At 45.0% G+C, this 144,179-nt stretch overlaps 1 protein-coding gene across 1 annotated transcript; it reads right to left on the bottom strand.

The window, feature by feature from the left end:
- Window positions 1–42,182: 42,182 nt before the first annotated feature.
- LOC120989086 (NXPE family member 3-like) lies at window positions 42,183–142,018 on the bottom strand. The gene is made up of 5 exons (XM_040416970.1): window positions 141,482–142,018; window positions 105,872–106,092; window positions 75,915–75,988; window positions 65,596–65,799; window positions 42,183–42,755 (listed from the first exon to the last, which is right to left on the bottom strand). The coding sequence occupies exons 1-5, from the start codon at window positions 142,016–142,018 to the stop codon at window positions 42,226–42,228; spliced, it is 1,566 nt and encodes a 521-aa protein (XP_040272904.1). The 3' UTR covers window positions 42,183–42,225.
- Between the last annotated feature and the right edge of the window lie 2,161 nt (window positions 142,019–144,179).

Raw genomic sequence — 144,179 nt, 5'->3', positions numbered from 1 at the left:
CACCTGCCACCCCGCAAACAGAAGATCTTCCAGCAACACCACCACCTGGGTCACCAAGCATCTCCACAATGTCCCACATAAGCGTTCAGCTCTCCATCTCCCAAAAGCTGAAGAGGAAGAGGAAGTACCCCCCTACCCACTCGTGATCACTAGCCCTGAATGCCAGCATTTGAAAATTACTGGCCTTTGAAATGCTGTCATTCCGTCTGATGGAGACGGATAGTTTAAAAGGCCTTATGGCGGTGGCTGTCCCACAGTACGTCATGCCCAGCCGCCATAACTTTTCCAGACGAGCCATCCCTTCCCTGCACAACCAAGTGGGGGACAAAATCAGGTGTGCACTGCGCAACGCCATCTGTGGCAAAGTGCACCTCACTACGAATACGTGGACCAGTAAGCACGGTCAGGGACGTTATATCTCAATAACAGCACACTGGGTAAATGCTGTGGCGGCTGGGCCTGAGGCGGATAGCAGTTTGGCGCATGTCCTTCCACAACTGAGGATTGCAGGGCATTTCAGTTTGCCTCCTGTTGCTTTCTCCTCCTACTCCGCTTCCTCATCCTCTACCGGCTCCTCATCCGGTTAGTGTAACACCTTCACCACCAACTTCAGCACAGCCAGGGGTAAATGACAACAGGCTGTTTTAAAACTTATCTGTTTAGGGGACAAACCCCACACCGCGCAGGAGCTGTGGACAGGCCTTGAACAACTGACCGATGAGTGGTTTGTGCCAGTGAGCCTCAAGCCCGGCCTGTTGGTGTGCGATAATGGGCGAAATCTCATAGCAGCTCTGGGACTAGCCGGTTTGACGCACATCCCTTGCCTGGCGCATGTGCTGAATTTGGTGGTGCAGAGATTCCTTAAAAATTACCCTGATAGGTCACAGCTGCTGCATAAAGTGCGGGTCGTCTGTGCGCGCTTTCAGCGTTCTCACCCTGCTGCTGCTCGTCTGTTAGCGCTGCAGTGTAACTTCGGCCTTCCCCCTCACCACCTCATATGCGACGTGCCCACAAGGTCGAACTCCACCTTAGACATGCTGGCCAGACTGTGCGAGCAGCAGCAGACCATAGTGGAGTTTCAGCTGCAGCACGCACGGGTGAGTTGCTCGGCGGAACAGCACCACTTCACCACCAATGACTGGGCTTCCATGTGAGACCTGTGTTCCTTGATGCACTGTTTCGAGTACTCCATCAACATGGCCAGTGACGATAACGCCGTTCTCAGCGTTACTATCCCACTTCTATGCCTCCTTGAAAAAACGCTGCTGGTCGATGGTGGAAGAGGATGTGGCACAGGAGGAGGAGAAGGAAGAGGGATCATTTTGTAGGGTTTCCAGCCAGTCATTCATAAGTGGCTCTGAGGGTGGGTTCCTGTATCCACAAACGCCAGGTACACAATTGTCCAGCCAGGGCATAGTTCTGGAGGATGACGAGGTGGGGGATGAGGAGGAGGAGATGGAGGAGGAGGAACCATGTTCACAGCAGGGTGGCACCCAGACCAGCTCATGGCCATCACTGGTGCGTGGCTGCGGGGATACAGAGGACACAGACGATGCACCTCCCACAGAGGACAGGTTTGTGTTGCCTCTGGGCAGCCTGGCACACATGAGCGATTACATGCTGCAGTGTCTCCGCAACGACCGCCGAGTTGCCCACATTCTAACTTGTGCTGATTACTGGGTGGCCACGCTGCTAGATCCCCGTTACAATGACAACGTACCGTCCTTAATTCCATCACTGGAGCGTGATTGTATAATGCGCGAGTACAAGCGCACGCTGGTAGACGCGCTGCTGGTGACATTCCCACCTGACAGCGGGGGCACAGTGGAAGCACAAGGCGAAGGCAGAGGAAGAGGTCGCCAATGCAGCTGGGGCACCGCTAGCACCTCAGAAGGCAGGGTTAGCATGGCCGAAATGTGGAAAAGTTTTGTCAGCACACCACAACAACCAGCACCACCAGCTGATATGGAACGTTTTAGCAGGAGGCAGCATTTCACCAACATGGTGGAGCAGTATGTGTGCACACGCCTACACGTACTGAATGGCGGGTCTGCCCCCTTCAATTTCTGGGTCTCCAAATTGGGCACATGGCCTGAGCTTGCCATTTACACCTTGGTGGTGCTTGCCTGCCCTGCAGCCAGTGTATTATCTGAACGTGTGTTTAGCACGGCAGGGGGCGTCATCACAGACAAGTGCAGCCGCCTGTCCACAGCCAATGTGGACAAGCTCACGTTCATTAAAATGAACCAGGCATGGATCCCTCAGGACTTGTCCGTACCTTGTGCACAATAGACATGTATACCGGCACTAAGCAGCCAGTGTTATACTGCAGCGCAATTGCTCATTCTTGTATTTTGGATATTTCGCACTCTTTTAGAGTGTAACCTAATTTTAAAAAATAAAATTAAAACCAAAACCTGTGTTGGCTACCTCGTCCTCCTCCACCGCCGCCTCCACCTACACCGCTACGTCCACCACCTCCTCAAACTCCTACTCCATATGGAACTCCACCTCATAAATCAATTTTATTTTATTTTATTTGTACGTATTTTATTTTAGGTTATTTCACTACTTTGACATTTACATTTTCGGGTGAAATTCATCAATTTTTGTGTGTATAGTACTACTGCTATACCTAGTAGACTTGTTAAAAAAAATATATAAATTGTCATTTACATTTTCGTGTGAAATTCACCAATTTTTGGGTGTATAGTATCACTGCTATACCTAGTAGACAGGTTTAACAACAAAAAAAAATTGTCATTTACATTTTTGGGTGAATTTGACCAATTTTTGGGTGTATACTACCACTGCTATACCTAGTAGACCGGTAAAAAAAAAAAAAAATTGTCAGTTACATTTTCTGGTAAAATTCACCAATTTTTGGGTGTGATGTACCACTGCTATACCTAGTAGACAGGTAAAAAAATAACTACATTGTCATTTACTTTTTCCGGGGAAATTCACCAATTTTTTTTGTGATGTGCCACTGCTATACCTAGTAGACAGGTTAAAAAAAAAATTGTCTGTTACATTTTCTGGTGAAATTCACCAATTTTTGGGTGTGATGTACCACTGCTATAACGAGTAGACAGTTAAAAAATAAATAAATTTGTCTGTTACATTTTTTGGTGAAATTCACCAATTTTTGGGTATAATATACCTCTCCTCTACCTAGTTGACAGCTCAATAAAATTCAATAATTTTTCATTAGCATTTTCGGGTGACAATAAACAATTTTTTTTCTGTCATAGACCCCTACTCTACCAAGTAGACACGTTAATAAATTTCACTAATTTTTCTGTTACATTCTTGTGTTGACATTATACAATTTTAAACATGAATAAACCCCTGCTCTGCATAGGTGACAGGGAATAAAATTTAATAAAATCTTCAGTAATTAATGCGCGCTAAATCCTTTCATTCAATGCTTAAACTTTAAAAAGTTGTCACACTTTTATGCTTTATTAATTTCTCCCATAATTCAACTGTATAATTTTAAATTTGAAAAAAATTTATCCTCCCTTGGATGTGGTCTTTCTTTCTCATGCTCCCTCTCTAGCGTGGAACCCTGATTCCCCACCACCCGTGATCACCATGGTAGGCGCAGAAAAGAACATCAAAAGTTGATAGAGCAGATATTAAATTGGATCGTGAACATCACGGGGACGTGCAACATGGTGGGGCAGTAAGTGTGCACACGCCTACACGAACTGACTGACTTCTGGGTCTATAAATTGGGCACATGGCCTGAGCTTGCCCTTTACGCACAGTATCCGAACCGGAAGTGAACTTGCGCTACACCCTGGAACGCATGCAGGAAGCGCATATCAGGGCCCGGAACTGTAGGCATGCGTTCCACTCTGGAACGCAACGATAACAAGTAAGGGCACCAGCACTCATCCCCCACCAAGAAAAATATGCCCTAGGCTCCACCTACCCATCGCCCCAATGGCCAAACCATGATTAGGGATTAATCCATATACATTTGGTAGCTATTTGAGACACATGGTCGGATGTGTGGCCCCGCCCACTTCCGGTCCCCGTCAAAAAAACACATCTAATGAGATTATACCAAGGGGTATATATATGTGTGTATTTTCGGTATGTAACTATATTCTACTTTGCTCTTGATAAAGGGGACTCTACCCCGAAACGCGTTGAGCTTTATAGATTAAATAAAGAAAGGACTTCTCCACCTTTGAAACCCTGGCTACTATTCTTTTGGGGACGTGGAAACAAAGTCTGACCACCTGACAAGCGACCTCGGCGGGGGAGGAGAAGGTATAGGTGTTATGTGCTCATCCTATACCTCCCTCCCTAGTGAAGTAAGTTTCTAATTGAGACTCCTTCTCCAATTTTTAATTGGTTTTTAATTGGATTTTAATTTGTCACTATTATACACTTTGTCTCCTGCATTTAACCTTAATTTGAACTATATGACAGCAATGACAATAAGCCCTACCAATTAGTGTGGAATCCACGACCACATTAATTAAGCTTGATCGTGCCTTGGCACCCCTCTGCTAACTGTCACCCTTGCTTTCAACAACAAGCTCTTTGGGGTCACTAGCAATCCTGTTTTCTACACACCTGCAACTATAGGGTGAGAGCAGGGACCAATAGGAGAGTATACAGCCCGGGTGATAGGAGCTATTCTATTACAGTACACCTTGCTGCACTAATTGGGGTTACTAAAAGTGATCTATTACTACAGATTTTAGGCTGTTTTAAACAGTAATTGCAGTAATCCTAGCATCTGTTATTTGTTTGAAAGTTCAGTCTGATACAACCAGTTTTGGGGTGTATTCAGTTGATATACAGTGAGGAACAGAAGTATTTGAACACCCTGCGGTTTTGCAAGTTCTCCCACTTAGAAATCATGGAGGGGTCTGAAATTCACATTGTAGGTGCATTCCCACTTTGAGAGACAGAATAAAAAAATTAAAAAAATCAGGAAATCACATTGTATGATTATTAAAGAATTTATTTGACTTGCACTGCTAAACATAAGTATTTGAACACCTGAGAAAATCAGTGTTAATATTTGGTACTGAAGCCTTTGTTTGCAATTACAGAGGTCAAACGTTTCCTGTAATTCTTGACTAGGTTTGCACACACTGCAGCAGGGATTTTGGCCCACTCCTCTACACAGATCTCCTCTAGATCTATCAGGTTTCGGGCTGTCGCTGAGCAACATGGAGTTTCAGTTTCCTCCAAAGATGTTCTATTGGATTTAGATCTGGAGACTGGCTAGGCCACTCCTTGATATGCTTCTTACAAAGCCACTCCTTGGTTATCCTGGCTGTGTGCTTCGGGTTGTTGTCATGTTGGAACACCCAGCCACGACCCATCATCAATGCTCTGTCTAAGGGAAGGAGGTTGTTGCTCAAAATCTCACAATAAATGGCCCCATTCATCCTCTCCTTAATACAGTGCAGTCGTCCTGTCCCCTTCGCAGAAAAGCACCCCCAAAGCATGATGTTACCACCCCCATGCTTCACAGTAGGGATGGTGTTCCTGGGATGCAACTCATCCTTTTTTTTCCTCCAAACACGACGAGTGAAGTTTAGACCAAAGAGTTTGACTTTGGTCTCAGCTGACCACATGACTTTCTCCCATGCCTCCTCTGGATCATCCAGATGGTCATTGGCAAACTTCAGAAGGGCATGGACATGTGATCACTTGAGCAGGGGAACCTTCCGTGCAAGGCATGATTTAAAACCATGACAGCTTAGTGTTCTATCGACAGTGACCTTTGAAACTGTGGTCCCAGCTCTCTTCATGTCATTGACCAGCTCCTCCCTTGTAGTTCTGGGCTGATTCCTCACCCTTCTTATCAACAGTGATACCCCACGAGGTGAGATATTGCATGGAGCCCCAGTCCGAGGGAGACTTACAGTCGTTTTTAGCCTCTTCCAAACTCTAGCAATTGCTCCAACAGTTGAGCTAATTTCACCAAGCTGTTTGGCAATTGCCCCGTAGACATTTCCAGCCTTGTGGAGGTCCACAATTTTGTCTCTGGTGTCTTTTCACAGCTCTTTGGTCTTGCCCATGGAAGTAGTTGGTGTCTGACTGACTGCGGGGTGGACAGGTGTCTTTAAAGAGCTCAGATAGATGCTACTAAGTTAGATTAATGAGTGGAGTAGAGGTGGACTTTTAAAGGCACAGTAACAAGTCTTTGAAATACTTCTGTTTAGCAGTGCAAGACAAATAAATTCTTTAAAAATCATACAATGTGATTTTCTGATTATTTTTTTTTATTATTATTCTGTCTCTCAGAGTGGGAATACACCTACAATGTAAATTTCAGACCCCTCCATGATTTCTAAGTGGGAGAACTTACAAAATCACAGGGTGTTCAAATACTTCTGTTCTTTACTGTATAACTACTGTACCTCCATTCATCCTTGCTTATGGGGTTAAATTGCAGCTTGAAATAACCAATTTTGGGGTGTATTTAGTTGTTATATAACTAATTCTGTTCTTCTTTTCTTCTTTGGTGAATGTGCGGCCTGATACAACCAGTTTCGGGGTGTATTTATTTTATATATAAGTGCTTCCATTCATCCTTGCTTCTGGGGTGAAATTGCAGTCTAATAGTATTGCTATTTTACCCTGGCAGTTTCTTTTAATTTACAGTATGTCGGACAGACATCTGACAGACCTCTCTAAGGGAACGGGCATTGGCCAAAATGTTTCTGGAGCTGGTAGAAGTAGCAGTAGAAGAAGGGGGTGGCAGCAGCAATCGCAGCGACAGGCCTGAGCTGCCAATGTCATCTAGCGGTTGTGTCTTGACCAGCAACCCAGCAGTCCTTGAATTGTTGACTCGGTCTTCTACTTCATCGCAAGTGACATCAGACACCCCCAGCCAGTGGTCGGTGGGTACCTCTGACATGACTCTTTCTTTCAAAATTCTTTTTATTGATTTACTTATATCAAAAGTGGTCTTGTGTGAAATAAATACAGTGATATAAAGCATTACCATTGTCATACTAAAATTAGGTAACATCTGAGCATTAGAAAAATCCTGCATTATTGTACAGTATCTCATTGCACATTATATCATTGTATTGACAACTTAAGCAGTATATTAAGTCAGTATAGCCAAGCTGATTCTGCATATTGAGGAAATCATCAATTTATCTAGACCATATTCAAATATAGCTTAAATTTAAAAGATTAGGGTTGGTTGGGAGGGATAAGAAGGAACAAATGGGGTGGAAGGGAAAGAAAGGGGGGGGACTAGGGGAAGGAGGCAGTGAAGAGGAGGAAAGGGTATATGAGGGGGTGGGTATTAACAAGTATTCCTCTAGACAATCCAAATAATGTAAGTTCAATACATTGACTAGACCTGAGCGATTAATATCAACCCTTGGAATTTAAGACTCAGAGACTCCATGACGGCGATATCCAACCTTCTATTATTCCCGCTATTGCCAGAGAGTAGGAGAAGGAGTTTGATTCAATACTATGGAGTGAATAGATAATTGGAGATTACCTAGTTATGATGATTCCTAAGTTCCTAATGAGAGAGTTCCTCCAACCTAGCTATGTCATTGACTTTGGCAGACCAATGAGATCTAGATGGTATATTCTCAGACTTCCATTTTGTAGCAATGAGTAATCTACCCGATGCTAGTAGTATTCTTATCAAACTTGTTTCTAAGTTGGAGAGGGTAGGAGGCAAAAGGGAGAGTAAGGCTATTTCTGAAAGGTGGGGGAATTTGCCAACTGACAGTGTTAGAATCTTCCTGATCTGGAGGAAGATATCATCCCAAAAGCCTGTTATTTTAGGACAAGACCACCAAATATGGAGGAAGTCTCCCACATGCAGGAGGCATCTCCAATATTTATTGGAGGTGTGTGTATATATTTCACTCAGTTTGTGTGGTGTCATGTACCATCTAATGAGGAGTTTATAAGCATTGTCTTGTATAGTGACGCATCTAGATATCTGTTCTGGGGCGGTTAGCAGAAAGCGTATATCAGTATCAGAAAAGGTCCGTTTTAGGTCATTTTCCCATTCTCTAATATAATATAAAGAGTTGGGTGCGTCAAGTGAACTGAGATGTCTCGTGACATTGGCGATTATTTTTGTGGGATGTTTTGTCTGAGTTAAGAGTTTTTCGTACCAGGAGAAGTCATTTGTAGACTTTGGATGGGCGAAAAAAGTCTTAACTTGTGATTTCAAATATTCATATTGCCTTATATGCAATTCAGGTATAGATAACCTGGAAGATATGTCAGTTTTACTTAAAAACACCCCTTTACCATCTAATAGATCTTCCAGTCCCACGTTACATTCAGCCAACTGCCGGGGTAGTGTTTGTGACATTTCCCTGTCTCGGTGTAAGCAATCTGATACTAACGTCAAGGGGGAAGGGTATTCTATACAGTATTGTCTGATCTTGTCATTGCGTAAAGTTTGTAAAATCACTCTGGGAATATGTAAGTCTTTTGGGTCAGAAAAGACCAGGGATCTCAGAGGCATGTTTACTAACTCCTCTTCTAGCAGTATCCATTGTTTATGTAAGGGTTTCCTTACCCAATCCAGAACTCTGCCTAAATGGATAGCATTATATGTCCTCTGTATGGAAGGTAAACCGATTTCGCCTTTATCAGAGGGCAATTGTAAAATCTTAAATGCCAGCCTTGGTTTAATATTTCCCCATATATATCTAGAGCTTATCTTCTGGAATTGGTCGAAAAACTTCTGGCGTAGTTTAATGGGCAATGTCTGTAGGAGGTAAGTGAACTTCGGTATCACTAATGAGTTGAATATATTTCTCCTGCCTCACCAAGAAATAAAGGTGGGAGACCAGGATTTCCGTAAATCAGGGATACGCTTCAATAGAGGCTGGTAGTTTGCATGAAATAATCGATCTAAATTAGGGGTGATATTGATCCCTAAAATTTTAATGTATTCTTTCGTCCACAGGAATGGGGCAGTGGTTTGTAATTTACTAACAACTGTAGTGTGTACATTGATACCAATAGCTTGAGATTTTGTTGGATTTATTTTATAGTTGGAAATAAAGCTGAAAAAGTCAAAGGTTTTTAAAAGGACTGGGAAAGCTCGTATTGGGTTTGTGATCGTCATAAGAAGATCATCTCCATAAGCAGCTTGTTTTATCTCGATTTTCTTACATTTTAAACCAAATATATCTGGTGATTGGCGTATATGTTGGAGTAGTGGTTCTAGTGACAATATGAAGAGAATCGGTGATAAGGGACAGCCTTGACAATATGTCATTTACTTTTATTTGGGCACTAGGCGAGGCATACATAGCGAATATGGCATCTATGAAGATTGTGTGGAATCCAAACCTAGACAGGGTGCTCTGCAGGAAGGACCAGGACACCCTGTAAAAGGCTTTCTCTGCGTCCGTACTTAACAGGACAAGTGAGGACCTTCTTTTCTTGGTAAGAGAGATGGCATTAATCACTTTAAATGTATTTTCCCTTCCTTCTCTATTAGGGACAAAACCACATTGGTCGGAATGTATAAGTGACTGTAAGAATGGTTTTATCCTTGAAGCCAATATTTTTGCAAATACTTTCATATCAAGGGTCAGCAATAAGATGGGGCTGACCCTTGGTTTGTGTATCAGTGAGAGATGTGCTGATAACGTCTGTGGTAGAAATGGTGAGCCTCTAATTGCATGGTTATAAGAGTTTAACAAATATGGGACCAGAATTTCTGAGAAAGTGTTATAGTATAGTAAAGGGAGGCCATCTGGGCCAGGTGCTTTCTCTTTGGCCATGTTCTTCAAGAATGTAAGTAATTCAGTCTTTGTGATAGGGTTACACAAAGATAGAGCTTGGTCAGCTGAGAGGGAAGGGAGTTTGAGCTTATCCAAAAAGGAAGCCATGAGTTCTTTCTTTTTCTTTTTTATAGCTTCTGTGTCAGAAGTATCGATATTATAAAGGTCAGAATAATAGGCGTGAAACGCCTTAGCAATACCGACATCATCTGAGGTAACAGAGTTATCATGTTGCTTAATGGCCATAATCCTAGATCTCTTTTTCCTCTGTTTCAACAGTCTAAATTGGAATAGGATGTCTAGGAGGAAAAGAAGAACAAAAACCATTAACTGGCAATCTTCAACAATATGAACCAAACACTGAACAATATTAGAAAGTATCCTCAATAGGAGGTAGATGTATGGGAGATCTTTTGTCTCCGGGAGAGACCAAATCTGGTCTATACACCATAATATAATACTCCGATGTAAGTGGAGGAAAGACGGGTAGAACATATAAAGGGTGGAAAAGGATAAATAGGTATGTGAGAAGAGTAAAATAGCAAGTATTAGAGTATAGGTATATTGAGCTGAAAGCGAAAAGAGATAAATTCCAAGAAGGAGAGACAGAGGATAAATTGGACCTTGTTATTTCCGACCGCTTTAGCCCCCCTCAATCTCGCCACATCTGAAATTCAGATAATGCAACCTCTATAGAGGTTTTATTGTTGACCTTAGCGTGAATCAAAAGGGGCCACTACTGTCAAAAAGTGTATACCGTCAGTTAAAATAACAGCAAGGTACTCAAAAGGAATGTATTATCAAATCGAAAGAGAAAAGCTAGAATCTTCAACCGTCTTCCTCTGAGATGATGTGGCGGGGTGTCAGTTTGCCTTGCTTCTTCCTTTGTTTCAACAATTTCCCTGTACCTACCAGTTCCCATGGAGTCGGAGGTGTGATTTCTGGTGGAATGCAGATGTTAGTAGTCATTGACAAATCAGGAACATCTAAATTATCAATGTCCAGAATTTTCAGAGCTTCTTGAAGATCTCCATGCCATGTGTTTTAATGACCAACCTCTTTTCTTTCCACTGTATCAATATTCCAAAGGGAAAAAGCCATCTAAAAGCAATATGTTTGTGCCTTAGGTGGTCAGTAAAGGGTTTCAGCAGGCGCTTTTTTTGTAGTGTGGCGGGGGCCAGATCTTGGAACAGCATTATTTTCGCACCTTGATATTCCAACATTCTCTAGCTTGTTTCATCACTAGCTCTATCTCAGGAACCTGAAGATAATGTCCCTGGGTGGGTCAGTTGGTTTTGGTTTAGGTCTTAAAGCACAGTGATCTCTTTCGAGTATTATTGGGTCTTCTTGTTATTCGCCCAGCAAATAGGAGCATATTTCTAGAACAGCTTTGGTAACCGCCTCATTGGCTACAGACTCAGGGACACCTCTGAAGCGTATATTGTTACGACGTCCCCTATTTTCTTGATCCTCTATATGGTCGTAAAGGTAGTTGATATGTTGCTGGTAGGTGTAGAGTGCATAAAAAAAAAAATTGTATAGCTCACCAATGTTGATTGAGTGGCTTCAAGACTCTCTACTGTATGACCCACTTGCTGTATTTCTCTTTTTAGATCCGCAAGTTCCTCAAGAATGGGATTGACAGCTTTGGTAAGAGCTTGTGAGATAAAGGATCTTGAAATGGGAAGTTCAGATGTAGCTTCCATTGTGTCTTCAGGATCGCTTTCGTTATCTGCTTGAGAAGGGGCTACTTTAGAAGCAGCAGTTTTAGCGTGTGAAGCGTTTACATGAGATTTTTTCATCATGTATTTGTCAAGACAAGATTGGTGCATATGTGAAAGTTGACACTTTTTAGGTGGATCTGGTCTTGAACCAGGGTATCTTCCGATCTTCACCATAAGAATGTATTTAAATGGCCCCGTATTTTAAGTGCTTTCCCTCACATATCCTTTAGGAGGTGGTGCTGTAGTTATTTCAGGATTATTTAAGCTTTATAGTTATCCCTGTTGTAAAAAACAGTACATAAGATGGTATTGTAAGTTCACCAAAGGTGATTGTCGCCACCTGGTGGAGAGCTAGAGCTATGTATGTCACAAAAGTTCCAATACACACACCATAAAACTTGTATTGATATAAACTCGCAAAAGGTGCTGTATTAATAAGCTGTTATGAATGCAGACACTGTTCAGCTTCCAGCAGGTAGATGAGACCCGTGTCACTGATAGAAAATTTAAGATGACCTTCCTTATTTGCATCCCGGTGGATGGGAGAGCCACATATGCATGCAAAGTCCGTATTGAGTATGAGGGACTTACATGAGGGGACACACCAGTCCAAGGTTTTCCGTTCCCCTGAGTGAGGTTGCGGAGGCTCGCTGCAGGTTCAGGTGTTGCGCCCATTAGTGATATTCCAAGATGGCGCATCGGTCCTTCTCACGATCGCACCGGAGCTGGGCGAAAGAAGGCAGACACCGGAGCAAGGGCACTCAGCGAACCAGGGCCGCAGACCCACCAGGGACTCAGCGCTTTGTCAGGGCATGCAAGTCTATCCGTACCAGCACTCCGGTAAGTCGCCGTAACGTTGGAGGGCTTAAGGCGGTGACTCATATCTATGGCGCTCGCTTGTTCTTTAGGCCTGACTAGGCCGCAGCTCGTCTGGACGTCTCCCTGCAGCTATGGACACCCGGTCAAGTGTAGGATGAATGACCGTGTTCTCCGGTGTCAAAATATCGATCTGTCCTAAGGTTCAGATGAGCCTGGACCAGGGGATGTGCTCTGCTCAGATGCGTCTTGCCAGTATGGTAGCAGGCCATGCCCCCCCCTGACATGACTCTTAGTTGGCATGGCCTGGGTACAATCTCTGTGCCCCCACCTGTTCTCAAACTGCCTCTGTCGTTTTTCGTTCCCTCAGCTCGAAAAGATGAAATTCAAGAGGACAGTCAGCAGATACTGCCCAGCCAAGATTTGGAGGAGAGATCCGCTGCTTTCTATGGTAGGCGGGGTAGTAGTGATGATGACAGTCATGTGGGAGCTGGTATTGCGAGCTGTGAATGTGACATCAGTGACGTGAAGACAATAGGGGACGATGCTGTGGCCAATCGACCATGGGAGCCAGGTGAAGAGGGGGCTTCATCATCATCAGGAGAAGAGGGTGGCAGCTTACATGTGAGCTAACGGCTGAGCCAGCAGGCTGGTGGAATGGCCATGATTATGCAGGGTGGCAGCAGTGGGAGGTCAGGAGCCTACCTGTATGGAAAGAAGTAGCAGTGCAAGGGTTCATGGAGGCAGCGGTAGCAAGCAGTTGGCATGTAAAGGTGGGGTGAAAATGCCATACTTGACGGTACGGCAATTTTTTATCAAGCCACCAGAGGAGGTCAGCATGGCCATTTGCAGAATATGTGGGCAGAAGGTGAAGCGTGGCCAGGGTACCAATGTTGGCACCACAGCCCTGCATCAACACATGCAGCATCACCATAAAGTGACCTGGAAAACCGTGACCCTAATGTAGTGGTACAGCCTGAGGCAGCAAGTCTTCCACCCATCTCCAAGACATTATGAAAATGGCCAGGAAACTGTGCATGCACTTCAGTCACTCTTGCACTGCAAAGCACACTCTTTTTGAGCTGCAAAGGCAGAATATCATTCCCCAACATTGCCTCATATGTAGTGTTGAGCGAACCCAAACTGTAAAGTTCGGGTCCGTACCGAACTTTGCGAGTTCGGTGTTCAGTCATTTAAAAGAGCTTTTGAAAGGCTGCAGGGCAGCCAATCAACAAGCTATTAAGCTGTGGGCACTTAGAAGCCATCACAAAAAATGCCTAGTAATGGCATGGCTGTAAATGGCCGGTGCATCACGTGACCCAGCTTCTATACAAGCTGGATCATGTGTAGCACCACCCATCAGCTCTGAGTAGTGCAGGTACAGAAAGCAGCCAAGAGCAGGGAGAGTGTTAGGAATATGGCTATTTGTTTTGTAGGTGACCTATAATGATTTTTTGTAAGTGCAATACACCAGCTTTTCACCTCTGACACAGAAATATAATAATAAATCTGGCTGTTAATTCTGTGGGTGACCTATAGTGATTTTTTGTGGGTGCAATGCACCATCTTTGTACCCCTGACACAAAAATATAATAATTAATCTGGCTGTTAGTTTGATGGGTCACATATACCCATTTTTGGTGTAAGACACTCGTGCACTGCATATGTGACAGGGAAATTAATATAGTTAATCCATCTGTTAGATCGGTGGGTGACATATTCCCATTTTTGGTGTGAGGTAAACCTACACTGCATACCTGACAGGAAAATTAATATAGTTAATCTGTCTGTTAGTTTGGTGGGTGACCTCAAAGAATGAGGAGAGCATCAAATAAGGGACGTGGCCCTGGTCGTGGTGCTGCTGGTGCTTGTGGAGTTCCTGTTGCAGGGAGAGGATGTGGTCGATCTGTGCCAGCTACACGCCCAAATGAAACACCTTCCTCAAGTGCACGTAGGAGACAGGACGTTCAGCATAATTTTGTAGGCCCGAATACCGGTGTTCGAATGATGAGGCGAGAACAAGTAGAGGCGGTAGTAGATTGGATGACTGACAGTGCCTCCAGTTCCTTCACATTGTCTCCCACCCGGTCCCCTGCTGAAACCGCAGAGTTGGCACCTGCAGCCCACGGGCATCTGTCTTTTACATCTCCCCTTTGCAAATCAGCCAAGCAGTCTGAGCCCCAAGTCATGCAGCAGTCTCTTATGCTTTTTGATGACTGCTGGCGGGGTTTCCGTGGGCCATCCACCTAGCCCTGCCCCAGAAGTGGAAGAGATTGAGTGCACTGATACTAACCACTTATGTTTTAGGATGTGGACATGGGAGGACCACCGCAGCACGTCTCTGATGATGATTACGAAACACAGGTGACAACTCCTGCGGCTTTCTGCTATGTGCATACCGGCAAGTAGGGCAGGCTTGAAGAGTGGGTGGAAGATGATGTGGAGGATGATGAGGTCCTAGACCCCACATGGAATCAAGGTCATGCGAGTGACGTGTGCAGTTCGTAGGAAGAGGTGGTGGCCACACAGCGCCAGCCGCACAGCAGAAGAGGGAACAGGGTGCAAAGGCAGAGTGGCTGTGCCCTAGCCAGTACTGCCCACCACATCCAAGGACTGAGCACACCAAAGCCAGCTCCAAAAAGTTCCCTGGCGTGGCAGTTCTCCAGACAATGTGCTGACAACATTACGCGAGTGGTTTGCACGCTGTGCAATCGGAGACTGTAGCGAGGCATAAGTGTTCTAAACCGGATCACCACCTGCATGACCAGGCATCTAAATGCAAAGCACGAGCTGCAGTGGAGTAGACACCTGAAAAATCACAAAAGATCTCAGGATCCTCTTGCTCCCTCTTCTGCTGCGGTCTCGGCCTCTTCCTACCCCTCTGGAGTGACAGTTGGACCTGCCACACCGCAAACAGAGGATGTGGCAGCAACACCACCACCTCCACCACCGTCACCCAGCATGTCCAAACTGTCCCATACCCATGGAAGTGTTCAGCTGTCCATCCCCCAAACACTGGATAGAAAGATGAAGTACTACCCTACCAACCTGCGATCTCTGGCCCTGAATGCCAGCATTTCAAAATTCCTGGCCTTTGAAATGCTGTCATTCCGTCTAGTGGAGACAGAGACTTTTCAAAAGCTTTTGGCGGTGGCTGTCCCACAGTACATGGTTCCCAGCCGCCACTACTTTTCCAGACGAGCCATCCCTGACCTGCACAACCAAGTGGCGGACAAAATCAGGTGTGCACTACGCAATGCCATCTGTGGCAATATCCACATAACTACCGATACATGAACCAGTAAGCACGGGCAGGGCAGTTATATCTCCTTAACTGCACACTAGGTAAATGCAGTGGTGGCTGGACCTGTGGCGGATAGCAGTTTGGCGCATGTCCTTCTGCCACCGAGGATTGCTGGACGTTTCTCGTTGCCTCCTCCTCCTACTCCACTTCCGCCTCCTCATCCAGTCACCGTAACACCTGCACCACCAACTTCAGCACAGCCAGGGGTAAATGACAGCAGGCAGTTTTAAAACTTATCTGTTTGGGGGAAAAACCCCACACTACACAGGAGCTGTGGATGGGGATGGAGAGATAGAATGAAGAGATAGAATGCACAACCACTTATGTTTCCTAATGATAAGGATATGGGAATACCACCTCAACACGTCTCTGATGATGATGAAACATAGGTGCCAACTGCTGCGTCTTTCTGCAGTGTGCAGACTGAACAGGAGGTCAGGGAGGAAGACTGGGTGGAAGACAATGCAGGGGACGATAAGGTCCTAGACCCCACATGGAATGAAGGTCGTGCCACTGACTTTCAGAATTCGGAGGAAGAGGCAGTGGTGAGACCGAGCCAACAGCGTAGCAAAAGAGGGAGCAGTGGGAAAAAGCAGAACACCCGCCGCCAAGAGAGTCCGTCTGCTATTGGCCACCGCCATCTGGGACCCAGCACCCCAAAGGCAGCTTCAAGGAGTTCCCTGGCGTGGCAGTTCTTCAAACAATGTGCTGACGACAAGACCCGAGTGGTTTGCACGCTGTGCCATCAGAGCCTGAAGCGAGGCATTAACGTTCTGAACCTTAGCACAACCTGCATGACCAGGCACCTGCATGCAAAGCATGAACTGCAGTGGAGTAAACCCCTTAAAAACAAGGAAGTCACTCAGGCTCCCCCTGCTACCTCTCCTGATGCTGCCGCCTCGGCCTCTTCTGCTGCTGCCGCCGCCTCGGCCTCTTCCTCCGCCTCTGGAGGAACGTTGGCACCTGCCGCCCAGCAAACATGGGATGTACCACCAACACCACCACCTGCGTCACCAAGCATCTCAACCATGTCACACCGCAGCGTTCAGCTCTCCATCTCACAAACATTTGAGAGAAAGCGTAAATTCCCACCTAGCCACCCTCGATCCCTGGCCCTGAATGCCAGCATTTCTAAACTACTGGCCTATGAAATGCTGTCATTCAGGCTGGTGGACACAGACAGCTTCAAACAGCTCATGTCGCTTGCTGTCCCACAGTATGTTGTTCCCAGCCGCCACTACTTCTCCAAGAGAGCCGTGCCTTCCCTGCACAACCAAGTAACCGATAAAATCAAGTGTGCACTGCACAACGCCATCTGTGGCAAGGTCCACCTAACCACAGATACGAGGACCAGTAAGCACGGCCAGGGACGCTATATCTCCCTAACTGCACACTGGGTAAATGTAGTGGCGGCTGGGCCCCAGGCGGAGAGCTGTTTGGCGCACGTCCTTCCGCCGCCAAGGATCGCAGGGCAACATTCTTTGCCTCCTGTTGCCTCCTCCTCCTACTCGGCTTCCTCCTCCTCTTCTCCCACCTGCTCATCCAGTCAGCCACACACCTTCACCACCAACTTCAGCACAGCCCGGGGTAAACGTCAGCAGGACATTCTGAAACTCCATTGTTTGGGGGACAGGCCCCACACCGCACAGGAGTTGTGGGGGGGTATAGAACAACAGACCGACGAGTGGTTGCTGCCGGTGAGCCTCAAGCCCGGCCTGGTGGTGTGCGATAATGGGCGAAATCTCGTTGCAGCTCTGGGACTAGCCGGTTTGACGCACATCCCTTGCCTGGCGCATGTGCTGAATTTGGTGGTGCAGAAGTTCATTCACAACTACCCCGACATGTCAGAGCTGCTGCATAAAGTGCGGGCCGTCTGTGCGCGCTTCCGGCGTTCTCATCCTGCCGCTGCTCGCCTGTCTGCGCTACAGCGCAACTTCGGACTTCCCGCTCACCGCCTCATATGCGACGTGCCAACCAGGTGGAACTCCACCTTGCACATGCTGGACAGACTGTGCGAGCAGCAGCAGGCCATAGTGGAGCTTCAGCTGCAGCACGCACGGGTCAGTCGCACTGCGGAACAGCACCACTTCACCACCAATTACTGGGCCTCCATGCGAGACCTGTGTGCCCTGTTGCGCTGTTTCGAGTACTCCACCAACATGGCCAGTGGCGATGACGCCATTATCAGCGTTACACTTCTATGTCTCCTTGAGAAAACACTTAGGGCGATGATGGAAGAGGAGGTGGCCCAGGAGGAGGAAGAGGGGTCATTTTTAGCACTTTCAGGCCAGTCTCTTCGAAGTAATTCAGAGGGAGGTTTTTTGCAACAGCAGAGGCCAGGTACAAATGTGGCCAGACAGGGCCCACTACTGGAGGACGAGGATGAGGTGGGGGAGGATGAGGATGAAGCATGTTCACAGCGGGGTGGCACCCAACACAGCTCGGGCCCATCACTGGTGCGTGGCTGGGGAGAAACGCAGGATGATGACGATACGCCTCCCACAGAGGACAGCTTGTCCTTACCTCTGGGCAGCCTGGCACACATGAGCGACTACATGCTGCAGTGCCTGCGCAACGACAGCAGAGTTGCCCACATTTTAAAGTGTGCGGACTACTGGGTTGCCACCCTGCTGGATCCCCGGTACAAAGACAATGTGCCCACCTTACTTCCTACACTGGAGCGTGATAGGAAGATGTGCGAGTACAAGCGCACGTTGGTAGACGCGCTACTGAGAGCATTCCCAAATGTCACAGGGGAACAAGTGGAAGCCCAAGGCGAAGGCAGAGGAGGAGCAAGAGGTCGCCAACGCAGCTGTGTCACAGCCAGCTCCTCTGAGGGCAGGGTTAGCATGGCAGAGATGTGGAAAAGTTTTGTCAACACGCCACAGCTAACTGCACCACCACCTGATACGGAACGTGTTAGCAGGAGGCAACATTTCACTAGCATGGTGGAACAGTACCTGTGCACACCTCTCCACGTACTGACTGATGGTTTGGCCCCATTCAACTTCTGGGTCTCCAAATTGTCCACGTGGCCAGAGCTAGCCTTTTATGCCTTGGAGGTGCTGGCCCGCCCGGCGGCCAGCGTTTTGTCTGAACGTGTATTCAGCACGGCAGGGGGCGTCATTACAGACAAACGCAGCCGCCTGTCTACAGCCAATGTGGACAAGCTGACGTTCATAAAAATGAACCAAGCATGGATCCCACAGGACCTGTCCATCCCTTGTGCAGATTAGACATTTATAACTATCTCTCCTTAACCATATATTATTGTACTCCAGGGCACTTCCTCATTCAATCCTATTTTTATTTTCATTTTACCATTATATTGCGGGGCAACCCAAAGTTGAATTAACCTCTCCTCTGTCTGGGTGCCGGGGCCTAAAAATATCTGACAGTGGCCTGTTCCAGTGTTGGGTGACGTGAAGCATGATTCTCTGCTATGACATGAAGCCTGAATCTCTGCTCTGGGACCTCTCTCCTCTGTTTGGGTGCCGGGGCCTAAATATTGTCACGTCTGAGGATGGGGGAAATCCTCAGCCGTGCGGTGTCAGCTGATGTCCAGTCGCTACTCGCCAGGAACACAGAATTAGGGAGTAGGTCACCTCCTGTTGCGTCCCTAACGCTGACCCTGTCTCCTACCTGCATGGGCCGACCTTGATGGTAGGAGGACCCATGCGCAGGAACCTCGGAGCCCTGACTTACCCTCCGACCGGTCCCTGGGCTAAGGAGCAGAGTAAGACAACCCACTCCTCCTAGGCACGGAGGAGCAGGAGTCTCACTGGCCAAGCAGCATGAAGAAGGGGGTACATAAACAGGACTATGGATAAGACAGGTGAACCAAACGGTTCCACACAAACCTGTCTCAGCCTTGCTGACTGGAACCCGTGCTAAGGAAAGGCTGTCCACACAGACAAAGGTAAACAGCACACACATGAAGACACACAGGGACCAGGACATCTATAGCTGCACAAAAACCAAAGACACAAGACATCAACAACACATCACGGAATTATAACTTAACATCAGGGTAAAGGATTTATGACCAGAAGGGTGGCCCTTACTGGAAGATGGTATTCACAGGAGGCTGCTCCAGCTAAGCATGGCTGAAGCAACCTACTGAGCCATGCCAAACACCAAGGCTATATAGGCCTAAGAGGCCACACCCAACGGTCAGACACACCCAGTGACATCACACACACTGGGAAGGGAGTTAACCCTTCCAGCACCAGAGAAGGGAAAAAACACCTTAAAGGGAAAGTGTCCAACACAACAAACACACTGTGGTTGTTGCCGCAGGCAACGACATGGGTGGCAACCGTGTCCTGGGAGTCAGCCCAAAGGCCGGGACACTGCCACCACATGTACACTACACCAAACGTTGCCACGGGCAACCACAGTGCCTGAAAGGTGTCAGTGCACACCACACAATACACAGAGTGCACACAGACAAAGGACAGTGCATACATCCACGCACACAAACTCCAAGGGGACCGCACACATACCTATTGTCCGCGGCAACCGCACTTGAGACAAGCAACATCATGCCTCAAGCTGCGGTCGAAACAACAACCCAAACTGTATGCGGCTCCCAAGGAGTCACGGCCAAAACCGTGGCCGTGACAAATATATGACAATGGACTGTTCCAGTTTTGGGTGACATGAAGCCTGATTTTCTGCTATGACATGAAGCCTGATTCTCTGCTATGGGACCTCTCTCCTCTGTCTGGGTGCCGGGGCCTAACTATCTGAAAATGGACTGTTCCAGTGTTGGTTGACATGAAGCCTGATTCTCTGCTATGACATGAAGACTGATTCTCTGCTGACATGAAGCCTGATTCTCTGCTATGACATGAAGACTGATTCTCTGCTGACATGAAGCCTGATTCTCTGCTATGGGACCTCTCTCCATTTGATATTGGTTAATTTTTATTTATTTCCGGGAAGTTCGGCCGAACTTCTCAAACCCGAACATCCAGGTGTTCGCTCAACTCTACAGGGTGGGCCATTTATATGGATACACCTTAATAAAATGGGAATGGTTGGTGATATTAACTTCCTGTTTGTGGCACATTAGTATATGTGAGGGGGGAAACTTTTCAAGATGGGTGGTGACCATGCCAGCCATATTGAAGTCGGCCATTTTGAATTTTTTTTCAATAGGAAGACGGTCATTTGACACATCAAACTTATTGGGAACTTCACAAGAAAAACAATGGTGTGCTTGGTTTTAACGTAACTTTATTCTTTCATGAGTTATTTACAAGTTTCTGACCGTTATAAAATGTGTTCAATGTGCTGCCCATTGTTTTGGATTGTCAATGCAACCCTCTTCCCCCACTCTTCACACACTGATAGCAACACCGCAGGAGAAATGCTAGCACAGGCTTCCAGTATTCGTAGTTTCAGGTGCTGCACATCTCGTATCTTCACAGCATAGATGATTGCCTTCAGATGATACGAGATGTGCAGCACCTGAAACTACGGATACTGGAAGCCTGTGCTAGCATTTCTCCTGCGGTGTTGCTATCAGTGTGTGAAGAGTGGGAGAAAAGGGTTGCATTGACAATCCAACACAATGGGCAGCACATTGAACACATTTTGTAAGTGGTCAGAAACTTGTAAATAACTCATGAAAGAATAAAGTTACGTTAAAACCAAGCACACCATTGTTTTTCTTGTGAAATTCCCAATAAGTTTGATGTGTCAAATGACCCTCTTCCTATTGAAAAAACAAAAGTTGGATTCAAAATGGCTGACTTCAAAATGGCCGCCATGGTCACCACCCATCTTGAAAAGTTTCCCCCCTCACATATACTAATGTGCCACAAACGGGAAGTTAATATCGCCAACCATTCCCATTTTATTAAGGTGTATCCATATAAATGGCCCACCCTGAACTTAGGTGCATTCTTTTCCATGGCTTTTCCAGGGAAATATCCTGCAGATTGTGAAGAGGCTAGCTTCGTGTTCTAACCAGCTCATTTTGTGGGTAGGATGGTAAGTCTTTGATGTGATAACAGTTTTTCAAGGCAATCAATAGTTTGCCAACAACCTTTGTAAATTTGAATGAACTTAGAAGTCAGATTATTTAATATGTAGGGGTTTCATTTAAGATTTATATTTTTAGCAGATAACCCATTTTGTATAGCCTTAAAGCGTATTTGCAAGTGCCAAGGAGAAGCAGATTGTTGGGCAGGAAGTGCTCCTACCCGACAGTCGGCTGTTTGTTAACTGGAGGTGAAACACTGCATTTAAGTGCAGCAATCACCTCCACAGTATGAAGACGAGCAGTAACTATTGCCATCACTCATCCTCATACAGCTGCATTGGTACACTGTGTAGATAGCATGATCTGCTGCCCTGAAACGATAATTTAGTTGCCTGCATGAGCAACAGGATCATCGGATGAACGAGCGTTTCACTCATTCATCGGGTGATCGGCGGCACCTTTACACGGGCAGATTGTCAGGAATGAGCATTCGTAGGAACATTCCTTCACGATAATCTGCCTAATAATCTGCTCATCTAAATCAACCTGTAGCCATAGTTTTATGGTTTATTAATTTACCGCCAGCTATGTACAGGATGTAACCACCATAAAATATATTCTTTTAGTTGTTTTCATTTTTTCATTCGCTTCTTAGGCAGCTCTATTCATTTTTGTTTTTATCCTTTATCTTTAGGCCAAAGTAAAAAAAAAAAAATCGAACATGAACTTCAAAAATGAAACCATAAACGTGTTAAAATGCAAGATAAACTTGAAATAAATTTGACCAGAAAAAAAAATTCTTAAATTAACAGAGTCTACATAGTGGTTTACCTGCTCGTTCTAGATTCCAGTCGCTCTCGTCTCTTCTGTCAGGTACCTCATCTGAAACAGCTAAGATGACAGAACATTTTGAAACCATAAATGTGAACACTGCAGAACAAGAACAAAGAAATTGTGTAACTTCCCACTAGTGTTGAGCAAATCAAAGCTGATGAAGTGGAATTCAATCCAAAGTTTAGGAAAAATATGATTTGCATAAAATCTGTGGTAACAAACCAATTTTTTCCTAAAGTGGCAGCTACATATGTTACAAAGTGAAAGTAAAAAGCTCGGGAACGCAAGATTACCCATAGAGCCATGCAGACAGCCAATAAGCAGCTAGCCAGCCCCTGTGATGTCACAGCCCTATAAGGCCCCATTCACACGTCTGCAATTTTGTTCCGCATTTTGCAGAACGGAATTGCGGACCCGTTCATTTCTATGTGCTGCCCGGATACGGAATTGTGGACCCGCACTTCCGGGTCCGCAATTCCGTTCCCGAAAAAAGTAGAACATGTCCTATTCTTGTCAGCAAGACAAGAATAGGCATATTTTATTAGTGCCGGCAATGTGCGGTCCGCAAAATGCGGAACGCACATTGCCTGTGTCCGTGTTTTGCGGATCCACGGATCCGCAAAACATGCTACGGATGTGTGAATGGAGCCTAAATCCCTCATCCTGCCCAGTCTCTGCCATTTCACTCTGAGCTGATTATAGGGAGAGACATGACAGGTGCTAGAAACAATGATCTAGAAAGCCTTTAATTGTAAAATATTGGATAGGGAGAGTTCCGGGACAGTGCAGGATCAGTGTAGGGAGAGCGTAGGAAGACTTTTTACACAGTATAGGGAGAGGATAGGGAGAGTGCAGGGACTAATTGAACATATCACATGACCTAACCCTTTAGATGAACACCGTAAAAAAAAAAAAAAAAAAATGGTCACCTTACATCACAAAAAGTACAACAGCAAGCGATCAAAAAGGCGTATGCCCACCAAGATAGTACCAATCTAACCGTCACCTCATCCCGCAAAAAATGAGCCCCGATCTGAGACAATCGCCAAAAAAAATAAAATAAAATATAGCTCAGATTATGGAGACACTAAAACATAATTTTTTTTTGTTTTACAAAATCTGTTATTGTGTAAAACTTACATAAATAAAAAAAAGTATACATATTAGGTATCACCGCATCCGTATCAGTTTTGAATACCTTGAGGGGTGTAGTTTCTTAGATGGGGTCATTTTTATGGAGTTTCTACTCTAGGGGTGCATCAGGGGGGCTTCAAATGGGACATGGTGTCAAAAAACCAGTCCAGCAAAATCTGCCTTCTAAAAACCGTATGGCATTCCTTTCCTTCTGCGCCCTGCCGTGTGCCCGTACAGCGGTTTACGACCACATATGAGGTGTTTCTGTAAACTACAGAATCAGAGCCATAAATATTGAGTTTTGTTTGGCTGTTAACCCTTGCTTTGTAACTGGAAAAAAAAATCTTAAAATGGAAAATCTGCCAAAATAGTGAAATTTTGAAATTGTATCTATATTTTCCATTAATTCTTGCGGAACACCTAAAGGGTAAACGACGTTTGTAAAATTAGTTTTGAATACCTTGAGGGGTGTAGTTTCTTAGATGGGGTCATTTTTGGGTGGTTTCTATTATGTAAGCCTCACAAAGTGACTTCAGACCTGAACTGGTCCTTAGAAAGATGTTTTTTGAAAATTTCTGAGAAAATTCAAGATTTACTTCTATACTTCTAAACCTTGTAACGTCCCCCAAAAATAAAATGTCATTCCCAAAATGATCCTAACATAAAGTAAACATATGGGAAATGTAAAGTAATAACTATTTTTGTAGGTATTAATATGTATTATAGAATAGAGAAATTGAAACTTGGAAATTTGGAAATTTTTCAAAATTTTTGGCAAATTTGGTATTTTTTTATAAATAAAAATGAAAATTTTTGACTCCATTTTACCAGTGTCATGAAGTACAATATGTGACAAAAAAACAATCTCAGAATGGCCTGGATAAGTCAAAGCGTTTTAAAGTTATCACCACAAAAAATGGCCTGGTCCTGAAGGTGAAAATGAGCCCTGTCCTTAAGGGGTTAAAAGTAGAGAAATTTACATTTTAAAAATTGCAAATTTTTCCAAATTTTTGGTACATTTGGCATTTTTTTTATAAATAAAAATGATATATTTTGACTCAAATTTATCACTGTCAATGAAGTGACAAGAAAATTATCTCTGAATGGTCTGGATAAGTAAAAGCATTTTTAAGTTATCACCACATAAAGTGTCAGATTTGCAAAAAATGGCCTGGTCCTTAAGGTGAAAAATAGCATGGTCCTGAAGGGGTTAAAGACATGATCAGACAATCCCATTTATTTTTATTTATTTATTTTACTCCCTTATATAGCGCTGACATATTCTGCAGCATTTTACAGACATTAGCATCATGAAGTCTCCAGTGAGGCTCATCTAAGGTCCCTGTATCATCAGCATTTCTTTGGATTTTTGGAGGAAATCTAAACAAACACGGGAAGAACATACAAACGCCCCACACATGTCTTTGAACATTTGAAAAAATGCTTTTCAATGGAAAAAAATGCAAAAATAAAAGTCACTCTTTTGCAGCATCCCATTTGGGTCGCCATGAAGTTTTTGCTGCCTGGAGGATTGCTGGCAGACGAATTGTAGGCTTTGCGTTTACCAAGCTTGGTTTTGTTTAGTGGCGGGGGCAATGTGGGCCTTTGTAGTTGCTTGCTCTCTCTTTGGCCTCTTCCTCACGAACGTATTTTCTTTCCGTGTCCATTCCATTTTTTTTGCGGATTGTATACGGAACCATTCATTTCAATAGGTCCTCAAAAAAAATGGAAAAGTACTCCGTGTGCATTCAGTTTCCGTATTTCCATATATCCGTTCTGCTAAAAGAGATATTTTGTCCTATTATTGTCCACATTACGGACAAGGATAGGACTGTTCTATTAGGGGCCAGCTGTTCCGTTCCGCAAAATACGTAATGCACACGGACGTCATCCATATTTTTTGCGGATCTGTTTTTTGCGGACCGCAAAATACATGCAGTCGTGTGCAAGAGGCCTTAGCCTAATGGCAAAGCCTAAGGTCCCTTTCAAATGAGCGATTTTTCCATGTGGGTGCAAAGCGTGAACTACGTAAACGCCTAGCACCCGCACTAAATCCTGACTGTGTCTGTGCACATGAGCGTTATTTTTCACCCATCATTTCTTTGTTTAGGAAAAATCGCAGCATGTTCTATATTGTGGGTTTTCATGCAGCCGTTCTCCCATAGAAGTGAATGGGGCTTCAGTGAAAAACGCATTGCATCCGGATACAATCTGGATGCAGTGCGTTTTTCACTGATGGTTGCTAGGAGATGTTGTTTGTTAATCTTCAGGTTTTTTTTCTCGTGAAGACAAATCTAACTGAACTTGCTTGTGAAATGGTGTGAAAGAAGCCTAAAAGGCTGATAAGGAGGTTTGGACAACATTTCTGGATTTCTAGTCTACAATGGTCACGAAATGGGGTAAAGTTCCAAACTTTTCACTGAGTTCCGGGGCTCATGGCTTAGGTGTAGGGATGAGCGAACCCGAACTGACATTTTCGTAAAAGTCCGGGTTCGGGTTTGGTGTTCGGCGCTTTCTTGGCGCTTTTTGAAAGGCTGCAAAGCAGCCAATCAACAAGGGTCATACTACTTGCCCCAAGAGGCCATCACAGCCATGCCTACTATTGGCATGGCTGTGATTGGCCAGTGCAGCATGTGACCCAGCCTCTATATAAGCTGGAGTCACGTAGCGCTGCACGTCACTCTGCTATGATCAGTGTAGGGAGAGGTTGCAGCTGCTGCTGTTAGGGCGAGATTAGACAGTGATTAACTCTGCAAAAACACTTAATTCAGTGATCTACAGCTGTGGATCATTGAACTGCTGCTATTTAATTGCTCACTGTTTTTAGGCTGCCCAGAGCGTTTTTATCTCACTTTTTTCTTGGGTGATCGGCGGCCATTTTGTGTTTTGTGGTGCGCCAGCACAAGCTGCCACCAAGTCCATTTAACCATCAATAGTGTGGTTATTTTTTTGCTATATCCTACATCAGGGGCTTGGCTGTGCTTGCTATTTTATTGAGGGGTAAAATACAATTGGCCAAAATAGCAGTACCCTAAATCTGGTGTTTCAGCTGTGGCTAGCCAATTGTAATACTGTCTGCTGTCTGCTGAAGCACAGTTTTTGTTCTGGGTTGAATACAATTCCCAACTTAGCAATTCCCTAAATATTTTTTTTCTGCTGTATCAGGCCAAGTTTAAATTGATCCATAAAATGGTATATTAGATTGAAGGTGCGGATAGTGTCATCCTCAATAACTTCACACGCTACCGTTCATTTCCAAGTTTAAATAATTCTGTCCGTAAACGTATACCTGTCACCCAGCGCCTAAATAATAGGCCTAAAATTTATATTCAGCTAAATCTGTGTTTATTGCTGAGGCTGGTCAATTTATTTAGTGTCCGCCAAAGCACAGTTTTTGTTCTGGGTTGAATACAATTCCCAACTTAGCAATTCCCTAAATCAGTGGTTTCTGCTGTATCAGGCCAACTTTAAATCTATCCATAAAAGGGTATATTAGATTGAAGGTGCGGATAGTGTCATCCTCAATAACTTCACACGCTACCGTGCATCTCCATGTCTAATTCTCTCCGTAAACGTATACCGGTCATCCAGCGCCTAAATACTAGGCCTACAATTTATATTCAGCTAAATCTGTTGATACTGCTGTGGCTGGTCAATCTATTTAGTGTCTGCCAAAGCACAGTTTTTGTTCTGGGTTGAAATACAATTCCCAACTTAGAGCAGAAACCACAAATTTAGGGAATTACTATCAGGCCAAGGTTAAATCTATCCATAAAAGGGTATATTAGATTGAAGGTGCGGATAGGGTCATCCTCAACAACTTCACACGCTATCGTGCATTTCCAAGTCTAATTCTGTCCGTAAAAGGGATACCTGTCATCCAGGGCCTAAATACTAGGCCTACAATTTATATTCAGCTAAATCTGTCGTTACTGCTGTGCCTGTATTGGTGTAATACGGTACCTAAATAGATAGCTAGATAGTGTTAGGTGATCGTAAAAAAAGGCCTGAATTTGAATTCAATACATTGGGCCAAATAATTTTTTTCTTATTGTGGTGAATGGTAACAATGAGGAAAACATCTAGTAAGGGACGCGGACATGGTCGTGGTGGTGTTAGTGGACCCTCTGGTGCTGGGAGAGGACGTGGCTGTTCTGCCACAGCCACACGTCCTAGTGAACCAACTACCTCAGGTCCCAGTAGCCAGCAGAATTTACAGCGATATTTGGTGGGGCCCAATGCCGTTCTAAGGATGGTAAGGCCTGAGCAGGTACAGGCATTAGTCAATTGGGTGGCCGACAGTGGATCCAGCACGTTCACATTATCTCCCACCCAGTCTTCTGCAGAAAGCGCACAGATGGCGCCTGAAAACCAAGCCCATCAGTCTGTCACATCACCCCCATGCATATCAGGGAAACTGTCTGAGCCTCAAGTTATGCAGCAGTCTCTTATGCTGTTTGAAGACTCTGCTTCCAGGGTTTCCCAAGGGCATCCACCTAGCCCTTCCCCAGCGGTGGAAGACATAGAATGCACTGACGCACAACCACTTATGTTTCCTGATGATGAGGACATGGAAATACCACCTCAGCATGTCTCTGATGATGACGAAACACAGGTGCCAACTGCTGCGTCTTTCTGCAGTGTGCAGACTGAACAGAAGGTCAGGGAGGAAGACTGGGTGGAAGACGATGCAGGGGACGATGAGGTCCTAGACCCCACATGGAATGAAGGTCGTGCCACTGACTTTCACAGTTCGGAGGAAGAGGCAGTGGTGAGACCGAGCCAACAGCGTAGCAAAAGAGGGAGCAGTGGGCAAAAGCAGAACACCCCCCGCAAAAGAGACTCCGCCTGTACTGACCGCCGCCATCTGGGACCGAGCACCCCAAAGGCAGCTTCAAGGAGTTCCCTGGCATGTTACTTCTTCAAACAATGTGCTGACGACAAGACCCGAGTGGTTTGCACGCTGTGTCATCAGAGCCTGAAGCGAGGCATTAACGTTCTGAACCTTACCACAACCTGCATGACCAGGCACCTGCATGCAAAGCATGAACTGCAGTGGAGTAAACACCTTAAAAACAAGGAACTCACTCAGGCTCCCCCTGCTACCTCTTCTGCTGCTGCCGCCTCGGCCTCTTCTGCTGCTGCCGCCTCGGCCTCTTCCTCCGCCTCTGGAGGAACGTTGGCACCTGCCGCCCAGCAAACAGAGGATGTACCCCCAACACCACCACCTCTGTCACCAAGCATCTCAACCATGTCACACGGCAGCGTTCAGCTCTCCATCTCACAAACATTTGAGAGAAAGCGTAAATTCCCACCTAGCCACCCTCGATCCCTGGCCCTGAATGCCAGCATTTCTAAACTACTGGCCTATGAAATGCTGTCATTGAGGCTGGTGGACACAGACAGCTTCAAACAGCTCATGTCGCTTGCTGTCCCACAGTATGTTGCTCCCAGCCGCCACTACTTCTCCAAGAGAGCCGTGCCTTCCCTGCACAACCAAGTATCCGATAAAATCAAGTGTGCACTGCGCAACGCCATCTGTGGCAAGGTCCACCTAACCACAGATACGTGGACCAGTAAGCACGGCCAGGGACGCTATATCTCCCTAACTGCACACTGGGTAAATGTAGTGGCGGCTGGGCCCCAGGCGGAGAGCTGTTTGGTGCACGTCCTTCCGCCGCCAAGGATCGCAGGGCAACATTCTTTCCCTCCTGTTGCCTCCTCCTCCTACTCGGCTTCCTCCTCCTCTTCTTCCACCTTCTCATCCAGTCAGCCACACACCTTCACCACCAACTTCAGCACAGCCCGGGGTAAACGTCAGCAGGCCATTCTGAAACTCATATGTTTGGGGGACAGGCCCCACACCGCACAGGAGTTGTGGCGGAGTATAGAACAACAGACCGACGAGTGGTTGCTGCCAGTGAGCCTCAAGCCCGGTCTGGTGGTGTGTGATAATGGCCGAAATCTCGTTGCATCTCTGGGACTAGCCGGTTTGACGCACATCCTTTGCCTGGCACATGTGCTGAATTTGGTGGTGCAGAAGTTCATTCACAACTACCCCGACATGTCAGAGCTGCTGCATAAAGTGCGGGCCGTCTGTTCGCGCTTCCGGTGTTCACATCCTGCCGCTGCTCGCCTGTCTGCGCTACAGCGTAACTTCGGCCTTCCCGCTCACCGCCTCATATGCGACGTGCCCACCAGGTGGAACTCCACTTTGCACATGATGGACAGACTGGCCATAATGGAGTTTCAGCTGCAGCACGCACGGGTCAGTCGCACTGTGGATCAGCCCCACTTCACCACCAATGACTGGGCCTCCATGCGAGACCTGTGTGCCCTGTTGCGCTGTTTCGAGTACTCCACCAACATGGCCAGTGGCGATGATGCCGTTATCAGCGTTACAATACCACTTCTATGTCTCCTTGAGAAAACACTTAGGGCGATGATGGAAGAGGAGGTGGCCCAGGAGGAAGAGGAGGAAGAGGGGTCATTTTTAGCACTTTCAGGCCAGTCTCTTCGAAGTGACTCAGAGGGAGGTTTTTCGCAACAGCAGAGGCCAGGTACAAATGTGGCCAGCCAGGGCCCACTACTGGAGGACGAGGAGGACGAGGATGAGGAGGAGGTGGAGGAGGATGAGGATGAAGCATGTTCACAGCGGGGTGGCACCCAACGCAGCTCGGGCCCATCACTGGTGAGTGGCTGGGGGGAAACACAGGACGATGACGATACGCCTCCCACAGAGGACAGCTTGTCCTTACCTCTGGGCAGCCTGGCACACATGAGCGACTACATGCTGCAGTGCCTGCGCAACGACAGCAGAGTTGCCCACATTTTAACGTATGCGGACTACTGGGTTGCCTGACGAAGGCATGCCGAAACGCGCGTTCGGGTAGCGCCACCCTGGGTATCTTTGCACACGGTCTGTTCAGGTGAGCTTTGGTCTCCTGCTGCCCCCCTCTGGCCATATGATCCTGTTGTTCACCTATACTCGGTCTTTTCATGCAACATACTTCCATCTTATATGAGCTTGCATTTTTATGCCATTGGGGGTGCATGTGTAGACCTTGCTTTACCTGGCACTTTATGGTTCTATCATTTATCCATTCATTACATGGGTTGGGCACTGCACTTTCTTTTCCCATGTTATATACTACTATATACCATACTTTTTCATCTTTTTATCCATGTGTTTTTCCTCCCAGGGTGGCGCTCTTTTCTGTTCTCCGCTCTCATCATCATGCTTTACGGCATCTTATGTATTAGCTTTATTCATCTTTTGTCATTTTTTATCATGCTCTAATAAAATTTATATATTTTTGGTACTATGAGCTCCCTTTCTATTTGTTTCTGCTGGGTTGCCACCCTGCTGGATCCCTGGTACAAAGACAATGTGCTCACCTTACTTCCTGCACTGGAGCGTGATAGGAAGATGCGCGAGTACAAGCGCACGTTGGTAGACGCGCTACTGAGAGCATTCCCAAATGTCACAGGGGAACCAGTGGAAGCCCAAGGCGAAGGCAGAGGAGGAGCAAGAGGTCGCCAACGCAGCTGTGTCACGGCCAGATCCTCTGAGGGCAGGGTTAGCATGGCAGAGATGTGGAAAAGTTTTGTCAACACGCCACAGCTAACTGCACCACCACCTGATACGGAACGTGTTAGCAGGAGGCAACATTTCACTAACATGGTGGAACAGTACGTGTGCACACCCCTCCACGTACTGACTGATGGTTCGGCCCCATTCAACTTCTGGGTCTCCAACTTGTCCACGTGGCCAGAGCTAGCCTTTTATGCCTTGGAGGTGCTGGCCTGCCCGGCGGCCAGCGTTTTGTCTGAACGTGTATTCAGCACGGCAGGGGGCGTCATTACAGACAAACGCAGCCGCCTGTCTACAGCCAATGTGGACAAGCTGACGTTCATAAAAATGAACCAGGCATGGATCCCACAGGACCTGTCCATCCCTTGTGCAGATTAGACATTTATAACTACCTCCCCTTAACAATATATTATTCTACTCCAGGGCACTTCCTCATTCAATCCTATTTTTATTTTCATTTTACCATTATATTGCAGGGCAACCCAAAGTTGAATGAACCTCTCCTCTGTCTGTGTGCCGGGGCCTAAAAATATCTGACAGTGGCCTGTTCCAGTGTTGGGTGACATGAAGCCTGATTCTCTGCTATGACATGAAGCCTGAATCTCTGCTATGGGACCTCTCTCCTCTGTCTGGGTGCCGGGGCCTAAAAATATCTGACAGTGGCCTGTTCCAGTGTTGGGTGACATGAAGCCTGATTCTCTGCTATGACATGAAGCCTGAATCTCTGCTATGGGACCTCTCTCCTCTGTCTGGGTGCCGGGGCCTAAAAATATCTGACAGTGGCCTGTTCCAGTGTTGGGTGACATGAAGCCTGATTCTCTGCTATGACATGAAGCCTGAATCTCTGCTATGGGACCTCTCTCCTCTGTCTGGGTGCCGGGGCCTAAAAATATCTGAGAGTGGCCTGTTCCAGTGTTGGGTGACATGAAGCATGATTCTCTGCTATGACATGAAGCCTGAATCTCTGCTATGGGACCTCTCTCCTCTGTCTGGGTGCCGGGGCCTAAAAATATCTGACAGTGGCCTGTTTCAGTTTTGGTTGACATGAAGCCTGATTCTCTGCTATGACATGAAGCCTGAATCTCTGCTATGGGACCTCTCTCCTCTGTCTGGGTGCTGGGGCCTAAAAATATCTGATAGTGGCCTGTTCCAGTGTTTGGTGACATGAAGCATGATTCTCTGCTATGACATGAAGCCTGATTCTCTGCAATGGGACCTCTCTCCTCTGTCTGGGTGCCGGGGCCTAAACATATATGACAGTGGCCTGTTCCAGTGTTGGGTGACATGAAGCATGATTCTCTGCTATGACATGAAGCCTGATTCTCTGCAATGGGACCTCTCTCCTCTGTCTGGGTGCCGGGGCCTAAATATCTGACAATGGCCTGTTCCAGTGGTGGGTGACATGAAGCCTGATTCTCTGCCATGACATGAAGACTGATTCTCTGCAATGGGACCTCTCTCCAATTGATATTGGTTAATTTTAATTTATTTTATTTTTATTCATTTCCCTATCCACGTCTGTTTGCATGGGATTTACCTACATTTTGCTGCCTTTTGCAGCCCACTAGCCCTTTCCTGGGCTATTTTACAGCCTTTTTAGTGCCGAAAAGTTCGGGTCCCCATTGACTTCAATAAGGTTCGGGTTCGGGGCAAAGTTCGGGTCGAGTTCGGATCCCGAACCCGAACATTTCCGGGAAGTTCTGCCGAACTTCTCGAACCCGAACATCCAGGTGTTCGCTCAACTCTAGTCACAAACTTTTACACATATAAACTGAACCACTGCATAGCAACCCCACTGACCCAGTGTCCTGCTCATTGCACGTACTACTCAGACAACATTATTCCCAGCAGCGACCTGGGAATCCAAGATGCCTCCAGACATCCTCCTCATGCTGTTCCCGAACCATTTCGGTGGTGTTTCCATAAATTTCTGACCTTTTCCTATAAAACAGATACCCTCCCCTTATCAGAGCAGGGGTGCCTGGTTTAATCCTCGGATTCTCCTATTGACTTCCATTGTGCTCGGGTGCTTAATAGAGCATTTTGGTGCTCGATCAACACTAATATCAACTGATCTACTGTCATTGCCTCGATGATGCACTTGGTTAATCTACTGCATATGTACCATTCTCTACAATTCTGTATACTTTTGTCACGAACCAGCGGGCGTGAACCCACTGTAATGTGTCCTACCTCCTCTAAGAGCATTGTCAAAGTGAACCCCTCAATCTTCACAGTACCCCTGATGGTGGGAATAGACATTCCAGAGGGGAACACCAGGTCGCTACCTCTTGAAAAATATAGGCACACGAGGCAGCTGATCCAGGTGGACCAGGAGGTACCTGAGAAAGGTGCCAAAGGTATAGGCGTTGTTGGCAGGCGGAGTCGTTACCAGGAGCAACAGTGCAGGACTGAAGGATGAGGCAGAGGCAAATTCAGACAGGCAATAGGTCGGGGCAGGCGGCACAGGTACAGGTCACGCAATCTAGGTTGGCAACAGTAGAGTAAAGGCAAGCAGGCAGGGATCAAATGGCTAGCAGAATCCAGGAACACAAGTACGAGTCAGGAACACAGGAATACAAGCAGATATCAGGAACCTAAGCAGGACACAAGGACCTTGACTCTGAGGCATCTGGGAAGGGAGCTGAGACACTTATATATGTGCAGGAGGGCTAGGATTGATCAGCGAGGTCATATGACCTAACCCATACAGCCCAGGAAGGGACGTGAGTCGGCCCTTAAGGAAGTGCTGCAGGAAACAAGCAGCAAGCATGCTGTGGCCGGGGCTGAGAGAAAACTATGGAGCAGATCCTAGAACAACAGTATCTACACAGACAGATCCCAGGACTGCAGCGGTGAATCGGAATCACTGGCCGCAGATCACCGCTGAACACGGCGCCCGGGACCGCGGTGGTAAGTAGGGGAACAGCAGCGCACAGCAGTCGCTGTTACAACTTTGTGTTACAAAGGCCAGTCTTAGTATAAAGTCTGCTGATGCAAAATGAGCTAAATATATTGAGAATCACAGGCCTCTTAGTAAAATTGTTAAATCTCCAGGCAGACCGTGCACCAGAAATTCAAATCTACACCAGCTTGCAACATTTGGAAGATTTCTTAGCAGCATCTCAGGGATTGTTTGGATATGAATAACCCTCTTACTCCCGAATTAACCATCTTCAGTATTCTACCAGATCATGGGAGCCATGGATATACCAGAGGCACTTGTTAGCAATTTGGTTTGTAGCTACCTGTAAAAGCATACTAGTTATAGACCTAACCTGCAACATGATCATAAGATCTCATCTCCACCTTTTCAGAATGGACTGGATTGAAACGTTACTCGATAAAGAGAAACTGACTACCACACTCTTTGGCATATTGTTTCAACTTTTTGGGACGTTACCGCTTTCCACTAGGACGTCGTTTTTCAATTGCTTTCAATGCACAGACTGGCAACTGAATGAACAGCTATGTGTCCGTACCCCAATTAGGTTATTATAGAGCTTTATTGTTGCCATGACTGTTATTTATTTTCACCTCTTCCTGTATTATGCCGATCACAGAGTGCTGAGGAGGGGGTCAAATAAAGCACCCATTGTTTACTCTTTTGTCATCTATCATTTCTGATGCTTCTTCTATATTCCCTGTTTGCTTGTAGATTGTATTGTTGCAGTGCAACGGGCGGCCTCCCCATAGGGCCCCCTATATTTAAAACGTCCCAGGTGTAGGAATGCCGAGTGGTGTAATGGTGCAGCCTAAATTGTCTCTTTATGTGTAGGTAGGTGCTCCTACCTGGATATGGCTGAACCCCAGGCTTTGGCTCCAAATCCCTCCATTCTTTCCCTTATTGATTGCTTCGAAAAGAATAACTTGAGTCCAGACCTTGCATAGAGTTGAACAGCAGCTTTACTTGGATAAACATTCATCAAAAACAGTCTTTCAAGCTTTGTCTTGGTCCCAGCAGGCTTTAGCATTAAACTGGCAGGCTTGCTCAATAACTCTTCTTGCTTTCTCTCTTTCTACTTTCTACTTCTTCTGTATGCTGCACTATACTTTGTGGTCTGACTCTAGGTTAGGCCAGGGAACTTTCCTTCTGGCTCTTGAGGCTTTTTACTTTGGCCTCCATGGCCAGCAGAACTTAGGGTGCTCTGGCTGGCGAGGGCCCGTCTAGCAGAGACGTGCCCCTGCACACCTGTCCCCTAGCAGAGGGTAAGCTAGACTGGAGCTAACTGGTCCCCACCCTCCCTGCAGGAAGTTGGGCTAGCCCACTTCCTTTCAGAGGGGGGTTCAGAATGGAATGGTAAGTTCCATTCTATCTACATACAGCTCTGTCGTGTTTGCTGCCACCTGCTGATGAACTAGGCACGTTACATGTGAACATGACAGTTACATAACAAAATAGGAATGCACATTGTGGAGGACCTGGAATAAATACACAAGATGACATAAGGTTAGACCAATAAAGACAGGAGCAGGGTGCAGAAGTGGTAACACCACTCTGGGGTGTTACAGCAGACCCAATAAATAAACAACGGTTTTGATTTGGCATAGATATGAACTATATTTTTAATCAGTTTCTACTGGGAGTGATAGTAAATCTACCGAAAAAAAATCCAAATGTAGTGAAATTAGGGGAAAAGATTTAAACCACAGAAATGTAGGTTTCATTTTGATGACATCTCCTATGAAGTAAAATTAAACTGATATTTTCAATCTCTAGGTCAGTACAATTACACTGAGAACACATTTATATAGTTTTTCTTGTGTTTTAATATTTAAAGATAAGAACTATTATTTTCATCACCATATTCTGACCCCCAATTTATATATATAATATTTACATACACGGAGCTGTATGGGGGCTAATTTTTTTTGGGGGAGGGAAGTTAAGAGACAAAATATGATGAATCAATCATTCTGAATCTTTAAAAAAAAAAAAAATTACCATGATACATATGTTTATATTTTAATAGTTCAGACATGTTGATGATGTCATTTGAATTTTTTTTTTTAAATATTAAACTTTTGTTTTAAGTTCCCGAGGGACTTTAAATGAAAAACCATTGCTATCTATAGGAAAAGAAGATCACTTCTTCTCCCTCGGAGCCTGCAGAGGTCACAAGACTACCACAGCAACTAAATGGCTCCCTGATCTCAACGTTGAGGAGACTTTCAGGCCCCAAAAGCACAGTGCTCTCAGGGAAGGCCCTCTCAGAGGCCATGTTTACAGTTGACCGTGGTATCTAAAAGGTTAAATGTCTGTAATCTGTGTTATCAACTATCACGGAAATTGCCTCTAGGTATCTTCTGTGTAAACTAGCAGGCACCCGGCAGCTATAGTGCCCTGGACACATACAGTGGAGGACCAGAAAGAGAGCTCATCCCTAACCACTTAAGGACCACAGGTTTATACCCCCCTAAAGACCAGGCCCTTTTTTACAAATCGGCACTACACTACTTTCACCGTTTATTGCTCGGTCATGCAACTTACCACCCAAATGAATTTTACCTCCTTTTCTTCTCACTAATAGAGCTTTCATTTGGTGGTATTTCATTGCTGCTGACATTTTTACTTTTTTTGTTATTAATCGAAATTTAACGATTTTTTTGCAAAAAAATGACATTTTTCACTTTCACTTGTAAAATTTTGCAAAAAAAACGACATCCATATATAAATTTTGCTCTAAATTTATTGTTCTACATGTCTTTGATAAAAAAAAAATGTTTGGGTAAAAAAAAATGGTTTGGGTAAAAGTTATAGCGTTTACAAACTATGGTACAAAAATGTGAATTTCCGCTTTTTGAAGCAGCTCTGACTTTCTGAGCACCTGTCATGTTTCCTGAGGTTCTACAATGGCCAGACAGTACAAACACCCCACAAATGACCCCATTTCGGAAAGTACACACCCTAAGGTATTCGCTGATGGGCATAGTGAGTTCATAGAACTTTTTTTTTTTTGTCACAAGTTAGCGGAAAATGATGATTTTTTTTTTTTTTTCTTACAAAGTCTCATATTCCACTAACTTGTGACAAAAAATAAAAACTTCTATGAACTCACTATGCCCATCACGAAATACCTTGGGGTCTCTTCTTTCCAAAATGGGGTCACTTGTGGGGTAGTTATACTGCCCTGGCATTCTAGGGGCCCAAATGTGTGGTAAGGAGTTTGAAATCAAATTCTGTAAAAAATGACCTGTGAAATCCGAAAGGTGCTCTTTGGAATATGGGCCCCTTTGCCCACCTAGGCTGCAAAAAAGTGTCACACATCTGGTATCTCTGTATTCAGGAGAAGTTGAGGAATGTGTTTTGGGGTGTCTTTTTACATATACCCATGCTGGGTGAGATAAATATCTTGGTCAAATGCCAACTTTGTATAAAAAAATGGGAAAAGTTGTCTTTTGCCAAGATATTTCTCTCACCCAGCATGGGTATATGTAAAATGACACCTAAAAAACACATTCCCCACCTTCTCCTGAGTACGGAGATACCAGATGTGTGACACTTTTTTGCAGCCTAGGTGGGCAAAGGGGCCCATATTCCAAAGAGCACCTTTCGGATTTCACAGGTCATTTTTTACAGAATTTGATTTCAAACTCCTTACCACACATTCGGGCCCCTAGAATGCCAGGGCAGTATAACTACCCCACAAGTGACCCCATTTTGGAAAGAAGACACCCCAAGGTATTCCGTGAGGGGCATGGCAAGTTCCTAGAATTTTTTATTTTTTGTCACAAGTTAGTGGAAAATGATGATTTTTATTTTTATTTTTTTTTCATACAAAGTCTCATATTCCACTAACTTGTGACAAAAAATAAAAACTTCCATGAACTCACTATGCCCATCAGCGAATACCTTGGGGTCTCTTCTTTCCAAAATGGGGTCACTTGTGGGGTAGTTAGACTGCCCTGGCATTCTAGGGGCCCGAATGTGTGGTAAGGAGTTTGAAATCAAATTCTGTAAAAAATGACCTGTGAAATCCGAAAGGTGCTCTTTGGAATATGGGCCCCTTTGCCCACCTAGGCTGCAAAAAAGTGTCACACATCTGGTATCTCTGTATTCAGGAGAAGTTGAGGAATGTGTTTTGGGGTGTCTTTTCACATATACCCATGCTGGGTGAGATAAATATCTTGGTCAAATGCCAACTTTGTATAAAAAAATGGGAAAAGTTGTCTTTTGCCAAGATATTTCTCTCACCCAGCAGGGGTATATGTAAAATGACACCCCAAAACACATTCCCCACCTTCTCCTGAGTACGGAGATACCAGATGTGTGACACTTTTTTGCAGCCTAGGTGGGCAAAGGGGCCCATATTCCAAAGAGCACCTTTCGGATTTCACAGGTCATTTTTTACAGAATTTGATTTCAAACTCCTTACCACACATTTGGGCCCCTAGAATGCCAGGGCAGTATAACTACCCCACAAGTGACCCCATTTTGGAAAGAAGAGACCCCAAGGTATTCGCTGATGGGCATAGTGAGTTCATGGAAGTTTTTATTTTTTGTCACAAGTTAGTGGAATATGAGACTTTGTATGAAAAAAAAAAAAAATAATAAATCAGCATTTTCCACTAACTTGTGACAAAAAATAAAAAATTCTAGGAACTCGCCATGCCCCTCACGGAATACCTTGGGGTGTCTTCTTTCCAAAATGGGGTCACTTGTGGGGTAGTTATACTGCCCTGGCATTTTCCAGGGGCCCTAATGTGTGGTAAGTAGGTAAATGACCTGTGAAATCCTAAAGGTGCTCTTTGGAATATGGGCCCCTTTGCCCACCTAGGCTGCAAAAAAGTGTCACACATGTGGTATCGCCGTATTCAGGAGAAGTTGGGGAATGTGTTTTGGGGTGTCATTTTACATATACCCTTGCTGGGTGAGAGAAATATCTTTGCAAAAGACAACTTTTCCCATTTTTTTATACAAATTTGGCATTTGACCAAGATATTTCTCTCACCCAGCATGGGTATATGTAAAATGACACCCCAAAACACATTCCCCAACTTCTCCTGAGTACGGCGATACCAGATGTGTGACACTTTTTTGCAGCCTAGATGCGCAAAGGTGCCCAAATTCCTTTTAGGAGGGCATTTTTAGACATTTGGATACCAGACTTCTTCTCACGCTTTGGGGCCCCTAGAATGCCAGGGCAGTATAAATACCCCACATGTGACCCCATTTTGGAAAGAAGACACCCCAAGGTATTCAATGAGGGGCATGGCGAGTTCATAGAATTTTTTTTTTTTTTTGGCACAAGTTAGCGGAAATTGATATTTTTAATTTTTTTCTCACAAAGTCTCCCGTTCCGCTAACTTGGGACAAAAATTTCAATCTTTCATGGACTCAATATGCCCCTCACGGAATACCTGGGGGTGTCTTCTTTCCGAAATGGGGTCACATGTGGGGTATTTATACTGCCCTGGCATTCTAGGGGCCCTAAAGCGTGAGAAGAAGTCTGGAATATAAATGTCTAAAAAATTTTACGCATTTGGATTCCGTGAGGGGTATGGGGAGTTCATGTGAGATTTTATTTTTTGACACAAGTTAGTGGAATATGAGACTTTGTAAGAAAAAAAAATAAAAATAATTCCGCTAACTTGGGCCAAAAAAATGTCTGAATGGAGCCTTACAGAGGGGTGATCAATGACAGGGGGGTGATCAATGACAGGGGGGGTGATCAATGACAGGGGGGGGGATCAATGACAGGGGGTTGATCAATGACAGGGGGGTGATCAGGGAGTCTATATGGGGTGATCACCACAGTCATTGATCACGCCCGTGTAAGGCTTCATTCAGACGTCCGTATGCGTTTTGCGGATCCGATCCATCTATCAGTGCATCCGTAAAAATCATGCGGACATCTGAATGGAGCTTTACAGGGGGGTAATCAATGACAGGGGGGTGATCAGGGAGTCTATATGGGGTGATCACCACAGTCATTGATCATGCCCCTGTAAGGCTTCATTCAGACGTCCGGATGCGTTTTGCGGATCCGATCCATCTATCAGTGGATCCGTAAAAATCATGCAGACGTCTGAATGGAGCTTTACAGGGGGGTAATCAATGACAGGGGGGTAATCAATGACAGGGGGGTGATCAGGGAGTCTATATGGGGTGATCACCACAGTCATTGATCATGCCCCTGTAAGGCTTCATTCAGACGTCCGGATGCGTTTTGCGGATCCGATCCATCTATCAGTGGATCCGTAAAAATCATGCGGACGTCTGAATGGAGCTTTACAGGGGGGTAATCAATGACAGGGGGGTGATCACCACAGTCATTGATCATGCCCCTGTAAGGCTTCATTCAGACGTCCGGATGCGTTTTGCGGATCCGATCCATCTATCAGTGCATCCGTAAAAATCATGCGGACATCTGAATGGAGCTTTACAGGGGGGTAATCAATGACAGGGGGGTGATCAGGGAGTCTATATAGGGTGATCACCACAATCATTGATCATGCCCCTGTAAGGCTTCATTCAGACGTCCGGATGCGTTTTGCGGATCCGATCCATCTATCAGTGGATCCGTAAAAATCATGCAGACGTCTGAATGGAGCTTTACAGGGGGGTAATCAATGACAGGGGGGTAATCAATGACAGGGGGGTGATCAGGGAGTCTATATGGGGTGATCACCACAGTCATTGATCATGCCCCTGTAAGGCTTCATTCAGACGTCCGGATGCGTTTTAAGGAATCCGATCCATCTATCAGTGGATCCGTAAAAATCATGCGGACGTCTGAATGGAGCTTTACAGGGGGGTAATCAATGACAGGGGGGTAATCAATGACAGGGGGGTAATCAGGGAGTCTATATGGGGTGATCACCACAGTCATTGATCATGCCCCTGTAAGGCTCCATTCAGACGTCCGTATGCGTTTTGCGGATCCAATCCATCTATCAGTGGATCCGTAAAAATCATGCGGACGTCTGAATGGAGCTTTACAGGGGGGTAATCAATGACAGGGGGGTGATCAGGGAGTCTATATGGGGTGATCACCACAGTCATTGATCACGCCCCTGTAAGGCTTCATTCAGACGTCCGGATGCGTTTTGCGGATCCGATCCATCTATCAGTGGATCCGTAAAAATCATGCGGACGTCTGAATGGAGCTTTACAGGGGGGTGATCAATGACAGGGGGGTAATCAATGACAGGGGGGTGATCAGGGAGTCTATATGGGGTGATCAGGGGCTAATAAGGGGTTAATAAGTGACGGGGGGGGGTGTAGTGTAGTGGTGCTTGGTGCTACTTTACTGAGCTACCTGTGTCCTCTGGTGGTCGATCCAAACAAAGGGGACCACCAGAGGACCAGGTAGCAGGTATATTAGACGCTGTTATCAAAACAGCGTCTAATATACCTGTTAGGGGTTAAAAAAAACACATCTCCAGCCTGCCAGCGAACGATCGCCGCTGGCAGGCTGGAGATCAACTCTCTTACCTTCCGTTCCTGTGAGCGCGCGCGCCTGTGTGCGCGCGTTCACAGGAAATCTTGGCTCACGCGAGATGACGCCTATTGGCGTTAGTGTGACCTGGGAGCGCCGCAGAAATGACGCCTTTCGGCGTTAGCGTGACGGTAAGTGGTTAAAGGGGTTCTGCACTTTGTTTAAACTGATGATCTATCCTCTGGATAGATCATGAGCTTCTGATTGGCGAGGGTCCGACACTCGGGACCCCCGCCGATCAGCTGTTTGAGAAGGCAGTGGCACTCCAGCAGCGCTGCAGCCTTCTCACTGTTTACCCCTGGCCCAGTGACGTCACGACTTGTATCCACTGGCCTGGGCGCGGCTAAGATCTGTTCACTTGAATGGAGCTTAGCCCTGCCCAGGCCAGTTGATACTAGTCGTGACGTCACTGGGCCAGCGGTAAACAGTGAGAAGGGTTCGGCGCTGCTGGAGCGCCACTGCCTTCTCAAACAGCTGATCAGACAGGTTTCATTGGTCAACATCTTCTTATACTCAATCACTGATTTATCTTAATGTATAGCTAAATGTATCACTGTATTCTCATGAAGAATGGGCTGGTGAGTAGAGCCTTCACTTCTGTTTCTAAGCTCAGAATCACTAAGGACATATAAAAGACAACATCAGGTCCACTTCGTTTGTGACAATGATCCATGCAGGATGTAGATTCTCTGGTAATCTGTGGCAAGAAGTCATTTGCCAAACATCCAATATGGTCACTGGTAACTTGGAAAACATGGCTCTCATCACTGTATCCAACTGATAGGACAACCAGTCATTGACCATCACAAAATTATATCCAGTATTGGCTGATTTAATAAGTATTTTTGTATCAGGGCTACGTTCCAATAGTTGAGTTATAGCTTCTCGAATGTGCTGCAGTCGTCGAATGTACAGTTCTATTGGATAGGTGACAAAATGTGCACAGAAAGTCAAGACAATGACCATATCTTTCCGAGCCCCAAGTCCATCCAGCTCTGTAGCAATGTAGTGTAACTCTTTAACTCCTATACGTTCCATACGCAGGGGCTTCTGGTGAGCTCTGAAGTGCACTAGATAGTTATGTTCTCCATCTGTTGCTAGTAATGGACCTGGGTGGTGAGGCACATGGAGGCTTATTTGCTGGAGAGCTGTAAATTTTTCAGAAAGAAAAGTGGTCGTTATGTTATAAAAGGTAAAATTTATAAAACCAAAAAGCAGATGAACTGCCAGGTTCCTAAACAAAGTTGAAATTTTCACGTGCCTTTTTCATTTTATGCTAGACATAGAGGATCATTTATTAAGATCAGCAGATTAGACGCCAGTCTTAATAAGGCCCCGAACTGGTGGTGGATCCGCCGAAGTTATGTAGAGGCGCCGCCCTCAACATAACTTCGGTGAATCCACCGCTGCTGTCTTACATTTAGACCATTCTCTACACCTAAAAGAGGCGTACATCAAGCCCACTTCATGCCAACATCAAGCCCACTTTTTTTAGACCTGGCATGAGCGGGTAATAGCCACAGATTGCAGCGCAAGGAACCTTTAAGCTGCAGTCTGCACCAGAAATATGCTTAATATAGACATTAGGGATGAGCGAATCGACTTCGATTGAAACATCCAAAGTCGATTCACATAGAACTTAATTTCAATACTGTACGGAGCGATCGCTCCGTACAGTATTATAATGTATTCACTCAGATGACCCGAAGTTATTACTTCGCAAAGTGTCGCAAGACTTTGCATAATAACTTCAGAAATTGATTTATTAAGTAAAAAAACATTTCCCAAACTCGGGTTTGGTTCCAACGTACCACTTGGAACTGAACACGAGTTCTGGAAATGTTTTTTTACAGTAGAAATCCACTTCTGAAGTTATTATGCGAAGTCTCGTGAGACTTCGCAAAGTAATAACTTTGGCTCATCTGAGCCAATACATTATAATACTGTACAGCGCGCTCGCTCCGTACAGTATTGAAAAAAAAGTTTTATGCGAATCGACTTTGGATGTTTCATCCGTAGTCGATTCGCTCATCCCTAATATACATATTTAAGTAAATAACCCCATAGTCCTAGTACTGTAGTACCCCAGAGTGGCAATACCATTCCTACACCCTGTTACTGTCTCTAATGGGCTAACCATAATATATGTGTATTTATTCCAGGTCCTCCTACACTGTGCATTCATAATGTTGCTATGAAACTGTTATGTTCATGTAATATGCCTGGTTCGCAAGCAGGTGGCAGCGGATATGCCAGAGAGATCTTTAGATAGAATGGAACTTATCATTCCATTCTCCCCCTTTTGGACAGAAGTGGGCTAGTCTTGCTTGCTACCAAGGGAGGGGCTGCAGGAAGTGTTAGTGAGTTCTTAGCCTAGTCTTCAGTTGGAAGGAGAGTAGATTAACAGACAGATTATTGTGAGGGGGTCAACAGAAAAAGGCCCCCACTCCAAAGGTACCAGAACAGTCCTAAAGTCCAGCTACCAGTCTAAAGCTGAGTTTAGCACAAAAGAAAGAAAGCAGAATATTCAAGTTTGCATGCCAATTTCTGCCAAAACCTGCTGGAGCCAAGAGAAAGAACACTTATTGTACTGATGCAAGTTGATTCAAGTAAAGCCTTTGAACTTTATAAAGTCTGGACTTCTCCACCTTCACCATTACTCTCCCCTTAATTGATTCAGAACCTAATCCTGGGGAGCGACAGTATCCCGATAGGAGCACCGTGACACACAGAGAGACTATTAAGGCCGCACCATACCACTTCAAGGTCTGACAACAATTGTGGCAACCCCTTGATGTTAATGATTAGTGTTGGCCGCGAATATTCGAATCACAAATATTAATCGCGAATATCGGCACTTCGAGAATTCACAAATATTTAGAATATAGTGATATAGATTAGTATTTTTGAATATTCGAGATTTTTCGGAACCCATGATCCCTCCCTGCTTCTTGCTTGTGGGCCAATAAGAAGGCAAAAAATGTGTAGTCAAGTACTGCCCACACTGTAATGCCGTAGCCATGTAGGATACTGACATTACCATTACAGTGATTGGCTGGTATATAGCATCTGATGACGCGTGTTCGGCTCAGTCTTAGTCAGGGAGAGCTGTGCTGAGACAGACAGTGTAGGGAGTGATATACGAATATTTTTAGTTAAAAAACTTTTCAGAGACCTAAATAGTTAGGGCGCTGCAGACAGCAACATTAGCTGCGCCAAATCTCCTGTGTAAAATGTGCGGATCTAAAAAATTTCTGAAATCCAGTGTACTTTTTCCGTAGACAGTGTCCGCTGCAGACAGTGACATTAGCTGCACCACATCTCCAGTGTAAAGTGTGCACATCGAAAAAATATCTGTGACATCCAGTGTACTTTTTCCCTAGACGGTGTCCGCTTCTGACAGTGACATTACCAGGGCCACATCTGCAGTGTAACGTGTGTGCAGAATTTTTTTTATCTGTGACATACAGTGTACTTTTTTTGTAGACGCTGCGGACAGTGACATTACTGGTGGTACCTCTCCTGTATAATGTTTCCTCATCCCAAATACCTGTGACATTCCCTGTAATGTTTCATTAGCCGCTGGTGACAGCATTGAAATTATCTGCGGGATATCTCCTGTGTGACGTTTCCACATCACAAATACCTTTTTACATTTTTTTGCGCATACACTACCAAATCCTACGCTACTGTACGTTTTACAGACTTTCAATCATTTATAACATTTAATATGAAGGCGAGCAGTAAGGGACGGGCAGTGGCCATGATGCTGATGTTGCACGCAGAGGCCGTGGCCCTGGGCACGGTGAAACTGTACCTGCTGCCAAGGCACAAAAACAATCATTCACGATACCTAGCTTCATGTCCCAGTTTGTAGGGCGTCACAGGACACCACTCTTGAAGTCAGACCAGTGCGACCAGGTGGTCGGTTGGATTGCGGCAGATAATGCTTCCAGTTGGTTAAACACCACCCTGTCTTCCACCAAGTCCAGTCTCAGTAGTCAAGAGTCTGGTCAACAGAATCCTCACCCTGATCCTCCTTCCACCCACCATGGAAAGTCAGGGCAAACAAGTGATCCCACACTCGGATATTCCGAGGAGCTCTCTTCAGTGCCATTACTTGATTAGACCCTCTTGAAGTGGGACAGATCTTGTGCTACATTTCCCTAAATAGTGATGAGTGGCAGGGTCAATATTTGAATTTGCGATATTTTGCGAATATTTGGTAGAATATTTGTCATATATTCGCAAATTCGAGAATTCAAGATTATGTTCTCAATTGTGAAAATCGGCAATGTAATATTTGCGAAATACAGGCGTGGGTCACTTATGTTACATTGTTCAAGCTGGTATAAGTTTCCTGAGACTGGAGAAAATGGTTGACATGGCAGAACATTAGATTAGCTTTATATGCAGATAGAGTGCTCCAATATGTTTGCGCTTGCAAATTTTTGGCAATATCTGCTACACTATAGATCAATCTAACCTACACTGACTATCTCCCCCTAACTATCTGAATTATATATATAAGTTAACTGTCTAATATAATAACACAAAGCACAGAGCACAGAATGACACTGCTGTCTCCTTCAACTTCAATAAACTTTAGAAAATAGCTGCTGGGGAGGTTCTTATATAATATGGGGTAGGCAACTTTTCTCTTGGTTTCTAGGGATGTTGCTAAGCTGTGACAACGCCTTCTCATTGGCCCACAAGCTAGAAGAATGGAGGGATTATCACCTGATGTTTACTGTGTTAAAAAATTAAAATAAAATGAATATTCGATTTTACAAATATATAGCATTATATTCTAAATATGGCACACTGAGAGAGCGTTGTGGAGGCCGGAAATGAGTCATACCCTGGGATGGCATAGGTGCTACCGACGCCAAGGATTGCGGGCCCTACTTCAATCAGGGTTTCCGCCAGCACCTACGTTAGTGGCTCCAACCCGCACTTCTCCTCCGCCATCTCCTCCATTTCCACCTCCGAATTATCCACCTGCAGCAACAGTCAGTCATCAGATGATACCTGGGAGCAGTGTAGCAGTGCAGTGGGGAAGCGGCAACAGGCCGTGCTGAAGCTTATATGCTTAGGGGACAAACAGCACACCACCGCAGAGCTGTGGCAGCGGATAAGAGACCAGACTGAGCTGTGGCTCTCGCCACTCAACCTACAGCCAGGCATGGTTGTGTCTGATAATGGCCATAACTTGGTGGCGGCTTTGGAGCTCGGCATGCTAAGACACATCCCATGCCTAGCCCACGTGTTCAACCTTGTGGTTCAGCAGTTTCTCAAAACCTACCCCAGTTTGCCTGAGCTGATGGTGAAGGTGCGCCGCGTATGTGCACATTTCCACAATTCGCCGACAGCTTCAGCCATTCTGTCAACGCTGCAGCAGCACTTGAAATTGCCAGCTCACCGGCTGTTGTGCGACATGAGCACGTGCTGGAACTCCACATTTCACATGTTGGCCAGGCTTTCTAAACAGTAGAGGGTAGTAGTGGAATACCAGCTGCAACATGGTTGTCACTTTTACAGTCAGCTTCCGCTATTAACAAGCGAGAACTGGGCATGGATCTCTGACCTCTGTGAAGTTTTAAGAAACTTTGAGGAATCAACACAGATGGTGAGAGGCGATAACGCTATTATCAACGTAACCATCCCACTTCTGTGTCTACTCAAACGCTCTCTGCTCACAATTAAGGACAATGCTTTGCATGTGGAAGAGGTGGAAATGGGGGAAGACATTACACAGGGTGATAGCCAGTTGCGGGCTCTGGCAGAGAAATTTTAACCCACAGCGAAACAGGTGCAGGTAATAATCCTATAGCGCATGCAAGAAGAGGACGGTTTGAAGATGTGTTGGTCACCGGATATGAGATCATTCTTGCAACAACCCATCGATGCACACCAGATCCAGACTCAGGGAACGCCTACACCAACAGGTGTCCGACTACATCGGGTTAATGGCTGATGTGGACGCTCTGAGAAGCGAGGAACCCCTTGACTACTGGGTGTGCAGGCTTGACCTGCGGCCATAGCTGGCAGAATTTGCCATGGAACTCTTGGCTTGCCCCTCGTCGAGTGTCCTGTCCGAAAGGACGTTTAGGGCAGCAGGGGATATCGTGACCGATAAGCGCACTCTCCTAGCTCACGACAGCGTGGACCACCTCACATTTCTAACAAAGAATGAGGCATGGATCTCGGATGAATTCAACAGTTGTGATGACCACGTTTGATTAAATTTCCTCATGCCAGCCCACACATATCCGCCACCAACCAGAACAAAGAATGGTCCCTGTCTTATGTAAATATAGCGGCATAAAAGGCCTTTTCTGTCCGGTGAATGCCTAATGTTTGGGGCTTGTACTCCACTGGCCTGCATCATTATTATTTATTATTATTAATTCCATAGTGCTGTACATATGATAAGCGGTGCACATACATAATACATACAATTGCACTAATCATAAACAAGATGAGTTACAAACTGGTACAAAAGGAGAGAGGGCCCTGCCCGTGAGGGCTTACAATCTACATGGTATAGGAGAAGGACACAGTAGGTACGGGTTAAGTTGGCGGTATAGAGGCAGCAGGGTCACGGGTTGTAGGCTTGTCTGAAGAGGTGTGTTTTCAGGTTTCTTTTGAAGGATTCCACTGTAGGTGAGAGTCTGATATGTTGGGGTAGCGATTTCCAGAGTATGAGGGATGCACGGGAGAAATCTTGAGTCGATTGTGGGAAGAGGCGATAAGAGGAGAGGAGAGAAGAAGGTCTTGTGAGGATCAGAGAGTGTGTGTGGGGGTGTATTGGGAAAGTAGCTCAGAGATGTAGGGAGGGGACAGGTTATGGACGGCCTTATATGTATTTGTTAGTACTTTGAAGTGAATTTGTTGGGCAATGGGGAGCCAGTGAAGGGATTGGCAGAGGGGAGAGGCAGAGGAGTAATAGGGTGAGAGGTGGATTAGTCGGGCAGCAGAGTTGAGGATAGACTGGAGGTGTGCGAGTGCTAGATGGAAGGCCACAGAGGAGAATGTTGCAGTAGTCTAGGCGGGAGATAATGAGGGCATGTACAAGCATTTTCGCAGATTCAAAGTTAAGGAAAGCAAAGATGCGGGAGATGCTTTGTAGGCAATGTTTTGTTGAGTTGGAGGCGGCAGGTGGTGGAAAGGGCTTGGATGTGCGGTCGGAAGGAAAGGGCAGAATACAAGGTCACTCCAAGGCAGCAAACTTTGTTGACTGGGGAGAGTGTGCAGCCATTGATCATGATAGGTAGGTCTGTTGGGGGGGGGGGTTGAACAAGATGGGGGAAAGATTATGAATTCTGTCTTATCCATGTTAAGTTTTAGAAAGCGAGAGGCGAAGAAGGATGATATAGAAGATAGACATTGTGGGATTCTTGATAGTAAGGTGGTGATGTCTGGACCAGAGAGGTAGATTTGTGTGTCGTCAGCGTAGGAGTGATACTGAAAGCCATGGGACTCTATGAGCTGTCCCAGGCCAAAAGTGTAGATAGAGAAGAGCAGGGGACCTAGGACAGAGCCTTGCCGGACACCAACAGAGAGGGAATGAGACGACGAGATGGTGCAAGAGTGGGAGGTCAGTGATACCAAGAGATGAGAGAGTTTGCAACAGAAGTGGGTGGTCAACAGTGTCGAAGGCAGAGGACAGGTCAAGGAGAAGGAGGACAGAGTATTGTTTCTTGGTTTTGGCTGTCAGTAGGTCATTGGTGATTTTGGTAAGGGCAGTCTCGGTCGAGTGGTGGGGTCGGAAGCCAGATTGTAGGCGGTCAAAGAGGGAGGAGGAGGAGAGGTGGGAGGACAGTTCTGAATGGACATTTTGTTCAAGTAGCTTTGAGGCATACGGAAGAAGTGATATGGTGCAATAACTGGACAAGGAAGAAGGCTTTTTGAGGATGGGTGTAATGGTAGCATGTTTAAAAGCAGAGGGGAAGACACCAGAGTTTAGTGATAGGTTGAAGAAATGAGTTAGGGCTGGGATAAACACTGTGGTGAGGTTAGGGATGAGGTGGGATGGGATTGAATCAAGTGCACAGGTGGTCAGATGAGATTTGGAGAGTAGAGTGGAGAGTTTTTCTTCTGTAATGGTGGAGAAGCGGGTTTTGGGAGAAGAGGACTGAGCAGTTGTGTAGAGGGTCTGTGGGGACTGTGTAGTAAAGCTTTCTCTGATGTTAACTATCTTTTGTTTGAAATATTTGGCAAAGTCCTGAGCTGAGAAGGAGGAGAGGGTGGGGGCACTGGGGGACGGAGAAGGGAGTTAAAAGTGCTAAAAAGTTGTTTAGGGCTGTGTGACAGGGAAGATATGAGAGATGAGAAGTAGGCCTGTTTTGCATCAGCGAGTAAGGATTTGAATATGAGGAGGGATTGCTTGTATGCGGTGAAATTATCTTTAGAATGGGATTTCTTCCATCGCCGCTCAGCAGCCCTGGAAGCTTGTCTGAGTTTTTTGGTCAGGTTGGTGTGCCAGGGTTGTCTGTTGATTTTTCGGGTTTTGTTGTGTGTGAGGGGGGCAACAGTGTCCATAGCTGTACTTATTGTGTTGTTATATAGGGTGGTAGCAGCTTCTGGGTCTTGGAGGGAACAGATGGTAGAGAGTGGGAGAAGAGAGTCAGAAAGCAAGCGAAAGTCGAGATGTTTGAGGTTGCGGGGGTGTGCTAGTGTGTGGACTGGGGGAGCTGCAGAAGAGACCAGTGAAGAGAAGGTGAGTAGATTGTGGTCGGATAGGGGGAGAGGCGAATTAGAAAGGTTAGATAGGGAGCAGAGGCGGATTAAAGATCAGATCCAGAGTGTGGGAGCTGAAGACCACTGTGATAGGCCGAAGGAGGAAGAGAGCGACAGGAGTTTAGAGTCGGCCGAGTGGCATGTGTCAATAGGGATGTTGAAGTCACCCATGATGATAGTGGGGATGTCGGCAGAAAGAAAGTGTAGTAGCCAGGTGTTAAAGTGGTCAAGAAAGATGGTGGCTGGGCCTGGAGGGCGGTAAATGACGGCTACTTGAAGGTTGGAGGGAAAGTAGATGCGAACAGGGTGTACTTCAAATGAGGTGAGCGCAATAGAGGGTGGCAGTGGAGTTGGGCTGTAGGAGCAGGTGTCTGATAGGAGAAGACCAACTCCTCCACCATGTTTGCAGCCTGGGCGGGGGGTGTGAGTGAATTGAAATCCACTATAAGAGAGTGCAGCAGGGGAAGAGGTGTCTGAGAGTGTCAGCCATGTTTCTGTGAGACCCAGAAAGGAAAGGTTTTGAGAGATGAAAAGTTCATGAATGTACGACAGTTTGTTACAGACAGAGCGCGCGTTCCATAATGCTCCTGCAAGAGCAACCAAAGGAGCAGGGGTCAGATAAATGGTTATTAGGTTTAAGGGGTTGAATAAATTTGTAGAAGGAGATTTGTAGTGGGACATAGAGGTGATAGTGGGGATTTGCTGAGGGGGTCCTGGATTTGGAGAGATATCACCAGCAGTAAGGAGAAGCAGAGAAAGTGTTAATAGAGGAGAATAAGATAGGGCATGAGGTGTCTGTTTGTGTTTGGGAAGGAAGTGTTTTATGTTGGCAAACATGTCTGTGCAAGCTGTCAGATGAGAAGGTAAGATGGAGGGAGAGATGAATAGTTACTTGCTGGGTGAATGGATGTGGGGGTATTTCAGGAGGTTGTGGAAAAGTAGGAAGAGTAAGAGGAAAAATGTAAACATTGTTAGCATTGACTATGTCTGTAATTACCTGTGGTCCCCTTCTGATATAATTCAGTCTGTGCACTTAAGAGTTGCACTTGAGAGATGTTGCATTTGGAAAGACCAAGGTCTGAAAAGACCTAGGACCTTAGATTTATACAACTCAGTGTTCAATCAGGTGTGACCAAGAGGGGAGGGGGCTACATTTGGCCTAATCAAGGAGGACCAGATACAGGGGTGAAATAGTCAATGTAAACAAATACTCAATAAATCCAGCAGGGAAAGAGACATTAACAGTTCAGAAAAGACATACCAGGATTTAGAAGGAGAGATGAGAGGGGTGGACAATATCAGACTGTGGAAAAGCTGGGTGCAGCAGTTAGCTTCAATGCAGACATACTAGGATTTAGAAGGAGAGATGAGAAGGGGTGGACAATATCAGACTGTGGAAAAGCTGGGTGCAGCAGTTAGCTTCAATGCAGACATACTAGGATTTAGAAGGAGAGATGAGAAGGGGTGGACAATATCAGACTGTGGAAAAGCTGGGTGCAGCAGTTAGGTTAAAATTGTTATCCACTGACCGTCTAATATATTTCCAGCCAAATAATCACTTGATTTTTTTTGGTATGGGGAATGCCTAATTGTTGTGGCCTCGGAGGAATTCAACACCTGTGACGACCACGTGTTATTGAATTTCACTTATTATTATTTGTGGTTTATTAAAGAGGGGGGGGGGTTAATCCAATTTTATATTTTTAGTTCTTTAAAATATATTTGACATGTATTTGTACTGGACTACAGTAAAATCATTATCCAATGACCGTCTAATATACAGTGCCTTGCAGAAGTATTCACCCCCCTTGACTTTTTTCGTATTTTGGTGCCTCACAACCTGGAAATAACATGGATTCTTTGAGGATTTGCATCATATAATTTACAGAACATGCCGGCAACTGTGAAGATGTTTTTTTTTTTTTTTTATTGTGAAGCAAGCAACAAATAGAACAAAATAACAGAAAAAGTCAATGTGCAGAACTATTCACCCCCCTATAGTCAATACTTTGTAGAGCCGCCTGTTGTGCCAATCACAGCTCCAAGTCGCTTTGGGTAAGTCTCTATGAGCAGTTGCCACATCTTACCACTGGGATTTTTGCCCATTCCTCCTTGCAGAACGGCTCCGGCTCCTTCAGGTTGGATGTTTGCACTTGTGAGCAGCAATCTTTAGGTCTGACCACAGATATTCTATTGGATTGAGATCTGGGCTGTGACTCGGCCATTCCAACACATTTACATGTTTCCCCTTAAACCACTCAAGTGTTGCTTTAGCCGTGTGTTTGAGGTCATTGTCCGGCTGGAAGGTGAACCTCCGTCCTAGCCTCAGATCACGCACAGAGTGGGACAGGTTCTGCTAAAGAATATCACTGTATTTAGCACCATCCATCTTCCCCTCAACTCTGACCAGTTTCTTAGTCCCGGCTGCTGAAAAACATCCCCACAGCATGACACTGCCACCACCATGTGTCACTGTGGGGATGGTGTTCCGCAATTGCGGACATGAAACGGCATTTTCTATGAGAGTGCTGGCAATTTGCGGATCCGCAAAACACATACGAACGTGTGAATGGACCCTAATCATGTGACTTCTGAAGGTAATTGATTGCACCAGAGCTTTTTATGGGCTTCTTAACAAAGGGTTAGGGTTAGGGTTAGTACATACTGTACGCACATGACAATTTCCTGTTTTCTATTTCTAAACAATAGTTTTATTTATATATTGTTCTCATTTCACTTCACCAACTTAGACTATTGTGTTCTGATCCATCACAAACAATTCAGATCAACAAAACATTGAACTTAAGGCTGTAATGTAATAAAAAATGAAAAAAGTCAAGGGGGGTAAATACTTTTGCAAGGCACTGTACCTCCAGCCACATAATCACTTGATATTTTCTGTCCGGTGAATGCATAATGTTTGGGGCCTGTACTCCATTGGCCTGCAGTAAAATTGATATCCAATGACCGTCTTATGTACCTCCAGCCACATAATCACTTGATCTTTTCTGTGTGGTGAATGCCTAATGTGAGCCTATAAACCTGAAGATTAGCCATGACACTTATATGTGACATACAGTATATCCACATCAATCTAAGGGGATCATTAGTCTGGCTATTTAGAGGTGAAGAAGAGTGTAGTCAATTTACACATTATCTCTGGGAATGTCCAAGTAACCAGATCCACTGGAGAGTATATATGATTCTCCCTTTATAATATTTGTAATTCCATTCATATAACCTGGTGGACCATTGTGGATGGTTTCCAGCGTATGTCCTTAGCACCTAACTAGCCTACCTGTATCCCATTATGCCATAATATGAAACTGACAGATTCATGCTAAATAAAAGGGGTGGGAAAACCTGTATAGGCACTGCAAATACCATGCTAATATAGGGAGACAAGATACTTACCCTAGACAATACCTGCAGCTAGATAGATTAGGCAGTTTCTGGCAACAGAACCATACACTAGTGGGAAACCGCTTGTTTGCTATAGTGGCAGTGCTGCTCATTAATAGTGTTGATCACGAATATTCGAATTTCGAATTTTTATCGCGAATATAGGTGTAGTGTCCCACTAGGTAAAGGTGGGCACTGCACAGAAGGGGTTAATGTGTTTTGATTGCATTTAATGTCATGTGTATGCATTTCCCTGTGTTATCTGGGTGTCAGGCCTGTCAGGGTGCAGTTTAGCCTCCCAGACGTTAGAGGGAGCTAGAGAGCCCTAGATATATATAGGAAGGCCCAGACAGGGGAGTGTTAGTTCATTCCCGGGGACTAGAGGAGTTACTTCGTCCACCTGAAGCTCCTGAGGCTAGGATTAGCTCAGTAGAGACACCCCAGTTGCAGGACAGGACCTCCTGGGAGAAACCCACAGTCAGGATCTTACCAGCAAAGATAAGTAACACTGATGGGCAGATGCTGTATAGGAAGCAAAGCAAGGATTTAATACGAGAGGAAGAAATATATATACCAAGGATTTAAGCCACCATTTAGGCATCCGGGCCTTGGGATTGAAGCCAGACAGGAGTTCTAGAAAAGGACAGTGTACACTATTTCTGAGGAAAGGTACAACCTGATTCTGAGTGCATTGTGGATTTACCCTCTGAGTATCTTGCATGATCAATACCTGCCATCTTGTGGAATAAAGCCTGCTTGTAAAGCTGTGATCTAAAGGACTGTGTTACCATCTGTATGTACAAAGTTGGACTATTAAGTAAAGCAACGTTTGGTTCACTATACCACCTGTGTACCTCACTTATTCCAACTATAAATCGGTGTGCCACCGTTACAGGCACTGGCGTCACGAATCCAACAGGGACCTTGCCCCAGGCACTCAAAATACCTGTAACATCCAGAACACCTCATCCACCATCAGGCCTGGTCCCTACATACCGAGTGTGCCCCAGAGGAACTGTGTCTACCTCTCCTTCACTGCCGCATGCCTGCCCAGGGTTCTCCAATACAGTGAGCAACCCTCGATTGCCCATAACCGTGACCTCGCTTTGCTATACCCTGCAGGTCTGGCGTGCTGCATAGGTACTTTGAAAATTCGCGAAAATTTCGAATATAGTTATATATATTCGAAATTTCGAATATTCGAATTTTTTCGGATTTTTTTTTCCGATTTTTTTTTATCAGTACACATGATCCCTCACTGCTTCTAGCTTGTGGGCCAATAAGAAGGCTGCAATATACTTGACTTTAGGAGTAGTACTGTTTGCGAATTTTACTCTATATTCGTTTTTTTTTAATATTCGCTATATTGCTATATATTCTTGTTTTAGAATATTACGAATATTCGAAAAAACAGTTATAGCAATATAGAGAATATTCTAAAAAAAATCGAATAGAGCAATTTAGCTAATATAGTGATATAATCTTCTTTTGTCTAATAGTTGTAAGTTGAAAAATTCGCAATAAAAAAATCGAATCCGAAAATTCGCATATTGCACAATCATTACCTTTCCGATTTTTTGAGTAAAAAAAAATCACGAATTTTCGAATTTGCAAATTTTCGACGAATATTCTACAAAATATTCGCGAAATATCGCGAATTCGAATATGACCCCTGCCGCTCATCACTACTCATTAATGCGCTCAGGGATAACATAGCAATTGCTGTATACTTGAGTGAGCAATTGCCTCTGTACTGCAGCAACACTGTCACTTTATTAATGCTCAACAAAGTGTTAGACAGCGTCAGTGGGTGCTGAGAGGAACGCCTCTCTGTCTCAACATTTTTGAGATAGGAGGATTACACTATAGACTACCCCTCCCCCACAAATGGGGTTACACCCTAGCCTGATTCACTTCTATAAAAGTGTGAACTTGTCATTCCCAGTTTTAGATAAATTTAACAATAAATATTTATTATTTTGTTCTTAACGTTCTATTCACTCAACTACAGATGGCCTGTCTAGGCCGGGTTGGACCAGGACAGGGGCAGATGCAAAAGCCTCCTTGAGACTGGAAAATGCCGAAACAGCATTGCCCCCCCCTCCCCCCACCAAGACACATCTGCCCCTTTGCAAGTAAGGTCAATGAGGGGCTTCACGATTTTTGAGAAACCCTTAATAAACTTCCTATAGATATTGGCAAAACCCAAAACCTTTGAAGGGCCTTCAGGTTCCTGGGCTGGACTCAATCCCGTATTGCCTGCACCTTGGTGGGATCCATTCGAAAGCCCGCAGGTGACAAAATCACCCCAAGGAACCCGATCTCCTCTACCTCAAAAGAACACTTGGGTAAATTCACATACAAGAAGTTATCCCAGAGCCTTTTGAGACCTGTAAGCACATGGTCACTGTGCACTGCACCGACATTCATAGCTAATCTGTTCTGTTAGCTGTAGTGTTGCATTGCGTCTGTATTAAGGGCAGATGTAATTCATCCTTCTGTACATAAGTATGCAGTGGAGTGAAATTTATCATAGCTAATCCCTTCTGTTAGCTGTAGCGATACGTTGCATCCACATTACAGGCAGGTGTAATTTATTGTCCCATACATAAGTGTGCAGTGGAGAAAAATTTATCATAGCTAATCCCTTCTATTATTTGTAGTGTTACATTGCATCTGTATTATGGGCAGGTGTAATATATCGCCCTGTACATAAATGTGCAGTGGAGCGAAATTTATCATAGATATTCCATTTTGTTAGCAATACTGTTGTTGTACACTATGGCCAAAAGACAGTTGCCCGGACCCTCTGTGCACTCATCAAACAGTGCAGAAGCTGAACGTGCACCTGGCCAAGTTGCAGGTACTTGTCACGACCGCTATCCCAGCAGCAGCAGTCGTGTCGCACCAGACGGAGGGGAAGGGGGACCCTTATCTACGGATGGGAAATAGAATGGCCACCCCTGACTAACCCTAAGCTGGCACCTGTCTGCCCTGATAACCTAGACGGGGTGTGAACCCGTGTGGCGAGCAGGATGCCTAAACCCTCAGTCACCCTAACAAGACTTAGACTGGGGAAAGGCTGATGGGAGCACTAGTCACCATCACTCACGTCTTGGAGAACAACAGGGGAAGACAGCAACAAACAATCAAACATCAGAGATAGACTTATCCAGTCACGAGCAGAGAAGGCGATCCCAATCACGACAGTCCACGCCAGACAAGAGCTCCACAGCGATACCGTCAAACGATCTCCTTCAAAGGTAAGAATAGCACTGGAAGTAAGGACTATATCTGGCAATGACTGCAAGTGAAACTGAAACTAATATAGTAGCTGGGAGTGGCAGACAGGACTCACCTGAGAAGGATGCCTACAAACTCCCAGTCAGGACAAAAAGGTTCACAAGGCAAAACCCAGATGACAGACCCTGAACCACGGAGCAAACTCACAAGCTATCGCGAGTAGCAAGTCGCTGCGACCTTCTCCTCCCAGACCTGTCTGGATCAGTCACAGTCGTGACAGTACCCCCCTTTCTAAGCGGGGCCCCCGGACCCTCAAGACCAGGCCTCTCCGGATGGGAGCTATGAAAAGCCCGAATGAGTCTGTCCGCTTTTATCTCTATGCTGGAACCCACATTCTCTCTTCGGAACCATAACCTCTCCAGTGCACCAGGTACTGAAGAGAGCGGCGAACATATCGTGAATCAACAATCTTTTCTACCTCAAACTCAAGACTGCCATCAACAACCACCGGTGGAGGCGGTAGTGGCAATGGTTCAGGAGGTTCTACATATCTCTTAAGCAGAGATCTGTGGAAGACATTATGGATCCTTAGGGTCTGAGGTAGCTCCAGACGAAAAGCCACCGGTTTAATGATCTTAATTACCCTATAAGGACCAATAAATCTCGGACCTAATTTCCACGAGGGAACCTTCAACTTGATATTTCTGGTAGACAACCACACCAAGTCATTCACCCCAAGGTCCGGACCTTCAGAGCGCTTCCTATCAGCCACACGTTTGTATCTACCACCAATTCTCTTCAAACTTTCTTGCACACTCTGCCACACTGAAGAAAGTGAAGACGCAAATCGTTCCTCCTCGGGAATCCCAGACGGCCCCCCCTCACTAAACGTACAAAACTGAGGATGGAAACCATACGCACCAAAAAATTGTGACTTATCGGTCGATTCTTGACGACGATTATTAATGGCAAACTCGGCTAACGGTAAATAAGATGACCATTCCTCCTGATTTTCGGAAACAAAGCATCTCAAATATGTCTCTAGGTTTTGATTGGTACGTTCAGTCTGACCGTTGGACTGTGGATGGAAAGATGAAGAAAACGACAGATGAACCCCTAAACGAGAACAAAAAGCTTTCCAAAATTTAGAAACAAATTGGGTACCACGATCCGAAACAATATCGGAAGGGACCCCGTGAAGCTTCACGATGTGGTCAATAAAAACCTGAGCCAGTGTGTTAGCATTAGGCAATGCGGCAAGAGCAATAAAGTGCACCATTTTACTGAATCTGTCAACAACTACAAGAATAACAGTCTTCCCCGCTGATACTGGTAGATCCGTAATGAAATCCATTGATAGGTGCATCCAAGGCCTGTTGGGGATGGCCAGAGGTAAAAGGCCCTGCCGGACGAGTATGATCTACCTTAGAACGAGCACAGGTAGCACATGCAGACACACAACACCTCCTGGCGCCACTTAGGCCTCCAGAACCGACGAGACACTAATTCAGAGGTTGCCCTACTACCTGGGTGTCCTGCCAGTGTGGAGTTATGGTGTTCTTTTAGTATCTCCAGGCGTAAATCTTCTGGCACAAACAGTTTACCCGAGGGACAGGAGGCCGGGGCGACCCCCTGAGCTTCCAACACCCTCCCTTCTAAACCTGAGTGTAATGCAGATACCACCACCCTCTTTTGCAAAATGGGCTCTGGTACATCAACATCACCCCCTCCAGGAAAACTTCGAGACAATGCATCCGCCTTAGTATTTTTTGCCCCCGGGCGATAGGTTATTACAAAATTAAACCTAGTAAAAAAATAACGACCACCGAGCCTGTCTAGGGGTGAGACGTTTAGCAGACTCCAGATATAATAAGTTTTTGTGATCAGTAATCACCGTGACGGGATGAACCGCCCCCTCCAAAAAATAACGCCACTCCTCAAAGGCCAACTTAATAGCCAAAAGTTCCCTGTTGCCAATATCATAGTTCCTTTCTGCAGTAGACAATTTCTTCGAAAAGAAAGCACACGGACGCCACTCACCAGGGGACGGGCCCTGAGATAGCACCGCTCCCACCCCCACCTCTGATGCGTCAACCTCTACAATAAAAGGAAGCGAGACATCTGGCTGTACGAGAATAGGGGCCGAGATGAATCTTTCCTTCAGAGATGTAAAGGCAGTTTTGGCTGCATGTGACCATTTGGAAAAATCGGATCCCTTCCGGGTCATGTCCGTTAGTGGTTTGACCACCAAGGAATAGTTCTTTATAAACTTTCTATAAAAATTGGCAAACCCCAGGAAGCGTTGCAATGCCTTCAGGTTCTCAGGCAGATCCCAGTCCATAATCGCCCGGACTTTCTCTGGATCCATGCGGAAACCTGAATCTGACAACACATACCCCAGAAATGACAGTTCTTTTACGGTGAACACACAATTCTCAAATTTAGCAAACAATTTGTTGGCCCTTAATATCTGCAGCACTTGTCTCACATGGATCTTATGTGTATCCAGATCCGGGGAATAGACCAAGATGTCATCAAGATATATCACAACAAATCTCCCGATAAGGTGACTAAAAATATTGTTGACAAAATGTTGGAACACCGCAGGCGCATTAGTAAGACCAAATGGCATGACCAGATTTTCATAATGCCCTTCCGGAGTATTAAAAGCCGTTTTCCACTCATCCCCCTCTTTGATGCGAACCAGGTTATAGGCTCCTCTGAGATCCATTTTGGAGAACCATTTAGCACCAGCAACCTGATTAAAGAGGTCGGGAATGAGAGGAAGAGGATAGGGATCTCGAATAGTTATCCGGTTTAATTCCCGGAAATCCAGGCAAGGACGCAGGCCCCCATCTTTCTTTTTAACGAAAAAGAACCCTGCAGCCACGGGTGAAGAAGAGGATCTGATGTGTCCCTTAGCCAAACTCTCCGAAATATAATCTTGCATAGCCTTCCTCTCCGGGCCGGAAAGATTGTATAACCGGGTTTTAGGTAGTTTTGCCCCAGGTAATAGATTAATCGGGCAATCATATGGACGATGAGGTGGTAACCCCTGACAACCCTTCTCAGAGAACACATCCATAAAATCTGACAGAAAGGCAGGTAAAGATGTTACAGAGAGTGTAGAGCACCTACTACTCAAGCAGTTGTCCTTACAATGTTCACTCCACTCCACAATCTCCCCGGCCTGCCAATCCACCACTGGATTGTGAGTCACCAGCCAGGGAAGTCCCAATACCATAGGAGCCGGAAGACCGTCCAGGACATAACAAGAGATATGCTCTTTATGGAGGTCCCCTACCTGCAGATGGATATTATGGATGATCTGAGTTAACTCTCTCTGAGTAAGAGGGGAGGAGTCGATGGCAAAAACAGGAATAGTTCTGCGTACCGGTTCCGGAGTAAAACCCAGAGCCTGAGCAAACCGTGAATCCACCAAGTTGACCCCCGCCCCACTGTCCAAAAAGACAGAACAGATCTCAGTCTTATTGCACGCCTCAACGGTAGCGGACAACAAAAACTGAGACATGCGTATGGAGGAAACGAATACGCCCAGACTGTTATCCTCCGCACAATCTGGGGACTCTAGTTTTCCGGCGGCTGCTTTGTTTGTGGTCTCTTGGGTTCTGAGGGACAAACCTTTACAAAATGACTGCAAGTGAAACTGAAACTAATATAGTAGCTGGGAGTGGCAGACAGGACTCACCTGAGAAGGATGCCTACAAACTCCCAGTCAGGACAAAAAGGTTCACAAGGCAAAACCCGGATGACCTACCCTGAATCACGGAGCAAACTCACAAGCTATCGCGAGTAGCAAGTCGCTGCGACCTTCTCCTCCCAGACCTGTCTGGATCAGTCACATTCGTGACAGTACTACAGTCCTTCCCTTTCCATGCACACGTACGTTGAGCAGAAGGTAAGCCAGTCCTTGAGCCTCTTGCTGTCTGGTACATGTCGCAACTGCGCTGACATATGGAGTTGTAACTATGGTCAAGGACAATATATGTCATTCACAGCCCATAGGGTAAATGTGGTTCCAGACCAGGCACACCAGCAACTTGGCTAGGTGATGGCAATACCACATACGATTTGTAATGCTGGGATTCATGCGCTAATGTCCTACTCTACCTCCTTATCCTCCAACCTTGTCCTCACCCTGCCCTCTAGGCACAGTACATAGTGGTCTGTGCAAAGCTAGGTCTTGTCACAAGGTTCTGCACTTGGTCAGCCTTGGTGAACAGAGGCACACCGGGGAAGAACTGCTCGGCATCAAAAAAGAAAGCGAACACTGGCTATCTCCTCGCCAACTGGAGATAGGAACCATGGTTACGGATTACATAAAGAATGTTTTGTCTGCGCTGCGTCAGGGATGGCTGACCCGTGCACCCTGCATGGCGCACATCTTCAATGTCATTGTCGCCGGGTTCCTCGAGTCTCCCACTGAACTGTGTCAGCGCAATTCATGCGCTTCTCATCTTGTTTGTGTGGTGCCAAATCAATTAGAAGTATAAGTATGTACGTATCATACTGCTTTCATAATGAGACCAGACACACTAGGTGATTTCATGAAAGCATCTTCTCAACCCCCCTGAGCCATGGTAGAAGAGAGCAACTTTATTCACATTACATTGACTTAAATAGCAGACATGACATCACAAAAAGGGGTGTTCCTTAAGAAGAGACTATTGGCTCCTTAACCTGATAGGAGTGGTTTCAGCAACTTCAACTCATGAGGTAGATTTGAAAACTGCAATGTAATCCACATTTTCCCCCCTTCCCCCTTGACCTTAAAACAAAGAATGCACACATGGCTCATACATATGGTTTGCGGCCATCTAGTGGACAAAAATGAGTACTACAGAATGTTAACACCACATACACATCTCTCACAACTGCAAGAGCTATTAGAAATGTCCAGGAAACTGTGCACGCACTTCAGCCACTCTAACAGTGCAAAACATGCCCTCCTTGAGCTGCAAAGGCAAAATGCTCTTCCTTAACATTGCCTGATATGAGACGTTTCCACCCATTGGATATCCACGCTCCATATGTTAGACGACTTGTACGAGCAGAGGACGGCAGTCAACTATTTCTTAATGTTCCAGGCGGACAGGTCTGCTCCCCGGTGTAACTTACACGTTAGCCAGTGGAAGCTCATGCATGACACATGCCATTTGCTCAGGCCCTTTGAGAGTGCACTTTAGTTGTCAGTCAGCAGAACTACGGGATGAATGATGCCATTCCACTCCTTCACTTTCTGTATGGGATGCTGAGAAATCTGATTGGAGAGGGGACAGAAGATGTGATGCCTACATCTCACAGCCACCTGAGTCCTGAGGAGGATGAACTGGCAGAGGAGAAGGACATAAACGTCCTGAAAGTTTATACACAACTAGGTGGCTTATCTGCCCAAGTGACAGGATAGGAGCAGGAGGAGCATGAGAAGCTGGAGGCTGCGATGAAAACAACGCAGATGACCCCTACAGACTCTGGCAGTATGCAGCGGAGATGCCCTCCAAGTCCTTTGTGCAAATGGTCAGATGCATGCTTTCTTGTTTGTGTAGGGACAGCCGCACTGCCAGGATTCAGCAGAAGGATGACTACTGGCTATCCACATTGTTAGACCCTCCCTACTGGTCAAAAATGGGGGCATCTTTTAGACCTTGTGAGTGGGATGCAAAAATGGACTACTATTGAGACAGGATGTGTAGTCTGGTCGCTATCTATGAGCACCATCACCTGTCCTTCCCAAGGTCTGACCGGGGGGACAATCTACACTCATGCTCCACTGCCATGACTGGTGGGGGGTGGTTCAGGAGCAGCCTCAGCTCAATAAGCAGCAACTTAAGTCTGGAGCCTCTGATGACAAGTTTTCTTCAGTCACCTTCTGAACAAACCAAGCAGCAGCAGCGTGACAACCAGCAGAACCTTAACCAGCAGGTGGTGGCATACTCGAACTGCACCCTGTCACCCCAGATCCAAGATCCACTGGACTACTGGGCATGCAAACTTGAAGTGTGGCCGCAACTGGCCGAGTTTGCCATGGACATGCTTTCCTGCCCGGCTAGTAGTGTGGCATCAGAGTGGGTGTTTAGTGTGGCGGGGGCATAGATACCCCTAAGAGAACTTGCCTTTCCAAGATTTCCAGACACCAGTGCCTGATGCAACAGAATGGATCATTCTGCCACTAATGATCGTACTGTAGAGTGCTGGCACACTGAAATATTTAGCAAAATGGGCTGTTACTTCTCGCCACATGCTGCTGCCACCATTCTGATGATGCCACCCGCCTGCTGCCTCTACTGCCATTCATACAATGGGGCTTCTTGGCCTACTGATATGTACTTCTTGTACATCTTACATTTTAAAAATGATGTGCATGCAACTGGGCCTTGCCATCACAATGCTGTTTTTGGGTCCTGCTACTACTGTTATCTGTTATCTTGTGCTATATGACACTGATGCTGCCCCCCCCACTCTCTTGGGGTCACAATTTTCACTGTTATTGTCTATGTTGGCAAACTCCCTAATCTGTCATAGGGCCACTATTGTTACTGTTACTGCAACCGCTGCTGCTGCCACCCTCCCCACTTTGCTATGGGGCCACTACTGTCACTGCTACTGTCACCGCTGCTGCTGTCACCCTCCCCACTCTGTCATGGGGTCCCTACTTGAATATTCATGCACTGCACAGTTATTTACACAGCGCTAAATTATAGCAGATTCTGTAGTTCAGCACTCCTATGGTCTTCCTACAGTTTAATCTTCAAGTCTTCGCTCTGAGATTAGACCACCAAGTGGGAAGCATATGATTAGGCTTATTGGCCTGGGTATACCAGATTTATCGCGATTCATGATAAACAAATTCGGAAAAAAATTAAATTTCTTTAGTGAAGCTGGCAAATTGAATTTTTCAAAACTTTGTTCATCTCAAATTCTGACCATTCAGTATAGGGCGTGTTCTCATTTGTGTTATGTAATTCCGTTATAGGCTCCGTTATAACAGAGATATAAAGGAATTTAACGGAATTCTATGACAGAATGAAAAGCGGAAGCCTTCCTAATACATGCCTATGGGGACAAATAACTGTTCCGTTTGGTTCCGTTATACATGACGGGAAAAATAGTCCTGTCAACAATTTGCTGCTGCCAATTTACCAAAGTATATCTACTCCACATGGCATTAAATATTTATTCATTGTTAGTCATTTTCTATAGTAACCATAATGTCAATTGTACTTAGGAGGAAATAATAATTGAGTCCTCACATACCGGTGCTATACACTCACCTAAAGAATTATTAGGAACACCTGTTCTATTTCTCATTAATGCAATTATCTAGTCAACCAATCACATGGCAGTTGCTTCAATGCATTTAGGGGTGTGGTCCTGGTCAAGACAATCTCCTGAACTCCAAGCTGAATGTCAGAATGGGAAAGAAAGGTGATTTAAGCAATTTTGAGCGTAGCATGGTTGTTGGTGCCAGACGGGCCGGTCTGAGTATTTCCCAATCTGCTCAGTTACTGGGATTTTCACGCACAACCATTTCTAGGGTTTACAAAGAATGGTGTGAAAAGGGAAAAACATCCAGTATGCGGCCGTCCTGTGGGCAAAAATGCCTTGTGGATGCTAGAGGTCAGAGGAGAATGGGCCGACTGATTCAAGCTGATAGAAGAGCAACGTTGACTGAAATAACCACTCGTTACAACCGAGGTCTGCAGCAAAGCATTTGTGAAGCCACAACATGCACAACCTTGAGGCGGATGGGCTACAACAGCAGAAGACCCCACCGGGTACCACTCATCTTCACTACAAATAGGAAAAAGAGGCTACAATTTGCACGAGCTCACCAAAATTGGACTGTTGAAGACTGGAAAAATGTTGCTTGGTCTGATGAGTCTCGATTTCTGTTGAGACATTCAAATGGTAGAGTCCGAATTTGGCGTAAACAGAATGAGAACATGTATTCATCATGCCTTGTTACCACTTTGCAGGCTGGTGGTGGTGGTGTAATGGTGTGGGGGATGTTTTCTGGGCACACTTTAGGCCCCTTAGTGCCAATTGGGCATCGTTTAAATGCCACGGGCTACCTGAGCATTGTTTCTGACCATGTCTATCCCTTCATGACCACCATGTACCGATCCTCTAATGGCTACTTCCAGCAGGATAATGCACCATGTCACAAAGCTCGAATCATTTCAAATTGGTTTCTTGAACATGACAATGAGTTCACTGTACTAAAATGGCCCCCATAGTCACCAGATCTCAACCCAATAGAGCATCCTTGGGATGTGGTGGAACGGGAGCTTCGTGCCCTGGATGTGCATCCCTCAAATCTCCATCAACTGCAAGATGCTATCCTATCAATATGGGCCAACATTTCTAAGGAATGCTATCAGCACCTTGTTGAATCAATGCCACGTAGAATTAAGGCAGTTCTGAAGGCAAAAGGGGGTCCAACACCGTATTAGTATGGTGTTCCTAATAATTCTTTAGGTGAGTGTATATTGCATATTATACTAAAAGTAAATCCAGAAACTTTATACATCTTTTTTTATTTCCTTCGACAATATCATTTATCCGAGTTCAGCTACTTACTTGGAACATGGCTCACTAGATTTTCAAACCAGGCTCGGAGTGTGGAGTCACCGAACATGTAGACCGTTTTTCCAGATAGACATTTGGCCACATCTTTAGAATCATTAAAATGTTGATTGGAACAGACAAGGGAATTCCAGACATCTTGGTAATAAAAGCCTGATGGGTTCGGATTCTTGAGTCTTGCTGTACAAGGTCTTGTAACTGAAAGTATAGAAACACTTTATTTCTTAGAATTTTTTTTCTTAGAAAAACCAGTAATGAACATTGATACCATTCAGAACTTTTGCTTTACAGCAGCTACTTGGGCCATAGGAACCTGTAGTCTATGACATTGCCAATTGGGAATATTTTATTTTGTGGTTTTGATGATGTTTCTTCTTAAGGCTCCCATACACATAGACGACTGTTGACCAAACCTGGGAGGGCAGACAATCTAATGCGTATGGGGAGCGTCCGACTCTCCACCAGTAATGTTTGGGGGTAAGAAGAATCTAGTGTTGACTTTTATTCTAATTTCAGGAAAAATTTGGAAAGCCGAATTTCCTCACGCTTCGTGGTAACAAATCAATTTTTCCCTGAAATGGTGGTAAAATAAAACATTAAAAAAATACTCACCTCATCCATTTGCGCATGAAGATGCAGTCACGGCCATCATAATTGAAGATACTGTGCAAAATCTCACGCAGGATGCCCGCCTAGAGTCATGACGTCATCACATCACCACAAAATTTTCAATCAAGATGGCCGCAATGGCCTCTACATGAGCAAATGGATAAGGTATTTATTAATTTTTACCCTGAATAACCTCTGAAAGGTCTAAATGATAGCCTCAGATGCGGCAATCAGCAATGAATGTGGCATCTGAAGAGTTCAATGGGGGGGGGGTGATCGCAGTTCATTGCGCCCACTATATACAGAGAAGTACGCTTCATGACAAAGTAAATCGTCATGAATCAAATTTCTGTGTGAAATTCGGAGAAGCAGCCAAAATTTTTCAGAACTTCGCTCATTTCTAGAAGAATCAAGTGCATCAACCACTTGATGACTAATATTGTTCATGTACGGCGGAAGATGTCACTTTATAAATGGTGCAGACTCACAAGTGTAATAGGTGTCATATCTGCCCGGTTCTCATCTCTGCGATCAACCATAAGGTGGAAGTTAAATGTTACCATAGCGTTTGAGTGGTGAAAATGCTAAAACCACGATCTCCTGCTCTGGTAACAGCCTCACGCATCTGAGATTGGGGAAGCTGTTACATTGCAGGGATAGGCCAGAGCCTGCTTGAGGCTCCGATGCCTATCACTGATATATACCAAATCAGGCCTGCAGGTGTCAGCACTGCACTGGAAGATACTGAATGCTCTATTCTATAATGAATAAATATCAATTACAGAATTCTAGGGGGAAACAAACGATTGCTTGTTATTGTCACCTCGTTGCCTTAAAGTAAGGGAAAAAAAGTTTTACAAAATATAAAAATAATGTAAAAGTTCAGATCACTCCCCCCTTTCCCCAAAATGAAAATAAATAGTAAAAAAAAAAAAAAGTTATTGCTGTGACCCAAAAGGTCTGAACTATTAAAATATAATAATATTTATCTGATACGGTAAAGGGCGTAACAGAATAAATTCATATTCATTCAATTTGCCATTTTTGTCACTTCACCACCACAAAAAAATACATAAAAAGTCATCAAAATGACACCAACCCTAAAAAATAGTATAGCACAGATTGCCCAGCAAAAAATGAGCCCTCACACTGCTTCTTAGATGTAACTATAAAAAACCCTTGGGGGTCATACATGAACAACATTGGTCATCAAGGGGTTAATACACGTCGGACTTTTATTTTTACCAAATGTGGAATCGCTGTAATCGTACTGACCTGGAGAATGAAGGCAATTTTACCACATAGGGAACACCCAAAAAACAAAACCCATAAAACTGTGTCGGAATTGCTTTTGAAATGTTTTTCCAGCTTCCTTCTACACTGTATGCAATATTAAATGGTGCATTTAGAAAGTACAACTTGTCCCTCAAACAACAAGCCCTCATACAGCTATGTGAATGGAAAAATTTTAAAAAGTTGTGGCTCTGGGAAGGCTGGGAGAAAAAAATGAAAATGCAAAAAATTAAAACTGTCCACTCCTATAAGGTTTAAATTTCAGCCTCTTAACCTTCTGTTTTCCTGGGAGATAAGCTGCCCTTAAAGGTGAAACTGAACAATCTTTTGACATTAAGTAGCCATAAACCCCAAAAGATCTTACTAGGTAGAATATTACTATTGGCCAGGCTCCTGGTTAGTCGGAGCTGGTTTGCACGTCATGCCCCAGAGGTAAACAATTGGATAAACCTGGTTAATAAGGTGAAAAACTACGAACGGATTCTTTATAAGCAGAGAGGTGGATTAGAGAAATGGGTTAAGATATGGGACGTCTGGTAGTTCTGATAGGACTGTATTTGGATATTAATATATATATATATTTTTTTCTCTTCTCTCTCCCATTCTCCTTATTTCTTCTCGAGGGGGGGTTGAGGGGGGAGGCGGGGGTGGATTCATCGCCGGGTGGGGGGCGATAATGGGGTTAAAATGTTGGAAAAAAATATTAAAAAATTTATAATAAGTTTGAATTGTACTTCGTGTATTTGTTTTTTTTATAGTAATAAAGATGTTAAATAAAAAAATAAAAAAAGGTGAAACCCTCACTTTTACTACTCCTATCACACCCAACCTTCTGCTGTTTTTATTGAAACATCTAAAGTTCCTTAGAAGGTCAGTTTGTGCAAGTTTATTATACTAATATGATTTGGTCATTTGGCATAGCTCACATATGTACTGATTATGTAATATTTGCTTTGAAACTCAGTTAAAAGGAATATGATTGTAAGGAAATAGAAAATACTCATCTGCCCTGTACCAACATAGACATATTGTGACTGCTAACAGATAGATGTGAGAATAGATAGATAGATAGATAGATAGATAGATAGATAGATAGATTATACCTCTAGGACAAGTATCAGCAGATACTGTAGGAGGACAACTGAGCCACACAACAGAAGTTCCCCGGCTGAACACATCACCCAGAGCATCAACATAGAGCTGGCAGCTAAAACCAGAGCTATGCCAGACAACACCCCTCCATAAACCAGCACCACCCAGCAGGGGCGTAGCTAGAAATGCATGGGCCCCATAGCAAAAAAAAATTATGGGCCCCCCCCCGTGCCATCCACAGATCCCCCTCCCCTAAATAGTGCCAACCACAGATCCCCCTCCCCTAAATAGTGCCATCAACAGATCCCCCTCCCCTAAATAGTGCCATCCACAGATCCCCCTCCCCTAAACAGTGCCATCCACAGATCCCCCTCCCCTAAATAGTGCCATCCACAGATCCCCCTCCCCTAAATAGTGCCATCAACAGATCCCCCTCCCCTAAATAGTGCCATCCACAGATCCCCCTCCCCTAAATAGTGCCATCCACAGATCCCCCTCCCCTAAATAGTGCCATCCACAGATCCCCCTCCCCTAAATAGTGCCATCCACAGATCCCTCTCCCCTAAATAGTGCCATACACAGATCCCCCTCCCCTAAATAGTGCCATCCACAGATCCCCCTCCCCTAAATAGTGCCATCCACAGATCCCCCTCCCCTAAATAGTGCCATCCACAGATCCCCCTCCCCTAAACAGTGCCATCAACAGATCCCCCCTCCCCTAAATAGTGCCATCCACAGATCCCCCTCCCCTAAACAGTGCCATCCACAGATACCCCTCACCTAAATAGTGCCATCAACAGATCCCCCCTCCCCTAAATAGTGCCATACACAGATCCCCCTCCCCTAAATAGTGCCATCCACAGATCCCCCTCCCCTAAATAGTGCCATCCACAGATCCCTCTCCCCTAAACAGTGCCATCCACAGATACCCCTCCCCTAAATAGTGCCATCAACAGATCCCCCCCTCCCCTAAATAGTGCCATACACAGATCCCCCTCCCCTAAATAGTGCCATCCACAGATCCCCCTCCCCTAAATAGTGCTATCCACAGATCCCTCTCCCCTAAATAGTGCCATCCACAGATCCCCCTCCCCTAAATAGTGCCTTCAACAGATCCCCCTCCCCTAAATAGTGCCATCAACAGATCCCCCCCTCCCCTAAATAGTGCCATACACAGATCCCCCTCCCCTAAATAGTGCCATACACAGATCCCTCTCCCCTAAACAAATTATGAGACTTCTACTGTTATAGCTGGCTAAGTGTACATCTATACACATGACAGCTGCTCATATATTGAGATATAGCAGAGCTGAGTGTGCTGGGATAGCTGTCACATAGAGATATAGCAGTGCTGGGTGTGTTGGGGCAGCTGTCATATGTATAGATGTACACTTAGCCAGCTATAACAGTAGAAGTGTCAAATTTTTTCAATCAGTTGCAATGCCTCCTTTATGGTTGTGAGGGTAAATGCTTTGCCTCTGATACACTGATACATTGGAGGTTGTGGGTTCGAATCCCAGACACATCAGGAGACTTTACAATACAGTAAGATTAGATCACATTAGCGAGGGGGCCTGAACATTAAGACCGCTGCTGTGAAGGGGGCCCTGAACATTAAGACATCGATATTTAACTAACTTGAAAATAAACTGTCGGGCCCCGAAGCAGCTGCTTCCCCGGTAGTTACGCCACCTCCTGGCTGCCTGTGTGTAATGTCTGTGTGTGTTAAGAAAAAAAAAAAAAAAAAACTGAATGCGGTCGGACGGGCCCCCCAGTGGCGTAGGGCCCCATAGCCACTGCTATGGTTGCTATGGCGATCCCTACGCCACTGCCACCCAGGGGCATAACTACCATAGCGGCAGACCATGTGATTGCTATGGGGCCCAGGGCAAGAGGCGGCCCAGTCAGTTGGAATTATCTCCTCTTCTACTGGAGGTGAAAACTCAAAGACATAGTGCTCAACAAAGAGCCCTGACCCAGACCCCATACGAAAATCACCAACAACAAACCTCAAAAATAGGAAAGGAAGGAATATGCACTCCTATGTTTTTCTGTGAGGTGCCTTGGTGTATGGGTCTGTGCCCACAGATACTTGTATAGAGAAAAACAGGCACACTCAATAGAGTGAAATATGCAATTTTGATTTATTGTGGTACACTCAAAATTGGTGAAAAAAACATTGAAAAATAAATTGGAAATAAATTCACAGTTGGTTGCCTTGAACCGCAGGCAAATATTGTCTGATGACAGACATATCTATTACAGCTCTAAATTTTAGGTTTTGCCATATATTGAATTGTTAATCTTGTCCAGTAGGGCTGCGATATTTAAGTGTGACGTTTTGGTCTTTGTCGGCCTTTATCAATATATTGCTGTAATGCAAAAGGGAGACCATAAGTATCTACAGATTGCATACAAAGGAGACAATTCATTATCTGCTATGGCATTGTTTACACTTATTGCCCATAGTGGGTAATTCTGAGCTGTAACTAATATTAGTACAACATAGTGCAAAGCGTATGATGGGACTATTTGTAAACCATATATATCAGAGCATATAAATTTATTTTTCAATATTTTTTCACCAATTTTGAGTGTACCACAATAAATCAAAATTGCATATTTCACTCTATTGAGTGTGTGTCACGGCTGAGGATGGGGAAAACCCTCAGCCGTGCGATGCCAGATAATGTTGGTCGCTGCTCTGCCAGGACGACAGAATTAGGGAGCAGGTCACCTCCTAACGCGTCCCTAACAATGACCCTGACTCCTAGCCGTATGAGCCAACCCTGATGGTAGGAGGGCTCATACACCGGAACCTAATAGTCCCTGCTAGCCCTCAGGATTGCCCTGGAACAAGGAGCAGGGTAGGACGACCTGTTCCTCCTAGGCACGGAGGAACAGGGGTCTCACTGGCCAAGCTGCAAGGAAAAGGGGTACAACAACAGACCTATGGATATGGCAGGTGAACTGCACTAGTTCCACCTACCTGCCACAGCCTTGCTGACTGGATTCCTGTGCTGACACGCTGATGTCCACACCATACTTAAATGGACACAGCCAACACACATACACACACACAGGAACCCAGATCCATAGCTGCATTAAATAACAAAAGGAATACATCAACTGAACATATAAACATCAATGACCACAAGGGTGGCCCTCACTGGCAGATGGTATAAAGTAGGAGGACGACTCCAGCAGTCCATGGCTGAAGTACCCCTCTGACTACTGCTCTCAGCAAAGGCTATATAGGCCCAAGTAGCCACACCCACACAGACACACCCCGTGTTCACACACACAGAAGGGATTTAACCCTTCCTACACCAGGCATGAGAAAACAGCCACATAAAGGGGAAGTGAACAAACACCTATCACACAGCAGCTGTTACCGCCGGCAACGACATGCGTGGCAACTATGTCCTGGAGCCAGCCAGAAGGCCGAGACACTGCCACCACATGTACACAAAGAACACGTTGCCGCAGACAACCGCAAGTGACGGAACAACACAGTGCACACACACATACAACACCCCGTGCACACCAAACGGATAAAAGGCACACCTATAAAGAGAGGTTGCCAGGTGCAACCGCATGCACATAGCAGCAAGCAGCCTAGCACAGCTCAGGCTGCTATACTGACAATAACAACATGTTGCCAGCGGCAACCACAAGTGAGGCAACATACTAGCGACACTCACCTGTGGTTGAACAACAAAACCAGACCGCAGGCAACAGCCTGCGGTACAGGAGTCACGACCATGACCATGGTCGTGACAGTGTGCGTAGTTTTCTCTATACAACCAAATGGACCTCAAACCTCATACCTTCCTCAACAAACTGGAAATGATGACCTTTACCCAAAACATGGCCATCAGAGGCAGACACCATGATGCAATCCACCTGCCTCACATAAAGTAATGCAGAGAAGAGAAATGGAGGAGATAAAGACCCTGCTCAGTACTCTGCTACAACATGGCAATCAAGAATCCAGCTTATCCTACACAGGGCAGCTCTCTACAAGGTACACGGACAAACAATGACATCTCTTATATCAGCAGCTGGAACATTCAGGGCCTGAACGCTTCAGCCTTCGGATGTAAAATGCATGATCCAGACTTTACCCAAAGACTGATAAACATTGACATATAGATCCTTCTAGAAACATGGACTAAGGCAGCCCACTGGTAACAACTAGATCTCTGCCCCTGCCATAAAAATCAAAAGCCTCAAGCAGGGAAAGAGCTCAGAAGAAATATTAGTCTGGTATAAAGAGGAGCTCCATGAGCAGATCAGATCAGTGAAGAGAGGAGACAGCCACATCTGGGTAAGAATAGGCCGCTCCATCCTCACCTCTCATGCTGACGTCTACCTCTGTGCAACATACATAGCTCCGCCAGAGTCTCCATACTTCAATCCTGACAGCTTTGAGATCCTACAGAGAGAAGCTGCCCATTTCCAGGCCCTGGGAAATGTTCTCATCTATGCACACCGAGAGGAACAGCTATGATGGCACAGTCAATAAAAGTGGCAGAAAATTGCTGAACTTATGTCGAAGCCTCAGACTTCGGACTCGCAATGGCTGCACCAAGGGAAACTTTTTTTGTAGACATACCCTGAACTCTCATGCAGTGTGGTAGAATATGCTATCACAGATATGGACACCCCAAATGTTGGCAGCTTAATAGTTACCCCACAGACAGACCTGTCAGACCACAACCAACTGCTCCTATACATTAATTCCACAAGCAAATCACCTCCACAAACACCACAGCAGACCGGCCTCTTCAGCCTACCTAAATCTAAATAAATTTTTCAAGATGTCAGCCCCAAAATATATAGAGACCATAAACAGAGCAGAGATCTAGGAGATGCTTTATAACTTCCATAATAAAGTGTAAGTGTATGCGCTAAACCCAGAAGGATCAAATATCATGTTAAAGGACTTTAATAATATACTTTACACCATGGCAGAAATGTCCAATCTCAAAGGATGCAACAACAAGAGGCTAAGAAAGCAACAACCTAACAGTTGGTTCGACCGGGAGTGTAAAGATATAAAGAAGGCGCTAAGAATGTACTCAAATAGGAAACACCAAGACCCAAACAACCTTAGTCTGAGGGAAGCTTGCACCAGGGAAATGCAAAACAATCCTCAGAAAGAAAACACAAGGCAACATCTCAACCAAGCTCCTCCAACTCCAAGACACTCTCCAGGACAACTCCTTTTGAGAACTATGGAAGCACATTGACAAAAATGGTAGCAGCTTCAACCTTCACATCCAAAACGTCAACTTCTGGCTCCAGTACTTCAAGGATATTTACAAAGACATCCTGAAGGAGGAGCAAAGCCCAGAACAAAAAAGAGATCACAAAAAATTTGAAGGATATGGAGGGAAAAAGAATCAAAGATTTCCGAAACCCTCTCGACACACTGATCACACTGCAGGATAGGATGTCAGTGATAAAAATTTAAAAATCTGTGTGCCAGATGGGACCCTCCCAGAACTGATCCAATATAGCCTGCCAGGTATGTAGGCCACAATACTACAACTATTTCCTCCAGAGTTGGAACCAGGGCATCATCAACCCCATACTCAAGACCGGAGACAGGTACAACCTGGCCAACTATCGGGGGATATGTTTCAGCAGCAACCGGACAACTCTTTAGCAGTATCCTGAATAAGAGGATCCTTAGCTTCCTCACCCAGCCATCCTTAGCAGAAGCCAAGCAGGCTTCATGCCAAACTGCCGCACCACAAACCACATTTACACCCTGCAGAGCCATATATTTAGAGCCATGTCCATAATACAAAGCATGGAAAGACCTATGCCTGCTTTGTGAACTTTAAGAAGGCCTTTGACTCAGTGTGATACCCGAGCTGGTATTTATGTAACTTCTCGAAAATAAAATAGGAGGAAAAACATATGATGTCATCAGAAGTTAACACACTGAGAGATGCAGCATAAAGGTGAATGGGAGGAGAATGGCTTATTTCCAGCAGAGCCAAGGAGTCAGACAGGGCTGCAGCCTCAGTCCAACCCTCTTCAACATCTACTGTCAGCAGCTCTGGAGTCCTCCTTAGCACCCGATCTCACCCTCCATGACACCCAGATGAAATTTTGACATTATGCATATGACCTCCTGCTACTGTACCCACTGAGAGAGGTCTCCAAGATAACCTGACAATTCTGGAAAAATTCAGCACCTAGTGGGCATTGCTCTTCAATCCAAAGAAAACCAACAACATCACAGTATTCCAGAAAAGAAATCAGAAAGCAGCTGGGTCTCCTCCTTTCTTGCTAAACAATTGTCCACTTTCAGAAACCAACAGCTACACCTACCTGGGCACAGAAATCAGCCAATCTTGAAATTTTACGAAGTCTGGGGCACATACCCAGACTGGTCAAAGTGGGACTCTGGGCCAATATAAATATTCTGCCTAGAATTCTGCAAATACCTTCTCCAGGTCCACAGGAGCACTTCTAACAGCACCATTCAAGCAAACCTGGGCAGATTCTCACTTTACCTTGCTGTGTAGTAGAGGGCACTCTCTTTCAGAGTCCATCTGCATAGCAGCAGTCCAAGCTCCTCCCACCACAAAGCCTTGCTGTACCAAGAAGCCCCAGGAAAACAAAGCACCCTACAACAAGTCACCCAAACCCAGCCTGACCAAGCCACCAACTAATACATCCTGACAAAGGGGGAAATCCAGAGGACGATAGACAAGAGCAAAGAGGGGTATGTCAGCATCTGGAGGAACGACATAAGGAAATCACAAAATCTGACAGTATACCAGACCCTACAGAGAGAGTACAAACTGTCCCCATGTCTGGAGAAACTCCCCAACCCCAGAGACTGACAGATTCTGAGCCGGTACAGACTGAGCGCCCATAGACTGCTTATCGAATCCGAGTGGCACCGACAGAGGTACATGCCCAGAGACAAAAGACTGTGCCAGCAGGGAGACCAGGAGGCTGTGGAGGATGAGGCTCACTTTTTGCTGCGGTTCCCCCAATTTTCAGCAGTGAGGGATGCTTCAGGAGACTGTGTGATCTGTGCCCAGACTTCACCTCCATGGAGGAGGAAGAGAGACTCACTATACTGCTAGGGGAGGAGGAGAACACAGCGGCCACAGCAGCACAATATATTACTGCCTGCCATAGACTGAGAGGAGCCTGATATGTCACAAACTCTTATACCCCCACCCTGGATGTGTCCCCATACCCCACGCCTACCCTATATCTCCACCCTGCTTTTTTGTAATGATAAAATGTATTTAGTCCTGCCAATAATGAAATACATGATAGATTACCTTTTATGACATCTTTTTGAGGAAGGACATTAATGGACGTAATGTTTGTTGAAAGTTCTTGATCAATAAGAGCCCTTAAAGAAAATGACAAGAAATAAACTGCATTAGTGTAATAATGTGAATAGTAGAGATGAGAGAATTTCTCAAACATTTGATTCGGCGGTTTCGCAGAATTTTCCAAAAAGATTTGCTTCGATCCGAATTTATTTGAGGCGAATCGGGTTAAAAAACATCTATTTCCAGGCTGTAGAGAGCCTTTATAGGGGTGTAGAACACTGTGCCTTGCAGTAACACGCATAGGGAGTCTGCTGGGGTGGTGAAACAATACTGTGAATCAGTATGACATGTAAATGACAGGCGTCGCTCTTAGAATCACTGCACACTTCACTTAATTGGGCAGTCACCAGGCCAAAACTGACCAAATAACTGAAGTATCAACTCATAACTTACAGGTCGATGTTAGCGTCAATAAGAATGCAGTCCTTTTACACCGTCGTCAGCTGATTCCACATAGATGTCTACAGAACCTGTTCTATTAAACGCTTATACTAGTAGGGCCCCCGACCGAGTGGTACAATGACAGAATCTGGAGGTGGCAGCAGTATGAGGAGGCCACGAGTGGTACAATGACAGAATCTGGAGGTGGCAGCAGTATGAGGAGGCCGCCGAGTGGCACAATGACCGAGTGTGTAGTTGGCGACAGCATCAGGAGGCTACAGAGTGGCACAATGACAGAGTATGGAGGTGGCAGCAGCAGTAGTAGCACCAGGAGAAGGCCACGGAGTGGCACAATGACAGAGTCTGGAGGTAGTGGCAGTATGAGGAGGCCACCGAGTGACACAATGACAGAGTGTGGAGTTGGCAGCAGTATGAGGAGGCCACCAAGTGGTACAATGACAGAGTCCGGAGGTGGCGGCAGCAGCAGTAGCAGCATCAGAAGAAGGCCACTGAGTGGCAAAATTACAGAGTCTGGAGTTGGCAGCAGTATGAGGAGGCCACCGAGTGGCACAATGACCAAGTCTGGAGGTGGCATCAGCATGAGGAAGCCACAGAGTGGCACAATGACAGAGTGTGGAGGTGGCAGCAGTATGAGGAGGCCACCAAGTGGTACAATGACAGAGTGTGAAGGTGGCAGCAGTATGAGGAGGCCACTGAGTGGTACAATGACAGAGTGTGAAGGTGGCAGCAGTATGAGGAGGCCACTGAGTGGTACAATGACAGAGTGTCGAGGTGGCAGCAGTATGAGGAGGCCACCAAGTGGTACAATGACAGAGTGTGAAGGTGGCAGCAGTATGAGGAGGCCACTGAGTGGTACAATGACAGAGTGTGGAGGTGGCAGCAGTATGAGAAGGCCACCGAATGGTACAATGACTGAGTGTGGAGGTGGCAGCAGTATGAAGAGGCTACTGTGTGGTATAATGACAGAGTGTGGAGGTGGCAGCAGTATAAGGAGGACACTGAATGGTACAATGACTGAGTATGGAGGTGGCAGCAGTATGAGGAGGCCACCGAGTGGCCAAGTGGCACAATGATAGAGTATGGAGGTGGTGGCAGCAGTATGAGGAGGACACCGAATGGTACAATGACTGAGTATGGAGGTGGCAGCAGTATAAGGAGGCCACCGAGTGGCACAATGATAGAGTCTGGAGGTGGCGGCAGCAGCAATAGCAGCATCAGGAGAAGGCCACCGAGTGGCAGAATGACAGAGTGTGTAGGTGGCAGCAGTATGAGGAGGCCACAGAGTTGCATAATGACAGAGTGTGGAGGTGGCAGCAGCATCAGGGGTATACCACAGAGTGGCAATGTGAAATAGTGTGGTGATGGCATCATCAGCATCAGGATACCAACAATTGACCCGGTGACAGAGTGGGGGGGTGGGTGGCAATACCAGTACCCACTTATGAAGGTGACTAAAAGAAGGGGCACTGGTTATCAGATGTGTGGCATCAGGTGGGTTGCAGCATAGGTGTAGTAGCTGAGTCAGGTAGCCAGAAGAAAACTGCCTTTTTTGTCAGGGTTCGGGTGAGGCGGCATGGATGATGTAATCAGATGCATCAGGCATTAGTGGGTGGAAATCCTGGCTGATCCATGCCTGATTCATTTTGACAAAGGTCAGTCTCTCCACATTTTGGGTGGACAGGCAAGTTCTTCTTGGGGAAACTATGGCCCCCGCCGCACTAAACACCCGCTCTGATGCCACATTACTGGCCTGGCAGGACAGATTTTTCCAGCCAAACTCGGCCAGTTGCGGCCAAAAATCCAGTTTGGTTTCCCAGTAGTCCAGTGGATCTTCAATGATGGCCGGCAGGATGCTGTCCAAGTATGCCACCACCTGTTGGTTCAGGTCCTGCTCCAGGTCTAGCTGCTGCTGAGTAGTTTCTTCACTATGAGGGTGAATAAATCTGCTCATCATCAGTGACTGTAGACTCAGGCTGCTGCTGATGGAGCTGGTAATGCTCCTGCCACCCCGCCCCTCCCTAGCAGCTATGGCAGAGGAACATGAGCGCAGAGGGACCCTCTGGTCAGACCTGTGAGAGAATGGACGATGGCGTAGATAGGCAGCGGCCAACTGACTACATAGGATATCTCTGTAGTAATTAAGTTTGTCCTCCCCCTCAGTGGGTGTATACAAGGCCCCCATTTTGGACTGGTAGCGAGGGTCCAACAAGGTGGAGAGCCAGAAGTCATCCCTCTGCCAAAAGGTGACAATTCGGCTGTCACTACGCAAGCAAGTGAGCATGCATCAGGCCATTTGTGCAAGTGACTTGGACAGACTCCCTGCCTCCCTCTCGACTCCATACTGCCACGGTGTGTCTGGGTCCTCTGTCTCGTCTTCCTCATCGGCCTGTAGCTCCTCAGGCTCCTCCTGCTCCTCCTCTCCTGTCAGCTGAGAAGAAAAATCACCTATTTAGCTACACAATGCCTGTTCTCCAATGTCCTCCTCCCCCTCTTCCTCCTCTTCCAGTTCAGGCCCCACAGGGCTCATGTGGCCGCCACATCTAGGGGCCATGTCTCCTGTCCCCTGACCAGCCATTGTTGCCAGCATCTTTTCCAGGACATGAAGCAGTGGAATGACATCATTCATCCCGTAGTCCTAGCGACTGACAAATAACGTGGCGTCCTCAAAGGGCCTGAGCAAATGCAGGTGTCACGCATGAGCTGCCACTGGCTGACATTGAAGTTACATAGGGGAGTTCTCCTATCTGCTTGCATCATCAGGAAATCATTGATGGGCTTTTTCTGTTCGTATAGTCGGTCCAACATATGGAGGGTGGAATTCCAACAGGTGGAAACGTCGAATATCAACCTATGTTGGGGATGCCGTTCTGCCGCTGCAGGTCAAGAAGGGTGTGCTTTGCGGTGTACATGTGACTGAAATGCATGCAAAGATTTCTGCCCCTTTTTAGGATGTCTTGCAGATGGGTGTAATGCTTCTGGAACCGCTTAACAACCAGATTGAACACATGTGCCATGCAGGGTGCATGGCTCAGCCTTCCTTGACGCAGCGCCGACACCATGTTCTTTCTGTTGCCGGTCACCGTGGTTCCGATTTTCAGTTGTCGCGGAGAAAGCAATGATTCGATTTCTTGATGAATGACACGGAACAGTTCCTCCCCTGTGTGACTCCATTCGCCCAGGCAAACCAGGTGCAGAACATTGTGACACCACCGTTCCCTGTACATGTGGTATGCCGGAGGAGCACTGTGAGTTGTCCCTGCAGTGGAGGCTGAGGACACGGTGGAGGATGAGGAAGGGGGCGGAAGAGGCGGCGTGAGAACATGCAGGCGGAAGCGGTGTCACCTGGCCAAGTTGCTGGTGTGGCTGTGCAGGAACCACATTCACCCAGTGGGCCGTAAAGGACATGTATTGTACCTGACCGTAGTTATAGCTCCACACGTCTGTGCTGCCGTGTACTTTGGCAGACACTGACAGGCTTAAGGACTGGTCCACCTTCTGTTCTACATACGTGTGCAGTGCTGGTACTGCCTTTTTTTACAAAAAAATGACAGCTTGGGACTCTCCACCTCGACTCGGCACAAGCCATCAGTTCTCTGAAAGGTGCAGAGTTCACCACTTGGAAAGGGAGGGACTGCAGCACCAGCAACTTGGACAGGAGCACGTTCAGCTTCTGCACCGTTGGATGAGTGCAAGCATACTGTTGTCTCTTGGCAATTGCTTCGGTGATCGATTGCCGACAGAATGACTGACGAGTAGTAGGAGGAGGAGAAGCAGGAGCATCTGGACCAGCAGAAGATGGGAATGACAAACAGCTCCCTTCAGCCAGGGTGGTGGAGCCTTAACTGGCTGAAACCGTATGCGTACCATGATGCAACAGTTGCTGCAGCAGCCTGGACCACCACATCAGAGCCACGGTTCTCCCAAGCCACTTTATGGTGACGCTGCAAATGTTGACGCATGGCCGTGGTGCCAACATTGGCACCCTGGCCACGCTTAACCTTCTGCTTACATATTCTACATATGGCCATGTTAACCTCCTTCAGCTGCTTTACAAAACTCTGCCACACCGCCGAGTAGCTGATTTTCCCCCCAACACTCTGCACTGACTGACTGCTACTGCCGCTGCCTACGTGAACCCCCACATCACTGCTTCCTGGGCAGGTAGGCTGCTGCGAAGCAGGTGGTCTATCCAGACCACTTTGGCTACCGACCTCCCACTGCTGCCACCCTGCAGACTCCCAGCCATGCTACCACCTTGCTGCCTCAGCCGCTGCCTCATGGGCATGCTGCCACCCTCTTCTGCTGATGATGATGAAGCCCCTTCTTCACCCAGCACCCAAGTGCGATCGGCTTCATCATCATCGAGTACTGTCTGCACGTCACTGATGTCCTCCTCAATGGTCTCTGGGTCAGGAGCCTGACCGCTCACAACACCACCTCCCACGCCACTCTCCTCATTGTTACTTGCCCGCCTAGCGGAGGAAGTGGCGGATGTCTTGCTGGGCAGTAGCTGCTGACCGCCCTCTAGTAGTTCGTCCTAGCTGAATAGTGGAGCTGAGCCCACAGCTTATAATACTTCTTTGCCTGAGGGAACAGAAAAGGACAGAGGCAGGTTGAGGACAGGTGAGGGCACAGGGCCTGCTCCCGGGCCATGCCAACTAAGGGTTGTGTCTTACGAACTCACTGACTGTTGGCTGGGGGTATCTGATATCACTTGGGATGAAGTGGATGACCGAGTCAACCATTCAAGAACCACTGGTTTGCTGGTCAAGACACGACCGCTAAATGACACTGGGAGCTCAGCGCTCTTGCTGCGACTCCTGCTGCCATGCCCCCTTACTCTGATGCGACCTCTGCCTGCGCCAGGAACATTTAGGCCTCTGCCACTCCTCTGTGCAGGGCCTGGCACTTCTCTGTCTGACATACGTTTAGCTTAACTAAATTAATTAAATAAATAATTAAAACACCCCTAAAAGCGACAAATATATTTTTCTTTTTGTACTAAAATAGGCCACTAAATGCTTTCCCTGCAAATAACTGCAACAGTGAGGTGCGTGTGTTTTTTCCTTTTTGTACTGAAATAGGACACTGAACGCTTTCACCACATATAACTGCAGATGTGACCTGCGTATATATTTTTCATTTTCCAGAGATATAGGCCACTAAAGGCTTTTCAACATAGCACTTGCAGACCAATAACAGGATTGCTGGACTGCCAGAGCTGTATAATGGCTATTTGGATCCCCAAATAATGTTTCCCTGCACTTGTTAATCACTTTTCAATGCACTGTCCCTAGCAACTTCAGATGTCTCTCCATGCACTAAGATGCTGTGAAATAATTCCTCCCTATTGTTTCCCTACAATTTGAATAATGTTTCCCTGTGCTTATAAATCACTTATTTTTTTTTTACAATGAGGTTTTCAGTATAACTCTCCCTGCACTCAGAAAGCTGGAAAATGTCTCAATCCAAGATGGCTGCGGGTATTTATAGGGCTGTGACATCACAGGGCTGGCTGGCTGCTGATTGGCTGCATGCACGGCATTGTGGGTCAGCCTGCCTTACAAGAGTTCCTTGCCCCATGTCCTCACACATGTAGTCGCCGTTTTAGGAAAAATTGTGATTCGTTACTACAAAGCGCAAGGAAATTTGCATTTGTTGCGAATCAAATTTTTCCTGAAATTCGGATCGAATTCCACTTTATCAACTTCGATTCGCTCATCTCTAGTGAATAGTCTTAGAAGCCGGAGGGGCGGGGGGAGGGTTGTCCCTTACTTTCTTTTTTTTTTAAACATTAAATATAATCGGGGTCATTTATCAAACTGGTGTAAAGTAGAACTGGCTTAGTTGCCCATAACAACCAATCAGATTCCACCTTTCCAAGAAGCTATCCAAAATGAAAACTGGAATCTGATTGGTTACCATGAGTAACTAAGCAAGTTCTACTTTACAGCAGTTTGATAAATGACCCCCAATCTTCTCATATACCGATGCTCGCTGAAACCTGTCCATCTAATAATCTAAAGCAGAGATGTTCAGTAGCTGTAGGGAGTGCAGGAGTGCAGGCATAGCGCTGCCTCGGGCTCTGCTACCTGAGGGGCCCTGTTACCGAAATTTCTCATTGGGACTTAGGAGCGCCAAGTATGGCCTTTGTGTGGGACAGTACTTCAATATTATGAGATCTCCTAAAGGACTCCTGGGACCTAGGGTTGTAAGGGGTGCAGTGGTAGAACTGGTGAGTGAGAACTCCCACAGAGTTAGACATGAGAGGAGCAGCAGAAGACTGATCTACTAAAAGACACAGATCCATCATTTCACCCTATTAGGCCTCTTTCACACCAACGATATGGATTGACTCCGGATGCGTTCAGTGAAACTTGCATCATTCTGCAAGCAAGTTCAGTCAGTTTTGTCTGCAATTGCGTTCAGTTGTTCCGTTTTTTCTGTGCGGGTGAAATCCGTTTTGCAGCGTTTTTCACGCACGTGAAAAAAAAATATGAAAGTTTACAATTAATCAATTTAATCTCCTAGTAACCATCGGTGAAAAACGCATTGCACCCGGACTTTATCCACGTTACATCCGGATACGATGCATTTTTCACTGAAGCCCCATTCACTTCTATGGGGCCAGGGCTACGTGAAAAATGCAGAATATAGAACATGCTGCAATTCTCACGCAACGCAGAACTGATGTTTGAAAAAAAATGCTCATGTACACAGACCCATTGAAAAAAATGGGTCAGGATTCAGTGCGGGTGCTATGTGTTCACTTCACGCATCGCACCCGTACGGCAAACTCGCTTGTGTGAAAGGGACCTAAGGCGCGCGAAGAACAAATCAAAACGGATTGCACCCACACACTGAATTACAAACAAAACTGAATGAACTTGCTTGCGAAACTCTGCGAGTTTTATTGAGCGCATCCTGAGAGAATCTGTAATGCTCGTATGAAAGGGGCCGAAAGACGTCATTATCCAGCAGCCATACATAGCAAGGGCAGAGCTGGGGAGGAGTCATCCAGCCTCCATGCTTTGGCCTATTTTTCTATAAAGTATACCTAGATTTTTAAAATAAAAATGTGTGCATGTTTTTATATTTTACGCACAGAAATTCCACTATACTATTGCTAAAACTAAACATATATACAGTACATATAATAAATATAGTAAAATAGTACATAAGGCTGAAAAAAGACATTTTGTCCATCCAGTTCGGCCTGTTATCCTGCAAGTTGATCCAGAGGAAGTCAGAAAAAATAAACCCTTGTGAGGTAGAAGCCAATTTTCCTCACTTAAGGGGAAAAAAATTCCTTCCCGACTCCAATCAGGCATCAGAATAACTCCCTGGATCAACGACCCCTCTCTAGTAGCTATAGCCTGTAATATTATTACGCTCCAGAAACACATCCAGGCCCCTCCTGAATTCCTTTATTGTACTCACCATCACCACCTCCTCAGGCAGAGAGCTCCATAGTCTCACTGCTCTTACCGTAAAGAATCCTCTTCTATGTTTGTGTACAAACCTTCTTTCCTCCAGACGCAGAGGATGTCCCCTCGTCACAGTCACAGTCCTGGGGATAAATAGATAGATGGGAGAGATCTCTGTACTGACCCCTGATATATTTATACACAGTAATTAGATCTCCCCTCAGTCGTCTTTTTTCTAAAGTGAATTTGTGCTCGGATCGACTATCAGAGTGACAGTAACCTAACGGATAGCAGTAGAGTAGTGGCGGAACTGCTGTAAAGGGTAGCCTAAAGGGGGCCACCCTATAAGGAAGGATGATATGAGGGTTGGGTGGGAGGGACACACCGCTGCTGTGGACGAGAATCGGAGGTAGCTGACAGGGGGGAGGGCGCAGCAGTGCTTTAAATAGGATGTGCAGGAGCCTCCCCTCCCACAAATACGGCAACTGCGTTGCCTACACTTGTGCTCGGATCGACTATCAGAGTGACAGTAACCTAACGGATAGCAGTAGAGTAGTGGCGGAACTGCTGTAAAGGGTAGCCTAAAGGGGCCAAAAATACTAGACACGGTAGTAGGAAAACAATGCACTGTATTGAAAACACAGTATAACAGCAAATACCGAAAAGCCAATGACATCTCTCGTTTAGGGTTGGGAATGTAATGACTGTAACACAGAGACTTCCAACGACCCAGTTTCTTTATGATGTGAACCAGTATATTATTCTTAGAGGCGACTGAGGCTGCTCCTATTCTAAATGAATGGCCGGTAACGCTTGATGGTTCAACACCTATTTTCAGCAGCAAAACGTGAATGTATTCCAGGAATGTTTGTATGCTAAGCAGCCGGAGTCGTGAACTAAAAGAGGGGAGTTAGGCGGAGCACGTTAGCCAAGTGCCGCCCATTCGTCAATGAGTGCCACTGGACACCACTCGACACCCGAAGGGAAATACTTGACCTTCGTGGTTTCGCCAGGTCTGGTAGTTTAAGTATGATCAAGAGTGAGGACGTAGTGGGAACCTAAGCATAGTAAATGTTGTTCCTGTAAGAAGGTGCTGCTAGAGACAGGGCAGGTGAATACTCCGGGTCGCAGGAACCCGTAAAACACAAATACAGCGCTGTTTTAAACAAGGCACTTGTCTTCAAACCAAAGGGGTTAGAACTTAAAAACATAGAAACGGATTTGAACATTTCACCTGAGAAGGGACTCCTGGAAATTTACTGACGGCTGAAGAATTGTGTATACCTTTAAGGATGGCCTTAATTGGGTGCGCTGAAAATAAAGAAGACCTGTCTGGATAGGGAATGTGCCAAGAGTGTCGTATGCCGGCTAAATATAATTTGATAGTACCTTGAGAAAGTTTTAAGGTCTGAGTGGCAAAAATGCTATGAACGCAAGCAGGTATGTGATGTGATCCACACCCTGTAGCGGGCAAGACCGCTGAAACCTAGTAAAATGAGACCAAGCCGTCTGGTACGCCCTTGCCGTGTTCTTGGAAAATGCCTTCTGCATGAGAACCCTGGCTATATCCAGGTGCACCTTATTACTGTACCTCCTACCGGAAGATGGACCGATACCCAGGACTTAGGCCGGACCCCAACACCCTCTGCCCAAGTTTGTATATGAAGTAAGCATGCCTGGGAGAAGATGATGTCCGCAAAGGCAGGCTTGGGATGACTGCCTATGGAGACCCAACAACCTAAAAAATAAAAAGTCAGGGAAAACAATAACGTGAGTGAGACTCTAATGGCGCAAGCCACGCGTGCGAGCCACCACAAAAAAATTGAATAGCGAGCCACAGATGACCGAGCCATGGGAGCGGGTCTGAAGGAAGAAAACGCAGCCGGCCTTGAATGGCGGAGTTATGTGTGTAAAATGTAAACGGAGAAGCCAAACGTGAGAGACTAAAGGCGGAGTCATATGTGTAACACTAAAACGGAGAAGCCATGCGTGAGAGACTCTAATGGCGAAGCCATGCGAGAGAGACTCTAATGGCGGAGTCATATGTGTAACACTAAACCAGAGAAGCCATGCGTGAGAGACTCTAATGGCGGAGACATGCGTGAGAGTCTAACGGCAGAGTCATATGTGTAACACTAAACCAGAGAAGCCATGCGCGAGAGACTCTAATGGTGGAGTCATATGTGTAAACCTAAAAACGGATGGCCATGCGAGAGAGAGACTCTAATAGCGGAGTGATATGTGTAACACTAAACCGGAGAAGCCATGTGTGGGAGACTAATGGCGGAGTCATGTGTGTAAAACTAAAACTAAGCCATGCGTGAGAGACTAATGGCGGAGTCATAAGTGTAACACTAACCAGGGAAGCCATGTGGGAGAGACTAATAGCGGAGCCATGTGTGTAACACTGGAAGGGGAGAAGCCATGCGTGAGAGACTAATGGCGGAGACATATGTGAAAATCTAAAAACGGATGAGCCATGCGAGAGAGACTGTAATGGCGGAGTCATATGTGTACCACTAAACCAGAGAAGCCATGCTTGAGTGACTCTAATGGCAGAGCTATGCGAGAGAGACTCTAATGGCGGAGTCATATGTGTAAACCTAAAAACTGAGAAGCCATGCGTGAGAGACTCTAATGGCGGAGCCATGCGAGAGAGACTCTAATGGCGGAGCCATATGTGTAACTCTAAACCAGAGAAGCCATGCGAGAGACTCTAATGGCGGAGTCTTATGTGTAACACTAAAAGGGGGAAGCCATGCGTGAGAGACTCTAATGGCGGAGCCCTGCGTGAGAGACTCTAATGGCGGAGTCATATGTGTAAACCTAAAAACGGAGAAGCCATGCGTGAGAAACTCTAATGGCGGAGCTATGCGAGAGAGACTCTAATGGCGAAGTCATATGCGTAAACCTAAAAACGGAGAAGCCATGCGTGAGAGACTCTAATAGCAGAGCCATGTTTGTATCACTAAAACGGATAAGCCATGCGTGAGAGACTCTAATGGCGGAGTCATATGTTTAACACTAAACCAGAGAAGCCAAGCGTGACAGACTAATGGCGGAGCCATGCGTGAGAGACTCTAATGGCAGAGCCATGTTTGTATAACTAAAACGGATAAGCCATGCGTGAGAGACTCTAATGGCGGAGTCATATGTGTAACACTAAACCAGAGAAGCCAAGCGTGACAGACTAATGGCGGAGCCATGCGTGAGAGACTCTAATGGCGGAGTCATATGTGTAAACCTAAAACAGATAAGCCATGCGAGGGACTAATGGCGGAGTCATATGTGTGAAACTCAATGGATAAGCCATGCGCGAGAGACTCTAATGGTGAAGCCATGCGCGAAACTGTAATGGAGGAGTCACATGTGTAACGCTAAAGCAGAGAAGCCATGCGTGAGACACTAATGGCAGAGCCATGCGAGAGAGACTGTAATGGCGGATTTATGTTTTTTTTTTTGTTTTGTTTTTTACCACTTATGCAGCACCAGTATGACTTGGGGACTCGCATAACCATGACTCTCTTCGACAATAAACCGTAGGACGCTGACGGGCCTACAAGCATATTGTACCCCTAACGAACAATGTGAAGAACGGTCATCGGGCCCCCGAGGCCGTGAGGCCCCCCCGAAATCAAGAGACTGACCTTTATGACCTTACGGTGACGATAAGCGATTAAAACATGAGCCAGACCTAATGGAAAATGCATAGACATTAATGATCCGAACCACGCGGGTAAAAGAAACATTAAACCAACCGTGAAATTGAAACAGATGGAAGATAAACAAGAGCCAGAGGCATTGCAGTTCGCTAAGAAAAGACCCTTGTCTCGACCAACGAATGAACACCTGTGAAAACATAGTAGGAACGTACTGCTATTGGCCCACTGACCGCTAGGGGGCTATTTGGTTAAGTGGGGCAGGAGACCAATCTGAGTGAATGCGAACCGGAAGTAAAGGAGACCAGTCTAAGTGAATGCAAACCAGGACTAAAGAACATTTTTTATTTTATTTTTTTCTCTCTCCCACCCGTGAACAGAAAAAGGTATAAATGTAATGCAACCGCGGACGCATGAACGCAGCTCTAGTAGTGAATAGCGTATTGGACAAAATGTAAATGCAGACACACTGACGTAGCTTCCAAGGTAACAATCCTAACCACGATCATTTGACCATTAGCGCCCAACCCCCCTTCGCCCCAGAGTGCTACAAGTCACGGACAGTGTAACCAAGTCCGATCCTACCGTGAATGCCAGCACTCGCCTGGCACCTTCTGCCATTGCCCAGGTGTAAATGAACCTCCACATGCTGCAGGAGTTTTTTTTTTTTTTTTTCGGATCCTGACGGATGATTGTTCATGGTTACTGTGACTGCGCAAAGATTTCGTAAGAGAACGATAGAATGACCGTCTGAACCCCTGAAGCCCGGATAGACACCTGTTTAGGACAAAAGACAGCAATGACCTTGACGGAGCTGTTTACCAAATGCACTTACACCACCGAACTTGAGAAATAGGAAGCAAAAGGGGATAATGCAGTGAACATATGAACCCACAGTACACCTAGAAGTTGCAACATCACGTACGACCAGCGGACATGTACGTCTTGAAGTTATTGGTGTGATGACACCTGAACCTCTACCAGTAAAGCACCGGACGTGGTAGCTGCAGGCCACGAGCTTACCAATTGACAAGAAGAGGATGAACTGTGTGATGATAAAAGAAGCGGGTCCGTGCGGTGGAGTTACTTGTGAACAAAGTTTCCTACTAATGCGCAGAAACAGATAGTAGGTGGTGGAACAGACCTGTGGTGCTTAAATCGCTGGACACCTCGTCAGAAATGTGAAACGCAAAATCTGGATTACTCCGTGCTGCTTCAGAGCTGAATCAACGGCAAACGATCGGCGTATCCGACAATGATTGGCTGAGACTTTTACACTGTGCCCGTTCCCCTATAAGAATTGTGTACCAGAAGAAGCCGCATGGTACTGATTGATTCAGCTCGGGAGCAGCAGACTGCCCAATTCTGATAATATGTGACTAAGTAATATTGCGGTGACTGACATGCTACATGTATATGGTGATGACATGCGTGCTACCGATCGGAGGCAGGACGTTCGGGGTACATGAATAAGCGCTGCTTGTGGAACGCTGCACGTGCGCCTGGCTTTCATGTGCGCCCAGCGGGGGAGGAGTGTGCCGTGCTGACTGCCAGACCCGCCGCTGCCTGCACATGGGGCATGAAAACCAGGGGCATGCTTGTTCTTACCCGAACCTGGATACCTGCTGGACAAGAGCGATGCTTGTTAGGTGCCAGCTGATGAAGCGCTGCAGCCCGCAGGACGCCGGATGCTGACCCCCCACGTGACCCAGAAGTGATGCGACACACCGCTGCTGTGGACGAGAATCGGAGGTAGCTGACAGGGGGGAGGGCGCAGCGGTGCTTTAAATAGGATGTGCGGGAGCCTCCCCTCCCACAAATATGGCAACTGCATTGCCTACACAAACCTAATTTTGATAATCTTTCAGGGTCCTGTAATTCCCTCATTTCCGTAATTACTTTAGCTGCCCTCCTCTGGACCCTCTCCAGCTCTGCTATGTCAGCCTTGTTCACAGAAGCCCAGAATTGTACACAGTCCTCCATGTGTGGTCTGACTAGCGATTTGTAAAGTGATAGGACTATGTTCTCATCACGGGCATCTATGCCCCTTCTGATGCAACTTATTATCTTATTGGCCTTGGCAGCAGCTGCCTGACACTGGTTTTTGCAGCTTAGTTTGCTGTTCACTAAAATTCCTAGGTCCTTTTCCATGTCAGTGTTACCGAGTGTTTTACCATTTAGTATGTACGGGTGACTTGCATTATTCCTTCCCATGTGCATAACTTTACATTTGTCAGTGTTAAACCTCATCTGCCACTTATCTGCCCAAGCCTCCAATCTATCAAGATCACTCTGTAGTAGTATACTGTCCTCTGTAGTATATATACAGTATACTGTCCTCTGTAGTATATATACAGTATACTGTCCTCTGTAGTATATATACAGTATACTGTCCTCTGTAGTATATATATACAGTATACTGTCCTCTGTAGTATATATACAGTATACTGTCCTCTGTAGTATATATATATACAGTATACTGTCCTCTGTAGTATATATACAGTATACTGTCCTCTGTAGTATATATATATACAGTATACTGTCCTCTGTAGTATATATACAGTATACTGTCCTCTGTAGTATATATATATACAGTATACTGTCCTCTGTAGTATATATACAGTATACTGTCCTCTGTAGTATATATATACACAGTATACTGTCCTCTTCAGTGTAAATTACTTTACACAGTTTAGTGTCATCTGCAAAAATTTATACTTTACTATGCAAGCCTTCTACAAGATCATTAATAAATATATTGAAGAGAATAGGGCCCAATACTGACCCCTGAGGTACTCCACTAGTGACAGTGACCCAATCTGAGTATGTACCATTAATAACCACCCTCTGTTTTCTATCACTCAGCCAGTTACTTACCCACATACAGACGTTTTCTCCCAGTCCGAGCATTCTCATTTTATATACTAACCTTTTATGCGGTACAGTGTCAAATGCTTTGGAGAAGTCCAGATATACAACATCCATTGATTCTCCGATGTCAAGTCTAGAACTTACCTCCTCATAGAAACTGATTAAATTAGTTTGACATGACCGATCCCTCATGAAGCCATGCTGATATGTAGTGATGGACGGGACGGTCCCATTTCATTTTAATTGCAGGCGAACCTGGAATACCTCTAGGTCATATTTGCAGCCCAGAAATAATTACTAGAAGTGCACAAATAGTCCTACAACATGGACAGTGACATACCAGATGTATTATTCGAATTTGCGATCTCCATTCATAATTTTTTTCAATGCGAAATATCGGCAATATAATTTTCGCGTACATGCATGCGCACACCAGTGTGTTTGTCACTGTGTGTAGCAGATGTAACGCAGCAAAACCGCATACAAATGCCGCTGTACCCAAATGCACTATATAGAAAGTATATTATTGGTATATAACACCCCGCTTCTATCAGTCGTTTTGGGGGTGACTGGTATATCACACCAGTTATAATTATTTTTTCAAATTGCGTTTGTCACTCTGTGTAGCTGCAGTATCGCTGCAGAACCGCTCACCACTGCTGCACAATATAAATCCTCTATAATATGCTTTCTATGTTAGAAAGTATATTATAAGTGTATTACACTATATACTGCACACCTATCAATAGCACACCTATACCAGTCCTTAAAAGGACTTTTGTGGACCTATTTGATAGCATTTTTGTCCCTAACAGTCTGTCCCTGCTCCACACAGCAACCTTTCCCTACACTGACAAAGGACAGAATGTAAAATGGCGGCCAGATCGGGTCTATTTATAAGGTAGGGAGTGTGTCCATGTGCTGAAACTTTTCAATTGGCTGTCCTGTACCACCTGATGTGTCATGGGTCAAAGTTCTTCATAATGTAAAAGAATATGGCGGGGCGCGAATATCGCCATATGTTAGCATGTTCGGCGAATCACGAACGAGCAAAGTACGCCGCGAACCGACAGCTCGGCGAACCGCAAGGCCATCACTACTGATATGGCGTTACTTGCTTATTTTCATTGAGACCCACAAGATAGCATCTCTTAGAAAACCTTCAAACAGTTTACCCACAACAGATGTTAAACTTACCGGCCTATAGTTTCCAGGGTCTGTTTTTGGACCCTTTTTGAATATTGGCACCACATTTGCTATGCGCCAATCCTGTAGAACACTCCCTGTCAGTATAGAGTCCTTAAATATCAGAAATAAGGGTCTGGCTATGACATTACTTAATTCTCTTAGGATATGGGGGTGTATGCCATCTGGTCCTGGCGATTTGTCTATTTTAATCTTTTTAAGATGCCGCTGTACTTCTTCCTGGGTCAGATAGGGCACTTTTAATAGAGAATTTACTTTTACATTCTGCATTTCATCTGACAGTTTATTTTCTTCAGTTAATACAGTGGAGAAAAAATATTTAATAGCTTTGCTTTCTTCTCATCGTTCTCTGCAACTTCCCCCTCATTACTCTGTAGAGGGCCCACACCTTCAGATTTATACTTTTTACCATTTATATAATTGAAGATCATTTTAAGGTTAGTTTTTGCTCTCTTTTGCAATAAATCTCTCAGTCTCGTTTGGCCTCTTTTATTTGTTTTTTACATATTCAATTTTTTTCCTTATATTTTTTCAGTGCTTCTGTCACTACCAGAGCTTTGAGACATTCTCACAGCTCTGTTTCTCCACCCCTGTGATGATGTCACTACTAGAGCTTGGAGGAGTTCTCACTGCTCTGTTTCTCCGCCCCTGTGATGAGGTCTTTACTTTCTGTTTCCTTCCTCCCAGCTGTTCCTCCTGCGTTTGATTTCCCTGCCTTTAAATCACCCCTCCTCCTTTCTAGGGTGTGGATTATATTTCTCATTTGAGTTGTAGCTCTTGCTTGTGTATCTTCTCTTGTAAGCTATCATTTCACTGGACCTGTGTTCTGCTACAGCAAGTACTCCGGATATTGCCAGCTGTCTTTGGATCCGTCTTCTCTGCTGCTGCAGCTTCTTCAACTAAGTGTGCAGACATTGTAGTGTACCTGTTTATTTTCTGACTGGATCTGAGGCGACCACGGTTCCCTCCATATACTGAGCAGGGCACCGGTGGCCGTGCCCCTTCCACTATTGTAGGGGTTACAGTGGTCATCAGTATTAGGTACGCGGGCATGCCTCGTTCCACTATTTGGATCCGGGCATGTGCTTTAGCAGCATAGGGAGAGCTTTGAGGGTCTGACAGGGGTCACCCTTTATCCTCCCTAGTTTGGGTCCGGTCAGTAGCTCTATTTACTGTGTATGCTCTTGTTGCTCACAAACAGCCGTGACAGCTTCTCGCTACCGTCCTGTTTTAGTGATTTAAATGCTTTCTTTTTTTTGTCATTTATTGCTTTCTCTACAGTTCTATTGGTTTTTACATTTTTTTTTTCTTGTTCCTTAACCTTTTATTCCCATAAGGTATGTACTGTACCTCTCACAATTAGATTTTAGGATGCTTTTAAAAATATTCAATTTTGTGGCAGAATTTTTATTTTTGAGGTCTTTGTCCCAGTTAGTTACGCCTATGGCCTCTCTTAGTTGGCTAAATTTTGTTAAAGTTTGGTATTTTTGCTCCTCCCTGAAGAAACAGACTTTTGATTGATAATTGGAAGGTTATTACTTTATTGTCACTAATTTCCAGGTGTCCCCCAACCTGCACATCTGTTGTTCTGTCAGGGCTATTGGTTAGTACTAAGTCTAGTATAGCCGTCCCTCTAGTCGGGTCCTGAACCAGTTGGGAAAGGTAATTGTCTTTGGTTATTGCCAAGAACCTGTTTCCTTTATGAGATGTACAGCTTTCAGTTTCCTAGTCTATATCTGGGTAGTTGAAGTCCCCATAATAACCACCTCACTATGATTTGTCGCCTCATCTCTCTCGTTTAATAGAAGATATTCTGTGGACTCTGGTATATTAGGTGATTTATAATAAACTCCTATTAGCAATTTATTATTGTTTTTGCCTCCATGTATCTCTACCCACAGTGACTCCGCATGTTTATGTCCCTCACTTATATCTTCTTTGATTGTGGGCTTTAGACAGGACTTTACATAAAGGCAGACCGTCCCCCTCTCCGGTTTGGCGATCCTTTTTAAACAGACTGTAACCCTGTACATTTACTGCCCAGTCATAGCTATCATCCAGCCATGTCTCAGTTATTCCCACTATGTCATAGTCCTCCTCACACATCACTAATTCCAGCTCCCCAGTTTTATTAGTCAGGCTTCTGGCATTAGTATACATACATTTAAGAGGTTTATGTATATTTTTTACCCTACACTTTTCCTTCTGAACTGGTCTAGTCCCTCCTTCCATTCCTCCCCCAGTCCCACTACCTTGCCCCCGGTCTCTATCTGCACTATCTTCCCATCCTATAACATAATTACCCTTCCCCCCAGTCCCTAGTTTAAACACTCCTCCAACCTTCTAGCCATCTTCTCCCCCAACACAGCTGCCGCTTCCACATTGAGGTGCAGCCCATCCCTACGATAGAGCCAGTAGCCAACAGAGAAGTCGGCCCAGTTCCCCAGAAACCCAAACCCCTCTTTCCTACACCAGTTCTTGAGCCACTTGTTAACCTCCCTAATCTCCCACTGCCTTTCTTGTGTGGCTCGTGGTACCGGTAGTATTTCAGAAAATACTACCTTTGAGGTCCTTGCCCTAATTTTTTTACCTAAATCCCTAAAATAATTTTTAAGGACTCTCCACCTACCCCTAACTTTGTCATTGGTTCCGATATGGACCATGACCGCTGGATCTTCTCCAGCCCCTCCCAGTAATCTGTCAACCCGATCCGCGATGTGTCGAACTTGAGCGCCAGGAAGACAATACTGCTTTCGACGATCCTGGTCTTTGTGACAGATAGCCCTATCTGTACCCCTAATATATTTTTTATTTAATTTCTTTATAAACGATAAATGGGGGGAGTTGTGGGTGTGTACATAGTCTGCTATACTATTGCTAATACTAGTAACTATTGCTATAACTGAATTTTTTTATTTTCTATATTTCTTCTTAGTATTTTTTTCAATTAAATATTCATTTTTTACTTTTTTATTTTTTAAATAGAATTGACCCCTTTCTGCCACAGCCAGGGCAGAAAGGGGTTAATTCACAGCTTGCAGGCTGACAGTTAATTTTACAGCCATGCTACAAGCAAGTATCACAGCCAGACTGTTCCAACTAGCTTCTGGACTTCTTCCTGTGATTGCAGATGTCACAGCACTGGCCGCCTGCAGATCTTGATGTAACCCGGTGCTGTTTTTACATCGGGCTACAGATAGGAGCCTACCGCCTCAACGAATACAATCGTGTGGCAGTAGGCAATAGGTTAAGATACAGAGCTAGGGAAGCAATATCTGTATACTCAGGCTTAAAGAGTAACTAAACTTTTGATGAAATTTTTGTTAAAGCGCAAATTTCCCTGTGCGCTTAAAATTGACTTTTCTGAGTACAGAGTTGACACTTTCTCAATGGGGCTGCAGCACAGGGAGTACAGGCAGGAGCAAGCCTGTGCTATGCCAGCATTAGCTGAGTGGAGCGGGCTCCTGCCTGTGCATACTTCACAAAGCTAAATGTCCTGAATGTAAGACTTCTGCTTAGCGAAGCCAGCACAGGCAGGAGCCAGCTAATCCTGGCATAGCATATTGTTACAGGGTACCCATGTGCTATGCCAGCATTTAGAAAACCTTGGGGGGCAGAGGCAGGAGGAGCAATGTACGCTACTGCCCGTACTCCCTGCGCTGCAGCCCCATTGGTACCATGCAAGGTCCATACTCCGTACACCACTGAGCAGTTAGCAGTGTGCAGAAAAGTCAATTTATTGTCACAAGATTTATTTCCATCCAGTGTTGCATTCATTTTTCACCAACATCTTGCATTGTTGATGGTAGAGTCTAACTGCTGCGCAAATCCTTCTCCAGCACATCCCAAAGATTCTAAATGGGGTTAAGGTCTGGACACTGTGGTGGCCAATCCATGTGTGACAATGATGTCTCCTGCTCCCTGAACCACTCTTTCACAATTTGAACCCGATGAATCCTGGCATTGTCATCTTGGAATATGCCCGTGCCATCAGGGAAGAACAAATCCATTCATGGAATAACCTGGTCATTCAGTATGTTCAGGTAGTCAGCTGACATCATTCATGGAGCACATACTGTTGCTGAACCTAGACCTGACCAACTTCAGCAACCCCAGATAATAGCACTGCCCCAACAGGCTTGTACAGTAGGCACTAGACATGATGGGGGCATCACTTCATCTGCCTCTCTTCTTACCCTGATGCGCCCATCACTCTGGAACAGGTTAAATCTGGACTCATCAGACCACATGACCTTCTTCCATTGCTCCAGAGTCTAATCTTTATGCTCCCTAGCAAATTGAAGCCTTTTTTCTGGTTTGCCTCACTGATTAGTGGTTTTCTTACAGCTGTTCACTCCCAATCCCTTGAGTTCCCTTCGCATTGTGCATGTGGAATTGCCCTTCCTTTCACTATTAAACATAGCCCTGAGTTCTACTGTTGTTTTTCTTCAATTTGATTTCACCAAACGTTTAAGTGATCGCCGATCAAGATCATTCAGGATTTTTTTCCCGCCACATTTCTTCCTCAAATACGATGGGTCCCCACTATCCTTCTGGTTTTTAATAATGTGTTGGACAGTTCTTAACCCAATTTTAGTAGTTTCTGCAATCTCCTTAGATGTTTTCTCTGCTCGATGCCAATGATTTGACCCTTCTCAAACAGACTAACATCTTTTCCACGACCATGAGATGTGTCTTTCGACATGGTTGTTTAAGAAATGAGAAGCAACTCATCGCACCAGTTGGGGTTAAATAACTTGATGCCAGCTGAAAGATAATCGGCCATGCAGTAATTATCCAATAGGAGGCTCATAACTATTTGCTTAGTTAAATCCAGGTGGCAACTTTTTTTGGGGACTGGCAGTGTATATACGCAGTACGCGGGGGCACTCCCCCTGAGGTCCCTACACACCAACGGAGGTATTAACGATATATGTCACTCTTAATAGTGTTCTCCCTTTAAGTGTAATGATGGTACCCAATTGAAGGAAGGCCAGAGTGGTGTAAAACAGGCCACAATAACCCTGGAGATGTTGTTTTGCACGTGTCACGGTGCTCCTACCTGAATACGGTTGGAACCTCAGGCGTTGTGTCCGCGGCAGCAGTGGTAAAAAGGGTAGTAAAACTTGGATGTGGTAGAATAAAGTCCAAACTTGGCAAAACGTTGCAGGAGGGGCCATGCAACCTATTCCACAATCTCCTTAGTGAGGTGGGTTAACTAAGGCAGAGCCTGTCCCGCAAGGACGAGACCTACTTTCTTCTCCCAGCAGGGAGGAAACTGAACACACAACCTCTCCCCAGGAGGGGTAAGCTGGAACTACCCTTAGCTACCTAACTCCTATCCTCTAGAGGGAGAGAGAGAATGGACAGACCAGTCCATTCCCTGGAACTAGCACTGCTATGTCTGCTGCCACCTGGTGGCAAACCAGGTAATTACATGAACATGAACAGTTACAGGAATAAATATGCACATTATTAAGAGATGACATGAATTAGCACACAGGAGACAGTAGCAAGGTGCAAAAATTGTGGTAATGGCACTCTGGGTCATTACATTATCCTTTACTTAAAGGCAAGTCACCCTCAACTTGTGCTTAGGTAGATGTAGAGGTACATATACAGTGCCTTGCAAAAGTATTCACCCCCCTTGACTTTTTTCGTATTTTGGTGCCTCACAACCTGGAATTAACATGGATTGTTTGAGGATTTGCATCATTTAATTTACAGAACATGCTCTTAACTTTGAAGCAAAACAACAAATATGACAAAATAACAGAAAAAGTCAATGTGCATAACTATTCACCCCCCTAAAGTTAATACTTTGTAGAGCCACGTTTTGCAGCAATCACAGCTCCAAGTCGCTTTGGATAAGTCTCTATGAGCTCGCCACATCTTACCACTGGGATTTTTGCTCATTCCTCCTTGCAGAACTGCTCCAGCTCCTTCAAGTTGAATGGTTTGCGCTTGTGAACAGCAATCTTTAAGTCTGACCACAGATTTTCTATTGGATTGAGATCTGGGCTGTGACTAGGCCATTCCAACACATTTACATGTTTCTACTTAAACCAGTCAAGTGTTGCTTTAGCAGAGTGTTTGGGGTCATTGTCCGGCTGGAAGGTGAACCTCCGTCCTAGCCTCAAATCACGCACAGAGTGGTACAGCCTTTGCTCAAGAATATCCCTGTATTTAGCACCATCTTTCCAACCCATTCCCATAGCATGATGCTGCCACCACCATGTTTCACTGTAGGGATGGTGTTCTTTGGGTGATGTGATGTGTTGGGTTTGCGTCAGACATAGCGTTTTCTTTGATGGCCAAAAAGTTCAATTTTAGTTTCATCAGACCAGAGCACCTTCCTCTTTACATTTTGGGAGTCTCCCACAGGCCTTTTCACAAACTCACAACGTGCCTTTTTGTTTTTAGATGAAAATAATGTCTTTCTTCTGACCACTCTGCCATAAAGCCCAACTCTATGGAGCGTACAGCTTATTGTCATCCTATGTACAGATCCTCCAGTCTCTGCTGTGGAATTCTGCAGCTCCTCCAGGGTTACCTTAGGTCTCTGTGCTGCCTCTCTGATTAATGCCCTCCTTGCCCGGTCCGTGAGTTTTGGTGGGCGGCCGACTCTTGGCAGGTTTGCTGTTGTGCCATGTTCTTTCCATTTGGTTATGATAGATTTGAAGTGCTCCTGGGAATCATCAAAGATTTGGATATCTTTTTATAACCTAACCCTGACTTGTACTTCTCAACAACATTGTCCCTTACTTGTTTGGAGAGTTCCTTGGTCTTCATGGCAGTGTTTGGTTAGTGATGCCTCTTACTTAGGTGTTGCAGCCTCTGGGGCCTTTCAAAAAAGGTGTGCATATGTAATGACACTTAGATCATGTGACACTTAGATTGCACACAGGTGGACATAATTTCACTAATTATGTGACTTCTGAAGGTAATTGGTTGAACCAGAGCTTTTTATGGGCTTCCTAACAAAGGGTGTGAATACATATGCACCTGCCAATTTTCTGTTTTCTATTTCTAAACAATAGTTTTATTTATATATTTTTCTCATTTCACTTCAGCAACTTAGACTATTGTGTTCTGATCCATCACATAAAATTCAGATTAACAAAACATTGAACTTAAGGCTGTAATGTAACAAAATACGAAAAAAGTCAAGGGGGTGAATACTTTTGCAAGGCACTGTAAGCTCTAATGGTACCAAAACAGATAAAGTGCTGCGCAGGTCCTGACATACACAAATGTAGGGTCTAAGACATGGCTACCACAGGGTCTCTGCCCGTATGAGTAGGGTGTCCGAGAACAGTTTCCCTCTCAGGTATAACCAGAGAGCCAAAATAGTGGGCACATTCCTGACTAACTTGTTAAGTATTGTACCCCAACACCAAAGAAAGTGTGGGGGTGTCTTTACGCCGTTATTCCACCACTATGCAATGATACACCTGCAAATAAAAGGTGGCATTATCACATCACTCCCTTCCGACAACAAGGCCTAATTATACTTTACGCTTCGTCGCCTTGATGAATAAAACAGGTAGCTAAATATATTTTCCTAAGCCGATGCACTAGGCCTTAGGACTAGGAGGGTGAGTAATACTCCAAACACTCCAGTACTTTAGGAGGAGGAACCTTTCTCCTACTACTCCAGACATACATACTATCAGCAGGTCACACTTGACAGCGTTAGATTTGCTTGGCACATAACCACATGGTTTAAAACCATTAGTTTTTTCTGTACTCAGAGGCAATTCATAATGAGCAATAAAAAGTTTAGGCCTGCTTGGTGCATACCAGACACATTCAGAGACAGTACCTATAAGCAACAAAGTAAAAGTTCTAACCATATGGCCAATAATACTTAAGTGCAAAAAGTCCATACAATAAGTGCATAAAATAACATATTGCGGCACCTGTAAAAGAATGCATATAATAGGCAAATTCTTTTGAACGTTGCTGAAACTTGAAAAAGGCTAGTTCAATATAATTAAGGCACATTTTTAATGCAATAAAATAGTGCAATAAATCATATTTAAGTCTCCTATCTTCTTTTCTTCGATGCTTGGATAAAGTCAAATGCACCAAACCAGAACTTTTAAGTGCAATGGTGTCCTTTTGCAATCCAAGGGAAATTATAATGTCACTTGTAATCCAAATGAGGTAAGAATGTCATTTTTTGTAATACAAAGGAAATAATAAAAGTTATTTGTAATCCACATGGGTAAAAGAGTAAGGTCAGTGAGAACCCTTTTTGCAAAGGGCGTCCCCAAATAACCTGAAAAAGGGGAAAAAGGAAAAAAAAATAAGGTGGGCACAACTTGAAGACATTTGTAGCTGGGGGAGTCCTAACTGCATGTGATCAGAGGATGAGGGCAAATAAAAGGCAACCTGGAACATAAAACATTAGAACACTGCCAATGGGCCCTCACCTCTCAGACGCAGTCCACACCGTGGCTCCCAGAGTCAGTCTGTTTTTTTTTTTTTTTTTTGTGAGGGCCAGCTCTACTGACGAGCAGGACCCTTGTCCTGGTAAGGCTTCTTCTTACTGATGGTCCTGAATCTTTCTCGCTGCCATGGGCTATTCGGAGCCCAACCTTGTCCGGATTCGTGCAGAGGTGGGTCCTAATCCATTGGACATTCTCCAGAGGCTCCTGCTGTATCCGGTACAACTTGCTTTTCTGGGAGGAGGTTCCGTTCTGCGAGGATCTCCTCGGGTATTGGGCTGGATTCTGAGGCCAATAAGAATAATGGAGTGCCCTGTGCTCCTTACAGGCCTCCCAAACGAGTCTATCATCTTCTTCATACTTCTGGGGGCCAGGGCCAGACTTCCAAGTCGCACTTGGGCGATGCGAACTGGGCACTCTCTCAGGGGTTCCTTTAGCTTTCACCCTCAGGGGCCGGGGCTTTCACACTGGTCAGCCGATTGGCAGACTCCAAGGGTACCAGCTAGGTAGTGGCCACGACTCTGATGAGCCGCACTTCCCTTATTAGGAACAGGAGAATCGTGAGCGGAGGATCCACGGAGTGAAAAATGATCCAGTTTCTACTGCTGGGCGGCGGAGTGGTAGCTCTGGCCACCTCCTTTGCACCAGCCGGTGCGGTGCTTTCTGGTAGCCTTCTTTCAGAGGCTGGCTGTAGCTCTGGCAGTTTAATTCTCCAATGGGGCCATTGAGGGTGTGCCATGTTGTTGTCCCTTTTGCTGGCCAAAGCTGGAGAAGAAAGAGGGGCTGTAGAGGTGGAGTCTTTACCTTCCTCTTCCATAATGCAAAGTGGTTCCCTGTAGGCATGGCTAGGTTTTCGCTCTTCCAGAGGGGGCGTTTCTTTAGTTTCCCACTTCTAGATATGAAGAAGATGCTGCGCCATAGCATGTGAAAATGGCGATTTAACTCTTCGGGCACGGGCGCGCAGCGTTTTGCGCTGGTTGCTTCGCAATAAAGTGATCAAAGTCAATCTCAAAGCAGTTTTTGTAAATCCTGTAGGCTCTATAATGATATAGCACACAGTTGGTGTTACAGTCCCTCAGGTGACTGATGTCAGGAAATCAAGGATACTGGCTGAGCGTGGAGGAATCTAACAGCCTCCTTGATTTCCCTTGATTTAGTGTTGATAGGGTTAATGACCACTTCCCTTTTCTCAGCTGTTGCTCAGTGGTCATCACTTCTACCCTTTATAGTCTGACCCCACCCTTCTGACTATGCGGTAGATAGCTTCATTAGGGTTTGACTGAACTGGTGTGAGGTCGTCTCTGGTGTTCCAGTTCTTCCATCTTTAGAGAAGTTAAGTGTCGCGTTTGTTTGTATTTGTTATATTCCCTGTTGTTGTATCTGGGCCTGAGACAGAGACTTCCATTCGTCCATCAGGGAAGGAATGGGTTGTCTCTGGCCCTAAACCTATTCCAGGGTCTTATAGGGAAATCAGGGCCTAGGTACAGATGTAGCAGGGTTAGCACTCCAGCTCTTAACTCAAATTTCTTAACTCATCGCGTTATTTTGAGACAAAAGCCATTGAAAAGCAATTGAAGGTGTTTGCTTAGATTAGATAACACAACTCAGAAATCTCAGGAAACAGGAATGTTAACTCTACTCCATCTGTATACTGCATATGAATATTCCTACCTTCAAGGTCTATTCATATTGATAGGTAGTCAGGGCCCGGATTAGGGTTGTCCAGGAGGTGACCTGTTTCTTCCCTAGTTTCCTGGCGCAGTTACTGTTACCCTTCCCTCCTGTGTTTAGTGTGGAGTTTTTCCCCCACACACTGATCGCGACAGTTGGGTACAGTTCTTATCCTGTTCTTTAGTATAATGGCATGCAGCACACAGTGTAGCGTTTTTTCGAATCCTGTTCGGAATCGTGACGACAAAACTTGCAGCACGTGGGGGCACTCCCCCTAGGTCCCTCCACATCAATGGAGGTATTAACGATATATGTCCCTCTTAATAGTGTGGCTTGTTGTGACGCCAGATGCAGTGAAGCAACAGAAGCTCAAAGTTCCCTTTAAGTGTAATGATGGTACCCAGTTGTAGGAAGGCCAGAGTGGTGTTAAACAGGCCACAATATCCCTGGAGATGTTGTGTTGCACGTGCCATGTTGCTCCTACCTGAATACGGTTGGAACCTCAGGCGTTGTGTCCACGGCAGCAGTAGTAAAAGGGGTAGTAAAACTTGGATGCTTTAGAATAAAGTTGAGTCCAGACTTGGTAAAACGTTGAACAATTGCTTTACTCTCAATGAACGGTAATCCATACAGTTTCCAGACTTTATCTTCGTCTCCAGCAGGCTTTAGCATACATTAGCAGGCAAATACTTCTCTGCAACAAACATCTCTCTGCTATATCTTTAGTGAGTTGCTCTCTTAGCTCAGCTCTGTTAGAAATAGTAGTCTGTCTCTTACTGTAGGTAATCCTAGGGACTCTCTACCTGGCAACAAGTACCTCAAGCTCTGGCTTTAGCTTGGATCTAGGCAATGAAGCCCAGGAGGGGTCATGCAACCTATGCCACAATCTCCTTAGTGAGGTGGGCTAACTTAGGCAGAGTCTGTCCAGCAAGGAAGAGGCCTGCTTTCTTCTCCCAGTAGGGAGGAAACTGAACACACAACCTCTCCCTAGGAGGGGTAGGCTGGAACTCCCCTTAGCTAGCTAACTCCTCCTCTATTTCTCTGTCTAGAGGGAGAAAGAGAATGGACATTCCCTGCAACTGGCACTGCTAAATCTGCTGCCACCTGCTGGCAAGCCAGGTAATTACATGAACATGAACAGTTACAGGAACAAATATGCACATTATTAAGAGATGACATGAATTAGCACATAGGAGACAGTAGCAAGGTGGAAAAAGAGTGGTAATGGCACTCTAGGTCATTACATATACAAAAAGTATTATTAGGGCATTAGAGACATTTTAACAAAAAAAAGTATTAAAAGTTTAATAACTCTTTAAGAAAACAGTCCATTTAGCATCAAAGCCACTGCAAATCCTGCCCTTAAAGGGGTTTTGTATATATATTAATTTATCCCCAATCTATGGGGTCCACCACTCCAATCACTTTAATGGGACTGATGGAGTACTGTCTAAGTCAGCCTCATAGCAGTAAATGGGGTGATGAACTGACACAAGCACTACCACTCCATTCAGAGAGGGAACATGTGGACCCCTCATTCTTTCATGTGTAATTGGCCATTACCACTCTTTGTACCCCGCTACTGCCTTTAATGGTGTAATCTAATGTCACCCTGTGTATTTATTGCAAGCCCTGAACAATATGCATTTCCTTTGTTTGTAACTGATAATGTTCATGTAATGTACCTGGTTCACCAGAAGGTGGCAGCAGACTTGGCAGAGCTACTTTGGTAGAGGATGGAACCTTCTTTCCATTTTCACTCCCTCTAAGCAGAGGAGGAGATTAGTTAGTTAGTTTTTGCCATCCACTTTTGACCGGGAGACATAGTTTCCAGCAGCGCGGTTCCAAAACCCTTTGACTAGTTAGTGGCGCTGTCTAGCCTACTCCCTGCTGGGAAAAGGAAGCAAGACCACGTCCCTGCTGGGACATGTTCCAAGCCAAGCTATCCGGAGCACCTTTAGCTCTGCTGGATGTGGAGGCCACAGCTTGGAGCCTCTGAAGCTAGGAGGTATAGTTCCCAGGAATTAATTAAGAGACAGACTAAAGAGAGAAGTTGTAGCCAAAAGCAAAAAGGAAATATTCCAATTTGATCCAGCCAGCATAACAGAGCCAGAGAGCAACAGATGTAGCAGAGCTGAGTTTTTTTTGCCTGCCAGGTTCATGCTAAGATTTGCTGGGAGCCAAGATAAAGTCTATAAACTGTTTGGAGAAACCTTTTCCAAAGTAAAGCTGTTATCAACTTCATTAAAAAGGTCTGGACTCAATTTATTTCAACATTATCCAAGTTAACTACTCCCTTATCTACTTTCGGAAGGCCACACCTAAGGATCCATCATATCCAGGTAGGAGCACCGTGACACGTGCACAACAACACCTTAAGGGAAATAAGAGGCTACCCTACACGACTCTGGCATTCCTACACCTGGGTACAATCTACCACATCACTAAACGGGGCCCTATGCCCTTGTTGCTTCATTGCAACTGGCATCACGATAAAAACATTTACTTTGAAGGGGCCCGAATAGTGCGCCCGACGACTGCACATGCAACTAAACCCTACATGATACGATATTTAGTGGCTAGGAGATTAATTATTTTTATTTGAAGCGTACCTCAGTGAACATATTATTCCCTGTTTTAGCTGCACAGCTACATGCATTTCACTCAGAAGCAAGGGTGTATCCTTTCTGTGAAATCTGATGAATATTCTATGCACTGTAATTCTATGACATTCTTTCCCTTATAACTGTTTTTAGCTCTGCAGCTCACAGAACAGATAAGGGGGGGGGGAATCAGACTTACTGACACACATGAGGCTTCTGTGATGTTTAGAAGTTGTGTAGAAACAGTCCTTTAATTAGGCTCAGGATCTCAGCTAGCTCTAACACTCCCCCATTTCCTGTGAGCCATCTTCTGTGTCTCTGTTACAAGGGATGGATCATGCCTGACAACAGGCAGTGGACTGCAAATTAGGTGGCGGTCAGAACCCTAGTGGCCATGACTTTACAGCTTTTTTCAGGTGGATATAGGCATAATTTTTAAATGAAGTCATTTAGAATTGTGCTAGTTACACCATTCTCTATTAATTGAAATTGTATGAGAGTGCAGTAACTCTTTAAAACTTGTAGAATATTCTTAGGGCCAGAGGCCCCATAAATATTCTACAGTATTCTTTAAAACAGAATCTGTCATGTCCCCCAACAATGGTGGCTGCTAAATCCTGGCTGTAGCTGCTGCTCCACAGATTCTTTTTGTTGGACCCACCTGGTCTCGAGCAGTTGGTGCTGTTAGTTTTGGCTCCTGATATTCTACTGAGACCATGGACTGTCAATATGGATTGATTCTCAACCTGGGGTTTGACATTGTCCAATCACTTCATTAGCATATAACGCCTCCACAATCTGTAGTAAAGTGGCAGCTAGAGCCCTATCATAAAGGCCTCCATTATAGGCTTGTAGTAAATACTATACCATTAGTATTGTTCTGCCCCGACAGAGGGAGAATCATTGCAGATCACGTCTGCCAGAGTTTTCTTATTTCTGTAGTGATTAGTGAGGTTATAGCACCATCTTGCGGTCTTAAAAATGTATTACACTTTGTTTTTCTTGTTGTAAAGACTACTGCATTGTGGGAGTGCAAAGCATCCTGGGAAAGAGAAGTCTCCAGGACACATCAGCAGAGTTGACCTTCTGCAGATCTCCTTCTTAAACTCCACCATCCTTGTAAAAGTATATCTGGTGAGAGATTTACCTTTGTTTCAGGGACAGTATGTTATGCAGAGCTGTTCAGTTAGTTGTATTGTCACTTAGGGAGTTGTTATAACTGTTAGTCAGACATGTAGTCCTATGTCCAGGCAGCCATTTTTAACATATGCTTCAGAGTCAATGTAATGTTACAGTATATGTTATTCTATGCTTTATTCTTATACATGCTATTTGTATTCTTGTAGTTTTACCAATCAACAATACTCCTGTTTTCCAATCATCAAATACTCATGTTTTACCAATAAACAAGTTAGACTACACAGAACAGTCCTCTTATTTGGAAGACAGGAATGGTTTATGCTCAATGTCACACTGCACACTGTGTAAACGTGTCTGAAGACACAACAAGTACCATGGTAAAATACTGTAGACAAGCAAAGGGTGAAATGTTAAATGAGGGAGGTGATGGGAGCCAGTCTGACATTAGATGAGGAATGCTGTAATTACCTTGAGAAGAATTCTTCCTCTTTGTTATTGAAGACATTTCGTATTCCCCCTGATGAATGGTCCCGATAAGCATCACACGGAAGTGTTTTCGGTCGCTGACACACCCATTTCTCTTCATTCAGCTCATCGTAGTATTCACAAACATCTTGCCCAGGAAGCTCAACATTACACTCCACTACTTCTTCAATTCCATTTTTCACAAAATGGCCGCTAAAGAAAAGCTGTTTCGGGGAGTCATAGAACATGACAAGTAGATTTTACTTTACCATCTATGGTGAACAAAACCAAGAAATTCCATAAATAAATGAAAACAATAATGGAGCTGGCCCTCAGTAGACTAGACACAAGGTAGTGAGAGGCTATTCTACAGATCAGATCACTCCTCCTATAGATTGTGTCCAAGACTGAAAAAGGTTGTCCAGTCCCAAAATCAAAATTGTTTTGTGCTCCTAACACCCATCATCATGCATACATACACTCCTGACACCTGTTTTTCATGTTTTAGTTTTCTTTTGCCTGTTTGGGCATCAGAATATCCTGGCAGATCTGTTTACCTGCTCCCCTCCTTGTTTTGTTGAATACATAACTTTATGTATACACAAGCCTGGCTGCACTGCACAATGATGAGTCACAGGCTGGCTGAACCTACCACACTGCTCTGTCTGTAGAAGCTCCGCCCACTACAACTTTTGCGTCCATCTTTCTACACCCAGATATGAATCTACTTCTCACTCAGGATACCCTGTAACTGTCCAGGATCCAGCAGGACAGTTCTGGATTTCAGTGGCTGTCCAGCGGTCCCAGTACAGGGGAGGTATGCCCCACTTTCAGGCAGCTATCCCTGCTTCAGCAGAGATAGTTGCCTGCAATGATGAAGTAGAGAGCCATCAGCTCTTTGCTCCATCATTCCTACCCCCTGCCAGCGCTCCACACTGCTAGTCTGTGCAAGGGGCGGGGTCGGCCCGCAGTCAGCCTATGCTCCTCCTCCTACACAGACCAGAGCAGCCGATGTATCCTGTTACTGCTAAAGGAGGTGAGTGAGGGGGCACAGCAGGGCATATTTCTGTAAAGGGACACAGCTGGGCATATTTCTGTAAAGGGGCACAGCTGGACATATTTCTGAGGGGGCACAGCTGGGCATATTTGTGAGGGGCACAGCAGGGCATATTTCTGAGAGGGCACAGCTGGGCATATTTCTGAGGGGGCACAACCGAGCATATTTCTGTGAGGGGGCACAGCTGGGCATATTTCTGTGAGTGGGCACAATCCTGGGCATATTACTGTGAGAGGGAACAACTGGGTATATTACTGTGAGAGGGAACAACTGGGCATATTACTTTGAGAGGGAACAACTGGGCATATTACTTTGAGGTCGCACAATCTTGGGCATATTACTGTGAGGGGCACAATCCTGGGAATATTACTGTGAGAGGGGCACATATCTGGACATCGCTACTGTGAAGGGGCACAATCCTGGGCATATTACTGTGAGAGGGTACAACTGGGCATATTACTGTGAGGTGGCACAATCCTGGGCATATTACTGTGTGAGAGGGAACAACTGGGCATATTACTTTGAGGTGGCACAATCCTGGGAATATTACTGTGAAGTGGCACAATCCTGGGCATATTACTGTGAGAGGGAACAACTGGGCATATTACTTTGAGGGGGCACAATCCTGGGAATATTACTGTGAGGGGGGCACATATCTGGGCATCGCTACTGTAAGGGGGCGTATTTCTGGGCATAATCTTTGAAGGGGGCATAATGCTATGTGGTGGCATAAAGGGGGAATAATTACTGTGTGGGGGAATTTAGGGAACTGGTTGGGAATAGGTGTTTAGTTATGTTTCGGACGTAAAGTGTAATAAACAGCTGGAATCAGCAAGCATGTCCAATCACATGTGTATCTAATCCTATCTTGTATGATCCTGCCTGCTGAGCTGTGTATCTAAACCCTTATGCACACGACTGTATCCATTTTGCGATCCACATTTTTTGCATTTCTATGGATTCAAGAACCTAATTTTGAGGACCACAATAGGACATGTTCTATACCTTCTGGAACTGACATACAGATATAGAAAGTACCGATTACGTCCATGTGCTTTCTACATCCGTATGTCAGTTTGGCGATAGATAGAACATGTCCTTCTCTGGTCCTCAAAATTCAGATCTAAAACCCATAGAACTCAATGGGACTGCTAAAAAATATGGGAATCCCACACGGAAAGTATCCTTATTTAGTGGCCCACAGCACCCCCATAACAGTGACATCCACAGTGCACCCATAACAGTGACCTCCACAGGGCCATGCATTGCCCCCTTGTGTCATCCAGTGCCTCCTAGGCCTTTCAGTTCCCTCTTTGCCATCCACAGTGCCCCTCATGTGCCATACAGTGCCCCCAGTTCCATCAAAAGTGCCCCTTTGCCATCCACAGTGCCCCTTGTGTTCCATCCAGTGCCCCCTTTGCCATTCACAGTGCCCCTTTGGTGCCATTGAGTGCCCCTCATGTGCCATTCAGGTCCCCCTTTGCCATTCACAGTGCCCCTTAGGTGCCATCAAGTGCCCTATTGCCATCCAGTGCCCCTAATGTGCCATTCTGTGCCCCCTTTGCCATTCACAGGGCTCCTTAGGTGCCATCCACTTCCCTGTTTATTATCCACAGTGATTATTGTGTGCCACCCAGTGACACTCATGTGCCAGTCTGTGCCCCCTCAGACAGTGGGGTAATATCGCTTGGTGGGACCCATACCTACACCAAGAACAGAGCCCGAAAATTGTGGAGGGCACACTGCACATTGGCTGCATAGAAATGAATGGGAGCGGTTGCCACTCAGCGCTTGATGGTGGCCGGACCCCGGGAAACCTGGGGTCCTCTGGCCACCACCTTCCCCGCTCCCGCTGAAAGCATACAGTAAGTCTTCATTGCTGAAGAACATAAAGCACACCTCCAATGTTCAGTACTGAACACTTGATAAAATATTCTTCAAAGTTGCATCCTTTTTCCCTTCCTTCTTTGTCACCATTTTTTCCCCTTCCCTTGCCATCAGGGGCGTAGCGTGGGGGGGGGGGTCCGTTGCCCCAGGTGCAAAATTTCAGGGGGCACCAGCAGGGCCGCACCTCCAATTAGGCAAAGTGAGGTGATGGCCCCAGGACAGCAATACAGATGGATGCTGCGGGGCAGGGGAGAGGCCGGTGCAGGCGGTGCAGGATACAGGCCGGAAGAGGCCTGCATCGCATTGCTGCCAGTCTAATGGAGGCAAATATAAGTGTTTATTTTTTTATTTGGTACAATACTTGTTTCTGGCACATGATTGTGGGGGGGGGGGGGAGAACTTGTTACTGGCACATGATTGGGAGGGGATCTATGGGGGCACATCTTACTGGCACATTATTGGGGGCATCTATGGGGCACATCTTACTGGCTCATGATTGGGGAATATCTATGGGGGGCACTTCTTACTGGCACATGATTGGGGGGACATCTATGGGGGCACATCTTACTGGCACATTATTGGGGGCACTTTTTACTGGCACATTATTGGGTGGCACTATGGGGGCATCTATGGGGGCACTTAATTTTACTACTACTGGGGGTCTATGGGGAACATGATTTAGTAAGGGCACTATGATAGCATTATTACTTCTGGGGCACAGTGGGGACATGTTGGAGGCACTGTAGGAGCACTATTACTTACCTGTGCTCTAGCAGAGAATTATTACTATTGGAGGGACTGTTGGGAGCACAGTTACTGTGGGGGCACCTTGGCACAGTATCAGCTTTCCACAATTATTTTTGGGGGATGTTATGTTTAGGGGCACTATTTGCTGGGTGCAGTTATTTTAGGGCACTGTGTGCCAATAATTATTGAAGGGCACTATCTGCATGGTACTACTATCATCAGGGGGTTTATCTATTTCTGCAGTATAATATTGGGGAACATGGCAGGCACAGTATTGGGGGTAGTAGGATGATTTGTCTAGAAGATGGGAGGATGATGGAAAAGTAGTAAACTAAGATATTTTTTGTCAAACAGCAGAGACAAGAAATGGCTGAAAAATTGTGGTCTGTTCTGAAAGGATAAGATGAGGAAAGAGAACATCTACATCAAAGGAGACATCACTGGATGTAAGAGGTATGGGGCGCTGTATTACCCTGTATGTTCTGTAGTGATGGGAGGGTGGATATAGAATTTGGCCCACACTGTAGCAGACTGGCCCCAGACTTCAGGTCACACTGTGTGTGTTCTGAATTCTGGGGCCTCACCCCCATCTACTACATTATATGTACTCAGAGAGCTATCACTGTGTTATCTGTCGTGTTACATAGGACTGCAGGTGACATCTACTACATTATCTGTAAAAAGGGGTGTGGCCACAGGTTGAGGGGGGGCGCAATACTTGGCTTGTCCTGGTGCTGGCAACCCATGGTATGCCACTGCTTGCCATTTCATTGTTTCCCTTTCCTTCCCTGTCTCCATTTCTTTCCTTTCCCTTGCCACTTATTTGCTTCCATTTCCATAGCTGTCTCAATTTCTTTCCTTTCTGTTGCCATTACTTTGCTTCCCCTCCTTTTCTGTCTCCATTGCTTTCTTTTCCCTTGCCATTTTTTTTTGCTTCCTTTTTCTTCCCTGTCTTAATTTCTTCCCTTTCTCTTGCTATTCCTTTACTTCCATTTCCTTCCCTTCCTCGATTTGTTTCCCTTCACTTGCCATTTCTTTGCTTTCCCCAGCATGTGCTGCTGGGCTGATTTACAGCCAGGTAAGGTCAAATACCGGACCGCATTTTAAATGCCGGTCCGGGTTTTGGCAGCACCTGGCTGTCCTTAAATAGGCAGCTGGGTTCAGAAGCCATGTCTCTGTGTTGGGATCTAAGAGCCTTGTGTCTGGATGAGGGTTTGCTACCTGTTTAGCGTGAAAACAGGTTGGTGCTGCTATGAGCAAGGACTCTTTGAGGAAGAACTGCCGCATGGTGTGAATTACCACCAACACCGCAAGGTGACTTTGTTTGAATATAACTGCTTGTTTTATAATTTGCCTAAAGTGTGAATAAAACACTAAACTTGTTGTTGCCTCTATACTGCGTCCGCTAATCCTGTTTACCAGAGAGAGTCCCCACACCATACTTCTTTCCCTTCCTTCCTTTTTTTTTCCTTCCAAATATTCTGCTAAAATTGACCTAATAAAGGCCAAGAATACAGTGAAAGAGAGCAGTCTGTTTGTTAATTTAATAAAGGGATATGCCATCCTTTATGAACAGTAGGGTCTGTTATCTGCAACCTCCACCGATCCTGAAAATGAAGTGCATGCAGTGTTCCTTCAGAACTTTGGTCCCTTCACTATTTTCCTCTGCACAGCAGAAATCCTGTTCACCTAACTGTGCATGGAACAGAAGCAAGTTCAATTCACAAAAATACCTTGAAAAGACGGCAGTGTTGCTTTAGTGCTGTGGTCCCTTCATCCTCAGGATTAGTGATGGTCCCATAGGTCCATCCCCAACTGATCAAAAAATGATGGCACATAATCACAAAATGTACTTGCTAGGTGCAAAATTAAGGAGAGTTGAATGAACTGAATGTTCATGGATTTGCTGTGAGAGACTGTAAGACAGCCTCAGAGAAGACAGAAGTGTTTTATTAGCATTTGGATTTTCTCAGCTGAAACCATGTGCAGTGTCCTTGTGGATGCTCTTTTGCTTTGGGAATAGGTGCATGCACAGTACAGCCCTGGTGCTTGCCAAGGCAGAAGTCATCTTCCCCATGCAGCTCTGGCAAGCCTCTGGGCTGTACCACACATGTGCTGATTCCCTGAGTGCATGTAGGAGAAGACAAGGCCAGGCAAGATTAAATCTCCCCTCACAAAATTACGGATTTCTCGGCAATGAGGCACAGATCGAGATTAGGAAAACAACATTTGAATCAGGAGCCCTGGGCACATCTGCCACTGCTACACTGGATTGCTATTAGAAGAACAGATATGGTCATCTGCTGCTGAGACCATGAATACCAAACAGCGAGGCTTCTTCTTGGACAGATTGCTGGGTGGGGCTGTGGAAGACCCTGCCTTCATGGTACACATTGGCACCAATGACAAAGTCAATGGTATATGCAAGGACCTTAAAAAACATTTTAGGAACTAAAAGAGAAGCTCAAATTCAGAACCTCCTAGTCAAGCTCCAGAAGTTCCCTTGCAAAATCTTGTGCGTGGTGACGTATGATCAAGATGGCTGCGGCGGCCACTTCTCCTCAAATGGAAGAGGTGAGTATTATAAATGTACTTATTTTAATGGAGCATAGGAATCAACATCCAGGGCAGCTGATTACTGAAGCCAATCACTGGCCACACCAGTGATCTGCATCACCTGTGAGAAACAAGGTAATCTTGTCACTGCTATAGCCATCTGAGACTGAACCCAGTGGCGTGGACCAGTAAAGTATCACCACCACTGGTCGGCCACTCTGAGAGGTCTAATTTAGTCTTGGTTAACCTCTTTAAGGCAGAATGGCCTACTGGAGGTAAAAAAAAAAAAGGTTAAACCACTGGAGAAACTGTTGGAGGGAGTCTGTTAATACAAAAATAAGGGTAGGTAGAGCAGATAGAGAATGTGACACGGGGGGGGGGGTCAATGAGGGATTAAGTGGGGCAAGGAAAACTGGGGAAAGAAGAGAGGTGACAAGAAATAAGTGTAGACCTAAACAGAACAAAACTTGGTTTTGGAAAACTTTGTTTCTAAACTAATCACAATTTACTCATACTTTGTGGTAATGAATCAGTGTAGAGGAAACAAATCTGGAAACACAAGATAACACATAATGCAGTGTAGCCAACCGATCCACAGGTAGACACCCCCTGTGAGGGGTAATTTACGATTCACGCAGAATGTGACATCAGAAGAAAGGGCAGCTATTAACTCTTTGGTGGATGATAAGAATTTGATTTTGAAACCAGCGGACAAAGGGGGCGCTATTGTCCTCATGGACAAAACAAAATATGTAGCAGAGATTAAGCGGCAGCTTGCGGACCCCAACACATATGAACCTCTGAATGGGGATCCGGTTTTTCACAGTGGACCATTTTGCTACACTTGGCATTTTTGATAAAAATATGTATACTTTTTTGGTCAACCACACACCAATAACACCGGTTTTCTATGTGCTCCCAAAGGTCCACAAAACTCTAATCGACCCCCCAGGACGCCCAATTGTGGCCTCAGTGGGATCCATTTTATCACCATTGGCTATAGTGCTTGAGAAGGTACTTACACCTTTAATAAACGATACTCCATCCTTTTTAACAGACACACAACATTTTCTCAGCACTATAGCGCAATTAGGACCCATTCCACCTGAGAGTTTGTTGGTGACTATTGATGTGGTCAGCCTGTATACCTCCATTGAACACAGTGGGGGTATACAGGCAGTCCAGTCATTTCTAGAAAAAAGTGATTATTCCCCCATTGAATGTGAATTTTTTGTACAACTCCTTCATCTCGTCTTATATGAAAATTATTTTCTGTTTGAAGATACCTATTATCTGCAGAGGCGGGGGACCGCGATGGGGTCGAACGTTGCCCCGCCCTATGCTAATGCATATATGTCAAAATTTGAAGACACATTTGTATACAATACTGAGTGGTATCATAACCACATTTTATTGTGGAAAAGATTTATCGACGACATTTTTTGCATATGGGCGGGGCCGCGTGAGACCCTTGAACTCTTCCTCTCACATCTGAACCATGCATGTGCTGTTTTACAATTCACATTAACTTGTGATAGTCAAATAGTGAGTTTTTTAGACACAAGGGTAATTAAGGATCCTAATGGTAACCTCTCTACAGATATATTTAGAAAAGAGACAGACAGGAACAGTATCCTCCACTTTTCCAGTGCTCACCCACCGTCTTTGAAAAGGGCAATTCCTAGGTCCCAGTATCAGAGAGTGAGACGTATTGTCTCAGACCCCTCTATACAGGGACTTAGGATTGATGAAATGACTAGGAGGTTTGAGGAAAGAGGGTATCCCTCATTAGCCTTAAGAAAAACCGTGAGTAATCTAGAGAATCCTTATAGATCTGATAAAAAAGACACCCCACGAGTGGCCTTGGTTCATAAATACCATCCTTTTAATCATAAATTAGACAACGTTGTGAGGAAGCACTGGCCTCTGCTGGGAAAAGCATACCCTCAGATTGAAGAATTTAAAAATCCCCGGCTCATTTGTAACAAAAAAAAACCAAGCTATAGAGACAAGCTAGTGCGCGCTGATTTGGGGAGCCCGAAAGGCATACTCAAACAGAGCGTACTAGCCACACAGCGGAAGAGTACGTTCCCTTGTCTGCATTGCTTCCAGTGCTCAAATGTAATCAAAGGGTCCAATATCTATCACCCACATACTGGACGAACATATCCGGTGGACGTTTTTTTCACCTGTGAGTCTACTAATGTAGTATACCTAATTAAATGTCCTTGTGGGTTATTATATATTGGCGAGACCATGCAAACTATCAGAGATCGCATTGGAAAGCATAAGTCCACTATTAGGACTAAGAACTTATTGCTCCCAATTCCCTCCCATTTTGAAAAATATAAACACACTATTGCCCAATTGAAATTCCAGGTAATAGAACGGGTCATGAGACCCCGAAGGGGAGGTGATATTAAGAAGCTATTACTACGCCGAGAGGCCTATTGGATCCATACCCTAGATACCCTGTACCCCAGAGGTCCTAATAGGGATTATGAAATCACACATATTTAAGATCCCTTGTCAACCAATGCATCATTTCTGTTTAATCTGGTGATCTAACATATATCATTATTATTATTATTTTTTTTAGACATCGTCTACTCATTGAAGAATCTCCCATCTGAGATGGTATCTATATTAATATATAATAATATAAGTTTTGTGATACATTGCCGCTATATGGTTTTCTTTCTATATATACAAGTTTTTGTTATTTTTTTGTTACTTTTTGGTTACCTCCCATGTACCACCCCTTTTGGGGTCTGATGTCACTGGGCGGTTCCCTATCCTTGGCATTATAGGTGTATATAAACCTTTGTTGTATGATGGACATTTATCTGTTGAAAAAGGCTACCATAGCCGAAACACGTCCTAGAATACAGGACATATTGTTACTTTGACAATAAATTTGTTACAAGCATCAAGTCACGTCTGCTGGGATCCTTTACTTCATTGCACGTGGGAATTGATCCTGGTCCCGTGCGGCGTGCATCTAAGCGAGTGCTGACCAATTTATCTTCACCCCCTGTGATGTCACAGCTAAAAAGAGCCCTATAAAACCCTGATCCCAAGCGGTCGCCGGCATTTTCCAGTGAGCTGAGCATAGGGAGAGACGTGACAAGACACTCATGCACTAGGGACAGTGTTGCTGCAAACTATTTATTAACAAAGAGTGTAGGACAATAATGGGAGAGTGTAGGGATAGCATAGAAGACTACTGGACTACAGAGTCTGCTACGATTTATTGCTGTGTACATACAGTGGGATGCAAAAGTTTGGGCAACCTTGTTAATCGTCATGATTTTCCTGTATAAATCGTTGGTTGTTATGATAAAAAATTTCAGTTAAATATATCATATAGGAGACACACACAGTGATATTTGAGAAGTGAAATGAAGTTTATTGGATTTACAGAAAGTGTGCTATAATTGTTTAAACAAAATTAGGCAGGTGCATAAATTTGGGCACCACAAAAAAGAAATGAAATCAATATTTAGTAGATCCTCCTTTTGCAGAAATTACAGCCTCTAAACGCTTCCTGTAGGTTCCAATGAGAGTCTGGATTCTGGTTGAAGGTATTTTGGACCTTTCCTCTTTACAAAACATCTTTAGTTCATTCAGGTTTGATGGCTTCCGAGCATGGACAGCTCTTTTTAAGTCACACCACAGATTTTCAATTATATTCAGGTCTGGGGACTGAGATGGCCATTCCAGAACGTTGTACTTGTTCCTCTGCATAAATGCCTTAGTGGATTTTGAGCAGTGTTCAGGGTCGTTGTCTTGTTGAAAGATCCAGCCCCGGCGCAGCTTCAGCTTTGTCACTGATTCCTGGACATTGGTCTCCAGAATCTGCTGATAGTGAGTGGAATCCATGCGTCCCTCAACTTTGACAAGATTCCCAGTCCCTGCACTGGCCACACAGCCCCACAGCATGATGGAACCACCACCATATTTTACTGTAGGTAGCAGGTGTTTTTCTCGAAATGCTGTGTTCTTTTTCCTCCATGCATAACGCCCCTTGTTATGGCCAAATAACTCAATTTTAGTTTCATCAGTCCACAGCACCTTATTCCAAAATGAAGCTGGCTTGTCCAAATGTGCTTTAGCCCACCTCAAGAGGCACGTTTTGTGCTGTTGGCGGAGAAAAGGCTTCCTCTGCATCACTCTCGCATACAGCATCTCCTTGTGTAAAGTGCGCCGAATGGTTGAACGATGCACAGTGACTCCATCTGCAGCAAGATGATGTTGTAGGTCTTTGGTGCTGGTCTGTGGGTTGACTCTGACTGTTCTCACCATTCGTCGCTTCTGTCTATCCGAGATTTTTCTTGGTCTGCCACTTCGAGCCTTAACTTGAACGGAGCCTGTGGTCTTCCATTTCCTCAATATGTTCCTAACTGTGGAAACAGACGGCTGAAATCTCTGAGACAGCTTTCTGTATCCTTCCCCTAAACCATGATGGTGAACAATCTTTGTCTTCAGGTCATTTGAGAGTTGTTTTGAGACCCCCATGTTTCTACTGTTCAGAGGAAATTAAAAGAGGAGGGAAACTTACAATTGACCCCCTTAAATACTCTTTCTCATAATTGGATTCACCTGTGTATGTAGGTCAGGGGTCACTGAGCTTACCAAGCCAATTAGAGTTCCAATAATTAGTTCTAAAGGTTTTGGAATCAATAAAATGAAAACAGTGCCCAAATTTATGCACCTGCCTAATTTAGTTTAAACAATTATAGAACACTTTCTGTAAATCCAATAAACTTCATTTCACTTCTCAGATATCACTGTGTGTGTCTCCTATATGATATATATAACTGACATTTTTTATGGTAACAACCAACGATTTATACAGGAAAATCATTACGATTAACAAGGTTGCCCAAACTTTCGCATCCCACTGTAACTGTGCAGTGCAGCAAGAGTCATAGCTAATCCGTTCTGTTAGCTGTAGAGTTACTGTGCGTCAGTATTACAGACAGGTCTAATTAATTGCTGGAAAAAAAACTGCAGGGTCTGTAGCAAACAAAGGCACTGACTGTGCCAACAACTTTTTTGAAAGAAATGTGCAACTGATGCTTAAAAGAAATCATCAACCAGAACATATGATTTTTTTTTTAGATATCAGACAAAGTACTAATAATTTAATTGTGGAAGCAAAAGATTTTATTAATAACAATGTGCTATACATTTCTACCCTATTACGTATGCTTTAACTACTATTAAATAAACCTTTCAATCCATTAGTAATAGCGCGCCCATCTACTTTTTGGATTTTCTACTGCTATCCATAGTATTGGTGACCATATCTCCGAAATCTCCTGTGGGAGGGAGTTGCTGTGTTACAGATTCTGGCATATCTGTCAAGATTTGTGCCTGGACATCAGAACTCCTTGTAGCCATTTCTGTGTTTTATGGGTATTACACCACAGAGTGCTCATGTCTGTCTCTTTTTTTTTATCCAAAACCCAAAGAGGCAGTAATGGCAGATACTATGTCAGCTTTACTAAAAAGCGCGAGGGGCTTATCTAGTAGCAAATTGCATCGGGTGTTACAATGAATTAAACAATTAATGTCATATAATTGATAGCAAGGTTGAATTTGATGAACATGTGTCCTTTTTGACCTATGTAATAGAGATGAGAGAATCCATTCTAAAATAATCAGATTTGTTGCGAATTTCATCAAAATGTGTTTGCCAAACAAGTCCAAAGTTTTAGCAATTTGCTTCAAACAATTCACTTAAAAATGCATCCCTGTGCCATTTTACTGTGAAAATTGGTGTGGAGAATATCAGGGATCAAATGACACTGGGAGGAAGTGTTTGGGGGGAGGGCTTGACCTGACTGGCACAGAGGCTGACATATATTATGATTAGCCAATCAGGGTATAGTATTCAGCCAGGTCCTTCTACTGAGAACGAGCAAGACATCATTCTGCTCTCATTTGTGGATGTCATAGGATGTGTTGTGGCTAAGTCTGCCAAAATAGATGATATATATGTCACAGTCATTACTGCTGGCTGTGACCTTCTGTCTATGCTCTCGCTGAAGTTCTGTTCCTGTGTGTTATTTGTGGTTCTGTATGGGTTAACTCCCCTGTATTCCTATTAGGAGTTAATCCTCTGTCTGCTCCATGGGTGTGGTCTCTCTGCTGCACCCATGGAACCTGTATATAAGGCTGAGGTTTCCTCAGTTCTGTGTCAGCTCTCCTGGTGTGTGTTGTCTGTCCTGTTCCTGGTTTGTATTCTCTCCCATGCTGCTGACCCATGGGATCTGTGTCTATCTGTCTGTGCTCTGTGAGTATCACTACTTGTTCATTTGCGTCCTCTTTCCCGTCCATTTTGATGTCTTCCTTCCTGTCTTTCTGGTATCTGTTCTGTCTGTTATGTTTTAGTTACTTTGTGTTTATTCTGATGTCTGTGTTCTGCAAGCCTTTGCAGCAGAGTGGCATGACAAGGCCATGCAGATTTCTACTGGTGGATCAAGTCCTTCTCTGCTCATTGCCACTCCTGCTCCCTTGCATGAACTCCTGCTTGTGTTATTATTTGCCCTGTTTTGTATTTACCTGTCTGTTATGTTTGCCTATGTGCCGTCGGTACCTTCTGGTACCTGTTGTCCATTCGCTCCTGCTGTCACTGTCTAGGTCACGCTCCAGAGTGGACCCTGGCAACTTTCTGCGGCTAAGTCTAACCCTACCATCTAGGGCTCTAGTGAAAACCAGGAGTTGCTTAGTTACGCCCCTCTGGAGTATTACTAGACAGTGGCGCAGTGGGGGTTTTCTCCCACTGTGCTGACGGTACATAGAGCTCAAGTTTTGTCTGTGCTGCCTTCCCTGTTTTGTTTGTGCAATAAACTCTCTTATGTGTCTGTACCTGATTTCCATCCGTTTATTGCTTGACGACGCGGTGGTCTCTCCGGGGACCTCCAACTCGTGACAGAATGAACAAGTGAACTTTCACAGAGTTTTTTTTGTTCTGTTTTCTGCTTATCTGTGGTGTGTGTGCTTTCTGTATTTCCCTCTGTATGCTGCCTTTAGGTATCGGATCTGGTTGCCTTGGTGTACTGGCTGCGGTGTTCTCCGTGTATGCTGGTTGCCAGGGGCGACGTCCGGTTTAACCTTTTTGCTTGCAGTTCTGCCTACGGCCGTGTTTTCCGTTATCGGCGCAGGTATCTGCTTCTGGTCCTGGCCTCCGGAAGGGGGTGTCAGCATGTCTGACCAATTAGTTCTTGGCAGACATGTCATTCTCCAGAGGGAGAGTGGAGGGGGAGGTGTTAGCACACTGCAGTTCACCATGACTTTTGTGGCCGTGTAGGCTGGCTGCATTCCTCTTGGCGTGCTGGCTGCGTTTACCGTGTAGGCTGGTTGCTAGGGGCTGCGTGCTGGCTGCGGTTGTCTTATGTGTTCTGCTTGTGTACCTCTGTAACCCTTTGATTCTGATTTTCGTTTCCTGTCTGGTTCCTGTTCCTGGTCCCGTTCCTCCGGAAGGGGGTGTCTGCAGGTCTGGCCAATCAGTTCTTGGCAGACATGTCATTCTCCGGAGGGAGAGTGGAGGGGGAGGTAACTGCTTGGTGCGGTTCACTTGACGTGTATGCCGTGTTGGCTGGCTATCTTCCCCTGGCGTACTGGCTGCGGACCCTCCGTGTAGGCTGGTTTTCAGGGGTTGGGCTGGTTGCGGTCGTCGTTTGTGTTCCTGCCCTTGTACTTCGTCACCCCTTTGATTTCTGTCCCCTTACATCGTTCTGTTTGGTTTGTTGCCCCACTTCCTCCTGTTTTCTGTTTGGGGGGGAGAGGGGGGGCTTTGAGGGGTGGGAGTGTCACAGTCATTACTGCTGGCTGTGACCTTCTGTCTATGCTCTCGCTGAAGTTCTGTTCCTGTGTGTTATTTGTGGTTCTGTATGGGTTAACTCCCCTGTATTCCTATTAGGAGTTAATCCTCTGTCTGCTCCATGGGTGTGGTCTCTCTGCTGCACCCATGGAACCTGTATATAAGGCTGAGGTTTCCTCAGTTCTGGGTCAGCTCTCCTGGTGTGTGTTGTCTGTCCTGTTCCTGGTTTGTATTCTCTCCCATGCTGCTGACCCATGGGATCTGTGTCTGTCTGTCTGTGCTCTGTGAGTTTCCCTACTTGTTCATTTGCGTCCTTTTTCCTGTCTTTCTGTTCTGCCAGTTATGTTTTAGTTACTTTGTGTTTATTCTGATGTCTGTGTTCTGCAAGCCTTTGCAGCAGAGTGGCATGACAAGGCCATGCAGATTTCTACTGGTGGAGCAAGTCCTTCTCTGCTCATTGCCACTCCTGCTCCCTTGCATGAACTCCTGCTTGTGTTATTATTTGCCCTGTTTTGTATTTACCTGTCTGTTATGTTTGCCTATGTGCCGTCGGTACCTTCTGGTACCTGTTGTCCATTCGCTCCTGCTGTCACTGTCTAGGTCACGCTCCAGAGTGGACCCTGGCAACTTTCTGCGGCTAAGTCTAACCCTACCATCTAGGGCTCTAGTGAAAACCAGGAGTTGCTTAGTTACGCCCCTCTGGAGTATTACTAGACAGTGGCGCAGTGGGGGTTTTCTCCCACTGTGCTGACGGTACATAGAGCTCAAGTTTTGTCTGTGCTGCCTTCCCTGTTTTGTTTGTGCAATAAACTCTCTTATGTGTCTGTACCTGATTTCCATCCGTTTATTGCTTGACGACGCGGTGGTCTCTCCGGGGACCTCCAACTCGTGACAATATAATTGGCAGCACCCAAATCTGTACAATAAGTTTCTACAGATTATAGACTTATTGGCACCACCACAATAGCATACATTCTGTCGCAAACTCTAAGGAGCATTTTCTATTTGCCATTTGTAGTTAGCCATTTCAGTGCATTATACCCATGTTATTAGATGTGTTGTATATTACTGCAAGATGCAATTCAGTGTTATAGCAAAAGAAATGCTAAAATATCAGCATTGTTATACCAGTGACATTTAATGTGTTGAATATTACGGCAAGATACCATTTAGTGCTACAAGAAAAGCAATAATACAATAACACCATTATCACCTTGCTATTAAATGCATTGCATATTACAGCAAAATACTGCTCAGTCTTATAGCAAACACATTTTACTGCAAAAACGGCATTAAAATACATTATTGTTAATACCAGTGTGCAGTGTCTTTTTAGAAGACATTAATTGTGCCTCTGTCTTGAATTTTTGCTAATACCATTTAAAAATATGTGTAACAAACCTGTGACTTTTCATTTATAGGTCTCTATCAACATTAGCATCAAGATAATGTCAATGTCACCTCTTAGTCTGACACCATTCCTCCTTCTCCTCTGCTTGTGTACTTCAGTTCCATCCTCTCTGTCTTCAGAGAGGCACCTTCTTTTTTCCTAAGAAGAGGAAAGAAAACGCCACCTTCTTTTTTCCTAAGAAGAGGAAAGAAAACGCCAACGTGCAATATGGAAGATACTCAAGAGTGTCTCCCTGTTCATGACTTACAGTATGTGAGAACAATAAGTGTTTGGACTTCTATGAGCAGGAGGTTCAGGAGGAGGTGTGGAACCATGCATAGCTCTGTTATTGGTAGCGGTAGTAGTGGTATTTGTAGCTACGGTGGCGGTAGTAGAGGTAGTGTTAGGAACAGTGGTACACAAACAAATACAGAGCAGGGAATTGGGAAGGAAGCCAAGGAGAACACAAAAATATATGACAGTTTGAGATGAGCGAGGTGGAGTAAAACACTGTGCCTTACAGTAACACGCATAGGGAGTCTGCTTTGGTAGTGAAATAATACAATAAGTCAGTATGACATGCAGATGACAGGTGTCGCACTTAGAATCACTGCATACTTCACTTATTTTGGAAGTCACGGTGCCAAAACTGACCAAATAACTAAAGTATCAACTCTGCCTTACATGTTGATGTTAGTGCCAAGAAGAAGCACACTCCTTTTACACCCTCGTCAGCTGATTCCACATAGATTTCTACAGAATCTGTTCTATTAAAGGCTAATACAAGTAGAGCCCCCCTGACAGAGAGGAGACGGTGTCAGCAGTAAGTTTGTGTTGACGTCACTGATTATTTTGCCCTTCCTCTGGTCCGTCAGAACAATAACCCACAAAAAACGGATCCTGTCTGTGGAGCATACACCTTCACTCAGTCAGCATTTGCTCAATAATCCATCAGTATTGCTAGTGCCTAAAAAATCAGGAGTGGATCTAAAATAGAGATGACACGTGAATGGAATATTTGCATGTCTTCTGTGTTTTGTACCCTCTCCTGCTTTTGGCTACCAAATCATAAGCCAATTCTGATGGGACTATACAGGCCTTACAGCTGCTACACAGACAGGATCCATTGTGCATCTCATTTTACCTTCCTTCTGACAGATCAGAAGAAAGGTCAAATAAATGATGATGTCATCCAGGCCGAAAGGCAAAACAGTGGCCCAGTCATAAAGCGGGGAGGGTAAGAACAGCATGAGAAGTCCACAGAGTGGACTGATGATATATTAAAGAGGTCGAAGCAGCATGAGAAAACCACAGAGTGGTCCAATGACAGTGTGGAGGTGGTGGCAATAGCAGCAGCATCAGGAGGATACCACAGGGTGGCAAGGTGACATAGTGTGGAGATGGCGGCAGCAGCAGCAGGATACCACAGAATGTCAAGGTGACATAGTGTCGAGATGGCAGCAGCAGCAACACCAGGAGACCACAGAATGGCAAGGTGACATAATGTGGAGATGGCAGCAGAAGCATCAGGAGACCACAGAGTGGTAATGTGAAATAGTGTAGAGATAGCAGCAGCATCAGGAGACCACAGAGTGGCAAGGTTACATAGTGTGGAAATGGCAGCAGCAGCATCAGGAGACCACAGAGTGGAAAGGTGACATAGTGTGGAGATGGCAGCAGCATCAGTAGACTACAGAGTGGCAAGGTGACATAGTGTGGAGATGGCAGCAGCACCAGGAGACCACACAGTGGCAAATTAACATAGTTTGGAGATGGCAGAGCAGCATCAGGAGACCACAGAGTGGCAAGGTGACATAGTGTGCAGATGGCAGCAGCAACAGCAGCATAATCAGACCACAGAGTGGCAACGTGAAATAATGTGGATATGGCAGCAGCAGCAGGATACCACACAGTGGCAAGGTGACAGTGTGGAGATGGCAGCAGCAGGATAACACAGAGTGACAAGGTGACATAGTGTGGAGATGGCATTAGCAGCAGCATCAGGAGACCACCGAGTGGCAAGGTGACATAGTGTGGAGATGGCAGCAGCAGCATCAGACCACAGAGTGGCAAGGTGACATAATGTGGATATGGCAGCAGCAGGAGGATACCACACAGTAGCAAGGTGACATAGTGTTGAGATGGCAGTAGCAGCAGCAGCATCAGGAGACCACAGAGTAGCAAGGTGACATAGTGTGGAGATGGCAGCAGCAGCTGCATCAGGAGACCACAAAGTGACCCGGTAACAGAGTGGGGTGGTAGGTGGCAATACCAGTAACCGGTGACGAAGGTGGGTAGCACTTGGCATCAGGCCGGTTGCAGCATCAGAGTAGTAGCTGAGGCAGGTAGTCAGAAGAAATCAGTCTCTTTTATCAAAGTGTTGGTGTGGCACCATGGATGATCTAGTCTGATGCATCAGGAATTAGTGGTTGGAAATCCTGGCTGATCCACGCCTGATTCATCTTGACAAAGGTCAGTCTCTCCACATTTTGGGTGGACAGTCGAGTTCTCTTTGGGGTAACTATGGCCCCCAACACACTAAACATCCGCTCTGATGCCGCATTACTGGCCGGGCAGGACAGTTTTCCAGCGCAAACTCTGCTAGTTCTGGCTACAAATCTAGTTTGGCTACCCAGTAGTCCAGTGGATCTTCAATGTGGAGTGGCAGGGCGCTGTCCAAGTATGCCACAACCTGCTGGTTTGTATCCTGCTCCATGTCTAGCTGCTGCTGCTGGTGAGTAGTTTATTCACTATGTGGGTGAAGAAAGCTACTCATCAGCGACTGTAGACTCAGGCTGCTGTTGATGGAGCTGGTACTGCTCCTGCCAACACACCCCTCCCCAGCAGCCATGGAAGTAGAACGTGAGCGCAGAGGGCCTCCCCGGTCAGACCTGAGAGAGGATGGACGATGGCGCAGATAGGCAGCGGCCAACTGACTACATAGAATGTCTCTGTAGTGGTTCAGTTTGTCCTCCCTCTCGGTAGGTGTAAAAAAGGCCTCCATTCTGGACCGGTAGCGAGGGTCCAACAAGATGGAGAGCCAGAAGTCATCCCTCTTCCAAATGGTGATAATTCGGCTGTCACTACGCAAGCAAGTGAGCATGGGCCAGATGCGGACAACCAACGGTGTGAGAACGTGGAGGCGGAAGTGGTGTCACCTAGCCAAGTTGCTGGTGTGGCTGTGCAGGAACCACATTCACCCAGTGGGCAGTAAAGGACATGTATTATCCCTGACCATAGTTACAGCTCCACACGTCGTGCACTTTGGCAGACACCGACAGTCTCAAGGACTGGCCCACCTTCTGTTCTACATGTTTGTGCAGGGCTGGTACTCCCTTTTTCACAAAGAAATGATGGCTTGGGACTCTCCACCTCAGCTCGACACAAGCCATCACTTCTCTGAAAGGTCCAGAGTCCACCACTTGGAAAGGGAGGGACTGCAGCAGCAGCAACTTGGACAGGTGCACATTCAACTTCTGCACCACTGGATGCGTGCACGCATACTGTTGTCTCTTGGCAATCGCTTCGGTGATCAATTGCTGACGGAATGACTGGCGAGAAGCAGGAGCAGGGGCATCTGGACCAGCAGATAGGAATGACAACAGCTCCCTTGGCTGAGGTGGTGGAGCCTTCACTTGCTGAAACAGGGTGTGTGCCACTGGGTGCCACCCAGTAGCTGCGGCAGGCTGGACCACTACATTGGAGCCATGGTTCTCCTAGGCCACTTTATGGTGACGCTGCATATGTTGACGCAGGACAACATTGGCACCCTGGCCATGCTTCTCATTCTGCCCACATATTCTACATATGGCCATGTTGATCTCCTCCGGAGGCTTCACAAAATACTGACACACCCCCGAGTACCTGAATTGTACCACAACACTACTTACTGGCTGACTTCTACCGCCGCTGTGTCCGTGAACCAGTGCACCTCTCCTTTCCGGGCAGGTAGGCTGCTGCAAAGCGGGTAGTCTACCCATGCCCATTTGGCTCCCAACCTCCCACTGCTGCCACACTGCTGACTCCCAGCCACTCTAGCGACTTGCTGGCTCAGCCGCTGCCTTACGGGCAAGCTGCCACCATTTTCTCCTGATGAAGCCCCTTCTTCACCCGGCTCTCAAGTGCGATCATCATCGAGTAGTGTCTTCACGTCACTGATGTCCTCCTCATGGGTCTCTCTGTCAGGAGACTGACTGCTCGCAACACAAGCTCCCACGCCACTCTCCTCATCACTACTTGCCCGCTGTCACGACTGAGGATGGGGGAAATCCTCAGCCGTGCGGTGATGGAAGATGTCCAGCCGCTACTCGGCCAGGACAACAGGATAGGGAGCAGGTCACCTCCTACAGCGTCCCTAACCTGACCCTAACTCCTATCTGCATGGGCCGACCTTAAAGGTAGGAGGACCCATGCGCAGGAACCTAGGGGCCCTGACTTACCCTCCGTCCGGTCCCTAGCTAGGAGTCAGAGTAAGACCACCCACTCCTCCTAGGCACGGAGGAGCAGGAGTCTCACTGGCCAAGCAGCATGAAGAGGGGAACATAAACAGGTCTATGGATAAGACAGGTGAACCAAACAGTTCCACACAAACCTGTCTCAGCCTTGCTGACTGGAACCCGTGCTAACGCTGTCCACACAGACAAAGGTAAACAGCACACACATGAAGACACACAGGGACCAGGACATCCATAGCTGCACAAAAACCAAAGACACAGGACATCAACAACACATCAAGGTATTAGAACTTATGACCGGAAGGGTGGCCCTTACAAGAAGATGGAAAATCACAGGAGGCTGCTACAGCAAAGCATGACTGAAGCAACCTACTGAGCCATGCCAAAGACAGAAGCTATATAGGCCTAAGTGGCCACACCCACCGGTCAGACACACCCAGTGACATCACACACACTGGGAAGAGAGTTAACCCTTCCAGCACCAGAGAAGGGAAACACCAACTTAAAGAAGGAACAGTGTCCAACACAACAAACACACTGTGGTTGTTGCCGCAGGCAACGACATGGGTGGCAACCGTGTCCTGGGAGTCAGCCCAAAGGCCGGGACACTGCCACCACATGTACACAACACCAAACGTTGCCACGGGCAACCACAGTGCAGGAAAGGTGTCAGTGCACACCACACAATACACAGAGTGCACACAGACAAACAACGGTGCATACATACACGCACACAAACTCCAAAGGGACCGCACACATACCTGTTGTCCGCGGCAACCGCACTTGAGACAAGCAACATCATGCCTCAAGCTGCGGCTGAAACAACAACCCAAACCGCGGGCAACAGTATGTGGCACCCAAGGAGTCACGGCCAAACTGTAGCCGTGACACTCCCACCCCTCAAAGCCCCCCCACCAAGAAAAAAAAACAAGTGAGGGACTCAACACAAGGGGATGGGAGAAGGGGACGTCCACTCTCAGACACGGTTCCCAAAAAGTCGCTGTCAGCTGCATCCGCTCCCAGCACACAACACAGCCAGTCCGACGAGGCCTGCAGCCCGCACCAGCGACACAGGGGAGAGAACCACTGAGAGATGGACGAGGGGACTCTCCACTCACGTCCCCACTCCAGTCGCTGCCAGCAGACACTCCTAACCAGCACGCAGCCGGACCACTAACGGAGTGCTGCCAGCAAACGACCAGAGATGGGAACATGGAGAGGGACGAGGGATCACCAACACGGACACGGAAGGTAAGGTGGCGGGGAATAAGCCACCAACCGTGCCGTTAACGGTGATCCCCCGGAGCGCTCTCACTCCGGAGAACGCGCATGCAGGCCACAAGATGATGGCACTGCATGCTGCACCCTCTTTCAAAGGTGTGCACCCGCACACCAAACAAACACACCGGTGCCATAAAATCAGGGGGACGCCAAACGAGGCAACGGTGAAGGGATGGCGGGGAACGCCACTCACCGCGCCGTCAGAGGCGGGCAACAGTATGCGGCACCCAAGGAGTCACGGCCAAACCGTGGCCGTGACACCCGCCTAGCGGAAGAAGTGGTGGATGTCTCCTTCAGATCTTGGCTGGGCAGTAGTTGCTGACTGTCCTCTAGTAGCTTTTCCTCGCTGAAAAGTTGAGCTGAGCCCACAGCATATAGTACTTCTCGCGGTGAGAGAACAGAAAAGGACAGAGGACAGGTCAGGGCACAGGACCTACTCCCGGGCCATGCCAACTAAGGGTTGTGTCTGACAAACCCACCGACTGTTGGCTGGGGGTGTCTGATGTCACTTGGGATGACGTGGATGACTGAGTTAACCAATCAAGAACCGCTGGGTTGCTGGTCATAATACGACCGCTAGATGTCACCTGGCGCTCAGGTCCCTTGGTGCAACTCCTGCTGCCACGTCCCCTTACTCTTCTGCACTTCTCTGCCTGACATACAGTGGGATGAGAAAGTTTGGGCAACCTTGTTAATCGTCATGATTTTCCTGTATAAATCGTTGGTTGTTACGATAAAAAATGTCAGTGAAATATATCATATAGGAGACACACACAGTAATATTTGAGAAGTGAAATGAAGTTTATTGGATTTACAGAAACTGTGCTTTAATTGTTTAAACAAAATTAGGCAGGTGCATACATTTGGGCACTGTTGTCATTTTATTGATTCCAAAACCTTTAGAACTAATTATTGGAACTCAAATTGGCTTGGTAAGCTCAGTGACCCCTGACCTACATACATAGGTGAATCCAATTATGAGAAAGAGTATTTAAGGGGGTCAATTGTAAGTTTCCCTCCTCTTTTAATTTTCTCTGAAGAGTAGCAACATGGGGGTCTCAAAACAACTCTCAAATGACCTGAAGACAAAGATTGTTCACCATCATGGTTTAGGGGAAGGATACAGTTGTGTTCAAAATTATTCAACCCCCAATGCTGTAAAGGGTTTTAGGGAATTTAGTGTACATTTGTAATTGTGTTCAGAATAAAATCTTACAAGGACTTTTTAAAGAACCAAATGCAACTAAAATGACATAATGACATCAATTGTTTTTGTAATACAGTATTAAATGTTTTTTTTGTAATTTCTTCATTGACACAATTATTCAACCCCTTAAAGACTACCACTCTTAAGAACAGAGGTTCATTCAAGTGTTTTAAAAGGACTGTGATACTCAGCTCCTTCTAGACATTTACTGGTGTGTTTACAAACATGGTGAAGTCAAGAGAATGGTCCAGGAAGACAAGAGAAGAGGTGATTTTCTCTTCACAGGAAGGGCAATGGCTATAAGAAGATTGCAAAGATGTTAAACATACCAAGAGACACCATAGGAAGCATAATTCGCAAATTCAAGGCAAAGGGCACAGTTGAAACGCTACCTGGTCGTGGCAGAAAGAAGATGCTGACTTCGACTGCTGTGCGCTACCTGAAGCACAAAGTGGAGAAAAGTCCCCGTGTGACTGCTGAGGAACTGAAAAAAGATTTGTCAGATGTGGGTACTAAAGTTTCAGCTCAGACAATAAGGCGCACACTGCGTAATGAAGGCCTCCATGCCAGAACTCCCAGGCGCACCCCCTTGCTGTCTCCAAAGAATAAGAAGAGTCGACTGCAGTATGTCAAAAGTCACGTGGACAAACCACAAAAGTTTTGGCATAGTGTTCTGTGGACTGATGAAACAAAATTTGAACTGTTTGGGCCCATGGATCAACACTATGTTTGGAGGAGGAAGAACAAGGCCTATGAATAAAATAACATCTTGCCTACTGTGAAGCATGGCGGGGGGTCAATCATGCTTTGGGGCTGTTTTGCTTCTACAGGTACAGGGAAGCTTCAGCGTGTGCAAGGTACCATGAATTCTCTTCAGTACCAGGTGATATTGGATGAGATGCAGTCTGTCACAAACCTGAGGCTTGGGAGACGTTGGACCTTTCAACAGGACAATGATCCCAAGCATACCTCCAAGTCCACTAGAGCATGGTTGCAGATTAAAGGCTGGAACATTTTGAAGTGGCCATCGATTAAGAACCTCTGGTGGGACTTAAAGAAAGCAGTTGCAGTGCGCAAGCCTAAGAATGTGACTGAACTGGAGGCTTTTGCCCATGAAGAATGGGCGAAGATACCCGTAGATCGCTGCAAGACACATGTGTCAAGCTATGCTTGACGTTTAAAAGCTGTTATAACTGGAAAAGGATGTTGTACTAAGTACTAAGATTGAATGTCACTTGAGGGTTGAATAAAACTGATAATGATGTGAGCACAGAAAAGACATTTGTGGTTATTTCATTATAAATGTTATGTGATATTTGTCTGACTTACAAGTGCCTCTTTGATTTAATTGTAAACAAGATGACTGAAATGATCAAAATCAATGTCAAACTGGCCAAAACACTCAATTTCAGTGGGGGTTGAATAATTTTGAACACAACTGTACAGAAAGCTCAGAGATTTCAGCTGTCTGTTTCCACAGTTAGGAACATTTTGAGGAAATGGAAGACCACAGGCTCAGTTCAAATTAAGGCTCGAGGTGGAAGACCAAGAAAAATCTTGGATAGACAGAAGCGACGAATGGTGAGAACAGTCAGAGTCAACCCACAGACCAGCACCAAAGACCTACAACATCATCTTGCTGCAGATGGAGTCACTGTGCATCGTTCAACCATTCGGCGCACTTTACACAAGGAGATGCTGTATGCGAGAGTGATGCATAGGAAGCCTTTTCTCCGCCCACAGAAAAGTGCCGCTTGAGGTGGGCTAAAGCACATTTGGACAAGCCAGCTTCATTTTGGAATAAGGTGCTGTGGACTTATGAAACTAAAATTGAGTTATTTGACCATAACAAGGGGCGTTATGCATGGAGGAAAAAGAACACAGCAGTCCAAGAAAAACACCTGCTACCTACAGTAAAATATGGTAGTGGTTCCATCATTCTGTGGGGCTGTGTGGCCAGTGCAGGGACTGGGAATCTTGTCAAAGTTGAGGGACGCATGGATTCCACTCAGGATCAGCGGATTCTGGAGACCAATGTCCAGGAATCAGTGACAAAGCGAAGCAGCGCTGGGGCTGGATCTTTCAACAAGACAACGACCCTAAACACTGCTCAAAATCCACTAAGGCATTTATGCAGAGGAACAAGTACAACGTTCTGCAATGGCCATCTCAGTCCCCAGACCTGACTATAATTGAAAATCTGTGGTGTGACTTAAAGAGAGCTGTCCATGCTCAGAAGCCATCAAACCTGAATGAACTAAAGATGTTTTGTAAAGAGGAATGGTCCAAAATACCTTCAACCAGAATCCAGACTCTCATTGGAACCTACAGGAAGCGTTTAGAGGCTGTAATTTCTGCAAAAGGAGGATCTACTAAATATTGATTTCATTTCTTTTTTGTGGTGCCCAAATTTATGCACCTGCCTAATTTTGTTTAAACAATTATAGCACACTTTCTGTAAATCCAATAAACTTCATTTCACTTCTCAAATATCACTGTGTGTGTCTCCTATATGATATATTTAACTGACATTTTTTATCGTAACAACCAACGATTTATACAGGAAAATCATGATGATTAACAAGGTTGCCCAAACTTTTGCATCCCACTGTACTTGTAGCTGAACTAAAGAAATTAAACGGAAATTTAAAAAAATCTAAAAGCAACTAATATATTCTTCTTTTTGTACTAAAACAGGCCTCTAAACGCTTTCACCACAATTAACTGCAGAAGTGAACTGAGAATATATTTTTCTTGTTGGACTGAAATAGGCCACTATACGCTTTGACCAGAAAAAACTTAAAGAGTGAAGTGCGTATATATTTTTCTTGCAGTACTGAAATATGCCCCTATACGCTTTCACCAGAAATAACTGCAACAGTGCAGCGTGTAGATATTTTTCTTTTTTTACAGTAATACTCCCCTGTACACTTTCAACAAAAATAACTGCAGAAGTAAACTGAGAATATATTTTTCTTGCTGGACTGAAATAGGCCACTATACGCTTTCACCAGAAATTACTGCAACAGTGCAGTGTGTATATATATTTTTATTGTAGTACTAAATTATACGCCCTTATACGCTTTCAACAGAAATAACTGCAGAAGTGAACTAAGAATATATTTTTCTTGATGGACTAAAATAGGCCACTATACCCTTTCACCAGAAAAAACGTATAGCGTTAAGTGAGTATTTGTTTTTCTTGTAGTACTAAAATACGCCCCGATGCGCTTTCAACAGAAATAATGGCAACAGTGCAGTGCATATACTTTTTTTCTTCTTTTTTACTGAAATACGCCCCTATACGCTTTTACCAGAAATAACTGCAGAAGTGAAATGCGTATATATTTTTCTTACAGTTCTGATATAAGATATTGCACTGTTTAATGAGCAGTCGCCCCTCTCTGCCACCTGCAGAATCTCCCACCTCCCACCATCTCTGCTGCCTTAAGCCTCATGCACACGTCTGTGGCATACGGACCGTAAGATACCGGCCTGGATTCCTGCTGAGTGCAGGAGCGCACGGCGTCATTGGTTGCTATGACTCCGTGCGCTTCATGCTGCCGCTGCTGTACAGTATATTTACCCTTTATATGCCATAGTCAATACTAAACAGATCATGTACGGGGATTGCAGAGTTAGGAGGCCCCATCTCTCATCCTATCGTCTCCCCACGCTGCAGTGACAGGGGGCCAATGACTGGTAAGGCAGCATGAGCCTTCCAGCTACGATAGCCTATGAGACTTAACATGGATAGGACAGAATTCATAATCTTTCCCCCATCTTGTTCAACCCCCCCAACAGACCTATCTATCATGATCAATGGCTGCACACTCTCCCCGGTCAACAATGCCCGCTTCCTTGGAGTGACCTTGGATTCTGCCCTTTCCTTCCGACCCCACATCCAAGCCCTTTCCACCACCTGCCGCCTCCAACTCAAAAACATCTCCCGCATCCGTGCTTTCCTTAACTTTGAATCAGCGAAAATGCTTGTACATGCCCTAATTATCTCCCGCCTAGACTACTGCAACATTCTCATCTGTGGCCTTCCATCTAGCACTCTTGCACACCTCCTTCTATCCTCAACTCTGCTGCCTGACTAATCCACCTCTAACCCTATTACTCCTCTGCCTCTCCCCTCTGCCAATCCCTTCACTGGCTCCCCATTGCCCAACGAATTCACTTTAAAGAACTAACAAATACATACAAGGCCGTCCATAACCTGTCCCCTCCCTACATCTCTGAGCTACTTTACCGATACACGCACTCTCCGATCCTCACAAGACCTCCTTCTCTCCTCTCCTCTTATTGCCTCTTCCCACAATCGACTCCAAGATTTCTCCCGTGCATCCCCCATACTCTGGAACTTGCTACCCCAACAAATCAGACTCTCACCTACAGTGGAATCCTTCAAAAGAAACCTGAAAACCCACCTCTTCAGACAAGCCTACAACCAGTGACCCTGCTGCCTCTATACCGCCATGACCAACTTAACCCGCACCTACTGTGTCCTTCTCTTATACCATGTATATTGTAAGCCCTCACAGGCAGGGCCCTCTCTCCTTCTGTACCAGTTTGTAACTCATCTTGTTTATAATTAGTGCAATTGTCTGTATTATGTATGTGCACCCCTTATCATATGTACAGCACTATGGAATAAATGGCGCTTTAATAATAAATAATAATTATAATGTGACAGAATGAATTTGCATTCAATATATCTACAGTGTGAATGCCAGTCTTTCCTTCACATATTGTCTATTGGGATTCCTGCCCGCTGATACGTGCACCGCCAAGGAGCAGTGCCGACCCTTTGGATACTTTTACACAGAAACATACGTATGGCATTTCAGTACTCAGTAGAACCTGCCTATCAATTAAAGGGCCATGGTGAGTCTCAGATGGCACGAGCTGGGCACAACATATTGGACACTGAAATACCATATCTGTAGAAAACGTATAATTTTAATTTTGAGCAGTCCCTTGCTCATTAATTTCTACAAAAACACCGGTGGGGTCAAAATGTTCACTCCACTCCTCAATAAATAACTTAAGGGATGTAGATTCCGATATGGGGTCACTTCTCGGGAGTTCAATTATTATTTCACCCCAGAGCCCCTAGAGTTGCCATCAAAAGCTATGTAAATCACCACATTGAGCCGCAAAGGCGCAATGAATGAAATGAGAAAGTTTGGGCTAAAACATAATTTTCTTGTAATATATGTAATTTTTCATATTTATGGCCAGTTCTGTGAAACACCTGTTGGGCCAAGATGCTCACTGCCCCCCTTAAAAAATTACTTTGGGATTGTAGCTTCCAAGATAGGGTCCCTTTTTTGGGGCTTCCACTGTAGAAGCACCTCAGGGTGTCTTGAAATGCAACATGTCATCTGAAAATGATTCCAGTGAAATCGGCCCACCAAAAGCCATATGGCGCTCCTTCCCTTCTGAGCTTTGCTGTGTGCCAATACAGCAGTTTGTTACCAGATATGGAGTGTTGGCATTTTCAGGACAAAATGGGTCACAAATTGTGCAGTGCATTTTCTCCTGTTTCCCCTTGCAAAAATTAAACATTTGGGCCTAAAGCAAAATTTTCGTGTAGATTTTGTAATGTTTCATTTTCACATTCAAGTGTTTCTAAATTCTATGAAACACTTATTGGGACAAAATGCTTGCTGCATCCCTTAAAAAATGCATTGGGGAGGGGGGTGTAAGTTTCAAAATAGGGTCACTTTTGGGGGACTTCACTGTAGAGGTACCTCAGGGTGTCTTTAAATGTAACATAGCATCTAAAAACTATTCCAGGAAAATCTGTCCCCCAATAACCATATAGTGCTCTTTCCCTTCGAGCCCTGCCACTTGCCCATACATATGTTCACAACCAGTTTCTGTAAACTGCAGAATCAAGGTAATAAATATTGACATTTGTTTTGCTGTTAAGCCTCAAATGGATTAAAATGGAAAATCAGCAAAAAAGTGACGTTTTGAAATGTCATCTCCATTCCCCCAAAGGGTTAACAATGTTTGTAAGCTCAGTTTTGAATAACTTGAAGGGTGCAGTTTTTATATTGGGGTCATTTATGGGTGGTTTCAATTATGTAAGCTTCTCAAAGTCACTTCATAACTGAGCTTGTTCTTTAACCCTTTCAAGACCAAGCCATTTTTCACCTTCATGACCAGGCTTAATTTTTCAAATCTGACATGTGTCAATTTACTGTATGTGGTGATAACTTTAGAATGCTTGTATTTATCCAAACCATTTTGAGAATGTTTTCTCGTGACATCTCGTACTTGATATTAGGGTTAAATTTGGGTCGATAACTTTTACCTTTATATTATAAAAAATCCACCCCAAATTTTTTTTTATTTTCTAAATTTGAATTTCTACACATTAAAGGCAGATAGTGATATCTTATAAGATAGTTTTTACTTAAGATTCCCTATATGTCTACTTTATGTTGGCATCATTTTAAAAATTACATTAAAATTTTTATTACATTAGAAGGCTTAAAATTTAAGAATACATTTTTCAAATTTTCTATCAAATTTTCAAAACCGACTTTTTCAAGGACCAGTTCAGTTCTGAAGTCACTTTGAGGTCCTTACATAATAGAAACCACCCATAAATGACCCCATTTTAGAAGCTACACCCCTCAAATTAATCAAAACTGGTTTCACAAACTATGTTAACCCTTTAGGTGCAGGAAAATGGAGGTAAAATTTTCAATTTTCATTCATTTTAATCCAAATTTTCCTACAACACAGCAAGGGTTAACAGCAAAACAAACTCAATATGTATTACCCTGATTCTGCAGTTTACAAAATCACCTCATTTATGTTTGTAAACTGCTGTATGGGCACATGGCAGGGGGCAGAAGGAAATGAGCAACATACGGTTCTTGGAGAGCAGATTTTGCTGAAATGGCTTTTGGGTGTCATGTCATATTTGAAGGCACACTAAGGCATCCCTACAGAAGAGACCCCCTAAAAGTGACTCCATTTTGGAAACTATGCCCCTCACATAATTTACTGTGAGGTTTACTAACCACTGTGACGTCACAGGCATTTCATAAAATTTAGAAACACATGGCTGTGAAAATGAAAAATAGTATTTTTTACAAGAAAAAGTTGCTTAAGCCCAAATTTTTCACTTTAGCAAGGGATAACAGGAGAAAATGCACTCCATAATGCGTTTCTTCGGAATATGGCAACACCCTATATGTGGTCGTAAACTGCTGTATGAGCAGATGGCATAATTCAAAAGGAAAGGAGCGGCATCTGCATTTTCCAATGTGGAATTTTCAGAAATAAATTTTAACGGCCATGGCTTTTTTATTTTTTTGTGGGGGCAAATGTTTTGCGGGATGGGCTGTAGTTTTTAATGGTACCATTTTTGGGTACATATGACTTTTTGATTGCTTTTTATTAAATTTTTTGTAAGGTGAAGTAGGCTAATATTGCAATTCTGACAGTGTTTTTAAATTTATATTTAATGAGGTTCTCCATGTGGTATATTTTATAAAATATTTTTATTCTGTGGGTTAATACGGTTACTGCGATACCAAATGTATATTGTTTTATTTATTTTCTACCACTTTTATATCATAAAATCACTTTTTATAAAAAAAAATTATTTGCATCACCAAATCGAAGACCCATAACTTTTAGATTTTTCCATCAATGGAGCTATGTGAGAGCTTGTCTTGCAGGACTGGCTGTAATTTTTACTGGTACAGTTTTGACGTCTATATGACTTTTTGAACACTTTTTATTCAATTTTTAGCAGGTGAAGCAGGCAAAAATTGCATTCTGTCAGTATTTTTTATTTTTATTTTTTATGGGGTTCTCCATTGGTATATTTGATAAGATAATTTTGTTCTGTAGGTTGATATAGTTATGGCAACACCAAATTTGTATTGTTTTTTTCATGTTCTACCACTTTTATATCATAAAATCACTTTTTAGTAAACATATTTTTTTTGCATCACCAAAAAAGACCCATAATTTTTTATTTTTTTTTCATCAACATTGTTACATATATGAGGGCTTATTTTTTAACGGGATGGCCTGTAGTTTTATTGATATCCTTTTTGGTATGCATATGACTTTTCGATCACTTTTTATTCTTTTTTTTTTTTTTTTGGGAGGTGAGGCAAAAAAAATGCAATTCAGCCATAGTTTTTTATTTTTATTTTTACAGCATGTACCATACAGGATAAGTACCATAGTCATTTTATAGACCAGGTCATTAAGGACATAGCGATACCTATCATGAGTAGTCTATTTTATGTTTAGAATTTTTTAATTCCCTATAAATTAAGTGGTTATGTGAAAAGGCTATTCATTTTCTTTTTCATTTACATTTTTATTTATTTAAAAAAATATATATTTTTTTACTTTTTTTTCACACTTTTTTTATTAATTCCCACTTGGATCTTGAAGATCCAGTGAGGCTGATGGCTGTACTGTACTTTGCAATGCTCTTGCAATGCAAAGTATAGTACTATCAGGTTTCCTGGTAGATGGCAACACAGGACTTTGCAAGGCGCCCGGTTGCCATGGCAACCATCGGGCCGCTGCCATCACAGCGCAGCAGTCCAATGGTTGAGAGAGGGAGCCCCCTCCTTCTATTTACCCCCTCGATGCCGCTGCTATGGCATCTAAGGGGCTATAGCAGAGTGCCAGCATACAGTTGACACTTGCTGCTGATGGCAGCGGCTCAGTTCCTTCACATTTAGGAGGACTGCAACAGGGGGCTCATATGGGGGCAGGGGGCACAGACCAGCACAGTTATGGACACAGGCGGCACAATTGGAGACAGGGGCCGGCATGTGCAGAACATAGCCGGCAAAATTAAAGGTACTGCGAACAGATTGTGTACAGATCGGGGAGGCAGGAGATATTAGGGCACACATCAGGGGGCACAGATTGGGGATGAGAACACATCAGGGGGCACAGATTAGCTAATGCCTGATTTCAGGCTCTGATCTGCAGAGTGCAGATCAGAGCCTGAAACCGCATTTTAACACTGCCACACTCCGATTGGTTAGTCTGCACAGACTAACCAATCGGAGCGATCGTCGACAAGGGACCACTTTAATTGGTCCCTTGCCGGTATTACTGGGCTCTGCCCTGTCCCTCACGTTGGCAGAAGCTTTAATCCAAGCGCTTTGCAGCGCTTGGATTAAAGAGGTGCCATAAAGTTTATATACGTGCTATCTGCACGGGGTATGTGCAGATAGCACGTATATAGCCGTATGGCAGTCGGGAAGGAGTTAAAAAGTGTGTTTTGGAAATGTTCTTGCACATTTTAAAGATCTTATCAGCTGTATTCAGGATCACAATTCCTGACAAGTAGGAGAGGAGGATGAGGCAGATCTTTAGCTCAGTGCACAGAAGTAACTGGCCCTCCTGTGTGATTATGACAGGTTTTGTGTTCACTAATATGACGGCGGCCATTTTAATTCCCATGATGATTGCTCCCCAGACAAAGCAAGCCATTCTAACTAAAGAAAGGTATTTGGGAATATATTTATAATAAAGTAATATTTAAAGGGGTTGTCTCAACTCATCAAGTTATATTTATTATCTGCATGACATTGATATAAGTAACTTACTAAAGTAGATGATTTAGCAGTAATGGTTCTGGTCGATACTATATTTCTTCTTCCTCCTCTTTATAGACTGCTTGTCTCTAGGGGTTACGGCCACTACTGCAGTGCAGCAGCGGTGGTCGCAATTGCTCACAGCTAGAAAAACAGCCGGCCTTTCTGCCTCACTGTCATTCTCTCCTGTAAGATACGAATCGTGGCAACCACTTACCAAAAGGTTGTCACGATCTGTACAAGGTTTCCTCCTCTGAGACTGCTAGTGTTTCAGATAGTCTAGCAGCCTCAAGAGCGTGCACGTGTAGTCAAGGGGCGGGATTATATTATCCCAGTGCCTCATGCCTGCTCCATCAATCACAGCAGTGGTACTGCCCCCCCACTACAGCTCAGGAAGTGTCCCATAATCCATGCACTAACGACTGGAATAAGGAGGTGAGACAGCCCCTTTAAGTATTTTCATTAATTTTATTTTCTAAATTCCCAGAGAACCCCATTAAGATGAAAAGTGAATTGGTCCTGAATGGGGTTCAACATGCTGTTTTTTAATGGTGTTAACCATTCGCTTACCCATAAATACATAGGTCAGTGTCACTCTGACATAATTTGCTACTGATGTCATTGTGTTTAAGAGCTTAAACAGAAAGGAACAATAATGTGTTATTTTTTTTAAAGAAATGATAAAAATATCTAAAAACTCTAAATCCTAGGAGACATCAAAGTTTCATATACCAATTTTCAGGCCATGTGAAGCATATTTGATTTGTGTAGAATCAATTTGGCACAAATCAAATCTGTTGGGCAATTTGAAGATTGTTACATAAACATCAAAAGAAATTATTTTTGGACCCTTTAAAGCTTAACTTTTAATAAAGGTATAATTAAAATCGCCCTATATACCAAGGCGGATGAGATTATATATTTATGGGCAGAGATATAGCCCAACTACCACTGAGCATGTGACATCCACTAGGTAGTCAAAATGATGAGAGAATAGTGTAGGACCGCACTGCTCTCTCCTTCAGGAAGCCAATCCTCCTTTGTTCGTTTCACAGGTATATAGTAGACACAGGAAAATGGTGATCCTCATGTGATCCACAGTGCTCCTTATATAAAAGACTCTGTGACAGACCAAAAGTGAAGCACCAACAACCAACTTGATACTTAAAAGTTTTTTTTAATACTCACAAATATCCATGAATAAAAGGCACATCTTAAATAAAACACCCTCAGGATTCTGCCCGACCCGAGTTTTGCTCACGCTTCGTCAGGGGTGAATATTCCACCCTCATGTGGGTTGTCTTTTATTCCCACAAATCACAATATTCTTCCCCTTTTAATTGATCACAGGTGTTTCTATACATATTTAAAACCAAAATAACAAATAGCTAAAATCGTGATACTAATATAGAATCAATCTTATGAGGCATATCCCCCTCCTTGTCATTTTGGTTTTAAATATGTATAGAAACACCTGTGATTAATTAAAAGGGGAGGGATATTGTGATTTATGGGAATAAAAGACAACCCACATGAGGGTGGGATATTCGCCCCTGACGAAGCAGGAGCGAAACCCAGGTCGGGCAGAATCCTGAGGGTGTTTTATTTATGATGTGCCTTTTATTCATGGATGTTTGTGAGTATAAATAAACCCTTTTAAGTAGCAAGTCGTTTGATGGTGCTTCACTTTTGGTGTGATCTTTTGGTCTGTCACAGAGTCCTTTATATAAGGAGCACTGTGGATCACATGAGAATCACCATTTTCCTGTGTCTACTATATACCTGTGAAACGAACAAGGGAGGATTGGCTTCCTGAAGGAGAGAGCAGTGCGGTCCTACACTATTCTCTGACTGATCTGTGTGAATTGAACCCACTTCACGTTTGGGACCTGTGGCGCGGTTGTTAACAGGCAACGTATTAGAGACAAATTCTAGTCAAGATATAGCCCACAATTTTGTGTTAAGGAATTCACACCTGATACTATAGCCTTTTAAAGGACTTGTCCCTTTATGGACCTTGGGAAGTCCATAAAAGGTGGTGATTTGTGATGTAACAGGTAACATAAAGTGATATTCAACCTCACTAATGACCCTTTTCTCCAGATCAGAGTTAAGAATAGACTGGAGTTCCACCTGAAATATATCGGTGGGGTCACTTTGTAATATTTTTGTCCTTAAGAAGGTCAAAACACATTCTACAGTAATTGTCATGATCCATGATGACAAGGTTTCCACCCTTATCTGATGGTTTAATAATTATGTATCTGTCACTTTCCAGCGTTCTCAAAGCTTCTAATTCTAAAGTAGACAGATTTCTACGGTATGGGTGGGAGGGCGGGAACCTTTAACTTATCGAGTTCGGAAGTTACCAGTTGTTGAAAGATGTAACTCGATGGAAGGGGCGTCCTAGTACTTTTTAGACTGAGCTTGGTGAACGGGCGCTCGCCTGGCTTCCTAGAGCCTTCCTCCTAAAGTTCTATTAATAGTGCTAGATCTGCTGTTTAGCTGTCATGTATCCCTTGTTACTCCTAACACTGTTTGTTGTCAACTTCCTCCATCTCAATTTTCTAAAGAAAAGGTCAAGATCTTTGACCCATGTGAATACCCTGAAATCTGTGGCAGGAACAAATGATAATCCTTTCTTTAAAACAGAAATCTCGACTTCATTTAAATTATGTGAGGATAGGTTTATTATCTGCAAATCCTCACTTCTTCCTGGAATTTCTTTCACTTGGGTCTGCCTCATAGTTGGTATGGGGCTTGGCCCTGTGATATAAAAGAAGAAAAAGGGGGAATGGAAGCAGGTGGAGGGGGAGGTGATCAGGAGGTTCTCATCACTGAGGGTACCGCTACAGAGGGAGATGCTAATAAGGAGGTACCTTGATGTCCACCACTCCCCACGTTTCTGGAATCCCTTCCCCATCTCCTCCATCTATTTCTTAGTTTTTTTGTAATTTGCTGATCCATTTTTAGGGCCGGCTCTGTCACCTTTATTAGTGATCTCTCGTCTGAAGAAGAGATTTCAGACGCAGAAGCGTTAACCCCTCTCTTCTCTAATTGATAGGCCTTATTGTCCCGGAGATCACTGAGATCCTTAACGAATTGTCTGTTTTCGTTATTTGAGAAGGTTTTGGAACCTCTCTACTGATGTCTGGAGCGATGCCTCCCGTTTTTTGAAATCCGAATCGGTTTCAAACTTCAGTGCTGTCTCCTTAAGCTCACGTAGTTTCTCAGAAGTTTTCTCAAACAAGGCTCTTTCCTCCTAAAAGGATCTTTATAAGATTGAGTGAACTCCGTGTAAGTTCCTCTTTACAATGTTTTTTCAACGTAGGGGAAGAGATACGATCTGCTGGAGTAATCGGGATACATAGGCCCCTAGGAACAATTTGATAGCTTTTCAGGGACCTAATCTCCCACCACGATGTTATGTTTTCTTTAAAGCCTATATACAGCTAATTAAATGCTAGCTTACACGTGACAGATGAGGAAAGACCGGGGATCTCAGTTCAAAAAGTTCAGGCATCTCTGACTTTTGTTGAGTATTTTTGACAATAGCAAATCTCTGTAATAGACCATTTACTGCCATAAAATGACTTACCTTATCTGGCCGTGTGGCCCTTTTCTCATGCAAAATTGCAACAGCCTCACTGGAATACATGAGCTTTATGGAGACCATGGTCTCACCTGGCCACTGAAGAATGAAGGAAGCTGTGTAGGTACCATTGTAGTTGTCTGTAACAGATCCACTCACACCAGCTTTCAGGCTTGGGGAATGAAGTTTAGCATGGAAATAATCTCCACCATATCTCTTGGTTTGACCTTTATGGTTTTTAGCGATTATAAGAACCTCCAAATTCTCTCCCATAACATAGGTAGAGCGGGGATGGAGCAAGAAAAATATTGAAGTGTTTGGGTTGGTGGAAAACTCCAAACTTGTGTTGGCTGCGGGCAGTGGCCATTCAGTCAACTTCAAAAGATTATTAAGCTCTTCATCCAGGTGTGCCGTCTTTCTGAATGTTTTTGTAGATCTTGACCTCACAGGGTGAACGTTATCTGCTGGTGACAACTGTTTCCTTATTAATCTGTAGATAAACTTGGAATAGATAATAATGGGACACATCAATAGTGATGTCATTATCCATCATTCACAACATTTGAACAGTAATAACCACATCTAGTAGCCAGTTAGCTCCTGAAGTGTGAGCTAGAGAAAAAATGTTTTGATAACTGCAGTGTTTGGGGCTTTCTTCAATCCTAGCTATTCTAGAAGGGATGGATTTGTGTCTTACAGCCATTCTCCTGACGGTGTTCAGCAATAACCTTGACATGATAGTACCACAAGGTTTCAAAACTACCTAAGACACTTGACACATTATTACATCAAAGTGCATGGCCGCTCCATTCAAGTCTATGGGACTGCCAACAATAACCCAAGTACAGGGCTTGGCAATATTTCAAAATCACATGGAGAAGGAATGGAGCGGCAGAGCACAAGTATGATCATCATTCAAAAAGAGGACACAGGACACCAACTCTTGCAATTAGAGATGAGCCACGTCTTGGTCATTTCTGATATAATACAACCGGATCTGTTAAGAACGGATGCAGCCGGTTGTATTATCATAACGAAAGCATTTTTGCTGATCCCTGCCAGATCCAGATGTGAAAGTAGCCTAAGTCAGCTACCACAATACAGCAGTATCCACCCTGCTATACCTGTAATCTGAAGCTATTTGATCAATTATTTCCATCAGTTATTGTGAGCCAAAACCAGTAGTGAAGCCATCTCAGAGATCAGGTGTAATGATATGATTTGCACCAGTTCTGTGTTTTTGACCAGGTTTTGGCTCACGGTAACTGATCACAGTAACTGACCAAATAACTAAAGTGTGAACTTAGCCTGTGTAGACAATCCTTTGTAGACTACATAGACTATTGGACTTCAGATGGATAGATATTACCTGCACTGATACATTGTAGCTAATAATCAGTGCTGAGAGATATTAGTACTCGATCAGATGAGATATTTGTTTTGTTACCTCTCATCTACCAGCAGGACTGGGTCATGCTGGGTTTTCAGCCTCTGGACATGAACAAGAATGCTCCCATCCACTGACAACATGCATTGACAATCCTGAAGATGGTGAACATTGTTTGTAAGGCTGAATGTGTATGGGTTCAGTCTGTTATCCAGCAGAGGATGGTGAAAACTCCCATGAGGTGGTCACAAAATGCTGCATAATTAATGGGTTCTGCAGTTCTTTTAAACTGATGATCTATCCTCTGCAGGCCTAGTGACATCACGACTAGTATCACTGGCCTGGGCGCGGCTAAGCTCCATTCAAGTGAACAGAGCTTAGCCCCGCCCAGGCCAGTGATACTAGTCTTGACTGGATCAATGACCCCTCTCTAGTAGCTAAAAGGTATAATATTATTACTCTCCAGAAATACATTCAGGCCCCTCCTGAACTCTTTTAGTGAATTCACCACCTCCTCAGGCAGAGAGCTCCATAGTCTCACTGCTCTTACAGTAAAGAATCCCCTTCTACGATGATGTAGAAACCTTCTGTAAGAATGATATTTTCTCTTACTGTGGTGGCAGAGATCATGCACAGAGCGACGAAAACGACCTGCAACTTCTTCATCATCTCATATGTCTATGTTGAGCCTTGTGTGGGGAGCTAGAAACACAAGAGTAATAAACCAGTCAGAGAGCAAATAATGAAGGTGTAACATCTAAAGTTGTAAGGGGGTGGATACACAGAAACTGAATTCATCTCCAGAAATACAGTGGGGCAAAAAAGTATTTAGTCAGCCACCAATTGTGCAAGTTCTCCCACTTAAAAAGTTGAGAGAGGCCTGTAATTTTTATCATAGGTATACCTCAACTATGAGAGACATAATGAGAAGAAAAAGAAAGTACAGAAAATCACATTGTCTGATTTTTTAAGTATTTATTTGCAAATTATGGTGGAAAATAAGTATTTGGTCAATAACAAAAGTTTATCTCAATACTTTGTTATATACCCTTTGTTGGCAATGCCAGAGGTAAAACGTTTTCTGTAAGTCTTCACAAGGTTTTCACACACTGATGCTGGTATTTTGGCCCATTCCTCCATGCAGATCTCCTCTAGAGCAGTGATGTTTTAGGGCTGTCGAGTGTGGGATCACTTGTTTGGCAAGACTCTCCATGGTGGGAGGAAGGAGGATCAGGGTGAGGATTCTGTTGACCAGACTCTTGGCTACTAAATTGGACTTTGTGGAAGACAGGGTGGTGCTTAATCGACTGGAAGCAT

The sequence above is a fragment of the Bufo bufo genome, chromosome 1 (genome assembly GCF_905171765.1).
Source record: "Bufo bufo chromosome 1, aBufBuf1.1, whole genome shotgun sequence".
NCBI classification, from domain to species: domain Eukaryota; kingdom Metazoa; phylum Chordata; class Amphibia; order Anura; family Bufonidae; genus Bufo; species Bufo bufo.
The sequence above is the reverse complement of the archived record's forward strand: the minus strand, read 5'-3'. Positions and strand labels throughout refer to the sequence as shown.

Bases quoted from the DNA above. Each gene is read 5' to 3' on its own strand.
- LOC120989086 (XM_040416970.1), bottom strand. From the start codon at position 142,018: ATGACATCACTATTGATGTGTCCCATTATTATCTATTCCAAGTTTATC. The intron at 106,093-141,481 runs GTAAGTCATTTT...TCCCCGAAACAG, and splicing joins GGGCCACACGGCCAGATAAG to CTTTTCTTTAGCGGCCATTT. The intron at 65,800-75,914 runs GTAATCTATCAT...CTATACTTTCAG, and splicing joins TCAAAAAGATGTCATAAAAG to TTACAAGACCTTGTACAGCA.